General features: G+C 51.2%; 1 protein-coding gene across 1 annotated transcript; it reads right to left on the minus strand.

The window, feature by feature from the left end:
* Window positions 1–5,324: 5,324 nt before the first annotated feature.
* Window positions 5,325–54,201, minus strand: EPHB4 (EPH receptor B4). The gene is made up of 16 exons (XM_029580749.1): window positions 53,241–54,201; window positions 36,068–36,138; window positions 34,352–35,033; window positions 30,380–30,535; window positions 29,411–29,740; window positions 28,810–28,934; window positions 21,432–21,594; window positions 19,860–19,962; window positions 18,757–18,821; window positions 18,277–18,390; window positions 17,692–17,939; window positions 17,021–17,236; window positions 13,526–13,675; window positions 12,234–12,427; window positions 9,863–10,018; window positions 5,325–8,717 (listed from the first exon to the last, which is right to left on the minus strand). The coding sequence occupies exons 1-16, from the start codon at window positions 53,299–53,301 to the stop codon at window positions 8,609–8,611; spliced, it is 2,943 nt and encodes a 980-aa protein (XP_029436609.1). The 5' UTR covers window positions 53,302–54,201; the 3' UTR covers window positions 5,325–8,608.
* Window positions 54,202–110,510: the final 56,309 nt, after the last annotated feature.

The raw sequence follows: 110,510 nt of genomic DNA on the forward strand, positions 1-110,510 counted from the left end.
GGGTCAGGGCGTCAGGAAAGAGGCCTCCCGCCCAGCTCTGGAAAGCGAGGCTCCCCTTTCCTGAGACGGAGACACCCCATGGCGTAGGCCCAGCCGTGCTGCAACCGCTGCTCCCTCCCCCAGACTCCTGTCTACGAACGACTGTAATATATTTCCCCCTTTTTTTTTTTTTTTCTGAAACATTATCTGCCCCTAGCCAGCTTTCCCCGTGGTAAGGAGAAGAATGTAGACCTGTGGGTATCCTCTTTCCTACCCCCTGCAGCTGTGGCGTCCTTGACAAGATCATTCATTCTCCCGGCTGTTAGGGAGAGGAGAGAGATGCCCAGCAGCCAGGATTAACCGCATCTGGGCCAGTTCTTGGCTTTCAAGGAGGAGCCGAGATACAGTTACCCTCGACCGACCCGTCAAGCAAGGGAATAACTTTCTTCTGAGGTTACCTGAGAACAGGCTGGGAGGGATGTGGGAATGAGAGTCAGAATATGGTTTGTACACCACGCCAATTAGCAGCCCTTTTGAAAGACTCTGTGTGCGGTACACGACAGCTGTGGGCATCCTCTATTAAGGCTCCCCTGCCACTTTCAGCCCCTGCCTTCTCTGCATTTTGCTGGCGTCTCCTCTGGTATTTTCAGCCCCTGCGCTCTCTGCCTTTTGCTGGAATCTCCTGTGCTATTTTCAGCCCCTGCACTCTCTGCATTTGCTGGAGTCTCCTCTGGTATTTTCAGCCCCTGCACTCTTTGCATTTGCTGGAGTCTCCTCTGGTATTTTCAGCCCCTGCACTCTCTGCATTTGCTGGAGTCTCCTTTGGTATTTTCAGCTCCTGCGCTGTCTGCCTTTTGCTGGAGTCTCCTCTGGTATTTTCAGCCCCTGCACTCTCTGCATTTGCTGGAGTCTCCTTTGGTATTTTAAGCCCTGCACTCTCTGCATTTGCTGGAATCTCCTGTGCTATTTTCAGCCCCTGCACTCTCTGCATTTGCTGGAATCTCCTCTGCTATTTTCAGCCCCTGCACTCTCTGCATTTGCTGGAATCTCCTCTGCTATTTTCAGCCCCTGCTCTCTCTGCATTTGCTGGAATCTCCTCTGCTATTTTCAGCCCCTGCACTCTCTGCATTTGCTGGAATCTCCTCTGCTATTTTCAGCCCCTGCTCTCTCTGCATTTGCTGGAATCTCCTCTGCTATTTTCAGCCCCTGCTCTCTCTGCATTTGCTGGAGTCTCCTCTGGTATTTTCAGCCCCTGCATTCCATGCATTCATTCTGCTGGAATCAGGAAGCAGGCTAGTTTGTGTGTCTTATAATGAAGAGGGAAGCTTAGGGGAAATGAATGGGGGCAAGTATCTTATAATGGGGGGACAGCAGGTCTCCATTTTATCCGCTCTTGGATCAGGCCATAAGTAGTGAGTTCATCTTTGTTTCAGAGAATGTTCGAAATGTGGACAATGGACATTTCTTACGGTGGCGACTGAACAGAAAGAGAAAACAGTAGGTAAACAGACTCCTGCTGAGGCCCTGTTCCACCACTGGCCCTCCGAAAATCCTTCCTTGGAGGCATCCCGGTCCTGGGGTTTGAGGAACCTCCGCGCTCCTTTCTGATTCCTTCCAGAACCAGTTTGGGTTTCATCGCTACTAAATGCACAAAAGCGTACGGGGGGGGGGGGGGGGGGGGGGACGGGACGGGACGGTGGTTGAGGGTTCAAGCCTTCTCTACCCTTAACCAGAGGAAGGAGCTGGCAATAAGCGCCCCCCCCCCCCCCCCCCCGGCTCCATCACATTTCCATGTTCTTATGGTTGGACAGGAACCCGGAGGGGGTGGAATGAGATCCCTCAGCGCGGGTCCACAGGAAGTCAGGGCCCGGGCCTACCTCAGGCCCAGCCGCTTCAGGCAACGGCTTTCCTTCTCCCCGCCAGGCAGCTGCAGTGAATTAGCGTTCATCTCTGGCAGAGAGGGCGCATTACCCCCCCCCCCCCCCCCTGTGCTCTCCAGTGCCTCCATTCTCACTCTCATCGGTTTCTCTTTCCTGTTCCAAAAGAGATAAGGCAGGCCTGCTTCATTAGCAGGGGGAAAAAAAACAAAACAAAAAAACTTTTGCCATTGAAGTCTTTGGGGTGAATGAGGTGAGGGAGAGCTTATTGAAGGGGTTTCCCTGCTGGTAAGCGGGCGAGGAACGTCTCTGCTGGAGAGACCAGTTTGCTCCGGGTGGTAAAGAGAGAGGTTGAGTCAGCTCTGGGCCTTTCTAGTCCGGTTTCCCCAGCTACGTCTTGGAGATCCTGCGAGTGCAAAGTATGAATCGGGTATTGAAAGGACAGGGCTGACTCACCTGCTCTTTGTCTTACAGGAAACCCGAAGCCAGACACGCAGGCAGGCATCCTCTCTTTGAAGCTGCAGCCTCCCACCTGTGTCTCTGTAACAGTCTCTTTGTATCCATCTGGGTTTTTTTGGGGTTTTTTTTTTTTGGTTAAGCCTCCGCACAGGGCTCTGGCCTGAGCGCTGGGCCACACTGGGGTCAGGTGTAGGGTGGGAAGGTAAGGGCGATGATTAGACAGGGCCTGGGCCTGGTGAGAGGGAGGAGAGGGAGGAGAGCATGGAACCGAGATAGGAGGGAAGGACTCTCAAGGACGAATACCAGGAGTAGGATGGATGGGAAAAGCCGCGGGATGGGGAGGGGGGGGGTTTCCCCAACTCTGATTCTCCTCTCCTTAAAATGCTTTGGAGAGATTTGCAATACTCGGGTCCCCCTTGCTTTTGGGAACTCGGGCTTGGAGGCGATGCACTGGGATGGACAAACTTCAACCGCTGGGGCTCTGTCTGCCCACAGGCCTGGCCTCGCCTGTCCCCCAACTGCATCGCTGCTGCTCCATACCCCAGTCCCCATATTGGGAGGGGAGCTTCTGGGCCACACTGGGAGGAAGGCTGTAGCCCTCTCTCTCACCCTCGCCCATAGCTTCCCCTCACATCACATTGGCAGATGCCTCTCTCTCTCTCTCTCTCTCTCAAAGCTCCCCTCTCTTATACTGGAAGTGGTGGAGGGTGGGGGCATCTCTATGACAGATAAAGCACAAACAGACCGACTGACCCGTCCAGCCTGCCCAGTTATCCGTCAGTGGGAGACACTGTCTCTTCCTCCATTCCAGCCCCAGTGCTCTCCCCTCTCTCAGAGGGGTCTCTCTTCCTCCCTTTTAGCCCCAGTGCCCCCTCTCTCCCTCACTGGGAGGGGTCTCCCTTCCTTCCAGCCCCCAAGCTCTCCCCTCTCTCCCTGCCTTTTAGCCCTGTGCCCCCCTCTCTCCCCTCACTGGGAGGGGTCTCTCTTCCAGCCCCCCTCTCTCCCCTCACTGGGAGGGGTCTCTCTTCCAGCCCCCCTCTCTCCCCTCACTGGGAGAGGTCTCTCTTCCTGCCTTTTACTTCACACCCATGTTCAGATGGGATCCCGGGGCAGGACAGGCCCCTCACAGCAGTTACAGCAGGGGCTCAGCTTCACCTCTGGGCTTTTATAGGTACCACAGACAAAACTGAAAACAGCTTTTGTGTCATGTCAGGCAGGGTGTGGTGCCAGGGCTGGGGGTGTTGGCGACTGCCAATTAAAACAGCACTGAGCACGAGGTACAGAGAGCGCCGCTTCCCCTCGGGGCTGTGGAGAACACCAAGGCCCTGTCAGAGGTTACAGGTTGGAAAACATTCTTTCCTGCTTTTTAAATCGCTGCAGCTTTTCTGTTTACATCTGGGTTTGCTTATTTACCCCAAAGCCCTTCTCTCCCCCCCCCCCCTCAGCAGTTTATTTTCCTTCACTTGCTCCTTCCCCTCAGTAGTCCCTGTATGAGGGTTTTTTTTTGCCCCCATTTTTCCCCGCCTGCTTTTCACGCAGCCCTCTGCAGTACCTGTAGCACTGGCATGCTGGGACCTGTAGTCCTCCCCTTCTCCCCCACGCTTCCTCGTTTACCCCACACACACAGGCCCGACATGATAAGGCATGCACGTGAAAGCGGGTGGCTCACAAAGCACGTGTCCACATCCCCCCCCCCTGTGCGCCCCATGCAACGTTTAAATGAGAAAGGAGTCGGCGCAGCCTACAAAAAGGGCGCGCTAGGGAGAAACGTGCACTGCTGGAGCGCAAAGGTTTGTTGCATCCGGCCCACGGGGGTCTAAGGTGTGCAGTCCTAGCAAACGTGCACTGCCTGCACGAAGTCACGGAAATCTGCAATGGCGCTGCTTACGAAAAGGAAAGGAAGCCCTCGCGGACCTTTAGCTAATCATCAAGATCCGCTCCACTAAGCCCTACATAAGATTTTTTTTTTTTGCTGTAACCCCAAACAACTAAATCTTATACCAATCTCCCTAAACAACCCTACCCTGCAAGGGGCACATTTATTGCAACGCTGCGGGACCACATTTTTTAGGTTTCGCACGTGCCCTTGACTGCGAAGAAACTTTACCTCCACAGCTGGAGTTAATTTTCCGGCAGAAGAAACGTGTGCTTTGGGTGCACTTTCCTGCATCGGGCAGTAATAGCTACTGTCTTCATTTGCATGCAAATTAAATGCGATGGGCGCGCACTTTTAGACACGCTGATCTCGCTGCACCGGATGCGATCATTCGGGCCGATACAGTACATCCCGTGGGAGAGCCGGCGCTCCGAGGCGAGTGCCCGCTCTCCCAACACGCGCCCAGTCCACTCTCCTGGGAGTGCGATCCAGTATTTAAATGAGGGCGTCCCTAGCGCCTCCTTTTTGACAGGAGCGGGGGCTGTCAGCGGGTTTGACAGCTGACGCTCAATTTTTCCGGCTTCGGTTCTCGAACCTGCTGACAGCCACGGGTTCAGAAAACGGACGCCGGCATAATTGAGCGTCCATCTTTCAACCCGCGAGCCGCCTGTCGATTTAAATTTTTTTTTAAATTTTGGGGCCTCCGACTTAATATCGCTATGATATTGTCGGAGGGTGTATAGAAAAGCAGTTTTTTTCTGTACGCTTTCCCGGTGCCGGCAGGAGTTAATTTCTGAGAGTAAAACGTGTGGCTTGGCTGCACATTTTGCTTTCTGGATCATGCGGGAATAACTAATAGGGCCATCAATATGCATTTGCATGTTGCGGGCGCTATTAGTTTCGGGGGGGGGGGGGGGGGGGGAGAGAGTTGGCCGCGCGTTTTCAACACGCTATTACCCCTTACTGAATAAGGAGTAAAGCTAGCGCGTCGAAAACGCACAGCCAAATGCAGGCTAACTGCGCTCCGCTGGAGCGCACTGTACTGTATTGGCCTGATTGTGTGTCTGAAACGTGCGCTAGGCTGGGCGAACCTTATTGCATGGGCCTGACGCTGTCCATAAATGGAGAGGATCCGCCTTTCTGTTGTGTTTTATTATCAAATAATTTAATTAGAAAAAAAAAAAATCAAAACATTGAACATGGTACTCACAAATTTGAACAACGTATATACAGGTTTTACACAGCTTCCTTTGCAAATGAAAGAAACCGAGCCAGCGACAGAGCGAGAAATTAAAAAAACAAAAAAAACACAGGGCGCTGGAAAGGCAGGGGCGAGGAGAGGTCACTGCGGTTTGAGTTTTCCATGCTGAGGGCTAATCTGTGCCCCCCCCCCTTCCCTCCGTTTCCGCCCGTGCAGGAGAGCGCATCCTGATTCCAGGAAGTTCGTTTCCCCAGGAAAGGGCTCGGAGTTGTGAACGAAGGCCGCGGATCGAGGGCCCCAGCGCACCCTTTCAAGATGGCGGCAGGAGGAGGAGGAGGAGAGCAAAGGGCTCGACGGCAAAAAAAAAAAAAAAAAATCAGCCACAGTGGCTTTCGGCAGCGCACGGGCAGCAGCGGAGCCACGGCCCAGGGGTGATAAATGCCCAACGTTGCCTGCAGCAAAACGGAGATGATCCAAAGTTTTGTATAATCTGAGCTAATCGGTCCTTCCTCTCGTACACTGACATAGCCAATGACGGCAGAAAAAGGCCAAATGGTCCAGCCAGTCTGCCCAGCACGTTGCTTACCGTCTTAACCGCCGGTACCTCCCCCTCCCCCCTTCTGTTATGGGTAGTAAGAGGACAGAAGGGCCCCCAAAGCGCTGCCGGGGGAGGGGTGAGCTGGTGAATCACTGCGGAGGCTGAGATAGGTTTAGCAGATTGTGTGGGGATGGCCCTAAGGAAAGCCATTTCAAATGGATTTAAAAAGGGGGGGGGGGCATTTTAGCCATGGAAATGTGCTTTTTATTTCCCACCGGTAAAAAAATACCGGGCCTATGCTAACACACGCTATTTACCCACGTATCGTGGAAGTGGATTCTGGTGGGGCAAGGGTCGGTGCTCATAACTATGCACCTCGTTTTGGATATTCAAAACTGCATGGGTTATTTTGCCTAAAAAAAAAAAAATGTACCTGGATGAAAAGCAGATGCAAATTTGTGCAGGTGCTTTGGGGGTAGGAGAGGACAATAATCCAAGGAAAACTACGCCACGTAGCTTTGACTTGACTATTGGTGCAAACCCCATGGGTAAAACTACCCCGTGGAGTTCGTATCAATGTGCTCAGTTTCCATCATTCACTCCATCTTGTTCTGTTTCTAAGGGGAAAGTAGGAAGTGAAACCAGAGCCAGTTCACTGCCTGGCCACGCTTTGCATTCTGGGATATTCCGCCATCTTCCTCCTCCTCCTCCTCTTCTGAGTTAGAGAAGACAAGTCCCAGAACAGAGGTGGAAATGATAGGAATCCTCACAAGGGAGGAAATTAAAAAAAAAAAAAAAGTGTTATCTTTAAACACAGTTCTCATTTGGTCACAGCGTACAGAGAAAGGCACCATAGCAAGAAGTTGTATCTCCATTTTCCGTCTAGGGTAATGTTCTTCTTGATCGATAAAAGTCCACAGGAAAAAAACATTTTGGCTTTCACAAAGTACTCATTTACAGTTCCCAGTTCATAATTTGGTTCACGGAGAGATAGGAGAGGCCTTCAATATGAAGACCAAAGGGAATTAAACACGAAATAACAAACCAAAAAAAAAAAAAAAAGCTTAAATGTACAACAAAGCTAGGCCTGGGGCCCGCTGTCACCCAGTTATGATGTCACTTCCTGCTCTGCCGAGAATGTCACTGCTGCTACGCCACTAAAGGTCCATTTGGCTTCAAGTAGCAGGAAGGGAGCGGTGGGGATTCTTCCCCTGTTGCCTCCCCTTCAACGTTTCTCATCATGGTGGAGAGGGAGAGAGAGGGGCCGTGCCATAGCAGCTGATGCTTCCTTTTTCTGTCCCTGGGCACAAGCTGCCATCCCCGATGTATTGTCCAAACCCTTTCCCCTCAAAACTCTCATTAAATCAAGAAATAAAGAGCAAAAATAACTCGGTTAAGAAAATAAACAAACAAAGAATAAAAACAACACACCCCAAGAAACATTTTCAGCATCTTGAATTAATAAAACATCTCCCATCCCTACCTCCCAGATTCTTACGGGGCGGAGCAGAGACAATTTTATTTGTGGTGGTGGGGGGGAAGTGGGGGGTGTTGGGTATTAAGGAAAGAGGAAGAAAGACAGAGGCGGGTACTTGAAGTAGGGTCCCCAGGTGATTGATGGGTTATTGGAGAGGGTCGGAACCCATTTTGAATTTCACCCTTGGTGCATGCTGGGACTTGTAGTTTGTGCCTTAAAGAAAAGCCAAAACGTTCAGGTCTCTTGCAACGCAATGGAGGGGGTGGGGGGAGTTAAAACTACGACTGGCTCAGCCTGTACCTCAGGGGACACCACCCCACTATCCCACTGGTCTACGCAGTGTACAGGAGAGGCCTAAGATTAGCGCAATGGGGCTGAGAAGCGGGGAAAAGCCGGGCTCTGCTCCTTCGTTTCCCCCTGACACTCCGGTGTGACCTCTCAGGCCAGTCACTTTATCTCCCGTTGCCCTGGGAACCCACTTAAGTTGCAGGTGCTTGGGGGAAGGGACTTGCTGTACCTGAATTACTAAACAATGCTGTAAGCCACCTTAAGCATTATTTGGAAAAGTGGGCTAACCCTCCCCCCCCCCCAGATTATAAAAACTAAAAATTGTATTTTATTTTATCCACTCCCCACCTGTGGAATAAAGTCAGGCCGTCCTTTCCAGGGAAAGGGGGTCTTCCCCCAGCCTCGTCCCCCTTCCATCTCCAAAACAGAAGGAAGCAACAATGGGAGCCAGCAAAGAGCCCTCGCTCCCTCCCCCACCGAGATGCTGCCCCCTTACCACAGGGGCCCCTGCGCACGCCGATCTAGTCCGGAATTTGCCCCATCGCAGGCAAGGGCTGAAGTCAATCAGGATCCAGGCAGGCAACGGGGCAAAATCAGGACCGGAGCAGCCTGGTCAGTTGTGCTGGGGAGGGAAGTGGCAGCCTTCTCCCCCCCCCCTCCCAAATTTAAGATGCCTCCAATGCCTTTTCAGCATGGCCAAAGTGCTCCCCCCCCCCCACTCCTTCCTCAGAGCCGGGGGGGGGGGGGGGAGGCATACTAAGATAGGGGGAAGGCAAGCATGCACGTAAATCTCCCCAACCGCAGGAGCCCAGCTGGAGGGGGGGGGGGGAGAGAGGACACGCATGGTGGTGGTGGTAGTGCTGGTGGTGGTGGTGGGGACACAGGAACCGTCTCCCCTTTCCTCCCTTCTCCGTCAGTACCGCACCGCGGCAGGCGCTTTTCCCTGCGACTGCAGGAGCTGGATGCCGGCAAGGATCTTTTTTTGGTGGCCAGCCAGCGTCACCCCGACTCGGAGGAGGTCTCTGAGGAGGGAAGAGAGAGAGAGAGAGAGAGAGAGGGAAAGCAAAAACAAAAAAAAAAGAATGTTTAATTCAGTGCCTTCAAAAATGTCTCTTCCCATCCCCCGCACCTCCCCTCCGCCCCCTGCCCCTAGAAACATTGAACCACCTAAATAAAAAACACATTTAGCTCAGATGCCGCCTGCGCAGAGCAACAACTGGATCGATCCGAGCCTGCTGCTAGCCTTTAAAATATTAAAGTTACCATAAAAACAACAACAACAACAAAAAAAAACCACAACTAAATTCAATACTGGGAAGCTCAAGCTCTATTTATTCATTTCTTTATTTCCTTAATATGGAAAACATTCCCTAGACTCCTAAAAGGGAACTGTTTCCTCCAGCTGCTCGGCCACTCTCTCCCTCCGCTGCGTTCATATTTCGTCAGGCCGGCCCTATTCGGGGGTTTGTTTTTTTTTTTTTGTACGCAGCGTTTTCCCAATTGCAGACAGGCGTTTTCAGCGGCTCGCAGCACCCCTGCCGTCCCTTTCAGCTACTAAAATGGGTCTTCTTCTTAGAGGGGGCGAGGCTGACACCCCCCGCACAGGCTGGCAGGAGAGGAGCTGCGCAGCATTTGCTGCTTACGGCTGCTGCTCTTCCCTTCAGGCTCAGCCTATCCAGTTGGGTACCCAATCTTTGCCAGCTACAACAGGCGCCCAAATTGCGATTTAAATTTGACTCGATTCTAATTTCCACGGGCTTTTTTTTTTTCTTTTACAAAAAGCTTGTACTCTGTACAAGGGAGGTAGAAGTAAAGGGATTTGTTTCTGTAAAATGCATTAATACAGTAGGTTTTATTGCAAAACCAATGCAAGGAACGGGAACTTTATAGCCAGTGATTGTTGTAATTCAATAAAAAAAAAATAAAAATATATTTAACACATCAAGAAGCAGCTTCTCCCCTGAGGGATCCCCAGCACCTCCCAGCACCTCCCTGCAAGTCCATCCTCCTGAAGCTTTCGGCCAATGCTGGACTGCGGTAACCCTAAGGCTAACGGCCCCAGCCTCCTCAATACAACCCTCTGAAAGCTCTGCAGCCATCCCCTTCCCTGGCTCGGGGATGGTGGTAGTGGGACGTTAATGCCAACCAAAAAAAAGGGGGATCTTACTCTGCAGAGATCTGACTGATGACTTCGAAGGAAGTGAAGCCGGCGTTCAGGAAGTTCTCTTCGTAGCGACCCATCTTGATGGCCTGAAGCCACTCACCCACGGAGCCGAAGGAAGAGTAATGTGGCACTCGCTGGTCCAGGAGGGGATGAGACGGCCTAGGGGGGCAGGGAGAGAAAAATCAGATTTAAGCCCTCCTTGCTATGCCGACAATGACACCTTCTAGCCTGTATGAGAGAGATAACATGGACATCTGGTGGTGTCTCTTCCCCGAAGAGCTTACCCGTGTTCTGCATGAGGGAAGGGAGGTTAAGTGACTGCCTTGAAGCCATGTGGTGTTGGGTGGAAGTATGTGCAGTGTGGGGGAGGGGGGGGGACGACTGCCCTGTGAGGCGCAGTCAAGTCAGCCTGGATACTGCCAGGAGTGCTCTCGGGCTGTAATATGAGGAAGCGAACGGGGCACGTCTTCCTATTGCACACCTGGACAAGAATGAGGATGTGGAGATAGGGAAGGCAAAAGGAGAGAGAGAGAGAGAGAGATGGAGGGGGCTGATATACAAGGACATGGTGTACAGGGCAGGTATCCATTTCCATCTGGTTCAAATCAAGATTGCTAGCAGTGTAATTAAAGTACCTTCATCTCCTGGGGCTGGCGGTATCACAAGGGCCGTTCACACGCCAGTTGTGACGCCTCCCATGCTCTGCCCCCTCTCCAAAGCCCCGTGTCTGTCCTCCTGCCCAACTCTGACCTGATGCTCTTCCAAACTTGGTGGGGGGGGGGGGGGGGTACCAAACAGCTCAACAGTGAGAGGCCGAGCCAGTCCTGGTGTTTTCCACCCACTGCATGCTGGGGGGATTCGTAGTTCTGCCTTCTTAAGAAATGAACTACAAGTCCCAGCATGCCCCCGATCTTGCGGAACTCCTTACCACCTTCCACGGGACTCGCTCCAGAGCTCCCATCCCTCAGCAAACTGGTGAAAACCTGGCTCTCTGAAGCAGCCTTCAACTCTGACCAGTAACACGAGTCCTATGAAAGCTCTGTACGTAGCACCTACATCCTTTCCACTGGACACTCAGCGCTAAATTTAGGAACCTAGAGTTCCATATTCAGGCACTGTCCAGACACGCAAAGTTAGCCAGATAAACGTTGGAGGAACACGCGATGGTGAGGCTGCTAACTAGAACCGGCTAACATTAAGACAGCTCTCTGGCTTGCGCCCCCCAGGACACCCCTAACTTATGGGTCGGCCAGAATTCAGTCGGAGGAGTGCCCATCACTTCCTTCAGCTGGCTAACATCCGAGCTATAAATGCTTTTGAATAGAGACCTTCTTGTCTCAGTAGGAAACTAAATTTGAGAAGCCTAAAAAGTGGGGAGTTAGGAGGGGGAGAAGAGGTAGGAGCTCAGCACAGACTGTCAGAACTGCACCTGATTTAGGAGCCTGATCTGGCACATGAAGAGCAGGCCTAAATTACGTGAATTTTCAGCTGAAAACTTAGGCCGCTCAGTCCGACTGAAAAACAGGAGCCCAACTTAGGAGGTCAGCTTTTTTTTTTTTTTAATCTTGGTCTCGGTATCTAAGGTCAAGCACACTGCTGTCGCACAATCTGAGCTCTCCTGTTGGGAGAATGTGCCATAAACCAAGGAAATGAAGAGTAAAGATGAACCTCCCCGAGTGTAAACCCAGGGCCCACTCAGCCTTCTCCCTCGCTGATCTGGAAACCCCAAGCGGTATCAAGAGGGTCAGCGGGGAGGAAAGGAAGGCCGAAACGGTCCCGTGGGGGGGAAAGGTGGCACCAGGGTCTGCATCACTTAAGATGGAAACATCTGGGCAAGCGCAGCCAGCGCCGCGCCGAGCCTCATCCTCCTTTCCTGCCCTCCAAACCGCCCACGCTCACCTCGTGTTTGACCTCCGCTCCTCCCCCCGCCCCCGCTCTTACGGGTAATGGAAGGAGGAGCCCGGCGCCGAGCTCAGGGAAGACTTTTATCATTGGAAGAGGCCGAGAAACCCACAGGCGGCGCCGGCGCACAAGAGAGAGCCCCCACCCCCGAGCACACAGGCACGCACGCCAAAAAACATACAGCACACGCAGGCGAAGGTGCACGCGGACACCCGCAGGACCCACACCTGCGCGCAAAGTGGGCCCGCCCGAGCGCGCACGGGGGGGGGGAAAAAACCCCGCGCGCGCCAAACCGGATGCCCCCGCGCACGGTCCCGATGCCCGCTCGCGTGCGCACTCAGGGACGCGCCGGCAGACAGCCTCGCCCAGCCGCGCACGAGGGCTCAAGGCGACGGCGTGAGAAGCCACGGCGGGAGCGGGGGAGGGGGGACGGGTGGGGCGGTACCCGGCGCAGCTTCTCCAGCCTCCTTACCCGCCGTTCTCCCGGGAGACGATCTTCAGGCTGGCCGGGTTGCGGATCAGCTTGTCCAGGGCGCTGACCACCTGGGGAAAGCGCGGACGGGCGTTGCGGTCCTTCTGCCAGCAGTCCAGCATGAGCTGGTGCAGCGAGGTGGGGCAGTCCGGGGGTGGGGGCAGGCGGTAATCCTGCTCTATGGCATTGATGACCTGGGAAACGAAGGGAAGGCGAGAGAGATTACAGGTCCTGCCAGCAAAGATCCTATCCCCTTTATCAGTACAATTCCCGCCCCCCGTTCAGGAGACGCTGTCCCCTTTTATCCAGGACAGATTTCCGGTCAAGGTAACATGCGAGATCTAGTGACCCCCCCCTCCACGTTACCCGCTTCAGTTCGGCAGCGCCCCCCAGAGGTTCTCGCTCCGCCTCCCTCTTCCCAGAATGCTCTGGGTGCAGGTCTGGGTGGGTGCAGAAATGTCCCTTTAAAGCAGGAAGAATGGCACGTGGCACGTCTTCATCCAGTGCTGCCCAAACTGGGGTCTACGGGCGCAATCGAACTCACTAAACGAGGTCTCCCTGACAACCGTGTCCCACTGAAGCAGACCGCGGATACCCACGTTCAGTGACGATTATGCCCTTGGCGTGGGGGGTGGATGGTATTACTGGGTGGCCATCTTAGGTCAACCGAACAGGCCAATCCCATCCTGGTTTTTGTTTTGCCCCATTGCATAAAAGGATTTGTAGTTCACTTTTTTTTTTTTTTTTTTAAGGAAATCAATGGGAAAATCAGAACCACACCTCCATGAGTGCAACGAGGCAGAGCCAGTCGGCCGTAGTAACCCTAGGGGAAGATGAAGGAATGGTAAAATTCCAGGCCAGGCCCAAGGATTCAGAGGTAACGGCCGTGCACTTTCATACGAAAGGTCCTCGATTCGATTCCCGCATCGGGTCTTCTGCCCCTCAAGTGGGCAGGGACTAGGGATTCTGCGGAAGCAGCACTCACAGCCCCTGGAGGGGTGAGAGTCATGGTCATCTTTAAAAGGGCAACTACCTGTGGCCGGATTTAGAGCCCACACTACGGGGATCCGGAAGGAGTCCTGTTGCATAGCCCCACCCCAGGACTGTCACTGCAACGACCCCAAACTAGGGACAGCAGGAGGGGGGGGGGGGGAGTAAGCGCCTTTAAAATAGCAGAAAATCCCCCCCCCCCCCGTGGTTGTGGACGAGGACTCCTGGCAACAAGATCCCAGTATCGGTTCCTACGGAAAAACAAAAATAAAATTCTATCGGGCGGCGCGCTGGACACCTACGTCCTGATTCGACATGTCCCAGTAGGGCCTCTCTCCAAACGACATCACTTCCCACATGACGATGCCGTAGCTCCAGGCGTCGCTGGCGGAGGTGAACTTCCGGAATGCGATGGCCTCTGGCGCTGTCCAGCGGATCGGGATCTTCCCACCCTGCGGGGGGGAAGGGAGGGAGAGACAGAAGCCGTTATATGCGCGTGATCCCGCCCAAGGCTGCGGACGTTGGAAGATGAGCCCAAGCTGGGTCCATTTACGCGGGATCGAACGTCCCTGCAGGGATCACACGGGCCACCTTAATATTTAATTTATTTATTTAGACATCGTATATACCGTCGTCCCATGTAATGATCACAACGGTTTACAAGGTGACATTAAACAAAGATTGGGGACGGGTGGTAATCACAGGTAGGCACTGATATCTATCAAGTTAAATTTCCTGATTCACTGTCTAGTACGTGTGTCGGTGTACGTCTGATTAAATCGATACGATAGTTTTTTCACATCTTAGTCGGTGGGTTGCTTTGAAAATCTCGCCTTCTTTCGTACGTTTTGATTGTTATCTTTTATCCTTCTTGTCGCCGTGGTTCCGTATATTCCAATGTATCTAGGTCAAATTATAAGCATTCCTGAACAGCCACGTCTTCAATTCTCGTTTAAATCTCTTTCCATCCGGTACGAAATGTAATGTCTCGGGCAGAGAATTCCAGAGCGCTGGACCCGCTATGGCGAATACTCGATTTCTTATTTGCGCCGGTTGTGCGCTCCGTGTTGCGGGAATAGTCAGTAGTCCTTCGGGGGTAAGGGCATAAGAGATTTCATCCCCTTCAGGAGGAAGGTATTCTTTATTCAAAACATTGTGACTGGACTTGGGGGGAAAAAAATCGCCATGCTAGGGGGGGCAGACCCCCTCCAGATCTGGAGGTCTGAAAGGAATTAGGGAGGATGAGTTGCCTGCATCCCGTTTGCGCCTTCCTCTGAAGGTGGATGAAGTCTATTGATGGACCTCCAGCCTCCACCCAACCAGTAGTGGGAACTGCGTGGGGTTACTTTTGTTAGAATTCAGGTCATCGCCGGTGAGGTTAAAACACTCATCCTCAGGCCGTTTGATGGATGTTTCCTGGTGACCGTTCAACAGAGCTTTGTGATGGTGGGGGTGGGGGTGGGTGGGACCTAATATACCGGGTACGGAGGCCCCAGAATCATTTAATCACGTTAAGACGGGCAGTTAAGATAGCCCGTTCTCTAAGAAACCAAGGGCAAGTAAGGATTATATCGTAGTAAAGACCTCATGGATCCAATTAAGCTGCCGGAGGAGGTGCCGGCGGTGGATGAATTATTGAGATGTGCTAATTTGGATGACAAATCACGTTGGTGGAAACGGGAGACAGAACAGGCACCAGATAAGACAGCTTATAGCATTGAAGAAAAAACGCCACCCCGCCTTCACCCAGCAGTTTAAGCAGGAGTTAGTGCGCTCACACGAAAAAGTGAAAGGAAAGCAGGGAACGGAAGAAGAGTGCAAAAGGTGGGAGGCGTACAAATTCAAAGAGGCCATTTTTACAGAGAGAAAAAAAAGACAAAACTTAAGCCCTCCGAGCCACTGGAAAAAGGAAATACCAAAATAGGCCCCCCCCCCGGCCGGGGAGCGAAGTCCTGCGAGCATTCTGCAGCGCGATTTCTCAGACAAAAGTCACGGAGAGACCTTCAGGAGCGGACGTGCTGGAGGAGGGGGCTGAAGAGAGCGAATCTTTTTTTTCCCCCCTTTTACTGGACTGGGGGTGACTGTGGCGGAGCATCTTACCCACCTGGTTTCCAATCCCTGCCCTCCAGCGGGTGCCGATTAAGCGCCCGCCGCAGGTCTGGCGAAAGCAGGAATTCGCTGCTTCGTTAACTGAAGGCGAAACGCCCAGCCCGGGCCCCCAGCAATTCTCGACGGGCGAGTTACTAGCGCAGCCTGTTCTGGTGCAGGTGCCGGCTCGTTTGAAAGCGGGCTGGACTATTTGGTCCTGCTTCGGTCTGGGTTTTAGATTGGGATAAGGGGCCTGAGGCTGTGGGCCCACCTCACCTGGCAGTGCAGTAACTGACCTGGCTAAAGGTGATGCTGCGTTGCTGGTCCTGCGTCCGCTTGCTGCCTGGCACGCTCGGTCACGATGTGCCTGCCGACGGGGTTGAGGGGCACAAGAGTCCGTCAGGAGCGACTCTGGAGTGATTCTGGTTTTTCTTTTAAGGGATTGATGCCAAGTAACTGTGCTGGGTAATTTGAAATCTCAACCAAGGCCAGTGCTGGGGGGCAGGCAGGCCCCTAAGGGTCGATTACTTGCCCAATGTTATTCAAACTTGTCTCTCAGACCAACGGGGGAAACTGATAAAGCAATTCGGAGTCACTTTGTGCTGCCCACACTCAGCTTTAATTTACCGTGGGAGGGCGCGGGGGAATTAAGCAGGTTGAAGCCCTGGCAAATCTGGCTGAACGTCTGCAAGCGATAAAGAGAGACGGGGTGACAGGAAATGGGCCGGAACCAAATAAATGGGCCGGAACCGAATACTGCGAAAGCAGGGGCGACCTGGCTTTCTAAAGAGAGTCGTTCAGGAAGGGGGCACGGGAGCCTGGGAGCTCAGAGTGACAGTGGATGGACAACAATCCCACGTAGGTCGGGCAGCAGTGCGTGTCCGGTTTCATCAGTTCTGGCCACCCGTTGTGAAAAAGATTTGGTGAGAATCGCACCTGCACTAGTTTACCAGTAGACGAGGCTACGGGTCTGCCGCGGAGAGGCCAGCGTGGTCTGCGGACCGTTCCGAACGCACTACAACGGTCCCGTATTTATCAGCCGATCTGCACTGTAGAATTCAGAATATACGTTTCAGCCGTCAAGGCTTGAAGAGGCTGGGGTGCAGGGGACCTTGTGCTGCTATTTGCGTAACCGGGCGCTGAGCTGTTCTTGGGGGGGGATCGTTATTTTGTTAAGGTTGTGTGTTAGAAGAGGAGAAGAGAGCTTTCCGGTGCTCTGTCCCAAAATTACGGAATAGTCTTCCAATAGAGATGCGTTGCTCCGAAGATCGGAACACTGAAGACGTATTTGGAAGACATTTCTATGTTGCAACATGTTTTTTTTAAATATTCTTTTTAGGTTTTTTTTTTTAACAAGGAAGACCATCCAAGAGCAGTTAATAAATGGGGGCTATGGTAAATAGAGTAAGAAGGCAATCTTTTTAGTGCTTGTGCGGATGTGTTTGGTTGTTGAGCTGGTGGTTGATGATGTTATTGCTGTAACTCCCCATGTGCCCCTGATGGATAAAGAAGAAAGTGAGGCGGGAAGAGGACCCAGGCTGCAGTGCTGGCCCAGCCGTGGTTGCCCCGGCATTCTGCTTGAAAAGAGGCCCTAGGTCCCAGCATGCCTCGGGAGCGGGAGCTGACCTGCCTGCGGCAAAGGGATTGTCTGGCGATTCCTGTCTCTCCCCCCCTACCTTCCCCCGGCCAGCGGCTCCCCCATAACGTACCAGTGAGCTGGTGTAGGTGGGGTCCGAGGAGTTCTCCTCCAGGAACCTAGACAGGCCGAAGTCCGAGACTTTGCACACCAGGTTGCTGTTGACAAGGATGTTGCGGGCGGCCAGGTCCCGGTGGACGTAGCTCATGTCGGAGAGGTACTTCATGCCCGAAGCAATGCCCCGCAGCATGCCCACCAGCTGGATGGGTGTGAACTGCCCGTCGTTCAGCTGCGGAACACAAGAGAGGCGTAAAAACCCTGAAAACGCCAGACCCTTTATCTGGGCTCTCCCCTCCTCAGGAAAGGGGCTTGCACGGCACCAAAGTGCGGTCAATATAAGGTCACAATAAAGGCATTCATGAGATACGCAAGTCCCTCACCCTTCACTTGTGAGGCTTACAGTTTTTCTCCACTTTCTCTTAAGATGGTCAACACTTCAGCCTCAGGAAGACCTCTCAGCTGGGAGACAAGTGGTACATCTATACCCACCTCCCGTCCTGGCGTCTACCCTAAATCTTTCCTGCTTTAATGTGGAGCCCCGTTACTGCTCGGCCTGTTCCCAGGGCAGCCCGATCGCCTTCGGGACCTTCTCGTGTTCATGAAGACAGCCCTCAAAGCCAGTCTCCTCTGTAGGTGGAGAAACATTTTTGGTTCCTAGAGCCCTTCCCGCCCCGCGCGACTCACCCTGAGGAAGGAGTCCAGGGCCCCGTTCTCCATGAACTCGGTGATGATCATGACGGGGCAGCTGTTGGTGATGACCCCTTCCAGCCGGATGATGTTGGGGTGATCAAACTGCCCCATGATGCTGGCCTCGCTCAGGAACTCCCGTCGCTGCTTTTCCGTGTAGCCGCCCTTCAGCGTCTTGATGGCCACGCAGTTCTCCTTCTTGCCGGGGACCTTCAGCCGGCCGCGGCACACCTCGCCGAATTCCCCTGGATGGTGGTGGGGGACGGGAGGGAGAGAGCTGTGAGGAACGTCCCGTAAGGGGCGGCAAGAGAGTTCCCAAATAAAAAAAAGTTTCTTTTTCTCTGGCCCTGCTTTATGCCTCCTCCCTCGCTCACTGCCCCTCCTCTCTCCCCTCACCTGTCTCTCCCTCATCCCTCTCCCTCCTCTTTTATTCACCATCTCTTCCCACTTTAACCCCCATTACCCCTCTCCCTCCTACGTCCCAAGGCCCACCCCTAAGCACCGGGGATGCCACCTGCATCCTAAAATCCAGGATGCGACTCAGCCGCTGCCCTCCTGCCCGCCCCCTTGTGGAATCCTCACCTGCCCCAATCACCTCCTCGATCTTCACGTAAGACACGTCGATCTCTTTGGCAAACTCCCGCACGGCTTCGTTGGGGTCCTCGTAGGTGAAGGGGTCGATGTAAACCTTGGTGGCTGGGTAGAGGGGAGGATGGGATGTAAACCAATCATTAAAACCAATACCCTGAGAACCTATTAATAACCTTCTGCCTCTCTCTGCGCAAGGGAGCCAATGCCCCTCCCCCCCCCCTCCCCCAGGCAGGAGCAGTTTCTGCTGCCTCTGGGCGGCCAACAGCCCCTCTGCAGGTGAGTGTTGGGGAGGGGTGCGCGGCCCAGATAACGTCGGAGATCATCCGATCACCGGTGCCGCAGGGAACTGGGGGTGGGTGGGGGAGGGTAAGGTCCGCCCCCTCACGAGGGGGGGGGGTCAGAAGCCACTCTCCTCTGGCCCCTGTCCAATGGAGCTGTCAGGAAACCCAGCCCCTGGCTCTGGGTACTTACTATGGCCGATGAGGTATTGGCTGTGTTTATCCGAGTACTCCGGCTCTCTCCCGTTCCCCTGTTTCCTGCACAGAACAATAGGGCAGCAGAAAATTCCTCAGCGTTTGTTTTGGCTCAAGAGCAGAGATTTTGAATTTTTATTTTTTTTTAAAACTTTGATTTCTGTTTAATAAAAAGGCTACAAAACCAAGAAATGACATCTCGCGTCCCCCTCCCCACCCGGAGCACCTGGAGGGGGAGGGGGGCCTCAGGGATCTACCCCCGTGGGATGGCTTCCGGGCTGGCCCTGTGGTGCTTTGGCCACTCCAGCTTACCCCGGGGACTGGCGGCTAATGCCACAGGCGCTGGGGCCACGAGTCCCAAGTATCTCTGGGGCAGGAGGTTTAAAAAATAAATAAGTAAAATAAATAAACGAAAGGGAGGGGGGGGGAGGGGTCTGCCGGCTCAGCGGCTGCGCACTGCCACGCGCCATAATTGGGTTCAAGTCCCAGCTGGGGTCTTCTGCGTCCCAGCTCGGCGGCCCGGATTTCGGGCCCATGGTTGCAGGCTTTCGGCGGGAACCACGGTGCCCACCCCCACCCCACCCCCTCGGCCGGGATGACCTAGGAAATAAGGGGAGAGAATATTCCTGAGCAGGCGGCAAAAATGAAGGCTCGAGGGTGCCAGATCCCGGCCCCTGGTTCTGACTGAGCTGGAAGCCAAAAGGAGGAAACTGCCAAGTGGGAAAAAAAAAAAAAAAATGTAAAAAGGGGGCAAAGGTGAGAGGGTGGGAGAGCGTGCGCGAGGGTGAGCAGGAAGAGGTCGGCCAGCGTGAGAGAGCGAGTTCGTGGCGGACTTTGGGTGTGCATGCGTCCGCACGGGGGGGGGGGAGGGGACGGGACGGGATACGAGGACGTAAAAATGTGTGCGTGTGAGTGAGCGTGTGTGTGTGTGGGGGGGGGGAGGCCTCTCCCCCCCCCCCCCGAATCTCTCCCTGTCCTCTGCCATGGTACAAGGGTCACTCAGCCAGGATGTGCCCATCCCAGGGGCCCAGCAAACCAGCGTTCGGCCTCGGGACAACAACACCCACCCCCTCCCCCGCCCCAGTCACCCGCGTCACTCACCTGATGCACACCACGGCCACGACGATCACCGCCATCACCAGGACCACGCCCACGGCGGCCGTGCCCGCAATCAGCGCCACCTGGTCTTCCTGCTCATTGCTCTCTGCCGGGAGGGGGGGGGGGGAAGCAGCCCTTGGTTACAGGACACGGGACTCGCACACGCAAAAAAAAACCAAAAACGTTCTTCGTGGAGGGAAGGGGGGTGGGGGTGATGCATTCAGCAAGCCGCTGGCAACCCAGATCCCGGGCCAGTCAGTTCACCCCAACAATGCCCCAGCAGCAAACTCATGAAAGAACCCAGCAGGACGGAATAATGCAGCAGTAAATACAACGGCCAATGCACGCCTGGAAGATTTCTCTCAACTTCCATTAAAAAAAATAAAAAATCTCCAAAGCACCCTAAATCCTGGCTGCAGACAAGGTGCAGGTGCATTGCACGATCCTAGAACAGGTCGCGGATCAGCCGGGGAGGGGAGGTTTGCAGAGCTAAGGGGAGAACACAGGAGGTGAGATCCGCCCTGCAGAGGAAATCCTCCCATTCACAGCAGTCCAGATGTGCCCCCGAGAGAGCCTGCTGGAAATTTGCTGCGGGATTTAAAAACTCGCCCCCAGTTCTCTCTCCAGGTAAGCTGGTGGGGGGGGGGGGGGGGGAGGATGTGGCTGCTGATGCTCAGATTGAAAAATCCTGGGGGGCGGGGGGGGGCCCAGCCTTCCGACAGCTTCCAGGTCAGGGCTCGGCGCACCCTCGCGACCACCCAGCGAAGCGCGCGCCTGTCCACGCAGAGGTGCCCGGGAGGCCTGCCAGTCACCGCCTCGGTTCTAATCCCAGCTCTGCCACTGATCCGCTGTGTGTGTGTGTGTGTGTGTGATCTCTGGGGTGGGGGTGGGGGTGAGTCGCTTTATCTCCCTCTGCCTCGGTTCTAATCCCAGCTCTGCCACTGATCCTCTGTGTGTGTGTGTGTGTGTGATCTCTGGGGTGGGGGTGGGGGCGAGTCGCTTTATCTCCCTCTGCCTCGGTTCTAATCCCAGCTCTGCCACTGATCCGCTGTGTGTGTGTGTGTGTGTGTGATCTCTGGGGTGGGGGGGGGGGGGAGGGGCGAGTCGCTTTATCTCCCTCTGCCTCGGTTCTAATCCCAGCTCTGCCACTGATCCTCTGTGTGTGTGTGTGTGTGTGTGATCTCTGGGGTGGGGGTGGGGGCGAGTCGCTTTATCTCCCTCTGCCTCGGTTCTAATCCCAGCTCTGCCACTGATCCGCTGTGTGTGTGTGATCTCTGGGGTGGGGGTGGGGGGAGGGGCGAGTCGCTGTATCTCCCTCTGCCTCGGTTCTAATCCCAGCTCTGCCACTGATCCGCTGTGTGTGTGTGTGTGTGTGTGTGATCTCTGGGGTGGGGCGAGTCGCTGTATCTCCCTGTGCCTCGGTTCTAATCCCCGGCTCTGGCACTGACCCTCTGGGTGTGACCTCAGGGGAGTGGCTTCATCTCCCCGCGACTGAGTTCTAATCCCCGGTTCTGTCACGGACTCTCCATCCGCGAGGGTCAGGGTTTCCGGGTTCCTGCTCCCTTCCCATTTTACCTTCGTTCTGGGTCTGAAAGTATCTGTCGTGGCTGAAGCTCCCGTAGCCGGCCTCGGTCCTGGCCCGCACCTGCACCACATAGATGGTTCCCTTCCTCAGATTACTCAGGTGCACCTTGTTCTCTGTCGTCTTCATAAACATGGTGGTGCTTTTATCAACACCCTGGGTGGATTCAAAGAGTAAATATATATATATATATATAAAATGAGAAGATGAAACTCTTGAATTCCCTTTTCCTGTGAAGCAGCAGTACAAGCAAAAATCTACATTTTTTTTTAAAGTGAAATACACACAGAGGCAAATCAGTTATGTCTCATACCAACTTTTACTTCATTCCCTGAAAGAAGTTTTACTCTCTAAGTTTCCGAAGGTTTCGCCTGCTTAGCCACTCCTGTCTTCATGAATCTGAGTGAATCAGGAAATTTGTCAGAGAACCCCCCCCCCAAGCAACCCCACCCAACCCCAGGCTCTGCACCAAATACAGCACGGACAGCTGAAGAGCGGATCCTCATCAGAGCCCCATGCAGTCATCACACTGATACGCGTAAAGCATGAATACAGCACGGACAGATGAAAAGATCAGAGCCTCATGCAGGCATCACATAAATACACATAAAGCACGAATAAATCATGGACAGCTGAAGAGCAGATCCTCATAAGAACATAAGAAATTGCCATGCTGGGTCAGACCAAGGGTCCATCAAGCCCAGCATCCTGTTTCCAACAGAAGCCAAAACCAGGCCACAAGAACCTGGCAATTACCCAAACACTAAGAACCACCAATGCTACTGATGCAATTAATAGCAGTGGCTATTCCCTAAGTATAATTGATTAATAGCCATTAATGGACTTCTCCTCCAAGAACTTATCCAAACCTTTTTTGAACCCAGCTACACTAACTGCACTAACCACATTCTCTGGCAACAAATTCCAGAGCTTTATTGTGCGTTGAGTGAAAAAGAATTTTCTCCGATTAGTCTTAAATGTGCTACTTGCTAACTTCATGGAATGCCCCCTAGTCCTTCTATTATTCGAAAGTGAAAATAACTGAGTCACATCTACTCGTTCAAGACCTCTCATGATCTTAAAGACCTCTATCATATCCCCCCCTCAGCGGTCTCTTCTCCAAGCTGAACAGCCCTAACCTCTTCAGCCCTTCCTCATAGGGGAGCTGTTCCATCCCCTTATCATTTTGGTTGCCCTTCTCTGTACCTTCTCCATCGCAACTATATCTTTTTTGAGATGCGGCGACCAGAATTGTACACAGTATTCAAGGTGCGGTCTCACCATGGAGCGATACAGAGGCATTATGACATTTTCCGTTCTATTAACCATTCCCTTCATAATAATTCCTAACATTCTGTTTGCTTTTTTGACTGCTGCAGCACACTGAGCTGATGATTTTAAAGTATTATCCACTATGATGCCTAGATCTTTTTCCTGGGTGGTAGCTCCTAATATGGAACCTAACATCGTGTAACTACAGCAAGGGTTATTTTTCCCTATATGCAACACCTTGCACTTGTCCACATTAAATTTCATCTGCCATTTGGATGCCCAATCTTCCAGTCTTGCAAGGTCCTCCTGTAATGTATCACAGTCTGCTTGTGATTTAACTACTCTGAATAATTTTGTATCATCTGCAAATTTGATAACCTCACTCGTCGTATTCCTTTCCAGATAATTTATATATATATTGAAAAGCACCGGTCCAAGTACAGATCCCTGAGGCACTCCACTGTTTACCCTTTTCCACTGAGAAAATTGACCATTTAATCCTACTCTCTGTTTCCTGTCTTTTAACCAGTTTGTAATCCACGAAAGGACATCGCCTCCTATCCCATGACTTTTTAGTTTCCGTAGAAGCCTCTCATGAGGGACTTTGTCAAATGCCTTCTGAAAATCCAAATACACTACATCTACCGGTTCACCTTTATCCACATATTTATTAACCCCTTCAAAAAAATGAAGCAGATTTGTTCGGCAAGACTTCCCTTGGGTAAATCCATGTTGACTGTGTTCCATTAAACCATGTCTTTCTATATGCTCTACGATTTTGATCTTGAGAATAGTTTCCACTATTTTTCCCGGCACTGAAGTCAGGCTCACTGGTCTATAGTTACCCGGATCGCCCCTGGAGCCTTTTTTAAATATTGGGGTTACATTGGCCACCCTCCAGTCTTCAGGTACAATGGATGATTTTAATGCCCCAATGCAGGCATCACACTGATACACATAAAGCGTGGATACAGCACGGACAACTAAACTGATTCTCATCAGAACTCCATGCAGACATCATACCAATACATGTAAAGCATGAATACTGTACAGATAATTAAAAAGCAGATCAGAGCCTCATGCAGGTGTCATTCCGATACACAAAGTGTGAATACAACACGGACAGCTGGCAAGCGGATCCTCATCAGAACTCCCATGTAGGCGTCGCACCGATACACAAAGTGTGAATACAACACGGACAGCTGGCAAGTGGATCCTCATCAGAACTCCCATGCAGGCGTCATACCGATACACATAAAGCATGAATACAGCACGGACAGGTGGGAAGCAGATCCACATCAGAGTCCCCATACAGGCATCGATACTCACAAAGCATGAATACAGCACGGACAGCTGGTGAGCGGATCCTCAGAGCCCCCATGCAGGTTTTGTTCTGGGAGCAGAACCAGAAGAGGGGCAATGCAGGGACACAAGTGTCACCTTCACACGCGAGGAAAACGCCCACCCCAGAGGCACCATCGCTCCTTACCCAAGAGTTACAATGTGACAGAAAAGCAGAATGACACAGGAGACCCACGCTGAAACAATGTTGCATTATGACCCACAGAAGATGGGGGTGGAGAGGGTAGGGGGTCATATTACAAAAAAGGAGAAAACCTGGGACTTATAATCCCTGGCTCTGTTGCAGACTCCCTGTCCATCACCTTGAGTGCATCACTATCTCCCGAGGGCCTCAGTTCTAATCCCCAGCTCCGCCACCGACATTGTGGTTTCTTCCCAATGGATCTTGCTCTCTCTTTTTTTTTATCTCAAGCTGACAGATGCATACGGATCGGCCATCCACCACCGAGGTGGCTGCGTGCCTGCTTTTTTTTTTATCCTTCCTTCTAGGTGGAATTATTCCCTGCATGTTGGTATCTCATCTGGACACGATTCTCTGATGTTGCTGCTCTCTCCTGTGAGACAGCCCGGTCACCTTGTCCCTCCTCATTCACTGAAAAGGTTTTCCTCTATCCCCAGGGAGCCTCCCTTATTTCTGCACCAGGAAGGTTCTTCCAAGAGAAGAGCTGACTTTCTCCCTTCTCACCTGCCTAATGCACCCATACACAGACATGGGGGAAGACAGACAGATAGACAGAGACACATGAGGTGGAGGATGGGGAGTGACAGGGACACACACAGATATATGGCATAGAGAGAGGCACAGACAGACAGGGACAGACACATGGATGGACAAAACCAGATACACACACACACACACACACAGGAAGGCGGGGGAATGAGAGACACACGACGCAGATGGACACAGGGACAGACACACAAAACCTTCAAACAACAGCGCAAGCTCTGCTCTCTCCTTCCACCCTCTAAAAAAAAAAACAAAGAAAAACATAATCTCCCCCAACTTCAAACGCTGAAAACCGTCTCATCCCTGCAATTTAATCCCAAGTAAATCCGGCAATAAAGGGTTTAATGTTAGGAAGAAGCAGGACGTGTCTGGACAGCTGGGGATCAAATCCCAGGTTCCAAGGCCCAGGTGCTTGGAGGTGCGATAAGGCATGGGGGATTTCTGACACACACACAAAAAAAAAGTTAGATCAACTTTTCAAATCCTACTGAGAACACCAGAGGAGATACTGGCAAAATGCAGAGAGCACAAAGGCTGAAAATACCAGAGGAGACTCCAGCAAAATGCAGAGAGCACAAAGGCTGAAAATACCAGAGGAGTCTCCAGCAAATGGCAGAGAACGCAGGGGCTGAAAATACCTGAGGAGACTAAAAATGCAGAGAGTGCAGGGGCTGAAAATACCAGAGGAGACTCCAGCAAAAGGCAGAGAACGCAGGGGCTGAAAATACCAGAGGAGACTAAAAATACAGAGAGGGCAGGGCCTGAAAATACCAGAGAAGACTCCAGCAAAATGCAGAGAGTGCAGGGGCTGAAAATACCAGAGACTCCAGCAAAAGGCAAAGAGGGCAGGGGCTGAAAATACCAGAGGAGACTAAAAATGCAGAGAGCGCAGGGGCTGAAAATACCAGAGGAGACGCCAGCAAAATGCAGACAGCGCAGGAGCTGAAAATACCAGAGGAGACGCCAGCAAAATGCAGAGAGCGCAGGGGCTGAAAATACCAGAGGAGACGCCAGGAAATGGCAGAGCAAGCAGAGGCTGAAAATACCTGAGGAGACTAAAAATGCAGAGAGTACAGGGGCTGAAAAGACCAGAGGAGACTAAACATGCAGAGCGCAGGGGCTGAAAATACCAGAGGAGACTAAAAATGCAGAGAGTGCAGGGGCTGAAAATACCAGAGGAGACTCCAGCAAAAGGCAGAGAATGCAGGGGCTGAAAATACCAGAAGAGACTAAAAATGCAGAGAGCGCAGGGGCTGAAAATACCAGAGGAGACGCCAGCAAAATGCAGAGAGCGCAGGGGCTGAAAATACCAGAGGAGACGCCAGGAAATGGCAGAGCAAGCAGAGGCTGAAAATACTTGAGGAGACTAAAAATGCAGAGAGTACAGGGGCTGAAAAGACCAGAGGAGACTAAACATGCAGAGCGCAGGGGCTGAAAATACCAGAGGAGACTAAAAATGCAGAGAGTGCAGGGGCTGAAAATACCAGAGGAGACTCCAGCAAAAGGCAGAGAATGCAGGGGCTGAAAATACCAGAGGAGACTAAAAATACAGAGAGGGCAGGGCCTGAAAATAACAGAGAAGACTCCAGCAAAATGCAGAGAGTGCAGGGGCTGAAAATACCAGAGGAGACTAAAAATGCAGAGAGTGCAGGGGCTGAAAATACCAGAGGAGACTCCAGCAAAAGGCAGAGAGTGCAGGGGCTGAAAATAGCAGAGGAGACTAAAAATACAGAGAGGGCAGGGCCTGAAAATACCAGAGAAGACTCCAGCAAAATGCAGAGAGTGCAGGGGCTGAAAATACAAGAGGAGACTAAAAATGCAGAGAGCGCAGGGGCTGAAAATACCAGAGGAGACTCCAGCAAAAGGCAGAGAGTGCAGGGGCTGAAAATAGCAGAGGAGACTAAAAATACAGAGAGGGCAGGGCCTGAAAATACCAGAGAAGACTCCAGCAAAATGCAGAGAGTGCAGGGGCTGAAAATACAAGAGGAGACTAAAAATGCAGAGAGCGCAGGGGCTGAAAATACCAGAGGAGACGCCAGCAAAATGCAGACAGCGCAGGGGCTGAAAATACCAGAGGAGACGCCAGGAAATGGCAGAGCAAGCAGAGGCTGAAAATATTAGATCAGGGGTTGGGGGGGGGGGGGGGGGGGGAACACTGGAAAAATGATTAAAGAGATAAAGTGAGGAGGCAGAAATTGAAAAAAAAAACTACAAAAAATCCCAAATCCCTAACTCATCTTCCATTGTCTGAACACATAACAAATCTCTTTATTAGGGTTAAGAAATAAGTCCTTGTGTTTTTCTTCTGTAACTGAATATATAATCTCTTTATTACGGAGAACAAAGAGGGTGTTGATGGGGCTTCCAGGCTGCCTCCGGGGGAGCAGGAAGTGATGTCACCCGGGCCGCGGCAGGCTTTTCAGGGGGGGGGTGGGGGGAGATATTTACGGCACTTGTACAAAAGCCTCCTTTTATGAGCTGTGTTGGTGCCGGGGGTTCCTGTGCACTGTGCTGCCAGTCAGTCAGACAGGAAAGTCTCTGGGCTCGGCCTCAGCTCGCAGGACGGGACACATGCGCCAGGCCCCGGCTCCTGCCACGCCACAATGCGGGTATTATGTTTACAATAAAAGGGCCTCTGGCTAACTCCTTGACCGCACACCCCGAGCTGTGATTCCTCCCACCCCAAACCCACCTGCAACTTTCCTGCTCGCCGGGACTTCCACCCGTCCACCCTCTCCCAGTGAGAGAGAAGCTCCCTGCCTCCCCCAGCCCCGATACTGGGAATGGTGTGCGAGTGAGAGAGAAGCTCCCTGCCTCCCCCAGCCCCGATACTGGGAATGGTGTGCGAGTGAGAGAGAAGCTCCCTGCCTCCCCCAGCCCCGATACTGGGAATGGTGTGCGAGTGAGAGAGAAGCTCCCTGCCTCCCCCAGCCCCGATACTGGGAATGGTGTGCGAGTGAGAGAGAAGCTCCCTGCCTCCCCCAGCCCCGATACTGGGAATGGTCTGCAAGTGAGAGAGAAGCTCCCTGCCTCCCCCAGCCCCGATACTGGGAATGGTCTGCAAGTGAGAGAGAAGCTCCCTGCCTCCCCCAGCCCCGATACTGGGAATGGTGTGCGAGTGAGAGAGAAGCTCCCTGCCTCCCCCAGCCCCGATACTGGGAATGGTGTGCGAGTGAGAGAGAAGCTCCCTGCCTCCCCCAGCCCCGATACTGGGAATGGTCTGCAAGTGAGAGAGAAGCTCCCTGCCTCCCCCAGCCCCGATACTGGGAATGGTCTGCAAGTGAGAGAGAAGCTCCCTGCCTCCCCCAGCCCCGATACTGGGAATGGTCTGCAAGTGAGAGAGAAGCTCCCTGCCTCCCCCAGCCCCGATACTGGGAATGGTCTGCAAGTGAGAGAGAAGCTCCCTGCCTCCCCCAGCCCCGATACTGGGAATGGTCTGCAAGTGAGAGAGAAGCTCCCTGCCTCCTCTCAGGTCGCGCAGGGACACCGAGGGGTGAATTTTCAGAGCCCGGATCCGCCAGTATATGGGCTAAGCATGAGCAACTCTTATTTTAAAATCTGAAAAAAAAAAAGTGGGCAGATGCATGGAAGCAAGGGGACGGACGGGGAGCGGGGAAGGTGGTGGGCCCGACGTTTATGCGCACAGATCTCAAATCTTTAAACCCGGCGAACGCTGCACGTGTTGGGGCTGCTACCCGCGTGTGTATTGTTCAGATGTAAGTCAGCCTATAACTCGCTACAGCCGAAAGCTGACTGGGTGAGGGGTGCGCAGGCCGAAGAAGCAGAGGGGTCTCGGTGACCTAGAGGCTGCCGAACATGGGCGAATTCTCAAAACACTGCCGCTCAGCCGGATAATTCCCAGCGCCTCCAGCCGAGCGGGCACTGACCCTCACTGTGACCAGGACTCTGATGCTGGGAGTGGGGTGTGAGCGCGAGAGAGAAGCTCCCCGCCTCCCAAAAGTGCGAGCTATTTCCCCCTACCAGGGCGGTTTGTTCCTTGACCGTCTCACCTTCTCATAGTACTTGACCTCGTAGTCCAGGATTTGTCCATGGGGTGGCTGGAGGGCTGGCCAGCTGAGGGTCAGGCTGCTGTGACTGGCTGTGGTCTGATGGATGTCAGAGACTGGGAGCGGCACTGGAGAAGAGAGGAGAAAAGAAACTGGTGCGTAACAGAGCCCCATCAGTGTACACAGCACTGTACAGTCACAGAGTGGTCTTTATTGATGTCCATTTTCAGCTGCAGAGCGGCTCGCCAAGTTAATTATCTGGCTAACTTAGTCTATGTACTGAGTGGTGCGCGAGAGTTGCTGAATATATCTCGCTATGCTAAACTTAGCCAGATAAACGTATCCGGCTATCTCTAGGACAAATCTACAGGATGGCCAGACTTAGCTGGATAACTCAGCTCCTCCCAGTTACACCCCAGGAACGCCCTGGACTTACCCAGTTAAATTTTAGCAGGATAAAAAGTTATCCAGCTAGAATTCAGCCAGAGGAATGCCCAAATATTCGTTCAGCCGGATACCTTCCGGGTTTCCTGGCTACACGCGTCCGAATACGGACCTCACCGTTTAAAAAAAAAAAAAAAAAGGGCACGGCAGGATCACTCACCATCCTTGCTGGTGGTGACGTTGACGGATTCGGACTGGGGTGTGGCCTGGCTGTGGTGCGACACGCCGTTTACCGCCTGGACCTCAAACGTGTAGGTGGCGTGCTGCTGCAGGCCCTGGATGCGCACCCCGCGCTCCGTCAGCCCCGTGGGCCGGGGGTAGTAGGCCACGCGGCCGCAAGGGCGGCAGGGCTGCCGGTCCGGGCACTCGTGGCAAAGCACGTTGTAGGTCACGTCTCCCCGCCCGCCGCTCTCCAGCGGCTCGCTCCACTCCAGCACCGCCACCGAGTCGTTGATGCGGGCCACGATGCTGCGCGGCGCCGAGGGCGTGGCTGTAAGGAAAGGTGAGTGAGGAAAGAGCCTTATATTAGGGTTAAGGGAGAGAGAGAGAGCGAGATACCGCAGATGGGGGCTGGCTGGTTGTAGGACAGAGATTCAGGACAGAGACTGGCGAGTCAGAAAGCGAGAGGGAGAGAGGCAGACAGGAGAAAACCACGAGCTCCACGCGGTCACGGCCCCACCACCGAGGCCGTGCCGCCTACAAGGTGAGACCTTAAGGTGGGGGAAGGAAGAGAGACATCCAAATACCTGAAAAGCACAAGAAACAAGGAGGACGGGTCACTGCGTGAGGCTCCCCAGGGGAGTGACTAAGGAGGCTCTCAAGGAAATATTTCTTCACAGAAAGGTCGCTGGCTACAGAAAAGGCAATGGACTTCAAGGAGGGAGGGACAGGCGCAGAGGATCCTCAGCTGGGGGAGTGAGGGGTAAAGCCTGGGACGGGCGCAGAGGATCCTCAGAGATGGGGAAGTAAGGGGTAAAGCCTGGGACGGGTGCAGGGTTAGTTTGAGGGGTAAATCCTGGAAGGGGACATGTATTTTGCAAGTAAGGAGGAGGGATCATGGAAGGGCAAACAGACACTGGATGGGCCTAGAAGTCTCTCTGTCCTTGGTATCCCTTGCCCAAATACTCACTAGTGCACGGCATGTGAGGCAGGTCACTTCTGGCCCGGTAATAACCCATCCGACAAGAACAGATAGTGGAACCACTGGTAACTGAGATGCTATTGGCTGGACAGGACTGGCAGGATCCTTCACCCTGATTAGCTTTAAACGTTCCAAGAGCACAAGCTACAAAGAAACATAAGGAGGAGCATTTACAAGAGAAGCACGGGACTGAGACTCGCTGTCCCCCATACACAAGTTACAACGTATCACTTTATATTAAGGATAAAACCCCCGCTCCCCTCGCTGTCCCACATACACGAGTTACACCGTATCACTTTATATTAAGGATAAAACCCCCCGCTCCCCTCGCTGTCCCACATACACGAGTTACACCCTATCACTTTATATTAAGGATAAAACCCACACTCCCCTCACTGTCCCACATACACGAGTTACACCCTATCACTTTATATTACGGATAAAACCCACACTCCCCTCACTGTCCCACATACACGAGTTACACCCTATCACTTTATATTACGGATAAAACCCACACTCCCCTCACTGTCCCACATACACGAGTTACACCGCATCACTTTATATTAAGGATAAAACCCCTGCTCCCCTCGCTGTCCCACATACACAAGTTACACCGCATCACTTTATATTAAGGATAAAACCCCCACTCCCCTCACTGTCCCACATACACGAGTTACATCGTTTCACTTTATATTAAGGATAAAACCCCCGCTCCCCTCACTGTCCCACATACACGAGTTACACCGTATCACTTTATATTAAGGATAAAACCCCCACTCCCCTCACTGTCCCTTATACACGAGTTACACCGTATCACTTTATATTAAGGATAAAACCCCCGCTCCCCTCGCTGTCCCTCATACACGAGTTACACCTTATCACTTTATATTAAGGATAAAACCCCCGCTCCCCTCGCTGTCCCACATACACGAGTTACACCGCATCACTTTATATTAAGGATAAAACCCCCGCTCCCCTCGCTGTCCCACATACACAAGTTACACCATATCACTTTATATTAAGGATAAAACCCCCGCTCCCCTCGCTGTCCCACATACACGAGTTACACCGTATCTCTTTATATTAAGGATAAACCCCCGCTCCCCTCGCTGTCCCACATACACGAGTTACACCGTATCACTTTATATTAAGGATAAAACCCCCGCTCCCCTCGCTGTCCCCCAAACACGAGTTACACCGTATCACTTTATATTAAGGATAAAACCCCCGCTCCCCTCACTGTCCCACATACACGAGTTACACCGTATCACTTTATATTAAGGATAAAACCCCCGCTCCCCTCACTGTCCCACATACACGAGTTACACCGTATCACTTTATATTAAGGATAAACCCCCCGCTCCCCTCACTGTCCCACATACACGAGTTACACCCGTATCACTTTATATTAAGGATAAAACCCCCACTCCCCTCGCTGTCCCACATACACGAGTTACACCGTTTCACTTTATATTAAGGATAAAACCCCCGCTCCCCTCACTGTCCCACATACATGAGTTACACCGTTTCACTTTATATTTAGGATAAAACCCCCGCTCCCCTCACTGTCCCACATACATGAGTTACACCGTTTCACTTTATATTAAGGATAAAACCCCCGCTCCCCTCGCTGTCCCACATACATGAGTTATGCTTTGTAAGATTAAACATGTATTGTTTATTTACTATTAAGTCAATCAAAAAAAAAAAAAAGAAAGCCTGCAGTTAAGTTTCACTTGACCACTTCTCAGGTCCCTGGCCAAGGACTTGTTTTTTTTTTAAGACATGGGTTTGAAAGGCAAACAAACAAGACAAAGCTCTGCACCACCATGAAAAACATAAAAAGAAAAATCTCAAGGCCGGGAAAGGCCCCCCCCCCCCCCCCCCCACAGAAGTGGAATATCTGGAATTCCTCGCTCCTTTGTCCGCTGCGTGCAGGGGCCCCCCCTCCCTCCCTCCCTCATCCTTTCCAGGGCCACCATTCTGCCTGTGAATGCCCACACCTGCTGGGGGGAGAGGTGTGGGCCTCCCGCTCGCTGCTCGGACAAGGCCAGTGCGGCAGAGAGGTTGAACTTGCCCCCTTCTCCTTACAGAGAGACACAGACAAAAAAAAAATCAAAAAAAAAAATCCGGCAATGATTTCAAAGCAACCTTGACACACAAAGGCCTGCACTGCCGCCTCCGCCCACCCCCCCCCGCCCTCAGCACTCTTAGGAGAAGCTCCCCTCCTCCCCTCGCCACCTTTCATCCGCACGAGTGTTAAACGCCCCCCCCCCCCCTTTCTTGACCAGGGATGCGCCTGGCGCTAGGGTCTGAAACCAGGGGCAAAGCCCCCGAGATTTGTCAGTCCCTGTTGTTATTTCCCTCTTCCTTTTGGGGAGCTGGTTTGTCCAGGGTGGCCCCCATGTCTGGTCCTGCAGGGCCCTGGCTTCAGCAGGCCAGGTGCCAGCCCGGGTCACTCCCCCCCCACTGCCCCGGCAAGGGAGGGGTCTGCCGGGGCTTCCGCCAGGAGCCGGGATTTCAGCAAAAAATAAGGAAGAGGCTTAATGACAGGATGCAAAGAAGCCGGCCCCTCCCTTCCCTGCTAACTTGCCATCTCCTGCCCCTCCCCGGCCTGCTCCCTCTGCCAGAGCCTGCAGCAGCGTCCCCGAGCTGCTGGGAGCGCTCCCATCCCCCCCCCCCCCCCCGAGGTGCATCCTCCTTCCTCTGGCCACACGCAGGGCACGCTCAGGCCACGGGGGCAACTGTGCCTCTCCTCCTCCCTCCATCCCCTCCTCTCTTACCCGCTCCCCCCCCCCCACTCATGACCTCCGGCCTTCGCGCTTTTCCCGGTTCGACGGCCAGAAAGAGAAGAGGCGCGAGCGCGTGGAGAGCGAATCAGAGCGCGGGGGGCCTGCGAGGCGGCAGGATGCTGGGAAGTGGAAGACCAGCTTTCACTCGGACCCTGTGTTACTCCCCCCCCCCCCCACCCCCGAGGCCTGGCAGCTGAAGAATACGAGAGCTAATCCCCTCTCAGGAGGGCCCAGTTCTTCCACCAGCACCACCAGCACAAAGGGAATCATTTCGAGATTACCTCAGCCGGTTTTGAAGCCCCTAACGAGGGACGGCAACGGCAGCGTCCACCCTCGGTAGAAGAGGTTCCCTCCAAGCCAATGGACAATTCTGCCCTCACCCCCAACACCACAGGGGAAAAAGGCAGAGGTCCAGTGGAGGAGCAAAGGGGGGTGGTGACCCTGCCTGCTCCCTTTCACCCCCAGGCTGCCCCCCCCCCCCCCCACCCCCTTCCATCCCCCAGAGCTCCCCGCTCTGTCCTGCATCGAGCACTGGCAGGGCGAGCTGGCTCCTGCTCTCTCGCCCGCAGAGCCCGCCCCCTTGGTACCGCACTCGTATATTACGCAGCCCGGAGCCGTACAGCGCCCCCTCCGTGGACACTGCGGCAACTCCTTGTGCCTTCTCACCTGCGCTGCTCGCGGGGTTCCCAGGAGGGCTGTCCACGTTGCCCCAGGTCCCGGCTAAGCCAGGCCCTTGCTTTTTTATCTTCCCCATCCTGCGACTACAAGGCCCAGTGGGGCACAGGGGGAGGCGACGTAACCAGGCCTGACTTACCCTGCCGCGCCTGCCACCCAACCTCCCAGGGGACCCGCGCCGCGGTTATGCCCCACTGTGGCGATTCATCTCCGTTACTGGAGCCCGCCGGGGCAGGCCCGGCACCCGCCTCACCCTAGACCACACTCATCTCTGGGAAACACAATATCGCCATTTGCATTGCCCCCACTATTCCACGCATGGGGGGTAGGCGAAACCCTTGGAGTCCACGGTTTCCTGTTGCTTCCTCCCATGGATATTCTTCCGCCACGTCGTAGCCTCAGGAAGCGACTCTTTCCACCCTGGCCGCTCTCAAGACCTACGTCTTTCTCACCTAACGTTCCTCTCCAATCCCCAATCCCAAAACCCTCTCACCTCTACACCGGCTATTTTCCTCGGCTGGCTCGAACCCTGGAGCGCAGGTGCAGTCCGTAATGGCTTGGTCTGCCCACTGCCCGTCCTCTCGGCAGTACATGCTCACGGGCATGGTGGAGAGCTTCACCGTGTTGGGCACGCACCTCCCCGTCACCTGCATCACCAGGCCCCTGGGGACGGTCTCCTCGAACACCGTGAAGTTGACCGTGGCACGGGGGCACTTCTTGTAGAAGACCCGGACCGAGAGCAGCGCCATGCAGGCCCCTTGGTCCTGGAAGGCCAGGTAGAAGCCAGCCTTGGACAACGGTCCGATCCTCAGGGTCTTGACGTTGACCTTCCCGGAGGCGTCCATGCCCTGCCGCTTGCGGGTGAGGAAGTCAGCGGCCACGGTGTCCACCTTCACGTATGGGTTCTCCATCCAGCTGGGGAAGGTGGCGGTGGCCATGTCCGCATCCGACTCGTAGTAGAAGAGGTTGAAGGTCTCCTTGCAGGCCCGGGTGACCTTGGGGATGGAGGAGCACTCCACGATGGTGAACTTGATCTCCACGTAGGCCTGGCTGGCCCCCTGCCGGGGAACGAACGTGGTACGTAGCCAGTTGTTTTGGTCGGGCTGGTGAACATTGCAGATCTCGTAGGTGCGCACGCTGGTCCGCTCCTCGTCTAGGCCACTCAGCTCCTCCCACTGCAAGCAGGAGGGGAAGAAGACAATCGTAAGAATTCAAGAATTATTAAATGGGGATGGGTGCTTAACGGAGATGATTTCAGTGTGGATCAGAAACGGAGCTTATAAATGCCCGACGACTCATGCCCCCAACATCCTACGTGCTATCAGGGGTTTGGCCTGCTCCCCGCAGCCCCCACCACAGCTTCCCCGGCATTAACCCTGAATGGTGACTCCAGTGCCAGCCTTTGAGTAGGGTGAGCTGGGCGGTCAGCCAGGACGCCATGAGATGAGAGGCAGACTGGATGCCGCCAGCGATCTGTCTGATTGCCGGGGGGGGGGGGGGGGGGGAGGGAAGAGAAAATTCAGTGCCCCCTTCACTCCGACGAGGGGGGCAGGGAGAGAAAATCCAGCCTCCCCCCCTCACCCCATGACAAGAGGGACGGGGGGGGGGGGGGGTTAGAGAAAGCTTATTTTCACCCTCACCCCCCTGCTAAGCCACAAACTGCAACACCCCCCCCCCCACATCCCCGCAAAGTCCCCTGCGTTATCAACCGGACCGACTCCCCCCCACCTCCCCCCTTTGGCGTCCCTGGCACTAGGTGTCAGGGGGCATGAACGTGGGGGCGAGGGAAAGCAGGAGAGGGCTTCTGAAGCGGCGGAGGCGAGTCTCCTCTTTAGGCGGCTGAGCTGGGAGGGGCAGGGATCGGGCCGCCAGCAGGCCCTGGGGTTTGGGGCACGCAGACCTCAGGAGATCTCCTGGGCGCTAGCTGGGACGCCCTCACCGAGAAACGGACAGACTCGGCGGGGGCCTGGCGGGGGCCTTCCCTGCTCACCGGGGGCTCGGGGCTGCGCTTCTGCAGGCCCGAGCAGCCGGCCCCGCCCCATGCTGGACCACGTATGGGGAGGCTGCGTGTTTGACCCACCCGGGCCTTAAACTTATTCTCTAGCCAAAAAAAAAATAAGCCTCACTGAACCATGAAGGGTGAAAACGACCTTCCCAGCCACCCCGAGCAGCCATCATCGCACACAAGCGGACGCTTCACACCTCGTACCTGTCCGTCCAGCCTTGGGTGCGCTGTCCACCTCAGGTCCGCCGTCTCCAGCTTGGTGTTCATGAGGGTCTCTGCAGCAGAACACACACACACAAGGGAAAGATTAACAACCGGGAGCGCGTCACGCCGGCCGCCGAGCAGAAGCCACGCGCCTTCACACGGCGCACGACTAACGCCGACGGCTGGTCGGGCAGGCAGACGCACAGACATGGCGAAGCATTCCGAAACCAGCCTGAAAATGAAAAGGGGAGGAGGGGGGGGGGGACGGGGACGGACACCTGCGGGCGACGGCTCTCCCACCGTGCCGACAACATCGGCCGAGAACACGTCCCGCGCTTTGCCCGCCATTGCCAAGTTTGAAAAAGGAGTTCCAGGGAGGACCTTATTACTGCTAGTACTTAACGCTTCTATAGCGCTACACGGCATACACAGCGTCGTGCAACCAACGCACAAAAAAAACCAGTCCCTGCTCAATAGAGCTTACAAACATACAGGTCAAGGGACTGGGGGAATTACATATAGTACAGTAATGGTTAAAATTAAGTTAGATAATTTTAACCATTTTCTCTGTTAGAATTGATATTACTATAAAGCTTGTTGCTAAGTTATGTTACATTGTGAACCCTCTATTGTAAAGCTTGTTGCTAAGTTATGTTACTTTGTGAACCGAGGTGATGTCTGCTGACGTGCCTCGGTATATAAGAAACCCTTAAATAAATAAATAAATAATAAGGCTGTGAAGGCAGGCAATCAGGCTTAAGATTTAAAATCAGCCTAGAAAAGGTGGCTTTTTAGAGGGGATTTAAACACGGCGAGAGAGGGAGCGGGACGCACCGGCTCAGGAGGGCTCTTCCAAGCACAGGGAGCAGCCAGGTGGGAAGCACGGAGTCTGGAATTGGCAGTAGAGGAGAAGGGCACGGATAGGACTGACTTATCCGAGGAGCGGAGTGCACGAGGAGGGGGGGTAGAGAGGAGAGGCAGTGAGGTGCCTGAGAGTGAAGGCATTTATAGATGAGAGAGAGGAGCTTGAACTGTATGAGGGAGCAGAATGCAGTGACTTCAGAAGAGAGAAAAGTATAAACCAGGGAGCCCGGCGTCGGTGCCAGACAAAATTATAGAAGCCAGACTTAAAATTACTGGTTTAATGGGGGAGAGTCAACATGGTTTTTGCAAAAGGAAGTCTTACAGTACCAATTTACTAGATATTTTTGAATAAACATGCGGACGAAGGTGAGCCAGTCGATGCACTGGACAGGAGAGGCTGCTCTGGAACAGAGGGTGGGACCGAGTGGTCAGAGTGCCCCGGGGGTCTGTTCTGGGACCTGCGCTATTTAATCATAAATAATCTAGAGAAAGGAACAGCAAAAGAGGTGACGAGATTTGCAGATGAAAAAAATAATTTTGAGTTGTTAAAACATTATCAGGTTGTGAGGAGCTGTAGAGGAACCTGGTGAGACTGGGCATGTAAATGGCAGATGCAGTTTAATATGGGCAAGTGCAAAGTAATGTACATAAGGGGAAAATAATCCCAGCTACAGATATACATTGCTGGGTTCTGTGTTGGGAGACTTCACCCAGGAAAAGGGCCTCAGAATTCTGGTGGAGAGTCTGGCTCAGTGTGTGGCAGCGGTCAAAAAGGGAAATAGAAAGTTAGAAATTATTTGGAAAGGAAGAGAGACAAAACTGAGACTCTTATGCCTTTATATAGATCCATGGTGAAAGCCCACCTTGAGTGTGTGTGCAGTTCCTATTGCCTCATCACAAAACAGCAGACATGGAAGAGTGACAAAGACTAACGGGATTGAAAAGCTCCCTTATGGAGAGAGGCGAGGCAGATTAGAGCTTTTTAGTTTGGAAAAATCATGACTGAGAGAGGAGATATGGTTGAGATTCATAAAACCATGAGTGGGGGTGGAAGGAATAATTAGGGAACGGTTATTCACCCTTTCAAACCCCCAGGACGAGGGGACACTCCATGAAACCGGCAACCGGCAGATTTAAATCAAATCACAGGAAGGATTTCTTTTTTTTTCACTCCAAGCTACAGAATGGTCACGGCAACTAACCCAGCAGAGGTCAAAGAGGGTCGGACAAGTTCCTGATGGAGCCGTCCGTGAACGGTTATCGGGCAGGCAGACTTGGGAAAGCCGGCGCTTATCCCGGGGAGTGAGAAATCAGTCGATTTATCGGGGGGATCTGCCGGGTGCTTGTGACCTAGGACTGTGGGAGACAGAGTGCGGGGCTCGAAGGACCTTGGTCTGACCCAGCATGGCACTTCTTAAGTTCCTAAAAGTGGAATGCAATATATCATGCACACAAACAACATTGTTTTTAACGAGGCATTTTTAACCAGAGAACCAAAGGAAATCATAGAAACAGAGGTCACGAAGGTAGACAAAGACCGTCAAAGCTAGTGTGTCAGGCAGCCGTGACACACACACACGCGCACACACACACGCACACGCACGCACGCGCACGCACACACGCACGCACGCACACACACGCACACACACGCACACACAGGCACACACAGGCACTCCTGGAAGCAGACTTTAAAGTGGACAGATTTGCTGCCTCCCCTGGAAAAAGTCAGCAGATCGCACGGAAAAGGGGGATTTTTTTTTTTTTTTTTAAGCTTTGTTCATGTTCTGCGCCTGGGGTCAAAATCCTGTCAGAACAAGAACCCCAGTTTGACTCGGGAGAACCAGTCGATGGCGAGGCTCCAGGAATTAAAACAGGACTGGCAGGGTGAGGCAGAGGGAGGTTCAGCGGTTGAAAGCACAGGGGTGGGATCCCTCTCTTTTCATTCTGGTTCCAGACTCCCACATCCGTGCCCTTCCCCACCCACCGCGTGGCCTTGACCAAGGCAGCGCTTAACCTCCCATCCTACAACTCACCTCATCACCTTGAGAAAGCACATTTAACCTCCTACTCACAGTACAACCTTGAGGAAGTGCACTTAACCTCCTACCCATCCCCCAGTTTACCTTCCCTCCTTCACTGTGATCCCCAAAGAAAGCACTTAACCACTTAACGGCCTAGTGCTTTACTCCCTCTGTGCCCTTGGGATAAAGTGCTTAAACTCTTCCGCATTTGTTCCAATCTATGCTCTTGGGGAAAGGGACCCTGTTACCACGAGTGCCATGTACAATGACTGCTCTAGGCAAACAACTACCACCCTATAGGGGATGGGGGGGAGGGGAGAGGGAGGGCAGGGAAGAAGAAAGAAAGTACCAAAAATTACTTTTGAGGGCCTGAATGCAACACTTTTGGGGGCTGCTCAGCTAAAGAGCCACGGTGACGAGCCCCCAGCAGGCCAGGAGGGTAAGAGATGGACAGCGACAGGATGAGGCAGGCCTAGCTTGGTATCATCCATGTCTCCCCTCTCCAAGGGCACACCCTGCGAGTCCCGCAGCCTGAGGAACGGGGCGGGTGGGTGCAAACCCCGGCCCGGCTCAGCCTGTTCCCCAGAGAGCTGGAGCTCGGCTGTTTTCTAGGATAAAAAAAACAAAAAAATAAGGAATTTGTTTTGTTACAAGTCTTGTTGTTTTCTGGTGGGAAATTAACGAAGGCCCCAGAAGCTGTGGTCGACCGGTTGGTGGGTACTCGGAGGAACTTTGCTTTCCACATGAAAGCAGCCTGGCCTGCAAGCGTGTGTGTGTGTGCATGCGTGTCAGAGCCTGCGTCTGCGTGTGTGCGCTGCACCGGGGACAGCTCGCAGCAAGGTTTTGGTTTGTTGTTGTTGGTTTGTTTTTTTTATCTTTTGACTTTGTGAGATTTTCTCTCCTCTTAACACCTTAAATGAGATAGATACGTGAGAAAAAAATAAAAAGGAGACAGGCCCGGGGCCTGGAACCCCGCCTCAGCCGTAACGTTTCACCGGTTATCACGGCCATCGGGACTGCTTGAATCTGGCCTTGCTTCCTAAGCGAGAGAGAGCATGCACTGAGAGTCAGGGCAAAGCCGGGGATTAGAACTCAGGCATGGAGCAATTTGGGGGGGGGGGGGGGGGAGGTCGCTGTCACACCTTCTGCGCTGGGGCAGAATCCCTGGCTACTTCTCGCCTTTTTTTTGTACGGCTCCTCAGAAAATAACCTGAAAAGATTTGAAAAACGTGAAGCGTGCCCGCTATTTTATTTTATCCTGCCCGAAACGTCCCCCGCCCCCCGCCTCCCCCCCAAAAGGCCTCCTCTAAAATGTGGCTAAAAACGCAGGTGCAGGAGACCATCGCGCGGACTTGCAGCCGTACCAGAGGGCAATTTTCAGTCGATTTATGCCTGCAGACGGCTTTGATGAAATCATCCTCCCCACTGGCTCGCCCGAGGTCAAACCCAGAGCCGAGGATTAGAACCCCCCACCCCTCTCCGCACGTGATGCACAGAAAGGGTCATTTCCCAAGCCATTTTCACGGGGAAGGGCCGAGGAGCAGTTTTGCGCCTACGCCCGTACCCGCCGGCGAGCCTCGTTCTTCCGCAGGGAAAGCCACGGAAAAGCAGAGCAAAATCTGCACATAAAAGTGGTACCCGCAATCTGGGCACTTACCTTCCCCCCCCCCCCCCCCCCCCCCCCGAGCCTCCAGCCACCTTCCTGAAATTCTCTCCTCAGAAGCCCCTCCCCCCCCGGAGACTTGTCAGGGTTGTGCCAGCTGTCTCCGTGCTTCACTCCGCCGCCCCCCCCCCTCCCTGTGAAAGAGAGCAGCCGGAGAGGGGGCTCCAGAGCCAGCGGAGCTGCGCAGTGCCGTGCCGTCTGCCGTCTCGCGCGTCTCCTTCCTGCCTCTCTCTTTCCATCCCGTGCCCCCTTTGGCCGACCAGACCTGACCGACTGGTGGGACCCCCGTCCCATACGCGCCCCGCCTGCCCTCCCATAAACCGAAGCTTGCAGGCCGGCCAGAACACGCACTCGGAGCCCGGCTCCGTCTCTCCGGGTGGGGGGGGAGCCCGGCCTCTACTGTCAGCCCAAGGCTCTGATTATGACCGAGAAGCCCTGGGAAAGCTGCAGTGAGGGCTGAGAGGCTGTGGTTTCGCTCATTAGATGGCGCTGTCACCCTTCAATGTTCCTTCTGCTCCAGCTCCTGGGAAAGCTGCAGTGAGGGCTGAGAGGCTGTGGTTTCGCTCATTAGATGGCGCTGTCACCCTTCAATGTTCCTTCTGCTCCAGCTCCTGGGAAAGCTGCAGTGAGGGGGTGAACTTGTGGTTTGTTTGTTTTTCACCCCCCTCAAGAGTGCCGTGCATTAAATCATTGCACGCTCTTAATGGCCCGGCTGATAGCAAGAGAGACTTAAATTCTAAGCAAAGCCACTTGCGGTCCTTTGAAACTCGCCTTCTTTCCGATTCCTGGCCAGAGAGGAGGATCAATGGCCTTCGAGACCATTAAACAGACCACCCAGCAAAGCTCAAAAGTCAAATGCTTAAAAGGGGCCTTCAGACATCAACCCCTGTCTAACTAATCTAGCCATAAACATTTGACTGTAATGACACCACCTAAAAAAGAAAAATGGTTATAAACCTAAATATTCTCTTCACAAGACAGGAGGAGAGAGCCCCAGCTGCCAAGAGACTTCCAAATTAGCACCCTGAGACATCCAAAGTCTGAATACAGCACAAACAGCTGAAGGAAGACCTCGGGAGACACCCAGAGGGGAGGTTAAGTGAACTCTTCACTTAACCTCCCCATGCTCAGACCAAAATGATTTCCGCTCTTCTAAGGCGGGAACACCCGGCACCCATAGAAGTAAACCTCACGCCACACCAGTGCAGACCCGGGCACAGACTGCAGGAGCCGATGGAGCCCTTGGCACAAAAGAGAAAGAGAGGCCAGAGGGCCTGCCAACATCAACCGGAGCCCGGGAGGCAGGGTGGGGGGGGGCCCTGCCGCTCCCTCCACCGCACTCCCCTGGGCCTGCAGCTCACCTGAAGGAACCTGCTGGGCTGCAGGTGGACAATGGCCCATTGTCAGCCCGAGACCTGTCCTGTACCTCTGCAGAAGAGGGGGGGGCCCTGTGCCAAACCCTCACACCGGGGAAGAGTGCCAAAGCATGGGAAACCCCCAACGAAGGCGCAGCGCAGAGCTGCGAGACCGCGCCGGCCCGCCACAGGAAGGGCACGACCCCCGCAGGGTTACCCAGCTCTGCAGGGCTGTGGCTTCGGAGGGGCGGGCGGGATAGATGGGTATTTTTCTAGGCAGTCGGTCTTGTCTGGTTTCTTTGGGGTTTTGGCTGTCTCTGCTGGCGGTCTTACAGGCAGACCAGGAAACCCGAAACGTTACCAGAAATCTTGCAGGAAAGAGCAGGAACCGAGCCAAGAGGTTCCCTGGTGGCTTTATTTCGTCCTCAGGGGGCAAGGCCAAGCTTTGTTCTCCCAGCTTGCACAACGACAGTGTACGGGGTGGAGCGGGGGTGGGAGGGTGGAGCAAGGCGGGCATAACCTGCAGGGAAAGAGCGTGCATATGGGAGACATCCCGAAGGGGAGTCTGGAAGGGCAGGAGAGAGTCCCATCCCCAGAGAGCTTACAGCGTAAGAGGGGAACAGGTGCAGGGGTGCACGCGGAGCTGGAGGTAGAGGTGCTAGATCGCCCGAGATGGGCTGCGCCAGCCCAGGTTTCAGCCTCAGAACTTAAGAGAGCAAACACACGGACGGAGAGAGAGAGAGAGAGAGCGAAAGTTTCTGGGAAATGCAACAGTTCTGGGCGCCGTTAACCACAGTGGTCTCTGCCAGCCATAATTACAGGAGCCAGGATAGCTGAACCAGCCCCAAAGGCAGCTGCCGGGAATCCAGAAACAAAATCTGGGCCAAGGTGAGGGCAGAGACGGAGCAGGAAGAACCCCCGAACCCCCCAGAGACAAGCTCCCTCCCACGACTGGGAGGAAACGCAAAACACAGTACCAGGGCATCGCCTTACCCCTGGGCCAGTGCGCAGCACCCTGGATGTTGGCGAGCTTGGTCATCCCCCTTTCTGGCTCTCCCTTCGCCCCCATCCCCGTCAGACCCCCAACTGTCCAACATCTGTCAGCCATGGCCCCCTCTTCCCTGGGGTCTGCCATAAAAAAAAAAAAAGAAAAAAAGGTTATTTCTGGTTTTGCTTTGGCACGGACTTGATTTGGTGGGGGGAGGGGGGGATCTCTACCGGTTTGGGATTTTCCCAGCAGGCCACCTCCTGGCATGGGAAGCCGAGGGGAGAGGGGGAGGCGGTCAGAAAGTGACCGGACCCAATCTGAGAAAGAAGGCCCATTCAGAACAATTCAAGCCAGAAATTGTAAATCCCAGTTCCTCTATCTCATAGGCTAACAGGGGAATACCTGGTGCTGGGGCACAGATGAGTTCCAGTCCCTGCCGTGTGCCCAGCACAGAGCCAGCGGGACGTTCCTGTGGAAAAAGCGATGCCCGCACACAGCTGAAGGATTTCTACTGCACCCTCTATCAGGAGGCCGAAGACCCCCTGAGAAGATGCTAATTACAGGTGAGAGGGGCGCAGTTAACTTAATGGCTGCTCCTGTCCCATTTATATAAGCAGAACTTGTTTGGAAGGAAAATCTACCCCAGTAATAACCCACAATTAGCACCCAGAGAAATATGCAACGTCACCTCTAGGACTGGAGGGCTCAGGGGATGGGCACAGGGACACGGAGTGGGTCACCTCTAGGACTGGAGGCTTATGGGATGGGCACAGGGACACGGAGCCTGTCACCTCTAGGACTGGGGGACCCAGGGGATGGGTGCAGGGACACAGAGCCTGACACCTCTAGGACTGGAGGCTTATGGGATGGATATGGGGACACAGAGCCTGACACCTCTAGGACTGGAGGACCCAGGAGATGGGCACAGGGACACAGAGCCTGACACCTCTAGGACTGGGGGACCCAGGGGATGGGTGCAGGGACACAGAGCCTGACACCTCTAGGACTGGGGGACCCAGGGGATGGGTGCAGGGACACAGAGCCTGACACCTCTAGGACTGGAGGCTTATGGGATGGATATGGGGACACAGAGCCTGACACCTCTAGGACTGGAGGACCCAGGAGATGGGCACAGGGACACGGAGCCTGACACCTCTAGGACTGGGGGACCCAGGGGATGGGCGCAGGGACACAGAGCCTGACACCTCTAGGACTGGGGGACCCAGGGGATGGGTGCAGGGACACAGAGCCTGACACCTCTAGGACTGGATGGTTTTCACAGGTTCAGCACGTCACAAGCATGCAGGCAGTCATCTCTGGCATCTAGCAGCACTTTCGCTGCCCCTCTGCCCACCCTGCCAACTCTCACAGCAGGCAAGTTGACGGCATGCCCGTCCTCGGCGTTTGAAACCGGACGCTGGCCCAGCAGTAAAGCTGCTCCGCACAGGCCTTCCACGGGCACCGTGCTCCGAAGGCAGCAGCTGGGAGACTGCGAGCGGTGCCCGGGCTACTTTTACAAAAACAACTTAAAAAGGGAGATGACAGGAAACATTTGCCTGCTAGCTCTCTCCCGGCCACAAATTTGGCAGCAGACGTACAACTCCGTGTCACTCATCTTCCTTCTCGCCATAAAGGAGTCTTAGTGTTTTATGTTTTCCCTTATAAAACAAAAAGTATTAGAAGAAAGTCCACAGAGGGGAAACATTTTGCTTTTCTTTTTTTCTAGAAAAGCACAAGACAATTATAAAAAGGAGAAGAAGAAGAAGAGGTTTCATGTGCTGAAAAGCATTAGGAGAGGTGGGCGGAGGGGGCCTCCCCAGCAAACATTGCCTCAGTCGGCTTAGAGAAATGGAGATCCCGTAACTGGTCAGGCCGAGGGGCGGCCAGAGAAGCACCCGGTCTTCTGCGACGAGCTGGGAGGCAGCAACACAGGCCGCACGTCCGCAGCCCGCTCTTCGCCACAGTGACGAAAATTTAAAAAAAAAACAAACCCCAAAACATTTCCTTCCTGATCTTCAGACCCGGCCTCGGAGCTTAGCGGGTTTTTGGGGTTTTTTTTTTAATATTCCCCCTCCGGTCCGACCATCCCATCGCACCCCCCAATAACGCCCCCCCCCTCCCCCGTCGGGGGGGGGGGGGGGAGAGAGCCCCGAGCTGACATCGGGCACCCCGCTTTTCATTCAGTTTGGCCTGCCCCTGTTTATACAGGGCAGGAGTTTGCTTTTTTTTGTGTCTTGCTGAGGTTTAATTGAGATTAACGATGCTGTTCATGTCACCGCAGGCAAGGGGACGACACTTTGGCGGGTGGGTGGTGGGGGCAGATCCGCCAGTTTTCGCCCTCACACGCGCGAAGGACGTTTTGGACTTAATCCTACGGCAGTCCGGGCCGGGAGGAGCCACCTCGCCAGCAACGAGAAGGACCCCCTCCTCCCCCACCCGGGACGATGTCTCTCGCCGCCTGCGAGGAGCGGCCAGGGAGGCCGACACGTGGCCTGAACGCCAGCCCACGGCAGCTTCCAGAGCGGGCGAGGGGGGGGGGGGAATCGCCCAGGCGCCAGGCCCCCCCACTCTCACGTTCCCCCCTTCTCCTGACGGGCTTCGGCGTCGTCCCTTGGAAAGAAGGCGCCAGAGCACAGAGAGGGGGTTTTCCCCGGTCGCATGAGTAACTCGAGCGCCGGCCTTTGACAGGATCACCTCCCCAATTAAAGGGAAGCGGTTTCGCGCGACTTGGCCCCCTGCCGCCGACGCCACCCGGTCCGTGCCCGTGAATTCAAAAAAGGGATTTGGAAGACCGGGCTCCGGGCTGGGGACCCGCCACGCCCGCCCGAGCTCGGAGGAGCTCGTCACACGGGCCGCGAGGGGCGAGGCCTGGAATTAAACCCAGCGGCTTCCTGGAGCCCAGAATCTGTGGCTTGTTTAAAGAGATCGGGGGAATCTCTCCCAACGGGGGGGGGGGGGGGGGGGGCAATTCACTGGGCCGGGGAAGTCCCAACCAAGAGCTCCGCCCCCATCCCCGTCCAGGAGCGCCACGCAAACAAGTCACGACTACAGCAGGCCTCAGCAAGGACGGGAACGCCCGCGAAGAACCAACTGCTCCATCATCCACAGGCCCCGGCCTCCTCTCTTATCCCAAACGGCGGTGTTTTCAAGCGGCTCACATCCCTGTGCCCGTGCGGGGGACCCGGGAGCGCAGGGTGCCCCTCCCGCAAGGCATATGCGCAAAGTCTGCCCTGCAGTGACTTTTAAAGGCAGCGGTTATTTTTTCTCTTGAGGGAATGTAGTGCCGCAGTGTAGTGCTGCCCCACAGAAGAGCCGAGCCACAGCACGGACTGTCGCGGCGCTACGCGCTCGTGCGACGCACTCGATGCATGGCCGGCTCGGCGGCTCGGGTCCCCAACGGTGAGGCCGATCTGCTCCAGATGGCTCCATCATCCCCCACCGTCAGGTCCGCTATACTGGGCGGCACCGGAGACAGCATCCCAGTGGGGAAGCTGCTGGGGAGAGCCCCAAGGATGCCGGCTGGTGAGAAGGCCGGAATGTCCTTCTGGCACGCGTGCGAAGTATCCAGAAAGCCTCACACAAACTGATACCAGCTGTGCCTCCAGGAGGCCGTCAAAAGGCGGCTCGTTGCCCACCCGTAGCCATCCCCCCCCCCCCCGATGTTACGCCTCCCTACCTTCCCAATTCCAGATGTGCACTCCGTCCCCACCCCAGGCCGACGGGGCCTCAGACCTCATTCCAGATGTGCCGGCTCAGTTCCTATTTCTCTGGAGTTCCCCATCCTCTCTACTGGGGGGGGAGGGGTGGTGGAGGTTGGCTCCTTTCCCCTCCTGTGCCAGCACCCCATGCCGACCCCTGACCGCGTGCTCCGCGGGAAGTCTGTAACGCACTCCCCTGCTCGCCGAACTAATTAATACTTGGTTAATCAACACACACACACACACGCCACACCACAGGAAACAGCGTCGCCCAGCAAGAAAGCCAGCAAGCCGCCCTGGAAGGAGAGCAAGCCCCCTTGCAAATTCTGACTACGTCTCCGGCGCTTCTGTGAGTCTTCTCCTGCAGCCTTTACTCGCCCTCACCATTTTGTGTTTCAGTAACTTGCGGGCCGAGCCGGAGGTGACTCACCGGCCCCTAAGAGCGAGAGAGACGGGCAGGGTCTCAACCTCAGTCCCCTCCCCCCTCTAATATCTTCCCCCATGACCTCCCCAACCTCAGGACTGAACCCGACTCGGAGATCAAACGCTCGCCGTACGCAGAGGATCTGGGGGTCATTTAATCTTCAACTCCGGAAGGCCTAAACCTGGAGACCTGCTGCAAATCCGGAGCCCTCCGGGTGAATCTGGAAATCACAAACATTGTCACAATTTCCAGCAAAAAAGTAAAAAACAAACAAAAATCTCCACCAAGAATGAGAGCACAGCCCAGGCCACGCAGAGCTTGGCTTGACATTAAGAGCGCTCACTGTGCACACTGGTAAGGTAACGTTGTACCCTGAGGCACCCGCGAAAAATCGGGTTATTGGGAGGGGGGGAGAAGGGAATGTCTGTGCACGATTAGTGGGGGTGGACTGGGTAAAGCGAGTTGGTGGCAGGTTGCCTCCGCACGCGGCTTTCCAAAATGCACAGTGCACCCGGACCAGGCGCCCGGCCGACCTGCTGAAGATGGCTCGCCGAAATGCTACAAGGCCAGTCCCTACGGGCCCTCTGTGCTGCCTGGCACGGCCTTCCCGAGCTGCTGCGTCTTGCTCCCTCTCTCGGGCCCTGTTCGAGACCGAGATGCCCTGAACCTTCCTGATCTTGGCTTTACTGTTGCACTCGAGGGATCACTAGTAACGGTTTGGCTTATCTCCGGGCATCGCAAGGACACCCGGCTATTAATGCTCAGTGTAATTTTGAGGCATTCTTTTCTGAGGGATCTTGTTATTTATTGCATCATTTGTAAGATACAACGCACCCCTGAGATAAAGCATCGGACCAAACAGGGAAGGCAATCAAAGCGACTTGACATTTATATAGTTGCTGTTTCACCTTTCCCTCAGTTAGTCACAAGGCAGATTACAGGAACAGATAAAAGTGCCGCGGCGCGTGCTTAATGCGTGGATATGAGGCAGATTTCAGTCCTTAGCGTGGATGTAAATAATGCCTACGCGCCGAGGAAGAGCTGGGAGCAGGAGGCACCTGTGCCGCAGGATCGAGGAAAAAACCTGGTTGGATGGCCCAGCTTAGATTTCCTTTTTTTCCAGAAGGTGAAGTAAGAAGTTTCAAGGCGGCAACTTTTTCCATATTTTAGGGGCAACGCAGCCGATCGCGCGAGGTCTCATGCAGGCAAGTTTTGCAAACTCCAGCAGAGGAGAGGACAGCGGGGCCTGCTGCGAGGTTGGAAGCTCCCTTGTAGGAGCGCAGGGTGGGAGGAGAGATGCTGGGGCCAGCTGTTTGACCTGGATATTTAAGGGGCAATAAGCTGCAGGCTGACAGAGACCCTCATCTGGAATAGCCTGGGCTGGCATGAGATGGTTTTACCATCATCTGCTGTGCTACTGTGCTGTCTCAGGTAGCAGCGCGACAAACGCCCTCCACTGCCAGGCCTTCTGGGTCAGAACAAAATCCTGCTCGGCAAACCTATCATACCACAACGGCACTAACGGCCAGATCCTGCACCGTAACAACCCCGCCTATGAAAAGCAGCAATGCCAATATTACACCGGGTCCTAGAACACCGGTACACCACCTATTGGGGAAAACAGAACAAGCTGAACCGCTAAAGATCCCTAAACAGAATTCACACGCCAGCACGGAGCACAGGCAGATCCTCTCCCAAAATTAGAAACAGAAACATGAAGGCCTGAAACTGAACCGGGAACCCCAAGGAGCCAAAACTGTGCCCTGCGGTGCAAACCTGGAGAAAGAGAAACACAGAACACGATGGCAGATAAAGAGCATCCACATCGCCTGCTCAGCTCCACAGCCCCTTCCTCTCCTCCCTCAGAGATCCTCTGTGCTCGAAGTCGGATACTGTCCTTATCTCCACCACCACTACCACTGTCCACCACTCTTTTCTGTAAATAAATATTTCCTTAGATTACTCCTTTCACCCTCGTCCCACGACCCCTCGCTCCAGAGCCTCCTACCCGTGGAAGAGGCCCGTTCTCCGGTGTATTTGGATTTATTTGGATGCCTCTATCATATCGCCCCATCCCACTTTTCCTCCAGGGTAGGCGTAAGTAGATCTTCAAGGCTGTCCCCGTATGCTTTAGGCTGAAGGCCGACTCCATCCTGTTTGCGTCCCTTCGTGGGTGTGGCCTCCAGGCCTGTGCGCAGAATTGCAAGTGAGGTCGCACCGGAGATGTACGGAGGATATTTCTTCTCGCTATGCGCCCAAGCATCCTTCTAGCTTTTTGTTCTTGCCTTATCCACCTGTTTGGCCGCCTTAAGGTCGTTGGATATGATCACCCCTGTGGCACACCGAATCGCTCCTTTGGGTTTTTGGAGCCCCGGAGCACTTTCTAAGCATTAAATCTTACCTGCCAGACTCTCAACCACTCCTCAAGCTTAGGTACTCCTGTACCTGCCACATTACAGTACTCCTGTACTGTGCAAAATACAAACAAGGTAAAAAGATGCACATTTCCCCAAAGAGAGAGGGAGAGAAAATCAGAGCCTTCCACCCCCCGCAGAAGGATGAGCAGGAAAATCTGTCGAATGCTGGGGAGGCAACAGGAGAGAGAGAGCAGGAAAACGTGTTGCATCCTCTCGCCCCCCCGGCACCACAACCAGGGAGGAGTCTCTGTCCTCTCTCTCTTCCCTTCCCTGCAATTCTTTCACTTTACCACTTCGGGTGGTATTTCGGCAACACAGGGACAAACTGTCCGTCCGGGGACCGGACTGAAATCTGAATCGCTGACGGCCAGGGAGATCTGCGGAGGCTGAGACAATGCCTGAAGCTCTCACTGAGCTCTTAAAACTCAATCAGAAGGCGGCCTTCATTAAATGATTTCCCCCTTCTCTCTTTTTCACTCTCTGTGTGAAAGGTCTGTAAGGCACGGAGAGGTTCAGAGACTTAACCTTGGGGAAAGGAGCTTGTTCCAGCTGCCGTGTGGGGCAACCAGTCCCAAGGCATGGACAAGCACACAGGGCAAGGGCACAGCTCAGCTAAGCCCTGGCTGATTTTCCCATTAGTCAGAACCGCTAGGAGGAGAAGTTCAAGGGAAGGCCTAGGCCTAAACGCTGAAGAAAACACACACACACACTCACTCACACACTCACTCACACACACTCACACACTCATACTCACACACTCACACTCACTCACACACTCACTCACTCACACTCACTCACACTCACACACACTCACACACACTCACACACACACTCACACACACACTCACACACACACTCACAGTCCCATTTTGTGGTCAGAAAGCCGGTGGGAGCCGGCTCCTGGGATTTCTAAAGCAAGCGCTCCAACTTCAGACCTACAGGGGAGAGAGGAAGGAAGAGAAGGCCCAGGCCTTGACACACGGACAAAGCACCTTCCAGGCAGAAACCATGGTCAAAGTCACAAACAAACAATCTCTTCTCCTTGAGTCTAAAGTAACCACACAACAGCTGGGGGTGATTTATGGCCCCTGGGCTCTCTCCAGCACCAAGCGCTCTCCCTTTTGGCCTCCTTTTGTAGCTAACATTTAACACATACGGAGGCAATCCCCCCCCCCGGAACTATTCCCTCTTCACCTGTCCGTGCTGTATTCATGTTTCATTATATAAATCGGTTTGAAACCGGGCGAAGAGCTGCTCTTCCGCCGTCCGTGCTGCGTTCACGCTTTTTAATGGACCGGCACAAGCCCTGCATGGAGCTCTGACGGAAACCTGCACTTTCCAGGGATCAAGGCGGCCCCTGCGTGAAGCTCTGTGGAAACCTGTGCCTCATCCGTCTGCTCCGCGTCCATGCTTGAAGCGAAGCGATGTGAGATGCCTGCGCGGGGCTCTGGTGAGGAGGCGTTCTTCGGTTATCTGTGCTGCATTCATGCTCTAAGCGCACCGCTGTGGTTGCCCGCACGAGGCGGCTGGAGCCCTGATGACAATCGGCACAGCAGCATCCCCCCAATTCACTTGCGTTGGTAAACGTGAGAGGGGCTATGGCCTATTGGTTTCCTCCTCCTCCTGCGGCTCGGGACTTCCAGCTGAATGAGAAGCAGGCCCTGAGCCATCGCTGGCTCGCACCTCCTCGGGCTGTATCTATTTTGCATCCCCTTCCAACTCATCCTGGCCCGCTCAGCCGGGGGGGGGGGGGGGGGGGGGGGGGGGTCACGTACCAGGGGCCCAATTCCAGAGCCCTGCAATCGTGGGCCACTAGGTGGCAGCATCTTACACTGACTCCCTTCCCCCCCCCCCAGGGGCAGTCAGGGCCCGACTGGCCCGGGGCAGCCAAATCCCAGGTCCCTGCAGATGGCAGCCTGCAGCCTCCCCCGGCTAAGCCATCAGGCTGCCCCCCCCCCTCCCCAAATACCCACTCAGAAAACCACACAAAAATTCAAAGGCGGAAAGAGGGGAGGGAAACTTAAGGAGTCCCTTTCCTCTGCTGGGCAAATAAGTTTGGCGATGTTTTAACTGATGCCGCTGACTCTTAAAGAAGCTTTTTCCCCTTCACCTGATTCCAGTCCTTCACAAATTTCCTTTTTTTTTTTTTTTTTTAAATAATGGTTCCTAGGGGGAAGCCAGAGCCAGCACAATAGAGGGGGAAAAATAATTCAATTCACATATTACATGCTCCGGTGGCCTTCAAGGCAAACTCCCTGTGAGGCCACAAGGTAGAAAAAGTAGAAAACTTAGAGGAAAAAAAAAAAGTCGGATTATTCTGGGCTCTTATTTTCTTTAAAAAAAAAAAAAAAAAAAGCAGGGGGAGGGTGGGGGGTATTTCTGATGGAGAAGAAAAAAGTGTAGCGAAAAAGAAACATGAACAAGACAAAAGTTGACAAAAATGTCCTTCCCTATAAGCCGTCTGAATTCTGATTGCATTTTTCCGTGTCCCCCCCTACAAAAAGAAAAAAAAAAGTTAACCCTTCCCGGATTTAAGAGAGAAAAAGGAAAAGTGAAATCCTAAACGTGAAATCTGGGGGAACTTAATCCGTTTTTGAATGAGGATTTAGGTTCACACACAACAAATTCCCTTGCTCTGTCTGGGCAACCCTGGAGAGGGGACACAGGGCAATAAAATAAAAGGAGGATGGGGAGGAGATAAAATTAGGGAAGAGATTCCAAGAGAAGAGAGACTCGGCTTCCGAGAGATTATTAGCAAAGCCCTGGATAAAGAGATCCTTTAAGAAAAGGAGAATTAAGAGGAGGAGGAGGGAGGGGAGAACTAGGAGGTAGGACGCAAAGAAAGCGGTTAAGAAGAAAAGGAAAATCAAAGTTGGAAATTAAAAAAAAAAAAGGGGGGGGAGGAAGGACAAAATAAAAAACGATCGGAAACTGGAGTGCGTTATATAGTGTTTCCCCCTTGCAAAATAATAATATTTAAAGCAAAATTTAAAAAATGGGGAAAACCATCAGGACCCGAACAGATCAAATCCTTCCCCGGCACCCACCTCTTCATTTCGGAAAAAAAAAAAGCAAGTTTCTCCCCAGTCCTCAAAAACGCACGGGGACTGATCGTTTTAACGCAAGCCTAACATACCCAGCGGCCGCCACGCTTCATCTCGCTGCATTTACTTACGGTCAACATTACGCGCACACAAGAGCCGAAAACGATTTAAAACGAAACAACAACAAAAACAACAAGAAACAAGGGATCCACAGAGAGATGAGAGAAATCACAGGGAATCCGGCTGCTACTAAGAGGAGAAGAAGCCTTTTTTTTTTGAAAGCCAATTAACTCTATACAATAACAATTATTGTGGGATTTTTCGCCTGCCTTTCCAAAAAGTGGTGCGGCATTGTTTGATTTCGGGCAGACATCCCTGCCCACGAGAGCTGACGGCACACACACACAATTATTTGCACGGGAAAAGTGCCAGAAACTCGGGTTGGCCAACACAGACACAAAAATCAATCTCTCTAAGAAATCACGAGTCGCTTCTATAAAAGGCAGCGAGACACCTGGCCCTGCCTGTGCCTTACGAAACATATTTGAATGTTACCACTTTCAGCAGGAATCACGCAGAACTTGTGTGTGCCCCGTGTTGTGTGTCGTGCAAGGGCGAACGTGCATCGATAAAAATAGCCAGACAACCCCCCCCCCCTCCCCCACCACACACATATATTACGGTATAAGAGGCACTTACCTTCCAAGGCATGGAAGAGGGGCGCCCAGAGCAGGAGCGCCCAGCAGGCAGCAGCGGGCATGGCTGAAGCTGAGCGCCAGGGCTGGGAGGGGGAGGCCGAAAACAATGCAAACCTCCCCGCCTCCAAGAGCAGCAGAAAAAAAAAATGATATATAATGTTTTTTGTTTTTTTTAAGAAAAGAAATGTCTCAAAGATCAACCGTTATTCCATCCACGTCTGAGACGCTCCCGGTTCTGGCCACCCACCCCCCAGGGGATGCAGAGTTTGCGAGCAAGAGGGAAGGGGGTGGTGTGGATGAGATGTGGGGGTTTCAAAGCATCACCGGCGGTGCAAGCATGCAAAAAAAAAAAAAAAAAAAGTTAGAATAATTTAAAATGAATTCTAATTGCAGCGGGCAAAAAGAAGGCCGGGGATTAAACCAGAGCCGATCTGCATCTCCCCCCACCCCCTCCCAAGTTTTGTCAGACGCTGTCCTTCACTTTTCCGTTCCAAATTTCCAACCTGCGACTCGGATCTTTGACGGGGGACGCAACCCCGGCGGCGAGGCGTCTTAGTAGAAGTGCAAAATTCAGAAACATGGAATAAAAAGGAAGAGAGGCGAGTGCCGCGTCCTTGGCTCGGATCTCCCCCACACTCTGACAATAATAATAATAAGGAGAAGAATTAAAATCCCTTCTTGGTTCCTTGCCTCCTCTTCTGGAGCTTTGCATTGACGTTTCGGGTTTTTTGGTTTGTTTTTTTCGTGGTCCCAGATGGAGCAGGTTTATGGATCGACGGTCGCGGCAAAGTTTCCCAGAGTTTTTTTTTCGGGTGCGCACGGAAGTTTGCAAAACCAAAAACCCACCCCGGTTTACATGAAAACTCTGCGATCGCTCCTTTCCCCGCCACCAAATCCGCCCGGAGAGCGCAGAACTAGGAAGGGAAGAGCCGCGTCCGGACCTCGGCGGCGCATCTGCTCGGGCCACGCCCCCTTTCTGGGACCACCTCATGAATAATGCAGCGGCCGAGGGGGGCGGGGCTCCCTTTTGTTGGTGGTGCGAGGGAGAGAGGTTGTTTTTTTTTTTTTATTAAAGGGGCAGTGCCCTGAGTTGGATTCGTTTTCGGGAGGTGCGAATTCGAAGTCTGGCTTTGGCCGGGTGATCCCCGCTCCCTGCCCAGCCCCTTCCTTCCAGGAGAAAGTAGTGCGGTTGCGGCGCTAGTCCGCGCGGAGGGGAGAAACTAAAGGTCAACAAACAAAAATCAAACAAACATTAATATAAGGTGGTATCTTTTTGCTGGACTACCTTAATACATTTCGTGACCTCAGATTTGGCCTAGTGGCACCGTTTTTTTTCCCCAAACATAGGAGCCCCTCTGTGGACAGCTGGTGCCTGAGCGCCCCCCTATATTAAACAAACCCCTTTATTGTGCCCAGGGAGGGGTCATTTGCTCTGCGCTTAGCACCCTCAATCCTTTGGAAAAGTTGGCTCCTTTGCTATCTTAACCCCTTCTAATCTGGCCTCCTATTGCCTAAACAGCAAGGATGAAAAGAGAGTTCTGGGGGGGGCATTGCAAGAGTATTTGACACCCGCCTAGAGGAACCTTTGGTCATGCACCCCCGCCTCCCACAATATATCTACTGGGCCGCAGTGGTTCTGGCTCTGGCACAGCACCCCCTCTGGGCCCCATGCGGTTGGGATTTTGCAGCCCCCAAAATGCTGACGCTCTAGGCATCAGACTAGTTTGTCTAATGGAAACACTGGCCCTGTAGATGCCTCCAAGGGTAGAAATAGAGAGAGGGGAGGTGCATGGGCAGCCCCCAGACCTAAGAGGGCACCATCCAGGGCATGAAAAAAAACCAAAAAGCCCTTTGCCAAAAAGCAAGGGTTGAAATGAAAACCTTGCACATGCCTGGATTTTTCACCTTTGAACCCATCTGAAAACCACCTCAGCATTGTGGCATCCGCTTCGACAGAGCAGGTGCCAGACCCATCATTTAATGTCATTTAATTTAATTCTTACCTTCGTCAACCGCCTTTTCAAGGTGGAGGATCTAAAACATAGGACATCGAAACATCACCAGTGGCCCCGAGCCATCACGATCCACCTTCCTCCCCTCCCACGCCCCAGGGTTGGACCCGGTCAGGGAATTTGGCACAGACCCTTCTCCCGCTTCCAGGCGGAGCCCAAACCCCCTGAGCGGTAAAGGTCCAGGCTCTTAAGGTCCGGACCCACCTCCGTTACCGATGGAGGAAAATATTCCGCAGCCCCCTAGAATCGCCTCCCCTCCAGCCCCAAATTAAATCGCATCGCAGGGGATGAGCAGTTTAGCGGGCGCTCCCTCCAAGGACAGAGTTTTGTTCCAACGCATCTGTCTGACATCTGGGCGCTATCTGTCTGACATCTGGGCGCTATCTGTCCGACATCTGGGCGCTATCTGTCTGACATCTGGGCGCTATCTGTCCGACATCTGGGCGCTATCTGTCCGCCTGCCCTACGGATTCGTCCACCTCTCCCTGCCCGCTTTTCTCTCGCTCCCGGAGTTCGCCCTCTTCTGTCCTGGGTGCTTTGTTTCAGCGCCGCCTGCTGGTGGGGTGGTGTCAGCGATCCGCGATCAGGGAGGCCAGCGCCCCCTCTATGGCCGGGGTGGGGCAGGCTCGCTGTCCCTTGCAACAGGTCCGCATCAGCCCGCGAGGAGCCCTTTCCGGCTCCGGAAAGGACGTTTAATTATTACTGCATTTAGAGACGCTGCCACGCCGCATTAGTCACGCCCGAGACGCCAGTTATTAAATATAATTGCTGCTCGTTTCTACTAAAACGCGGGGTTTGATTACAGCCTAAAGTTTAGAATTTCTTATAGATGGGTCCTAGCTGCACCATTTTCTGAGGCTCTGCCTCTCTCCCCGTCATTCTGTATCTCCCCCTCTCTCTCCCCCTGTCATTCTGTATCTCTCTCTCTCCCCCCCTGTCATTCTGTATCTCCCTTTCTCTCTCTCTCTCCCCCTGTCATTCTGTATCTCCTTCTCTCTCTTTCCTCGTCATTCTGTATCTTCCTCTCTCTCTTCCTCTCCATCATTCTGTATCTCTCTCTCCCCCCCTGTCATTCTGTATGTCCCTCTCTCCCCCATTCTGTATCTCTCTCTCTCCCCCTGTCATTCTGTCTCTCCCCCTGTCATTCTATATCTCCCTCTCCCTCTCTCTCTCTCTCCCCTGTCATTCTATATCTCCCTCTCCCTCTCTCTCCCCCTGTCATTCTATATTTCCCCCCTCTCTCTCCCCCTGTCATTCTGTATCTCCCTCTCTCTCCCCATCATTCTGTATCTCTCTCTCTCCCTCTGTCATTCTGTATCTCCCTCTCTCTCCCCATCATTCTGTATCTCTCTCCCCTGTCATTCTGTATCTCCCTCTCTCTCTCTCCCCCTGTCATTCTATATCTCCCTCTCTCACTCTCCCCCTGTCATTCTGTATCTCCCTCGTTTCTCTCCCCTGTCATTCTATATCTCCCTCTCTCTCTCCCCGTCATTCTATCTCTCTCTCTCTCTCTCCCCCTGTCATTCTATATCTCCCCCTCTCTCTCTCCCCCTGTCATTCTGTATCTCCCTCTCTCTCCCCATCATTCTGTATCTCTCTCTCTCCCCCTTTCATTCTGTATCTCCCTCTCTCTCTCTCTCCTCTGTCATTCTATATCTCCCTCTCTCTTTCCCCCTGTCATTCTATATCTCCCTCTTTCTCTCTCTCCCCCTGTCATTCTATATCTCCCTCTCTCTCCCCCTGTCATTCTATATCTCCCCCTCTCTCTCTCCCCATCATTCTGTATCTCTCTCTCTCTCCCCTTGTCATTCTGAATTTCCCTCTCTCTCTCTCCCCCTGTCATTCTATATCTCCCTCTCTCTCTCCCCCTGTCATTCTGTATCTCCCTCTCTCTCTCTCTCTCCCCCTGTCATTCTATATCTCCCCCTCTCTCTCCCCCTGTCATTCTGTATCTCCCTCTCTCTCCCCATCATTCTGTATCTCTCTCTCTCCCTTTCATTCTGTATCTCCCTCTCTCTCTCTCCCTGTCATTCTATATCTCCCCCTCTCTCTCTCCCCCTGTCATTCTCTATCTCCCTCTCTCTCCCCAACATTCTCTATCTCCCTCTCTCTCCCCAACATTCTGTATCTCTCTCTCTCTCCCCTGTCATTCTGTATCTCCCTCTCTCTCTCTCTCTCCCCGTCATTCTATATCTCCCCCTCTCTCTCTCCCCCTGTCATTCTGTATCTCCCTCTCTCGCCCCATCATTCTGTATCTCTCTCTCCCCCTGTCATTCTGTATCTCCCTCTCTCTCCCCTGTCATTCTGTATCTCCCTCTCTCTCCCCATCATTCTGTATCTCTCTCTCTCCCCCTGTCATTCTATATCTCCCCCTCTCTCTCTCCCCCTGTCATTCTGTATCTCTCTCTCTCCCCCTGTCATTCTGTATCTCCCTCTCTCTCCCCCTGTCATTCTGTATCTCCCTCTCTCTCTCCCCATCATTCTGTATCTCTCTCTCTCCCCCTGTCATTCTATATCCCCCTCTCTCTCTCCCCCTGTCATTCTGTATCTCTCTCTCCCCCTGTCATTCTGTATCTCTCTCTCTCCCCCTGTCATTCTGTATCTCCCTCTCTCTCCCCCTGTCATTCTATATCCCCCACCCCCTCTCTCTGTCATTCTGTTTCTTCCTGGCCCCTGTACCTCTCACCAGTTATCTTCTATCTCCCCCTGTTATCTTTCTCTGCCTTTCTCCTCCCTGCCCCAGTCAGGTATTGTCGCTCCCTGTCTGTCATTGCCTCTTTCTCCCCCCCCCCCCCCCCCCCCGTTTGTCCTTCCCCCTCTTGCTCTCTCTCTGGCTCCTCTCTATAACACAGGTGCCAGCTCATTGGGTGCTTGAGCGCGCCCCCCCCCCTCTCCCCAATAGTGAGCAAACTCCTCCACTGTGTCCAGGGAGGGAACATTTCTCTTTCTTTTAGCAGCCCTAATCATTTTGAAAAGTTGGTTCCTATGTCCTGTAATAGCTTTCCCTCTCTCCCCCCCAACTCATCAGTCTGCCACTCTGCCTTCACTCTCTCTCCTTCCCCCCATCCTCTCTCTCCTTCCCCCCATTCTCTCGCTTTCTCTCTCTCTCCCTCCTTGTCTCTGTTTTCTTCTCTCTGTATCTCACTGCCTCCCCTCCCTTTCTCTCTGTGTATGCCTGGTTTCTCTGCTTGGGGAATTGGATTCAGACAGCAGCCAAAGCTGAGCCCTGACTTTTCGGTCCAGGGTACTGGTACACAGACATCAGGGGAAAAGCACATGACCGCTTCTACGGCCAAGTCCAAAGGCAGAGCACGTTCAAGCAGCATTGTCTGAATCATCAAGAATACTGCTCACACCGTAAAAATGTTTTTAGCAGTCATTTTGTTCTGGGTTTGACCGTTGCTTGGTTTTGATTGTTAATATCACTACCCTTAACATAAGGCTTGAAGGTAGCATAGAAACGATGGCAGAAAAGTATCAAATGGTCCATCCAGTCTGTCCAGTAAGTTTCTTATGGTAGTATTTGTCACTCAGTGTGCAAGTAACTCCCATGCTTATCAGTTTTCCAGACCATAAATGTCAGGGTCCTTGTTGGTTGCTGTCTGAATCCAATTCTTCTTGACCCCTTGCCATGGAAGCAGAGAGTAATATTGCAGTTGCATCAAACTGGCACGCAGTGGCGGTTACAACCCTAAACAGAAGGCATGGGGTAACCTGCATGGAGTGGCAGTTACTACCATTAACAGAAACATGGGGTAACCTGCACGGAGCGGCAGTTACTACCCTTAACAGAAGGCATGGGGTAACCTACATGGAGCGGCTGTTACTACCCTTATTATAAGGCTTGGGGGTAACCTGCATGGAGCGGCAGTTACTACCCTTAACAGAAGGCATGGGGTAACCTGCATGGAGCGGCTGTTACTACCCTTATTATAAGGCTTGGGGGTAACCTGCATGGAGCGGCAGTTTACTACCCTTAACAGAAGGCATGGGGTAACCTGCATGGAGCGGCTGTTACTACCCTTATTATAAGGCTTGGGGGTAACCTGCATGGAGCGGCAGTTACTACCCTTAACAGAAGGCATGGGGTAACCTGCATGGAGCGGCAGTTACTACCCTTAACAGAAGGCATGGGGTAACCTGCATGGAGCGGCAGTTACTTACCCTTAACAGAAGGCATGGGGTAACCTGCATGGAGCGGACAGTTACTACCCTTAACAGAAGGCATGGGGTAACCTGCATGGAGCGGCAGTTACTACCCTTAACTAGAAGGCATTGGGGGTAACCTGCATGGAGCGACAGTTACTACCCTTAACAGAAGGCATGGGGTAACCTGCATGGAGCGGTACAGTTACTACCCTTAACAGAAGGCATGGGGTAACCTGCATGGAGCGGCAGTTACTACCCTTAACAGAAGGCATGGGGTACCCTGCATGGAGCGGCAGTTACTACCCTTAACAGAAGGCATGGGGTAACCTGCATGGAGCGGCAGTTACTACCCTTAACAGAAGGCATGGGGTAACCTGCATGGAGCGGCAGTTACTACCCTTAACAGAAGGCATGGGGTAACCTGCATGGAGCGACAGTTACTACCCTTAACAGAAGGCATGGGGTAACCTGCATGGAGCGACAGTTACTACCCTTAACAGAAGGCATGGGGTAACCTGCATGGAGCGGCAGTTACTACCCTTAACAGAAGGCATGGGGTAACCTGCATGGAGCGACAGTTACTACCCTTAACAGAAGGCATGGGGTAACCTGCATGGAGCGGTAGTTACTACCCTTAACAGAAGGCATGGGGTAACCTGCATGGAGCGGCAGTTACTACCCTTAACAGAAGGCATGGGGGGGGGGGGGGTAACCCGCTCAGAGCGGCAGTTACTACCATAAGAAGCTTACTGGGCAGATTGGATGGACCAATTGGGCATTTATTTTGTGCCCTCTTTACTATGTTACTACGAATCAGGTCTCACTTTTTATTTTTTTTTTGATTGAGGGAGAATAGCTAATAGCCTCATCAATGTGCATTTGCATGTGATGCGCACTATTAGTTTCGCAGGGGGGAGGGGGTGTTGGACGCCACGCCCACAACTCCTTATTCCATAAGGGGATTAGCGCGTAAAACTCATCACTTGCAAACGCGCGTTGACGAGGCTATTAGCTCTTCTCCCTCAATCCAAAAAAACCCAGAATGTGTGCACAACCGGCACATTTCTGAGCAGCCCAAAAAAGTGTACAGATTTAAATCGTGGCGATATTAAGTCGGAGGAACAAAAGGGACAGAAAGTAAAAAAGATAAAATCATTTTTTTTAAAGTGTGCCTGCGGTCAGGTTAGGAAAGGGAACGCTCGCTCTGTTACCGAGCCTCCGTTTTCCTAACCCGCTGACAGCCTGATGCCGAGGAGGCGCTAGGGGCACGCATTTGTCCCTAGCGCCTCCTTGGCGGCGCGAACCCCCTTCATTTACATATTCGATCGCGCGCCCAGGAGAGGTGGCTGGGCGCTGGACACTGAGCGCCCGCTTTCCGCGCTGCTTTTGTTAGATCGGCCTGAATGGGATTTATAGGAACCTGCAGCCGCAAGTTCCCTCATCTAGAAATTAGCACATCCCAAGGTGTCCCGGGATAAAACCGGGGGCCAACTCAATCCCTCCCCGATGAGCTAGGTAGAGGGGTCACCCGTGTTCGTCCCTGTCCCTCCTTCCCCCGCCCCCCCCCCCAAAAAAAAAATAGGGAAAAATGGTTGAAGGCTGCAGGGACAGCGTTTGATCCACTTCTCTATTTTATGAAGTTTCGACACACAGGACACCAAATGATCGAACAGAACCGGCTGAGCTTGTAAGAGCTGCAGCTGTTGGTTAGATGAGATCTGGCTGCACAGAACCGCTGGATGCATTCAGTGATAAATAACTTCCCTCCCGGCTCCCCACTCCCACAAGGCAGGTAATCGGCCTTAGAAATGATTTTGTCACCACACCCTCTGCTGGCAAAGAGGTGAGGTGCGCATCGCAAGAAAACAACTACATGAATCAAAAGGAAACAGTGTTCGGTGTGCATGTGTGTGTGTGTGTGTCTGTGTGTGTGTGTGTGTGAGAGAAAGAATGATTCAGCGGCAGAACTGTGTGTGTTGTGTGTATGTGTCCAGGGCAAGGCTTCCTACATCTGTCCTGGGTGGACCCCTCAATCAGTACACACAGCTCTGCCAATCTACCTCAATCTTTCCCTAAGGCACTTCCTGCTATTCCAATACTGAGTGTCCCTCTCACTCACACACACACATGCAGACACTTCTGCCAGTGCATCTCAATCCAGCCCTGCAACCCCCCCTGGCTGTTCCAGTATTGAGATCCCCCCCCCCCCTCCACACAGTTCTGCCAATGTACCTCGTTCCTGCCATACAGCATCCACTGCTAATTCAGTACTCACTCTCTCTCTCTCTCTCACACACCTCTACCAATGCAGGTCGATGTAGGGTGTAATAATAATTACAATACTGGTCCAGGTCCACCTTCCAGAGGCAGAAAGTACAGTAGAATAAGGCACACACAGAAGCAGATATTCATACAATAAGAGTATGTTATATAAGAGATACGAGCTTGTTAGAAATCTGCATGTTTGAGAGAAGAGTGAATCAGCAGAGAGAGGGGGGAGGGAGGGGCATGTGGTGGTCCCCGATGATCAGGGGCTATAATCATGTCAGGCAGGCCTGCAGTTTTGGGTATGCAGTGGGTGCTGTAGGGCAGGAATGAGGTGCATTGGCAGAGCTGTGTGTGTAGGTTTCAGTACTGGAATAGCAGGAGCTATCACAGGGGGAGGAATAGCCTAGTGATTAGAGCAGCAGGCTACAGACCGGGGAAGCCAGGGTTTGAATCCCACTGCCACTCTATGTGACCTTGGGTGAGTCATTTCACCCTCTATTATCTCAGGTTCAAAGTTAAATTGTGAACCCTCTCAGGACAGTAAAATATGTGTAGCACTTGAAAGACAGAATATAAATCAAATAAATAGGATTGAGGTGCATTCCCTGTACTGGAATAGTAGGGGGTGTTGCAGGGCCAGATTGTGCATTGGCAGAGCTGTCTCCGTGGGGTGGTTGGAATAGCAGAGGATGCTAAGGCAGGACTGAGGTATGTAGGCAGACCTTGGTGGTTTCAGAAATGGATTGGTAGCAGTGTGTGTGTGAGAAAGGCTCTCAGTACTGGGGTTGCAGGGCAGGACTGAGGTCCATCAGCAGAACAATGTAGGGAGTGGGGGTCCAAGGCTGGAATAGCTGGGGTGCTGTTGCAGGTTATGCTGTCTGCATATTTTTCCAAACTGGAAATCAATCCCTTGCATTTCCTCCTCCCGCTGTCCAGACTCATTCCTGACAAATAAGCTGAAAGCTGTCAGCAAAAACACAGCATCCTTGCCAAGATGATAAAAAAAAAAAAAAGGCAAAAGACATTTAAAGGAGAGAAAAGTCATGGTGGTGGGCGGTGATGAAAATGACGCCCTGTCCTTCCGCTGTCAGCTCTCCCTCCCTCCGGGGTACATCCCCAGCCCCCTCGCATGCCCTGCACCCGCCTGCAGGGTGAGATAGCACAGGGAGGGGCTCGCACAGGTCGAGTTCCTGGAGCCAGGCAGGAAAATGGCGTTCAGGAAGGACCCAGCTGTGCTCTTCCCTCAGGTCAAACCCTGGCAGCCGACAAACTGACTCCCTGCTGTTGCTGGAAAAGAGTCGAATCCAGGAACACCCCCCCCCCCCCCCCCCGAGCCACTTCTGAGCTTTTCACTTCGGAAAACTTCATATTTCTCCCTCTTCCTCCCTGGCCTCCCCCTTCCAGAGGCAGATTAGTTTTGGCTCTGCTTCTCCCATTCTCCGAGTTATTCCTTTTTCCCCTTTCTTTTATTTACTTCAGCAAGAAACATTTGTAGGTTTTATGGGTGATAAGAGCACCTCATATTCGGGGCACACACCCTCTGTGTTATTACCAATCTCCTCCCTTTAGGGGTCAGCCATCTAGTTTCCAGTCTTAGTTTGGACGTGAGGAATTTCTAGTTGAGGCATCTAGAACGTCTGAGGGTCAAGGCTGGGGCACCTAGAACATCTAGAGGTTGATGGCAGGCAATGACATCTCCCATCCCTGTGAGCCTGCCCGGTTCTAACGGGCCTCATCGTTTGAACCGTTCAGAAGCAGGGGCTTGGTTTAAGGGCAGGCGAACGGCAGCTGCTTGCAAAAGCAAACCATCAGCAGCCTCTGTAAATGGAGGGGACAGCCTGCCCTTTTCATATTTTGCCGGGGAAGACAGGGTAGCAGAAGTAGGGGAACGATATCACCCGCCCAGGAAGGAGTGTGGAGACCCAGGATCTGGAGGGAGGGTTTTGGCCCAGCCTAGAGTTTTGTGCTTACCTTCCTCCGCCCTCCCAGTATTGTGAAGTCTCTCCTCTCTCTTGCTTCCCGGCGCTTAAGGTACCAGGAGAGGTGGTGCTCGAGACTGGCGGAGCCTTGCGGCGCTGGCATCATACGGGGTGGGCAGGATTGTGCCAGGCCCCCCCACCCACAGAGGTGGAGAGGAGGGCCGGGGAGGGGGAGGGTGGTGCAGGAAATATTTTAGGGGGACTGAAAGTCCGGGCTGAGCCAGTCCTGGTTATTTCCCCCAGCACATGCTGACCCTTGGATTTCCACTTTCTTTTGGTAGATATGTGCTGGGAGAGCAGTTACCTTGGGGGGGTCTGGGTCCCCCCCGTTTTGCACAGCTGGCTGCCTGTCTTCTGAGTCCATGTTCCCTCTATTCCCTCACTTTTCTGAAGCTTTCCTTTAATCCCTAAGCACCTCTCTGCCCCAGACACGCTTCCCAGGGACTCTTGTTTGTCAGGCGCGTTGGTCTGGACCGGACTGCAAGCTCCGTGGAGCAGGGATTGTCTCTCATGTGCATCAGTGCGGCGCTGGCTGCATCGAGCATGAGAAATAGAAGCAGTTGTGATGTCTGGGGGGGGGGGGGGGGGGGGCGCGATGCCAGCCAAGATGTAAAGCCTGCTTGCATGGGCTGGCTTGGGACCCCTGGTATTGTCTCCGCAGTGCACACGGACACAGAGATGCAGAATTAGGCCTCCAGTGTGTGCATTTTTTTTGGGGGGGGGGATCGGCTCCTCACTCTTGCCGTACACAGTAGTCCGCGTAGTGATTTGGCGTGCCCAAGGGCCCGCGGTGTACTTCACGGCAGAAATGTGGCAGATGTTTGCGACAGATCTGGACAGATCGTCTTCGGTCAGTTTGCTTCCCCCTTGCTTCTCTGCGCCAGGGATGCAGACTTCAAGTTTTGGGCAGCCGGAAGATTCCATCGATGTCCAGCCCATGGGGTTAGGTCCGGCACCGGGTTATTGTCTGGCCACCACACCAAAATGTGGGCTATGTCAGTGTCCCTCCCATCCCGCTGATTTGAGGGAGGTCATTCCTGATTAGCCTTCAGTCGTGTCAGGTTCATCTTGAGGTATTGGAAATCCTTGCCTGAGGTAGTCATGCAAAGGTCATCCATGTAGACGAAAGCTCTGCTGTCTGGGCAGACGGGCTGATTGTTGGAATAAATACTGAACAGTATTGTTGCAAGTTCAGTTCGTTGTAACTAAGTTCTTATGATGATAGCATCACAGTTTCTTTTCTTTTTGTTTGTTTTAATTTACTTGTTATTGAACAATTTCAGATACAAAACCAAGCCGATACAACTGTATATTCCCTGCATAGAGGCTCTCTCCCCCATCCCCCCCAAAGTCACTCGCCACTCGAGAATGCAAAAACTTCAACACAGTTTCTAAGTCTGTGTGTATGTGTGTGTAAGTATGCGTGAATGTGAATGAGTGTGTGAGTGTGAGTGAGAACCATGTGTGTATGAGAATGTAAGTGTGTGAGTATGTGCGTGTGTGTGTGTGAGATTATGCATGAGTATGTGCGCGCGTGTGTGTGTGTGTGTGTAAGTATGCGTGAGTGTGAATGAGTGTGTGGGGGTGGGTATGTGAGTGCGAGTGAGATCTGTGTGTGTGTGTGAGAATGTGTGTGAGTATGCACGTGTGTAAGTATGCGTGAGTGCGAGTGAGAACTGTGTGTGTATGAGAATGTAAGTGTGTGAGTATGTGTGTGCGTGTGTGTGTGTGAGATTATGCATGAGTATGCGTGAGTGTGAATGAGTGTGTGGGGGTGGGTATGTGAGTGCGAGTGACATCTCTGTGTGTGTGTGAGAATGTGTGTGAGTTTGCGCGTGTGTGAGTATGCGTGAGTGTGAATGAGTGTGTGAGGATGGGTATGTGAGTGCGAGTGAGATCTGTGTATGTGTGTGAATGTAAGTGTGTGAGCATGTGCATGTGGTGTGTGTGAGAATGCACATGTGTAAAAGTGTGTGTGAAGGAGTGAGTGGGTGTGGGAGTGTGCAAGTTTGGGTGTGTGAGTGGGAGTGTGCACGCGAGTGAGTGTGCAAATTCATAATTAGACCAAAAAGAACTAATGAATGCAACCGTGTTCGCCTTCCTAAAATTCTTGTTACCTGGGGGTCTTCTGCATGAGGCCTGGCTGGCCTTGCAGACACGGGCCGGCTTCTAGTCTCCAGGAATAAGTGGGGCTGACCCCAGGATAAATCGGATTCACTAGTCTATGTGCTTTTTTTTTTGTTCTCCAGAGCTGGGCAGTGTCCTAGAAGTAAACCTTGAATTCCTGGAGACTCCAGGACAATCCTGGAAAGTTGATAACCCAAGGGCGAGGGGTGGGGGGAGAGAATATTTCTTGACTCATTCACTTTCTCTCATCAAGTTTAAGGGCCGTCCCTTCCGAATCAGCACTAATTAGGAGAGAAAGAGAGCAGGAAACGCCCCCCTTCCACCAAACACCAGTCAAGGCCCCAGTTCATCAAAGTCTCAGCCGTGCCTCCACTGTCAGCACCGCCGTCTCGTCATTCGGAAAGAGCAGATAAATCTGTTTCCCTCACTTCTCCCCCTCAACAAAAAAATGAAACAACAGTGGAAACAAAATGCCAGAGAACAAAGCCGACTTAGCCTCTGACCTCGTCTGGAGGATCAGGCAGCTCATGGGTCCAGGGGGCAGGAAACAGGCAGTTCCTCACGAGAGACGGGAGGGAAACAGAGGACAGAGTCTGATCCCTGAGCCCTGATGAGGGGGAGATAGGAGGAGGGAAGGAGGAGGGAAGGAGAGGGACCTCCAAGAGTCAAGGCCAAAGCGCTGTAAAACAGCAAGGGAGACAATCCAGGGAAACATTTTTGGTTTTCTCGGAGAGGGTTTTGTGTGTCTGTCTGCCGGTCCCGGCGCCACATTCATTCCCTCCTCAGATAGGGGTCCCCCACCTCAGCTGGCTCAGTCGGAATGGGCTGATCCGGTCTGGGTTTTGTCCCAGTGCATGCAGGGAAATGTAGTTCCTACCTTCCTTGGGAAAACCAGAGCTACAACTCCATGCATGGAATGGGGCACAACCAGACCTGGGTCAGCCTCTTCTGGATGAGACAGTAAGGCGGCAACAATGCCTGTCACTTCTAATCTTAAAGGTAGGGGTTTCCAAACCTCTCCGTAGGCAGCCCCAGCCGGTCAGGCTATTGGGATTTCCATAATTACCGAGATGTAGTTGCTAAGAGTTGAACGAATCAAGACATCCACTGCACACTGAAAACCAAATGCAGTGTCAACAGATCCCATAACACCAGAAAACTCCTCCTGCCGAGGGATTTTGTTATGGAAGGCATTAACCTTGGGTCAAAGGCATTAACCTTGGGTCAAAGGCCTACTGGGATCCTCGGCTGGCAGGAATACGAACCAGGATTACAGCAGAAAGAACAGATTCCATAGTCCGCTTGGGGACCAATGACCTAACTATAAATGAAGTCGGTGTCGTATGGAGGAAGGGACTTAGGCAGCTGGCAAAGCCCAGGACATTTTTGGCACTGTTACTTGTTCATGGTAAAAAGATGAAGGGCTATGTTATATTGCCAGCTTGAGTATTTGGTTCAAAACCTGGTGCTAGGAAGGGGATTTTAGGTATTTTGGGGGGTGAGGCTGTATATGGAACAATAAAAGACTGTACGAAAGTGCCGGCTTGCATCTTTCTGTGAGAGGAAAGAGGATCCCATCTGAAAAATTCAGATCATACGTTGACAGGTGTCTAAACTGCATGCAAGCCCATGTCACCCCCAACACTCTAACTCGGTGGTTCTCAACCCAGTCCTCAAGACACACCCAGCCAGCTGGGTTTTCAGGATATCCACGGTAAACACGCAAGGGATGGATCTGCCCATGGTGGAGGCGGTGCATGCAAATCTACTTTATGCGTGTTCACCGTGGATATCCTGAAAACCAGACTGGCTTGGTGTGTCCCAAGGACTGGGCTGAGAAGCCCTGCGGACCTCCAGCACATCCTACCCAGGCCTTATTGATTTATGCAATGGATATCTACTGAATTTTGCTGCAATAAGCTTTGAGCTCCCTGAGGAAAAAGCATGAAAGCAAACAATGACGACAGAATAAAAAAAACCACAAACGTGAGGAGCTCACCAGATTTTCCTGGAGCAACAGTTTAGAGGGGGAGAGTGGATCTGAGGCCAGGAGCACAAACGCTTCCAGTCTAGGCAATCAAGTTCCAGATCTGCAAGCCCTAAGAGCAAAACTAGACTTCTGCTACCGTTGAGACTGGTTCAGTGAATCCTGTGAATAGAATAAGGCCGTACTGGGCTTCAACATGTTCAGGAAAGAGGGAGGAGCAGCTCTTTACCTACAAACTCACATTCAAAGCAATTGACATGCAGGGGGGCCATGGGGAGAGGAGGAGGAAGCTTCGGGCAGTGTGGGGAAAGGGGAGACGGCCCCAGCTTTCCATCTGCAGGCCGGGATGGGACTTTCCATCCGGCCCCTCCGTAGCTTAAGATGACCCGTGTCCCTGCTCTGCTTGCCGCTGCCTGGACGCTGTTGGGAGTGTTGTCCCCACCCATGACTTCATCAGTGGCGGACCACAAGTGCAGGTCTGAGAGTGGGTAACGCCGAAGAGGTGCTCCAAAGGGGGCATACCTTCAGGAGCGACTCCGAGGGCTGGAGCTCAGGCCATTACTTTTGGGGCTGAGGAGCATTATTGGGGCAACTGGGAGTTTGGGATTGGGGTTACTTTAGTGTTTAATGTGCTTGTATTATTATGTTTGATTTTGTTTTTTATTTATGTGTTATTGTAAATTTGTATTTTCATGACTTGCAATAAGCTGCTTTAGGTTGTCTTTTGTTGGACTAGAAAGGTTGGGTGTTAAGTCTAAAACAAACAGAGTAGAAAGAATAGATCGACGCTGGTGGGGGGGTTACAGACCTCTGACTCAGGTGGAAGACATCCAAAAGATGGGAATGGAGGTGAGGGAGATATATAACCCACCAGATGTGGCTTGGAGTATCCCATCAGTGGCGCTGGCTAGAAGCACAGAGATCCTTTAAGGTTTACTCCTGAGACAAATTGCAATGGAAGCCCTGAGGGAAGGGGCGATATTGGACCTGTTACTTCCAGATGATGGCAAGGCGGGTGCCCACCTGAGCGCCAGGGATCATCGGATGGCATCATCTGACATAGCAGCGTAGGTAGAGAGGGAAGAATCCCGCAAAGGTCAAAGTCTTGGATTTGAAAGATAGGGACTTGGCTAAAATGAGGAAGTACCTGAAGGAGGCACTGGCAGTGTGGGAGGAGGTGGGTGAAGTGGAGACACTCAAAGGAGCGATGGAAAGGGCAACACATCTGTATATTAAGAAAATACAGGAAATAAAAGGAAGACAAGAAAAAGAAAAGGCCAATATGCTTTAAAAAAAAAAAATCAAAGTTAAAGGATTAGCATTCAGAACATACAAGGGATTTCAGAGAGAGGAGCACAGGGTAAAACCGAATGAGATGGGGAAAGCTGTCAGGGCGACTGAGGCACAAATGGAAACGAAGACAGCTGGAGAGAGACAAACCTTTGCTTTTTCGGGAAGGTCTGTGAAAGGAGGAAGGCCAGAGGAGGAATTGTAAGATTACGAAGCAACAGGAAGAAATGTGTGGTGGGAGACAAGGAAAAAAGCAGAAATGCTATCCACTGCAGAAGAGACTGAAGAACGACCGCTGACTGTCGGCAAGAGTGCGTACATATGGTCGTTGGGTAGACGCCATGCTATTTGTGGAAGAGTGGACATGGACAACGCTATGGGGGCTGGATGGGAAACATCTGAGGATAGTAAAGGAGCTCAGGGAGGTTCTGACGGGTCCGTGGGGAGCGGCTCCGTGGGACGGTCTCTCTTTCTAAACGTGGTCACAGGGAGGAGGTTGGAAATTACAGGCCAGCTGGTCTGACCTCGTTGACGAGAAAGACAGTGGCGCATCTCGAATCCAGCAGGTTACTACCAACGGGAGATCATGTCCAGTGAATCTGATCGATTTCTTTGTCTGGACAACCGGAGAACTAGATTGGGGGTTTATTTGAATTTCAGAAAAGCCCTTGGTACTGTCCCGCAGAGGAGACTCATGAATAAACTGAGCAGCCTGGGGGGTGGGTCTCATGGTGGTGGATTGGATTAGAAACAGGTTGGGGGAGACAAGAGACAGGTCGAAGCAATACTATGCGCTCAGGCTAACGCACAGGTTAACCTGCGGTTGGACGCGCGTCCAAACCAACGCACAGCTAATAGCACTCATCACATGTAAATGCCATGTTGATGAGGCTATTAGCTAGTACCCCAGATGCAAAAAAATCACCGTGCACCCAACACGCATGTTTTAATTCTCAAAAATTAACGCCAGCCCTGGAGCTGGCGTCAAGTCTTGAGGCACCCCCAAATCCTGGACAGAAAAGCAGAAAGGACTGCTTTTCTGTGCTTCCTCTGACTTAATATCATCACGAGACTAAGTAGGAGGAACCACAGAAAGCAGCAACACGGAAGAGAAAAAAGTCTTGACGTCGATCAGGTTAGGAAAACGGACGCTCAATTTACGAGCGGCCATTTTCCTAACCCATGCACAGCCACATCTCCTGGGCGCCCGATGCCTTAGTCGCACTAGGGACGCACGTTTTATCCCTAGCGCCTCCTTTTTAGCTCAATGGCTCATTTGCCTATTGCTTTGCCCAGTTTGGACGCACGTTTTTAACTCGCACTTTATTGCGTCGGCCTGAGAGTGTGGTGATAAATGGAGTTCACTCTGAGGAGAGAAGGAAGATTAGTGCAATGCCTCACGAATCTCTGACAGCGATTTGGTGGAGGGGCTAGGAGGAAACGTTTGTCTTTTTTTTTTTGCAGATGTTGTTAAGATCCGTGATAGTGTGGGCACCCCTGAAGCCGTAGACGGCATGACAAGCGATCTACGAAAGCCTGAGGAGTGATCAAGTGCTTGGCAGCTGACTTCCAGTACCAAAAACTGCAGAGTCTGGCATTCGGGATGTGGAAATCGGAGGGAAGGGTGCACAGCGGGGGCCCGGGGGTGAGATACTGATGGGCGTCGAACAGGGACCCCCTTGGGGTGACTATAACTGGCGATCTCAGTGCCAGAGCCAGAGGGATGCTGGGGTGCACAGAGAGAAATAGAAACACATGCACAATCGTTGGTAGTTTAGAAGAGCGTGCTCTGTGACTCCATTTTTTAAATTTCATAAAATGGGTGTTGCATTTCACGGCTCGCAGGGGCCTCCCACGAGCTGCGCTACTCACCCCGATGCCGGGCCTCGCGGTTCTCCGTTATGCAGCAGGATTGCCGCTACAGCTGCTCCCTCCTCATGGGCCTCCGGCATTTAAAGGGCTCGCGGCAAGACAAGGCCGAAGTCTCCGATGATGACATCACTGACTCGGGCGCTACGTAAGGGCCTCCCAGACATCCTCTCCTCGCGTCAGCAATAGGTCCAGCTACCTCCATAGTGCGCGTTGCTAGCGCGTTCCTGCCTGGTCTTTCCAGCCTGATCCTCTTCTGGCCCTGCTTTCCTGGCCCCTCAGACTGATAACTGGTTTTGACCCTTGTTTGCATTTCCATTTTCGCCTGACTCCCGCCTGCCACCGATCCCTTTGCTTGGACTTCCTTTTGCTTGCCTGCTGCTTGTCGATATTTGCCTGGCCCCGGACTCCGTTATTTCGTCTTCATCCAGAGACCCTCGCCTAAGTCCTGCTGGCCCCCGGCACCCAAAGGCTCAACCGGAGGGGAAAAAGGGCTGGTAGAGGTGAAGCCTCCACTTGGTCTCTGCCTCGCCAGGGTTCGCCTGCTGGCGGTGGGAACCTGTGGGGCTCCTCCCTGCAGGTAGAGCCAATCTCACCCCAGCCTAAGGGTCCACAGATACCTGAAAGATATAAATGATACACAGGAAGCAAGGCTTTTGCAATGGAAGGGAAGTCCCGGAACAGAGGGGGATGCAGAGCTGCCAAGGTGTCCAGTTCCAGGAGGGAGATTCATGCCCGGTCCTAGATTTCTGACAACCCTATCCTGATGCATTATCCAGCCCTGATCTTGCCCCATTGCATGCAGGGAGATGTAGTTCTGATTTTAAAAACATAGGGACCGCATCTCCCTGCATGCAATGGGGCTAAGCCAGGGCTGGGTTGACATGGGATGAGGCGCCAATCTCCTCTCTCCCCTCTCTCCTCACGAAACACTTCATTGGCTTCACCCAACTGTGAGGCCAGGAAACCTCATCTTAGTGTTCCTGAATCAGAAACCCAAACACATCCTTCCTCATCAGTCCCAAAGAAGGCTGGGAGGGAGGAGACAGGAGGGAGGGAGGGAGGGAGGAAATGGGTGGTGGGGAGACAGAAAGAGGGAGAGGAGAGATGTTTCACTTAAAACAACAAAGAAAAAGCAAGAAGCACATCACAGTACAATTAATACATTAATAAAACGATTTTTTTTCCAACTCAGCAGTTTCCTCCTGCTCCTGGACCGGAACCAGAGCAGGGATCTGGCACCATGAGCCTTCACTCTCAGCCACACAAGGAACTCCCACCCTCCCAACAACAGTCCTTGGCTGGGAGGGGGGGGGGGGTAGGGGGTGCTGCAGGCCATGGCTGACATGGACCCCAAGTTTGGCCATTAGATGTCACTGATGGGCGATGGTGGAGGCTGTCTCTCTCCCTCCCCCTCATTACCGCAGCTGGCCCAAAGAAAACCTGACCCAGACCGGGACTTGAACCAAGCTCTCCTGCATGGTGCTGCCGCTGAGCTACTGGGCTGGCCCCTTAATATTAAATCAGTTTTTCAAATACATCAAAGGGGCAGCATTCATTGTTCATTCTTTGACAAGTTACACCGTCTACACTCCTGAAAATTATAGTTTATGTCAGGGGTGGCCAACTCCGGTCCTCGAGAGCCACAAAGAGGCCTGGTTTTCAGGATATCCACAGTGAATATGCAGGAGATAGATTTGCATGCAGCCTACATTGTATGCAAACCTGTCTCGTGCATATTCATTGTAGATGTCCTGAAAACCTGGCCTGTTTGTGGTTCTCGAGGACCGGAGTTGGCCACCCCTGGTTTACGTTACACAAATCAAGATCTAATTTAATTCTCAAGGTCAAGGAACTTTAAAATAGCAGTGAGACAGTTCATTTTCATCCTTCCTATCCTACAGAAAGACAGAGAGAGACAGACAGAGGAAGCAGTCTAGCAGAATTATTTAATCTGGCCATTTCCCTAAGTCACGGTTGAAGAGGCTTATTACAACAGCAATCTATAAACATGGGGATGCCACAAACCATATAATTATAGAGGGATCTATGTCAGCAGTAATATTAGCAGACTGTTCCGTAGCGTCCTCAGCAAAGGAGCGCTGCCTTTCCTAAGGGGAATTCGGATCAGGCTCCTCCCGAGCACCATCCACTAACCACATGTTTACCTCACAGACACCAATTAACAAGCACGTAAAAAACCGGAGCAAGAGAATTTGTACCCCTAGGCCAGGGCTGGCCAACGCCGGTCCTCAAGAGCTACAAACAGGCCAGGTTTTCAGGATATCCACAAAGAATATGCATGAGATAGATTTGCATACAATGGAAGCAGTGCATGCAAATCGATCTCATGCATATTCATTCTGGATATTCTGAAAACCAGGCCTGTTTGTGGTTCTTGAGGGCCGGAGTTGACCATCCCTGTCCTGGGCGAACGTTTGGTCATGCATCCTTTTTCCCAACTTACCTATTAGCCACAGTACAATACTCCCCGACCGGTGGCAGTGGCTTCAGCACTGCGCTCCATTTTTTGGTGGTATTGGCTCTGGCAGAGTCCCCCTCTGGGCCTCTCAATGGCCATGTTTTGCTGACTCAATAATTTTGGCACTCTAGGCGACTACCTAGTTTGCCTAATGAAAGCACCGGCCTTGCTTGGGGAGGATATGTGTATGATTTATTGACTTTTTGACACCCCAGCCTCAACCTCAATCTACTACAAATTGAATGACACAGTTTCGCCTGCCATGCAGCCTCATCGTGCCCTGATTCAGTCCACTCTGACACCTCCCCAACAGCAGAGGCCTCCAATGAGCTCTGTTCCGAGCTACCCAACCCTCCCCTCACTGGCCACCTGACTCAGCCTGTGGTGCAGCCTCCTCTCTACCAGGGGTCCTAAGTGAGCTTCACCTCCAGCCTTGTCAAGCTCCGCCTCACTGCTCGCACCACACCCAAGCTCCAGCCCCATTTAACCCTGCCTTGCCAGAACCTGTCCTAGATGCTGTTTCATGGAGTCGCCCTTTGACCTAGTCGCTCTTACCTTGCTGTATGCCTTGTGGCCTCTGGGCCTTCCCTTATATTGCTCCTTGCTTTGTGGCCTATCTAGGTGTAACCCTTTGCCAGGGGGTTTGCAGTTTCCCCTAGGTTAGTAGTTCCAAAACCTGTCCTGGAGGACCCCCAGCAGGTCAGGTTTTCAGGATATCCACAATGAATATGCATGAGATAAAATTTGCATGCTATGGAGGCAGTGCGTGCAGATTTATCTCCTGCATTGGAAGACATGAGGAGAGGCTGAAGGATATGAATATGTACACCTTGGAAGACAGGAGGTGCAGGGGAGATAGGATCCAGATCTTCAGATACCTGAAAGGTTTTAATGATGCACAATTGACAAACCTTTTATGTTGGAAAGAAATCAATAGAACTAGGGGTCATGAAATGAAACTCCAGGGAGGACGACTCAGAACAAATGTCAGGAAACATTTCTTCAGAGAGGGTGGTGAATGCCTGGAATGCCCTTTTGAAGGAGGTGGTGAAGACAAAAACAGTGAGAGATTTCAAAGGGGCATGGGATAAACGCTGTGGATCCCTAAAAACTAGAGGGTGGAAATGAAGAAAAGAGCACATGGGGTAACTTGCTGGTGTGGCGGTTACTACCCTTAACCAATAACATAAAAACATAGAAACATAGAAACATAGAAATGACGGCAGAAGAAGACCAAACGGCCCATCCAGTCTGCCCAGCAAGCTTCACATTTTTTTCTCATACTTATCTGTTTCTCTTAGCTCTTTGGTTCTATTTCCCTTCCACCCCCACCATTAATGTAGAGAGCAGTGATGGAGCTGCAACCAAGTGAAATATCAAGCTTGATTAGTTATGGGTAGTATGGGAAGTAACCGCCGCAATAAGCAAGCTACACCCATGCTTATTTGTTTTACCCAGACTGTGTTATTCAGCCCTTATTGGTTGTTTTTCTTCTCCCCTGCCGTTGAAGCAGGGAGCTATGCTGGATATGCGTGTAGTATCAGTTTTTCTTCTCCCCTGCCGTTGAAGCAGGGAGCTATGCTGGATATGCGTGTAGTATCAGTTTTTCTTCTCCCCTGCCGTTGAAGCAGAGAGCTATGCTGGATATGCGTGAAGTATCAGTTTTTCTTCTCCCCTGCCGTTGAAGCAGGATATGCATTGAAAGTGAAGTATCAGGCTTATTTGGTTTGGGGTAGTAACCGCCGTAACAAGCCAGCTACTCCCCGCTTTGTGAGTGCGAATCCTTTTTTCTTCTCCCCTGCTGTTGAAGCAGAGAGCTATGCTGGATATGCGTGAAGTATCAGTTTTTCTTCTCCCCTGCCGTTGAAGCAGGGAGCTATGCTGGATATGCGTGAAGTATCAGTTTTTCTTCTCCCCTGCCGTTGAAGCAGAGAGCTATGCTGGATATGCATTGAAAGTGAAGTATCAGGCTTATTTGGTTTGGGGTAGTAACCGCCGTAACAAGCCAGCTACTCCCCACTTTTCATACTGTTGATGCAACTCCATCAATGCGCTCTGCTTCAACAGCAGAGGAAAAGGGGAATGAGATTCAGACAGCAACCAAAGAGGCCCCTGACTTTTACAGTCTGGGGAAACAAATAAACATGGGGGTAACTAACTGATGCATTACTTATTACCCTTAATCACTAAATCCGATACTTTTGATGCAACTCTAACACTGCTCTCTGCTTCCATGGCAACGGTTAAGGGAACTTGGATTCAAACAGCATCCGAGGGTCCTAACTTTTACGGTCTGGGAAACTGATAAGCATGAGGGTAACCTGCAGAGTGCAGCAGATATTGGCATAAGCTTGCTGAGCAGACTGGGTGGATCATTTGGTCCTTTTCTGCCATCATTTCTATGTTTCTATGTTCTGTGGCCTACTTAGGCCTAACCTTGCCTTGTGGCCTTCGGGCTTGCTCTTACCTTAGACCTTGCTCTGAGGCTTCTCTGACCTTTCCCTGCTTAGTGGCCTCCAGGCCTTATTCTTAGTGGTCTACATGCCTTCTTTGTTTCCCCACAAAATATTATTGAAAAAAAAAGAAAAAACAGACCTTGAAATGCAAAAAACTGCATATATGTGTGTGGAGCAAGTGGGAGCAGCATTCTCGACATTTTTCAAAAAAGACATACATCTATATAAAAGATCAATTGTGTGGACTGATTTAGTATTTTTGTTGTATATATATTATTTTTGTTTAGATTTGGAGAGATATGGCTATTTATGTGTGATCTTTGGAGGAGTGGACCAGCATCTTGGATTGACGATAGAAGGGGTCAAGACTGAAATATACAGAAACACCAACCCAATCTCCCACTTAATAATATTGTGGACTCCCCTGAAGAAGCTTTGGGTAGCGAAACATGTCGGGAGACATTTTGTTCTTTTGAACTTGGTGGTTTTAGGTGTATGAATGTGTGCATATGGTGGTGCGTGATTTTTTTTTAAAGATTGGGTGGGTGTGATTTTTGTGTATGATTATTTGTATTTTGTACAACTTTATATTGTTCGTTGTATGAATAAATAATTGATTTATTGTTTTAAATCAGTTGTTAAATCACAAGAAAACATCCAGCACAGGGCCGGGACTGGGGCGCGGGGGTGCTGGAGGGGTGTGAAGGGGTGGATGCCCCAGGTGTCAAGCCCAGGGGGGCATCATCAGCAAGGCTGCTTTTACCGATGGGCGTAAGCAGGCCAGGCTCTGACCAGATGACTCCATGGGCCCGAATCTCCAGCCTTTCCCCTCTCAGGCAGCATGCGAGGAACAGGATGGGGGTCGGGGTGAGACTGGAGCAGAGAGAGCACAGCACAAAGCCAAGAAGAGCCCTCTGCTACCTAACCCGCACCCCCCTCTTGTCTCGCTCCCTCCTCCCCTGCTGTCTGCAGGATAGAGCAGTGGGGGGAGGGTTGAAGCTGGAGAAGATAGCAGAACAGTCTTTATCTTCATATTTCTCTATTTCTAATTTGGGTTCCCTTATTCTGTATTTGGTGAGGGTCTGCGTTCTGTGTGTGTGACGATGGAGGTGAAGCGTTCTGCTAGCGTGGAGGCTCTGTGTAGGGACCTGCAGAAGTCCAGCTTCTTCTGTTTCCCATTAGAAGGTGTACTGGTGCTTTAGGCCCGGCTGGAATATTTGCAGCGTTGCCTTTGTATTGCTGTTTGAGTTCTGGGAGTTGCTGCGGCAGGCTTGCTACATCGGTCCCGAGTGCCTTTTTTTTTTGTTTTTTTGCAGGCTTTTTGTGTTAAATCACAAAGCGCCTGGTAACAGAGGACTTTGGGTCCCTGTAAGTGAAGTGACAACATAATTTGAGGGGAAAAAAATTCCAGTTCAGCCCAGTCAGCCATTTCAGAGTACCTTCAACCAACGGGGCATAAATGTCTTTTAACTGATAAGTGTAGGTATTACTTAGGATTTGTTTGCAGTCTGTCTCCAGAAATCACAGGTGACGCGTTCAGACACGGCTTCTGAAACATATTTGTATTTTATTTACATACATTTAAAACTATATTCCATCTTTCAGAGTTTCTTTATTTTCTTTAAAACAACTTCTATTCCGCTACGTGCACGGTGCGTTCCGTCCGGATACCGATAATCTGATTGCATGCAGGTACTGTAGGTACCTCCCTATCCCCAGAGAGCATCATTTACAACACGTAACCCTCCTCCCCCCGGCACACTCTCAAGTTGACTCCCCCTGCTTTAGTTTATCTCACGACCTCACGAACCCTCTATGGGATCGAGCTCAATTGCTTCTCTCTCCCTACCATTTTTTTACATTACTGTTATTCGCTATTTCCTCTTTCTCTCCTACCCCTCCTCAACCACCCCAAACTCTCTATCCTGTAAATATTTCATAAATTCTCTCCTGTAAATATCATGTATATACCCCCCTGCCCCCTTAAACAATGTTTCCCTATTCAATCCTTTCCCTCAGCCCCTTCTATCTCTCATTACAATATTCCTTATTTCCTTCAGCTCCAGTTAATTAGTCATTTTAATCTCTCTATGCATCATTAATTATCTGTGTACTTTCGCAACGCGAAAGATACTTGTTTTGTTATGTCTTCCCTTAGCCCCCCATTAACTGCGTTACCTTAACTGTTTAATACTGTTTTAAAATCGTTCATTGTAAAGCTCTTTTGGCTGCATTACTAGTTCTGTGGAAACCGATGTGATGTTCCGAACGAATGTCGGTACATAAAAATGTTAAATAAATAAATTTTCCCCATAGACAGAGAGTGGGAGAAAAGCCTTAGTAACGCAGACTCTAACTTTGTACCTGAGGCAGCAGGAGATAAAGCTGCCTGCCCACGATTACAACAGGCAGCAGTCAGCTGGATTTGAGCCCTGGCTTTGCCACCTGCTGCTCCAACCACTAGGGCTACTTCGCCACTCTGCAGGGATATGTGGTCAATACTCAGTTGCTATCCACCTGAGCAACTTTGCCAAATAAGCTTTGCTGGATAACTTGGCTGTGATATTCAGCTGCAGGAATATACTTGGCTAGCTAATGGTTAACTGGATAAGGTTATCCTGCTAACTTGAGACCAACCAAACTGCAGATAATTTAGGGGAGTAATGGTAAATATCGGCAGTTATCTCGCCAAGATCCTGATTCATCAAGGCATTTTCCCATAGACACAGAACAGGGGAAAAAGCCTTAGTGAATCAGGCAGCAAGTTAGCCGGATAAGTAGCTCTACCCTAGAAAGCCCCCTCCCACTCCCTCATTCATCCGGGTAACTTATATCCAGATAAGTGGTGGCCATGGACTGCAGCTGAATATTAAAACAGACCCACTTAGCCGGATAAGTGGTGCTGAATATCGACGTCATATGTATGTTGGATATCCGATAATGTGATTTTACAGAATTGTTCTGGGAAGGGTTAATTATGTAAATCGCAGGGGTCCCATGGGCCTGAAAATTAATTGGGGAGGCGTTGTAAGGATGAAGGCTGAACGACCAAGAGAATTTCCAAACCGCTCCTGGGGGACCCCCAGCCACTTAGATTTTCAGGAAATTGCAATGAGTAAGCTTGTGTGGGAGAAGGGTCATTGAAGCAGCAGACACCCCTTCAAGGTTGTCTCAGGAGGCTGAGAAAGAGTTCTATTGCCCCCCCCCCCCTCCGTGGGTGTCAGGATTGGTTTTATTTATTTATTTAAACATTTTACACACTGCCTATCTAGAAACCTACGCAGTTTACAGAATAACATTCACAATAGAAAGTGTGGCCCCTGTGTGGCCCCGAGTGTGTCCTGGAGCGTGTTTGTTTTTTGTCTTAAAGAGCAGGATCTTTCCACGGTGGAGGATTCACTGAGAGTGCAGAGGTGTCCTGAAGTGCAGGCTCTCTTTTAATATTGGGAGCTTTCTGGCTAAGGAGGCTCAGGAGGAGTTCAGAGGGCTGCATGACAGGATCTTTCTTCCTCCAAAGGGGATCTGCTATCTGGGGAGTATAAAACATGCCTCCCACGAGGCACAAGGGGGAGACTGAAGAGACTGAGGCATAGTCTGGGAAGTTTGGAAGAGGTTTTGCTAAAGTTGAAAGACCTGAATAGCTGCACTGGAAGACAGGGAAAAATAGCAAGAGGCTGTGGCGTGCCTTGGGTTTCCAGTTCTGAAGATCCGTGGAAGATAAGGTAAACCAGCTACTGGGAAGGCATTTCCACCCGCAGAAAGCGGGGAGCGTGATCTTGGAAAGCTCCTTTAGGTACTTGGATAGGTTGCTGAAATGAAAATACTTACTTTGCCTGAGAACGTTGCATTGCGGAAGGGATTTGAAGATTTGAGAGAACACAGGTGGTTTTCTTCCTTGATGGTGGAATTGTTGGAACTTTCCCCATGAAGCTGTTTTGTTTTTTTTATGTAACTTCTGGACTTTGCCATATTTTGCTGTGGATTTTACATTATTGTGGCTGTGTGTGATTTTTTTTAAAGTGACTGTGAGGGAGCAGAAGGGAACCCCTCTCAGAAAATTTTAAAGGACCGGCCGCAGCGATCTGTACCAGTCCTTCTTAAGTCCCAACAGAGCAAGGGATTCTGGGCTAGGGTGGATCCAGAGACCAGGGCCCAGATGGATTAGGAAAACCCCAGGGGAAGAAGGAAGCCTCGAGAAAGCGCATATAACTGAACTGTAAGATGCACTGCCACATTTGCTTTGTGGCAAATGTGGCAGTGCAACTTGTTCTTTTTGTTACTTTTCACCAGTAAAGACGTATATAGAGATTTTTGCCAGAGTCCAACCTGGAGTCTGTTCTCTGGCTATTCCTGGCCGCTCGGTAGCACAGTGACCTCTGCCCATTCTGGCCTTGCAGGAGAGCCTGCCCCCTTCCACGGGACCCAGGAACTGGTTTCCCCTGCTCCGGCTGAGCAAATCCAGCGCTCTCCGGGGTTGGGAAGGTGACCCCCGGCTGAGGTGAGGGGAGAGCGGGGGTTACAAAATAAAACGACAAACTTAAAATGAAGCAAACACAAATAACTCTCCATTGAGAGACGGATGTGGCAGAACAAACAATTACTGAACCAGCCCATCACCCAGCGGGGGGAAAAAAAGCATTTTGCTCGAGGATCAACAACTATTGAGTACCACCTCACCTTGCATGTTACTAAAAGCTTGTTTGAATAACAGCCTCTTCAACCACTCCCCTAGGACAAAAACATCTTGATCAAATAGCAAGGTTTTTACTCTCTGCCTCAAAGCCTTTGCTAAGCTCTCGGTTTGTCAGGTAAGGAGCAGCCACACAGAATAGCTTTTCAGATGTTTCACAGAGATGAGTCACGCACAGATGGAATATCTAGCAAATAACGTCCTGATGATCTCAAATTACCTCAAGGTATGCGAGTCTTCAACAATGCGTCCCAACAAAGCAGGGTGACACCCGGCTTCGTATTTTAAGCTGGTTACACTCGACGCAGGAAAGGTACGTTCTAAAGCCCTTCCAGGATGCCATGGGGGTCCTGGCTAGGGCATGGCCACCCTGGGCAAGGTTATCCTAATGGTTAACCTTCTGGAGCAGAAGATCGAGGTCTTTCGGCAGAAGCAGGGAATCGCAGAGGAGGAGGTGGTGGGGCTGGTTGAGAGCTTGCAGTTGCAGCTCCAAAACGACCCAAAGCTCTCACCCAGCTGGCTTGTTACATGTTGGCTGCGGTGAGTATTGGGTCAAGATGAGTATTGTCCTCCAGTCCGACATTCTTGTTCTATCCCTGTGGCTGATGCTCTCATCCTCCTAGTTCTCTCAGCCCGGAACCTTGGGGGTCATCTTTGATGCCTCTCCTTCTCTACACACATCCCAAACACTGCTAAAGTGTGTATTTGCTTCCTTTATAACACTGCTAAAACTTGTCCCTTCTTTTCTCAGCCTGCTACCAAAATGCTCATTCACTCTCCTATAAGAACATAAGGCTTGCCATACTGGGTGAGACCAAAGGTCCATCAAGCCCAGCATCCTGTTTCCAACAGTGGCCAATCCAGGTCACAAGTACCTGACAGGATCGCAAAAGGTCCACAGATTCCATGTTCCTTATCCCCGAGATAAGCAGTGAATTTCCCCAAGTCCACCTTAATAATGGTTTATGGATTTTTCTTCCAGGAACTTGTCCAAACCTTTTTTCAAATCCAGCTACACCAACAGCTTTCACCACATCCTCTGGCAATGAATTCCAGAATCCAATATGTTCTCCTATTCGTATTAAATGCTAATTTACTGTCTTACCTTTTCCTGTTTTGATTACTGTGGCTTCTTCTTTGCAGTGAACCACCTTTCTCCACCGCAGCCTATTCAGAATTTGCCTGCATGGCTTATTTCCAGCGTCGCTAGGCCGGCGTCGCCCCCCTTTTCTCAAGTCACTACACTGGCGCCCCGTACAGTGCAGGCTTCTCTTACTCGCCTTCCAACGCACTCACTCTCCAGCTCCCCATTACTTCACTTTCCTCCCCACCCTTTCCCCGTGCACTGTGTTCACCGGGCAGGTTGCTCCTCTCTGTGCCCTTCTCCTCCGCTGTCAAGCCCCGACGCCACGTTTTCCAGCTTGCTGAACCATCTGCCTGGCTCAGACTTCCCGAGTCCACGTGCCATGCTCCCTCTCTGGCCACGTTCAAATCCAGTCGAGAAGCTCTCCCTTTTTGAGGCTGCTTTTACCTCCGGGCCACGTCTGCACTTTCTGTTAACTCTTGTTTGTCGTTAGTGTTTGCGCTGACTAAGGCTGTAAGGTCCATGCCTCGAGTGCGCTGCACATGTCCTGAAGCGCTTGATAAATATTGGTTGTAGTAGTAGCAACAGAAGGAGAAGCTGGCGGCTAGGGTGCAGGAACGTGAGTGGAAAAGGCAGAGGGGCAACGCAGGGAAAATTGAGGGCCCCTCTTACAGCACAGTTGGCATCAGCAGCACCCTATCGGCTGCCGGTTTCTCCCCCTCCTTGCCACCGCAGGATGGGTTCATTTTGCATAGGCCACAGCTTCGACAGTTGGCAAGTTCAGGCCTCTATAACCCCACCACCACCACCACCACCAGAGGGAGACCCTGCAGAAACTTTGGTTGAGTGGTGCCTTGCAAAGACCCTCAAGGTCATGATTTCACGCAGACCCTTGGTTTATTGGGCACCCAAATTGTGCAGCCTGACTAGGCCTCACCACTTCCTCTCCTGCCTACCACGCTTGCTACTGGGTAAACTGGTGCCCCGGGCTGTCCAGGTGGGAGGGGCCCTCTCTGAGGATGCGGCCACACAAGAGCTTACAGATAGCATGGCCGCTGAAGCCTGGCGCACCGGTGCCCTGCCTGCAGACGGAGTCTCGCTCATCCTTTCCGACGGCCCTGCTGCTCACCAGTCATAATGCCCAATGAACGGATTTGCTCCGCCCCTGAGGATCCAGATTGGTTCTTCAAGGGATTCAAAAGGAGTGCTGAGACACCTAGAATGTATTCTCAGCATTTAGATGGTTAGGAGGCCAAAGTATGGTTTGGAACCCCGGAGGATGACCCGTGAGCTCTTCGTCTGGTGTCTATTACTGTTGTACTGGGATGTTGAGTCTGGAAGTCTTCTACCTTGCCTGTGCTGTCTCTGAAGAGGATCTGCTGGACTGGAAGTGAGCCTTATCCCACTGTGAGGTTCACCTGCAGTGCATAAGTCAGGAACTGTGCTATTTCGTCACCATTTCTGAGGGAAACCAGTTCTGAGACACAATATGTGTGTGCGTGTGCTGCAGGGGCCTTCAGCCTGACAGTTAGTCCCATAACTAGGTATCACCTTCCACTATTGGTTTCGGTTTGCTTGATTTCTGCACCTTATCAGGGGAAATTCAGCTGCTGAGAACTGCGGGGGGGTGGGGGCAGCAAAGAGTAGAAGCTGCTAGAATATACAGATTTTACTTCCTTTACACACCAGGAAGGCCAACTGCAAGTCACTTTCTCTCTCTGCCCCTTGATTCTAAATATTGTTTTGTTTGACTCAACGCGTTCCTCCTGTGCCTTTGGACTTTCCGCTTCGTCGGAACCAGGGCCGGGATCTGGCACCGCGAGCCTTTCAATCCCAGCTGCCTGGGGATTCTTTCTTCCGATTTTATATTGCCTCTCATTTCAGTGACGCTCCTCAGCCGGGGGGGGGGGGGGGGGGGCATGCACCGGGGCTCCTTCTGGAGCCCTGTAATCACGGGGCCCCTGACTGCATCCACTGGGTGTTGCCATTGTGCAATAACTGGGACTTGCCCATCAAGGGGCATCCATAGCCCCTGGCCGGCTTCTGGAGCAGAAGCCCTGATATGGGACCCAAACCGAGATCCCGCCACATGTACCGAGCAGTCAGGCCGGCCCCTCTAAGCTTCAGTTCTAAAATTGGCTCTGATACTGACTCTGTGTTTGTGACCTTGGGGCAAGTCACTTTATCTCCATGGGCCGCGGTTCTAATCACTGGCTTTACCACGGACTCTCTTTCCATGACCTTGGGTGAATGACTTTATCTCCCTGTGCCTGGCTTTACTGGAGTTCCCCCTCCTGGCTTCAGTCCTGGCGCTCGCTGTGTCTTGCTGGAGTTTCCTATGTACGTTTCCAAATCAATCAACCAAGTTCCAGAAAAACTCAGGTACAAAATCTCCCAGCTGTGCTCTGTGACATTTTTATAATCAAAAAACATAAAAAAAAAAAAAAAAAAGGTGAAACCCTCTGTGTTTAACAGACGGAAAGCTGGAACTGGGTATTCATGCTGCCTGTGCTGGTTGCTGTGGCTGACTGACGTCTTTCCCCATTTTCAGATAATTTACTGCCAGACCCTTGGCTTATAAAATATCCCTTGTGATTTAGGAGAGATAAAAGTGAAGGCCCCCTTCTCCCCCCTCCCCCGCACAAGCCTAAGCCCTTCTCCAAAGTGAAAACGCAGACAGCAGGGCCTCCCAGGACATTCCTCCTGAACAGAGGCTCTCAAATTCCATGACTCTAACACCCACTCCCATCCTCTTTCTCTCCCTCCTCTCGCTCCAGCAAGATTACAGATGTCTTTTTAATAAGCAGAAAGTGGGCTCAGCCACCCCATTCATCAGGCGCACTTCATCTCTTTGCTGGAAATCACCGGGGCAGGCCTCGGCCTACCTTCCAGGCCCCGTTGCTCGTTTCGCCCAGCGTCGATGGCTTGGCGCTATAAATGGTGGGAATCCTCCCATAAGATAAGAAGTTCTTTGCCCTTCTTTGGAAATGTATTTTGTGTTCCTGGAGTCTTTAAAGAATATCACACAAGATGATTTTGGGACATTTCATCTCTTTAGAAACAAAAACTCTTGCTTCCTTTCAGCAATTATAAGATCAATATAATTTACCACACTCTCATTTTTGTTTTGCTTATCTCCAAGTCAGACATTATATTATGGGTTTACTGAAAGACTCAGGTGACTTATTCCATCTCGATTTTCTGGCTGCTAACCTTCGCTCTATGGGAGAAAAATAAAAAAAGACGAGATTATCCTGTTGATGTAAACGGCATCTACTTAAAATAACCTGCGACTCTGCTGAATTTGGCACATTATTGGACTCGATCTTTGGGGATGGAAGCTTCTACACCGGATATTAGCCGCTGCTTTGAACATGTTATGAAATTCTCATTGGATGCCAACTATCAGGAAATGTTCTTATACACCAAGGCTTTATGGATAATGTTAAAGCACATCCGTTTGGCATAGCTGTGTCAGACTCTAGTTCTAGTTGTGAGATCTAGAAAGGATCTTTTCTTCACAAGCTTCTTTTATTTCATATGATATTCCCCTTTTGGGACAAGGTACTTTCTCCTTTCGAAGAGATGACCCATGCTCGACCTTCCTTTCATGGACAGCTGCTAGTATTGGGAATCCTCAAAATCCCGACTGCCCATTTCTGCTGGCTCTGTGAAATTTGGGTCTGCAGCTTTCCTGATGGCTTTTCTTTCTACTTTAAAATACCGAAACTGAAAGGGGACAAGGAGCAATGTGTGGAGAGAGATGAAGAAATGATGGAAATGTTAAGCAAATACTTCAGTCCGGCGTTCTCTAAAGAAGACCCTGGAGAAGGACCTTTGCTGGTTGACAAGACCGTGGATGGGGATAGGGTAGACGAAGCTCCATTTACAGAAGAGCATGAATGGGAAGAGCTAGGTAAACTGACAGGCCAATGCAATAAGCCGTGTCCCGTCTAGCGCACGGTTGACTCCCAGTTGGCTGCACGTTTCAGGCGTGCAGTAAAAGCGTCCGATGCAGCAAGGAGATCCGCGCGTCTGAAATGTGTGCCTTAACAAACGTGACCCAGATAGCGCCCGTCGCATTTAAATTGCATGCAGACTAAGACATTAGCTATTATTGCCCGATACAGGAAAGTGCGCCTGAAGGCCGGGCGCACTTTCCCAAAGTCCCTTTATTCACACCAGAAAATTAACGCCGGCTCTGGAGGTGCAATAAAGTTTCCTCGCAGTCAAAGGCGCATGAGAAGCATAAAAAGCGTGGTCCGCAGTGTTGCGATAAATGTGCCCCTTGTAGGGTAGGGTTGTTTAGAGAGATTAGTATAAGATTTAGATGATTGCTGTTAGAACAAAAAATGTTAAAAAAATCCATATATGAGTAGTAGCCCAGAGCATGATGATTAGCTAAAGGATTCCTTAAAAAAAATCATAGGTTATTCCTTTCTGTTCGGTAAACAACACGTATTGCGGGTTTCTGTCATTTCATGTTAACGAGGCACTTTTGCTAGCAATGCACAATTTAGACGTCTGTGCGTCTGATGCAATGCACTTATGAGCACCGGTGGCACTCATTTCTCCTTAGCGCCCTGTTCCACTTTCTTTCTCATTTAAATATTGCACCAGATGCACAGGAGATGTGGATATCTGTGCGTTAGGAATATGGGCGCTTACTATGAGCACCCGTTTTTTGCGCATGTCTTATTGCATTGGCCTGTGAAAGCAGTCAAGGCCATGGGGCCTGATGAGGTTCATCCCAGGATACTGAGAGCTCAGAGATGTGCTGTCAGGTCCGCTGCGTGACCTGTACAACAGACCCCTGGAAACGGGCGTGGTGCTGAGTGATTGGAGAAGAGCGATGGTGGTCCCGCTTCACAAGAGTGGGAGCAGAGAGGAGGCTGGAAACTGCAGGCCGGTGAACCTCACCTCGGTAGTGGGAAAATATATTAATGGAGACTCTGCTGAAGGAAAAGATAGTAACGATCTACACTCAGGTGGATTGCTGGACTCGAGGCAGCCGATTTTTTAAATTGGGTGACTAGGGAATTGGATCAAAGAAGAGTGCTCGATATGATTTACATGGATTTCAGCAAAGCTTTTGATACATTCCCAAATAGGAGGCTTGTGAATAAAATGAGAAGCTTGGGAGTGAGGGCCAAGGTGGTGGCGTGGATTACAAACTGGTTGACTGATAGGAGACAGCGAGTGATGGTAAATGGAACCTACTCTAAAGAGAGAGCGGTGTTAAGTGGAGTGCCTCAAGGGTCAGTCTTGGGACCGGTCCTGTTCAATATCTTTGTGAGCAACATTGCGGAGGAGATAGAAGGTAAAGTTTGTCTATTTGCGGATGATCTAAGACCTGCAACAGCGCGGACACGCCAGAAGGAGTAGAGAGAATGATACATGATTTAAGGAAGCTTGAAGAATGATTGAAGATTTGGCAGCTGGGATTCAATGATAAGAAGTGAAGAGTCATGCATCTGGGATGCGGTAATCCAAAAGAGCTGTAGATGATGGGGAGGTGAAAGACTGATGTGCACAGACCAAGAGAGGGACCTTGGGGTGATAGTGTCTGGTGATCTGAAGGTGGTGAAGCAATGTGACAAGGCGATAGCTGAAGCCAGAAGGATGCTGGGCTGCATAGAGAGAGGAATAACCAATAAGAAAAAGGAGATGATAAAGCCCTTGTACAGGTCCTTGGTGAGGCCTCACCTGGAGTATTGTGTTCAGTTCTGGAGCCCCTATCTCAAAATGGATAGAGACAGAATGGAGGCAGTCCAGAGAAGGAGGAACAAAATTGTATGGGCAGGGCTGGTGCAAGGGTATGTAGCCTGCTAGGCAGACCAACATGACATCCCCCCACCCACAAACCAAAACGCACTCTGAGTTGAATGTGCACCTCGCCGAGTTAGAGTCTCTCTCTCTCTATTTCTGTCTCTCATTTATAGCTGCCCCCTCTCACCTCAGCATCCTAAGCTGCCGCCTACCTTGCCTAGTGGTTCCGCCAGCCCTTGGTGTGGGGTCTCCATCGGAAGACTTATGAGGAGAGGCTGAAGAATCTAAATACGTATACCCCGGAAGAGAGGAATTGCAAGAGAGATATGATACAGGTGTTCAGATACCTGAAAGGTCTTAATGATGCACAATCGTCAAATCTTTTCCATTGGAAAGGACACTGTAGAACTAGTGGTCACAAAAATGAAACTCCAGGGAAATATTTCTTCACGGAGAGGGTGGTGGATGCCTGGACTGCCCTTCCGGAGGAGGCGGTGAAGGCAAAAACAGTCAAAGAATTCAACGGGGCATGGGATGAATGCTTGGGATCCCTAAATGCCAGAGGTTGGACATTAAGAGAAGGGTGCATGGGGTAATCTGCACTGAGCAGCAGTTACTACTCTTAATAGAAGACATGGGGATTGCTACCATTAACCGATTAGCCTTGATGCTTTTGATGTGACTGCAACATTGCCCTCCGCTTCAGCTGAGGGGGGGGGGGGGAGGTGAATTGGATTCAGATGACAGCCAATGATCAGGGCCGGCGGAACCACTAGGCGAGCTAGGCCTGTGCCTAGGGTGCCGAGACATAGGGGGCGCCTTGGCAGGCAGCCAGCTCCCGACTCGCCCTGCCTCCCCCCAAGTGTCACCCTCCCGACACACCCCTAGTGGCCCCGCGGAGGTCCCGGGAGCAAACTGCCTTTCAAAATTCTGCCAGCCTTCGACTCGCCTAGAATCGTCTGGGAGCTTGTTCCCAAGGCTTGCAGGAAACATCCTCTCTCTCCACCGGTGAAGCCTTACTACAGGAACAGCTGGAAGGAGTGTGCCCTGGGAGGGCGGGAAATCTTTTCGCGGCTTCTTCACGGAGAGCACCGTGTGCCAGCATCCAAACTCATTTGTCACTGGAGCCAGACTGAAAGGAGTGGAAAACCTGAGGTTCTAAGGCAGGAAATGATTTGCCTCCAATGCAAGCGTCCGACCCTCTGCCCCTGAAAGGAAAGGGGGGGGGTCATTTACTGGATGGAAAGCAGCAGCTTGGATGCTGGGGAGGGCAGCAGTCAACAAAGGCTGCGCGGGACAGACCCACATCTTCCTTCAAAGGACAAAAAAAAGAGAGACTTTTGTTACCTGGTGTGAAAACTTGGGGCAGAGTCCTGGATGGCCTTGTGAAAAGCTGGGGGGTTACCCCGCCCACTCCTCGCTCCACAAAGCCCTGAGATTGTTCAGAGAGCTTTGATCAGGCCCCCCCCCCCCCCCCCTGTTATCACTGTAGAGAGTGGAAAGATTAGAGCCGTTAGTGTTAATGAGTCACATCCCTCCTAAACCCATTTCCCCTTCCCTGGGCAGGAATCAGCCCTCTCATGGGTGCTAATGGGCAGAGAGATTGGTGTCCCAGGCCGGTGTGAACTGGCCCGTCCCCAACCCCACCAGTGCAAGGGGATCCGCCTCACCTGTGGCCTGGACGAAAGGTTGCACCGGGGAGGCGGGCGCGGTTTGACAGGGGCCTCTGTCAGGGCCGTCCTGTGCGGAGAACAGAGGGCCACCTGGAGAAGAGGACCACGGTCAAGGTGAGGTTAAGCCCCTGCCCCAGCAGATTCTTAAAATTCTTCAGCTCTTTAGAGAAGGAAGCCCCTGCCTGCAGAAACGCTGCTGGTGAGTGCCGGTAGCAACTGAGCAGTGAACAGACGCCATCGGACTGATATTCAAAAAGATGAAAGCGCTTAAAATTGGCGGGTTAGATGTTTCCCCTGCTGTCTGGCTGCATTTTCTGCCCACGGGCTCTGTAGCTGGGCTGGGATTTTCAAATTTAGACGGTTAAGCGCGACTGGCTAAATCCGTGCAGTCAGCCGCGCCTACACGAGTAGCCGGCCCTAAATCCAGCCGCAGGCTCATCCGGATATTCACCTTGCAAGCTTAGCTGGCTCAACGCGGCGGATTATCCGGGCAAAGTTACGTGGTGATCTTTGCTCTGCTGCTGCCACTGCATATCAGCCCCACATGTCGTGTCCTCCGCCGGCGCTCTGAAACGGTCCAGTGAGTCGGGGACTGGGATCTTTCCACGAATGCTCGGGATTTCCGTGAAGGTGGTAATGTCTCCTGCGGGGCCAGGGCCCACCGAGAGTGCGTTGGGATTTTCACTTTTTCCAGGGAAATACGGCTCTCACTTTTTGTTAGGGAAACGTGAGCCACATCTCCCTTCGTCCGGCGGGGTGAAGCCACGGCTAGAGCAGCGCGCCCGGGCCGACCTGGGGGTTAAGGTCGTGACCCTGCCGGCGTTATTACATACGTGCTCCTTGCTCCCGTCCAGCTCAGTCTGCGGAGGAGGACCCTACTGGTCAGAGCAGTGGGGCTATAAACCAGGAGAAGCCAGGGTTCAAATCCCACTGCTGCTCCCTGGGACCTTGGACAAGTCATTTAACCTCCGTACAAACCCAGGGCCTGACTTACTGGTTTTTCTCCCACTCTGTGTCCGTGGGAAACAGTAAATCAAGCCCTCTGGGGCAGGGAACGACCTGATTACATTAGAGCTTGCCTTGAGCTTGGATTTGGTAAGTTACTCGCTGTGCTCACCCTGCCAGAAGGTTGGCCTGTATTTCGTTGCCATGAGGGAGATTTTTGCCAGATTCCCTTTGGGGGAAAAACGGCTTTCAACCCAGAGGCCTGAAGACCTGTGAGCGCAATCTACACACCCTCGGCGAGGCGAGCACCAGTGACAGAGCCTCTGAGTGAGATTTCTGATGGCCAAGATGATATATCCCGATTTTATCCAGAAGGCACTCCTGCGTAAACCTTGCACCCTTTGGAGATTGCTTCCCCCTCCCCCAACAATGGACAAGGGCTAAAGAGCTGTGAGCCTTCCTCTACACCCGAGATGGAGCAAGGACCGGTGATAGTGAAACAGCAGCCACCGGGAGATTTTTCAGAAAACAAGTATTTGGATTTTGTTGCGGGAGGTTTTTGACTCGCCCTCTGCACAGGGTCCCCGGGGCTGGGATAGCCTGGTTCCCACCTTCTAAAGACTTTTTCTTGCCAGAGAATTCACCAGTATTAAAAATGGAGAAGTCCCAGATTCTGGAGTTTCCCCAATCGGATCTGCACCCCATGGCACCAGGACAGGCTGGGTGATCGTGAATAATCTGGACTCAGGTAGGACTCTCCGTGTTCGAGGGGACCCCCTCCAATAGGATTCCCATTTGGCCTGCTGGGAAAGCTCAGCGCAATTTACAGTCACCATGGGAAGCGTTACCAGATCCCTGAGATAAAGGGCACCTACCCAGAAGAGAAATGCCACCTTTGTCCGTCAGTCAGCTGCAAATTCACCTTTATGAAAAATGAACTTTAAAGGATCAGTAAACATTTAATTTAACACCCAGAGCCTTGTCCTGCCTGGTTGTCCCAGCATCTCGCAACCTGGGGTGCCTGGGCTATAAGCAAGAACTACCCCCCCCCCCCCCCAAAAAAAAAAAGGAGTCCGCCCTTGGGACAGAGAGTAACGTTATGGGAGAAGTGCAAGCCGGAGAATAAGTTTGTGTGCCCTTGGCAAACCACCCCCAAGGAAGGGTTACACGAACACAGAAGGAGACAAAGGACTAAGACCGAAAAGGAAGAAATGAAGGGAGCCAAGAATGGTGCTGGACAGGGGAGGAGACTCGTTTGAGAGAAACCTGCTGATTTTTTTCAGCATCTTTACCAAGTGTAGAGTTAGCACCGAGACACTGCCTCTACGTGTAGGAGATAGGGGAAGGTCGCCATCTGGTGGCTGCACAATAGTGGTGCAGAAACACACATTTCCTTCTGTCATCCCTGTCTCTTTTCCAAACGCCGCTGTTTCTTACATGCTTTTATGGCTTTCACTCAGCAGCAGCTCTTGAGTGACAGAGAGGACAGAAAAGGGGGAGGAGTAGCTCTTTATGTCAAAAAAACGATATCCAAGGAACCGAACTGCAAGGGGCCGTAGAGAAGAAGCATTAGGGGCCGTCCTAAAAAAAAAAAAAAAGATGGTGCTTCCATTTTTACTGGTGTCGTCTACAGGCCTCCGGCTCAAACAGGACAGAGATGTGGTCGAAGACATCCAAAAGGTGGGAAAGAAAGGAGAGGTGATGCTCCTTGAAGATTTTAATCTGACGGATGAGGCTTGAAGTATCCCTTCTAAGACTGATGTGCATGGACCAGGAGAGGGACCTTGGGCTGATGGTGTCTAACGATCTGAAGTCGGCGAAACAATGTGGCAAGGCGATAGCTAAAGCCAGAAGAATGCTGGGCTGTATAGAGAGAGGAATAAACAATAAGAAAAAGGAGGTGATAATCCCCTTGTACAGGTCCTTGGTGAGGTCTCATTTGGAGTTCTGTGCTCGGTTCTGAAGTCCATATCCAAAGGGGGAGAAAGACAAGATGGAGATGGTCCACAGAAAAGAGACCAAAATGGTGCGGGGTCTGTATCAGAAGACCTAAGAGGAGAGGCTGAAGGATCTGAACATGCATACCCTGGAAGAGAGGAGGTGCAGGGGAGATAGGATACAGACCTTCAGATACCTGACAGGTTTTAATGATGCACAATCGTCAAACCTTTTCCATTGGAAAGAAATCAGTAGAACTAGGGGTCACGAAATGAAGCTCCAGGGAGGACGACTCAGAACCAACGTCAGGAAATATTTATTCACGGAGAGGGTGGTGGATGCCTGAAATTGCCTTCCAGAGGAGGTGGTGAAGACAAAAACAGTTAAAGATTTCAAAGGGGCATGGGATAAGCACTGCGAATCCCTAAAGGCTAGGGGATGGAAATAAGGAAAAGAGTACTTGGGGGTAACTTGCTGGTGCGGCAGCTACTACCCTTAACCAATCAGCCTTCCTACTGTTAATGTAATTCCATCAGTGCTCTCTACTTCAGTGGGATGGATTAATGGAATTGGATTCAGACAGTAAACCAACAAGGGCCCTGACTTTGACCGTCTGGGAAACTGATAAGCTTGCTGGGCAGACTGGATGGACCATTTGGTCCTTTTCTGCGTTTCTATGTTCTGTGGCCTACTTAGGCCTTACAAGCCTTCGTGCTTGCTCTTACCTTAGGCCTTGCTGTGTAGAGAGATAGTGGATACCCTTCAAGGGGCTCAGCTCAAACAAATGGTAATGGAACCCACGAGAGCGGGTGCGATACTCGATCTAGCGCTTACTAATGGGGATAATGTCTCTAATGTTCAGGAAGGAGCTCACCTGAGCACCAGTGATCATTAGACGGTACGGTTCGATACCACGAACAGGATACAGAGAAGTCACACGAAGACCCAAGTTTTGAATTTTACAAATACAGACTTTAACAAAATGGGAAAGTACCTAGAGGAAGAACTGGAAGACTGGGAGAAAATGGGAGAGGTGGAACAACAGTGGGCCAAATTAAAAAGAGCTGTTACAAAAGCAACAAATCCATACGTTAGGAAAGTTAACAAGAGTAAGAGGAAAAAGAAACCAATCTGGTTTGCAAAGGAGGTGGCTGAAAACATAAAGGCAAAAAGAACAGCGTTCAAGAAGTATAAAGGATCCCAAACAGAGGAACATGAAAGAATATCTGAGGCAGATGAGGAATGGATCAGGAAAGCAAAAGGTCAAGCGGAAGAAAGGATTGTCAAAGAGGTAAAGCGAGGAGACAAAACATTTTTCAGATACATCAGAGAAAGGAGGGAGGCCTGAAGTGGTTAGTGAAATTGAAAGATGACAAGGAACAAGGTGTGAAGAGAGACTAAGAAACGGTGAGGTCCATATTCAATAGGATGTTTAGTGGACAAGTTAGTTATCCGGCTACAGGTAGCCGGATAACTTGTCCCATATATTTGGTGAGAGAAACATCCTGCTGAATATGCCAGCCTAAAGTTATCCGGCTACCTATAGCCGGATAACAAAAAAACCTAACCAACTATGTTTGAATATAGCCACATAGGTTTTTAGTTATCCGACTTGTGTGGTTGGATAAAGGGCTACTTAACCAGATACCTTGAAAAGGTATCTGGTTAAGTAGCCGGCTAAGTAGCGCTGAGTATGGTCTGAGGTGTTATAGAAGGGAACACTAGGAGAGCGTTTCTAACTTGAGGGGATAGTGTGCCCTTGGGCCTCGGCATGATCTCAGACGAATCCAAGACAGAACCAAAGGTTGGCGAGGCGTGTCCCAGCATGGGCGAAGACAAAGTCTGACCCTCTGCTGGACCTGCATGCTTATGGAAGGCCAACAACGCAATGTTGGATAGTGAACAGTCCTCCGACCGTTCCCAGCCCTTTTGGACCTGCCGCTAGGTATCGGCAAGAAGCCGATACCTAGCAGCAAGGTCTGAGGGGGCTGGGGATGAGGGCAGACGGAGGCCTTCTGACACAGAAGACTCAAGACGAGATGAGAAGACTCTGGATGTGGACCAGGAACTTGGAAGACTCTAGACGAGACAGGAAACTTAGAAGAGTCTGGACGAGACGAGAAGCTTGGAAGGTTCGGACATTGGCACTGTCTCTCAGGGCGCCCTACACAGCCCACCTACACAGGCGCACCCAATGGGCTGGTCACAGACCACCCTGTCCCACTGCGTGCCCTACACAACCTGAAGAGGCTGGTTACGGACCACACGGAAAGCGGGACAAGTGCAGGAAGGGAATCCAGTTGAGACGAAACTCTAATGACGAGGCTAGGTGTCATCTGGAGAACCATAAGAGCTGGAGAGTCAAGAGGACTCGGAAGCACAAGAAGGGAATCCAGCTGGGACGAGACTCCAATGACGAGGCAAGGTGTCATCTGGAGAACCACAGGAGCTGGAGGATCCGGAGGACTCGAAACAAGCAAAGGAGGAACGGAACCTCGGAACATCAGGAAGTGAAACATCAGGATGCCTGGAACATCAGGAAGTGAAACATCAGGAAGCCTGGACTGGGAATCTTGAAACATGAAGACATGGAACATCAGGAAACCACAGGAAGCAACAAAGACTCAGGAAGCAAGACGAGACATGGAGCTCCAATGAAGAACGAAGACCTGACGGAGCGCTGGAAGACGAGACTTCCAGGAGCAAGTAACTCCAATGCAAGGCCACCCAAGAGGGCAGGAAAAGCCCTGTTATAGGGCTGAGACAGGAAACAGTCCTTAGGTGGGGCCCTTTAAATCTTGTGAAGAAGCGCGACATCCCAGACGTCGACGACGAAGGAGCAGGCATCAGTGGGATGGCCTCCTGCCGTCCAGAGAGGACCCCAGCAATGGCAGCAAGGCCCCATGCCGCGGAACGGATGCATCAGACGGCACAGGCTGCCTGCACAAGGCAAGAGCCGGCTGCAGCCTCCGGGCCGTGGAGAACGAAGTCAGCGGCAGGCCCCGGCCGCCGAGGGGCGTGGCTTTGATGTCTGGCCGCATCGGGAACCCAGCTGCTGCAGGGAGGTAAGAGGCCTGCTCGTGGGGAGGGCCTTTGTATTAAGCTTTGGGATGGGAGGCAGGGGATTAGCCCTCTGAATCTTTGGTTTTGATAATGCCAGCGCTATTTAGCCAGATATCTTTTCAAGATATCCGGTTAAGCAGTGCATTATCTGGACACACAAGGCCGGATAACTTAGACCTGCTCTGAAGCAGCTGAAAATACCTGATATTTGGCTAGGTTAGCTTAGGTGGGGCCCAGGGCATATCCGGCCGTGGGCCCTTTAAATCTTGTGAAGAGGCGCGACATTCCAGATGTCAACAACGAAGATGCAGGCATCAGCTGGGATGGCCTCCTGGTGGAAATATTAAATAAATACTTCAGTTCGTTATTCACAAATGAAAGACCATTGCTGATTGAGGAAACCGAAGACGGGGGTGGAGTAGACACAGCTCCGTTTGCAGGCGAGAATGTATGGGAAGACCTAGGCGAACTGAAAGTGGACAAGGCCATGGGGCCGGATGATGTACATCCCAGGATACTAGGGGAACTTAAGAGATGTCTTGGTGGGTCCGCTGAAGGACCTGTTCAGTAGATCCCTGGAAACAGGCGTGGTGCCGAGTGATTGGAGAAGAGCGGTGGTGGTCTCGCTTCACAGGAGTGAGAGCAGAGAGGAGGCTGGAAACTACAGGCCGGTGAGCCTCACCTCGGTGGTGGGAAAATTAATGGAGACTCTGGCGAAGGAAAGAACAGTGAACTATCTACTGCTGATGAATTTTCTTGTTAAAATATGCCTCACACTAAATGCAAAGGCAAAAATCAGGGAGATCCCTCCAGCTTCTCTTCTGGTTGACCTAGTTCAGCAGAAAATTGACGGGTTTCCTACTCCAGCGTCGCAGAATATTCTGGGTGCCAGATCCATTGTGGAGTTGGCTGTTGAGCGTGCAGCACCTCCCCCTGGATCATGAAGCCTCTTTTAGCCTCGGACTCCTTCCCCCTCCACCAGATGACATCGTTGACTGAGGCTTTGCTTCCTAGTGGGCCTATGGGAAGGCCAAACCAGGTCGCATCTGGGGACGTCTTAACTCTCGATATCAAGGGTCCTACGGGCGGGAGCCCAGTGCAACCTCTGTCTCTGTCAGGAGACTTGGGTGAGTCATCGCTGGAAAGATCCCTGCTTCAGGCCTCGATGCCTTTGGAGGTGGGGGAAGCTGCTACAGGCCGGGCCGCCGAGCAAGATACTGGTGAAGATTGGGTGAGAGCTATTCATAGAGGGACTGGACAAACCCTCCATTATTACTTTAGACTCTACACGGACTGTTACCTTTGAAATCAATCGGCGCATGCGGAGTTCTGAAATTCCTATTACTGTTCATAATGAAAAGCTTGAGGATTTGGACCAGAGAGTCACTAACATTCAGAATATACCAAGTTAATTTGGTGCAGAGTGAAATGATTCACAATAAAATGTTGGAAAATATTGAGAACTCAGAGATTGGAACCTTAGGGGGTTTGAATTTTCATATTTTGCACTATGTTTTTCTGATTGATCTCTTTAAAACAATATGCATTTGATATTCTTAAGATTTCCTCTTTGGCGATGCCATCTATTGCCAAGGCTTACTGTTTCTCATCTGGAGCTGGAAAAGATGTTGCCAATCAAGCGCAAGATGTTAATCTAAATGTAACTGAACTTCTGGAAACATCTGGTGAAGTTCAAATGTCTAATAGAGGCACACTTTTGGTTTCCTTTGCTTAAGTGCAAGATCGTTCTGTTAGTCTGTAAGGTGCCACCAGCCTCTGTGTCGTGTTTTCAAAACAACCTCATGGCATCCGTGCTGTAGAATAGAATAGTGGATTATGCTGTCACAGGTACTGATCGGCCGGTTCTGATCATGCCTCTGCTGTAGAATAATCTAAGATTTCAGAAGCATTTTCTACAGAACGAGAAGCTCAAGATCAAGGGCTCATCATTTGAAGCTGAGTGGAGGGAGGTGCAAAAGGAGTAGGTGAAATCCTTTTTCGTTGAAAGAGAGGCGGTCACCTGGAACAGACTTCCAGCAGTGGTTGGAGGAGCCAGAACAGTGGCAGAATTCATGCATGGGTCAGTAACAAAGGGTGGCAGAGGTTTGGACAAATTCCTTGGACCTTTGAGCCTCCCCACACAACCTCAGAGGCCGTTTCTCTTCTGCTGAGGGAGACCAGCGGCAGGGACACTTTGCCGCTGCCTTCCATGTTTTATAAACTAACATAATACCAGGAAGCAGCAGGGAAATCATTTCACTAGTTTGCGTCCTCGCTCTGTGCTCCCGTCGCTGTTCGGGCACTCGAGGGCGAGTGACCCTCTTTAAGAAGGTCACCTTGCTCCCTCCCGTTCCCCCCGATTCCCCCTGCCATCCTGAGCCTCTTCCCAATTCGCCTCCCTGCACCTTCCTGTGTCAGGGCAAGGGGAACTGATTACTGATGAGGTCGCTGCCTCTCCCAGCTAATGATTTCTTTCCATAAACCGCTGCCTGGGATTCCCGCAGAGATTCAGTTCTCTGAGCGCGCCATATTTCCTGTTATACTGGCCCCGTTTTGTCAAACCTGCTCCCCAGCTCTCCGTGCTCTTTGCTCCCTTATAAGGTTTAGGAAGCTTCCTGAGCAACTGAAGAATAACCTGTTTAGAGCTAGTTCTATGTGTGTGGGTCAGGAACGGGTGAAACTGTGGAAAGGAGCACAGCTGAGAGAGCTCTCCTACTGGTTGGAGTCTGGGGGACAGAGAGCAGGCAGCCGAGGCAGCTCCGTTATTGGTCAGAGGCTGTGGGAGGGAACGCTGGTGGCCAAGAAAGCTCTTCTATTGGTCAGTGCAGGGGGGCAGACTGAGTAGTTGGGCAATAGTGGAAAGCCTGAGGGCCCACACCAGTCAGAGGTCCATGGGACCAGCTTCCCCCCCCCCCCCACCCCCCCAGCCTCGGATTGATGGTTAGGGGCCAAGACCCTTATTACCCAGGGACTCAATCCACCCCTGGGTCAGAGGCTGGGGAAAGGAGCACAGGCAGCCAGAGGAGCTGTTCTCTCGATCACAGGCTGAGGAAAGTCACGCAGGTGGCCAGAAGAGGGGTTGAAGGGAGCTCAGAACCTTAAAACCCCCTAGTGGGTTTGTGAATTCTGCAGCACACGTTCTGATTAAGTTTACACACTTGGCTCCTCGCCGCAATCCTAAACAGGATACTCGCCACCCTGCCCCTGGAGAGGAGAACCAGGAAGGAGATCGGCAACAAGCCAGGAGGAGGAATAGCATGAGAAAGGCACCCCTCCCCCAACAAAGCTGATCCGTCTGCTGAGCTGGAACAATAAGAGTTCAGAGGTGCTGGAGCAGTATTGTCCTATTCTCAGCTGGTTTCCCTTCCTGGTGCAGACAACGTGGAGACAAATCACATATTTTCCTCGTAACGCAGCATTTCTCTCTGTGCCATTTCCTTTTAGATTTGATGTAAGAGAATTTTTGTATAATTAGCCAGAAAAAAAAAATGAAGCCATGTCACATATAATAAACAATTATATTCCGGTTGTCAGTACAGTGCTTTATATACTGTTTATTCCTGCACCTTGAGGGACTCGTCTGAGCAAAGGCAGAAGGCTGTTCTAATCACGCGACACCAATCTTTGAAATATGGTACACATCTGAACGTGCCCAATGTTTAACACACACACACACACACAAATCAATCAAGCCAAGAGTTAACCACAGTGATATTAAAAGATAAATAACATCCACCCCAACATTTCCAACCAAGATCTTGGTCTCCTGCAACAGCAGCCTCAGAACTCAACGAAAAATCTGTCCATTCCAGCTCATCCCACGACGGCCATGATTCCAGTCCACGTCAGGGAAAACCTCTTAGAAACAGGCACTGCAAGAAGCCGTCACTGGATCCCATTGACCCCCATCTCTTCATGGTCCTCCCAATGGACGCGCCACCGATGAGTCAGTCTCTAACCAGCGAGAGACCTCGGTGGTCAGAGGCAGCGGAAGGGAGCGCTTTTTCCTGCATCCCGCAAAACGTGGTTCTGTGCTGGGGTTTTGCAGAGTGTATACCATCCGGTCCAGGTGATTTATTGCTCTTCAGTTTGTCAATCAGGCCTACCACATCTTCTAGGTTCACCGTGATTTGATTCAGTCCATCTGAATCATTACCCATGAAAACCTTCTCCATTACGGGTACCTCCCCAACATCCTCTTCAGTAAACACCGAAGCAAAGAAATCATTTAATCTTTCCGCGATGGCCTTATCTTCTCTAAGTGCCCCTTTAACCCCTCGATCATCTAACGGTCCAACTGACTCCCTCACAGGCTTTCTGCTTCGGATATATTTTAAAAGGTTTTTACTGTGAGTTTTTGCCTCTACAGCCAACTTCTTTTCAAATTCTCTCTTAGCCTGTCTTATCAATGTCTTACATTTAACTTGCCAATGTTTATGCTTTATCCTATTTTCCTCTGTTGGATCCTTCTTCCAATTTTTGAATGAAGATCTTTTGGCTAAAATAGCTTCTTTCACCTCCCCTTTTAACCATGCCGGTAATCGTTTTGCCTTCTTTCCACCTTTCTTAATGTGTGGAATACATCTGGACTGTGCTTCTAGAATGGTATTTTTTTAACAATGACCACGCCTCTTGGACATTTTTTACTTTTGTAGCTGCTCCTTTCAGTTTTTTTCTAACAATTTTTCTCATTTTCTCAAAGTTTCCCTTTTGAAAGTTTAGCACGAGAGCCTTGGATTTGCACACTGTTCCTTTTCCAGTCATTAAATCAAATTTGATCATATTATGATCACTATTGCCAAGCGGCCCCACCACCGTTACCTCTCTCACCAAGTCCTGTGCTCCACTGAGAATTAGATCTAAAATTGCTCCCTCTCTCGTCGGTTCCTGAACCAATTGCTCCATAAAGCTATCATTTATTCCATCCAGGAATGTTATCTCTCTAGTGTGACCCAATGATACATTTACCCAGTCTATATTGGGGTAATTGAAGTCTCCCATTATTACTGCACTACCAATTTGGTTAGCTTCCCTAATTTCTCTTAGCATTTCACTGTCCATCTCACCATCTTGACCAGGTGGACGGTAGTATACCCCTATCACTGTAGTCTTCCCTGACACACAAGGGATTTCTACCCATAAAGATTCAATTTTGTATTTAGTCTCATGCAGGATGTTTATCCTGTTGGACTCTATGCCATCCCGGACATAAAGCGCCACACCTCCTCCCGAGTGCTCCTCTCTGTCATTGCGATATAATTTGTACTCCGGTATAGCACTGTCCCATTGGTTATCCTCTTTCCACCATGTCTCTGAGATGCCAATTAAGTCTATGTCATCATTTACTGCTATACATTCTAATTCTCCCATCTTACTTCTTAGACTTCTGGCATTAGCATACAAACATTTCAAAGTTTGTTTTTTGTTTGTATGTGTCTGTGTAAATAGATATCAAGCCCCACTGCATGTGTAAATAGATATCAAGCCCCACTGCATGCAGGGAGTTGAAGTTCGGATTGCACTATGACAACCAGAACTTCATCTTCACCCCCCCCCCCCCCATATTCCCCAAGACACAATATGAACAGTGACCAGTTTTTAAGGCATTTCAGTGTGGCCACTTACGGGACTTTATAGATTCTACAGATTTCGGAACACTGCCTTAGATAGGCAGAACTTCATCTTCCTGCATGCAATGGGGCAAAACCAAACCTGGTTCAGCTTCTTCAGGTTGACCTGGGTAAGGTGGCAAGCCTACTTCCCTGGGGTGTCTAGAAACTACCGTAATAAAAAAAATGTAATACACATTGAGTGATGTATGCAAGTCTCAGAAGAACAAAGAGAACACTTTTGGACAGGGACCCTAAAGAGTCGATTATCTCCGCTTCCTTCACTCTCTGTAGCCTGCCCCCAGGTACAGCAGCTTCGCAACCCCACTGCTTGTTTTTAGGTTTATCATCGTTACTGCTGCCCAAGCTGTTTTACATTTTCCCCCTGGCTCTCCCGCCATGGATCTTCACCTTCGCTGAGAAACCACGCCAGCCTTGCTGTCTTTCCACCGCTGCGCCTGAAAAATAGAAAACCAAATGTCCTCCGGCCATCATGCAGAAAAAAAGGCATGGCGAGCCGTAGTTTAGGGACCTCCGGTCTAAATAATATATATGTCCCAGCCTGCTCTTCTCTAGGGACTGAGTTTCAGAACGTGGGAGCAGCACACGAGAAAGCACCCAAGGATGAGCTGATCAGCCCGCGAGCCATCAATTTGCAGCCCTGGATGTTTCCCCACCAAATAAACATGCATACATGCAGTGGGGCAAACCATGGCTAGGACAGCCTGTCCGGTTATCTAGAGGCGGATGTGCTCGACCCAGCGCACACTTTAATTCGCACGTCGTGCACAAACATTACTGACGATGCAGCAAGGAGTGTGGCTACAAAGGAGCAGGAAAAGCCGGGAGCCTTGGTGGGGGTGGCCATCTTTAAAGGGGCTCCCCTGGATATGATTTTCTGATTATCCTGGGAACCAAAGGGTTGTAAACTGCCCTGTTGGCCGAAGGAACTGATTTGGGGCGATTCATGTACTGAGGAGCAGTTGGTGTTTCCTTCCACCCCGGCGCTTCTTTATGAGCGCCGGGGTGGAAGGAAACAAACAAACCCGCCTAGAACTCAGCGTCCTAGAGTCTCTCATCACGTGATTTATCCTGGCCGGTGGTGGTGACGCGCGGTCACGTGGTGAGTTCTCAGGTAGCGGCGGCCTCACGGCTCGCCTGAGGCGCGTCAGTGCGAGCGGGGCGGGATTTCCGGCGCGGTGTGCGGAAGTGGCCGGTGTGAGGAGGGGGGGTGGGGTGGCGGCGGCCGGAGGATGGCGGGGGTGCAGCGCATGAAGGTGGCGAATGAAAAGCACAGTAAGAGCATCACGCAGCGCGGGAGCCTGCACCGAGCTGCGGTGAGACGGCTGGACGTAGCGAGAGCCGTGCGAAGAGAGAATGAATGCGAGAGGGGTTGAGAGGAGGGATGGTGGTGGGGAAGGAGGCGAGGTGTTATTATGAGGGATGGTATGGGGGAGGCGGCGGCGAGAGATGTATAGGGAGAGCTGTGGGAAGGGAGGGCTATATGAGTCATGGGGAGGCTGGGATATCCATAGGGGCACACTGCAATGCATGCGGAGTTGGCATGCCAATAAAGTTGTCAGAATCGGATAAGGAAGAGGCGTCTACGAGAAAGCAGAAGAGGGAGTTGATTTATGTATATGGGGGAGCGGGTTGGGGGGTACCAGTGCATATAGGAGGCTGGGAAGGATAGATCGGGTGGGAGCTGGTCGATATTTTGAGGGTAGGGGGACTTCTGTGGCAGCTGTGTTAGGACCGTACGTCTCGATGGGAAGTTCCTGCCTCTTAGTTCCCTGTACTAACGGTGACACTTCTGCTTCTTGCTGTGTCCGATCTAAATGTAAAGCTCCAGTTCTAAAGGAAGAAATCCATAGTAAGGGAGTGGTTCTTTTGGACTATGGAATCTTGGTGGTAGTCTTAAGTCACTTCTTATCTCTTTCAGAAGGCCCCACCAGAGGAGAAGGCCCCTGTGGGCCCCTGGCTGTTGGCCCTTTTTGTCTTCGTAGTTTGTGGTTCAGGTAGGTCTGATCTCAGAGCTAGAGATTCCGTGATTATTGAAGTAGAGAGGTGTTAAGTTTATTTGTAGCCATGACAAAAAAACTCTTAACTTATTTGTTTTCCTCTTCAAATTTGGTGAGCAAAAAATAAAACAGGGAAACAAAAAGTAATGAGACTGAGCAGTAAGACCTAAAGGGGAGATTTGAGTGCTGCTGCTCTCGGGATGGGTGAACAGTGATGACAGTTCCACTCTTAATAATATCTTTCTCTCCGCAGCAATTTTCCAGCTGATCCAGAGCATTCGAATGGGTGGGTGAATCCAGCCCTCTTCCGCAGGCCCTTTGGCTTGGGGAGCACACCTCAGGGACTTCTGGGATTTTCCCTCCAGCCCCCTTCCTTCCACCCCCACCTCTGAAAACAGAGGCATCCAGACTACAAATATATACATACGTATATATATATATCTAAAATACAACCCTGCACAAAACATTCTCCTTTTTTGGTGGTTCCTTCCCTTTGTTTTTCTCGCCCTTGCTTCTATGCCCCATATCATAGAAACTTTTGCCTCTTCCAAAGACCAGAGCTTCTTGTGGAAATGGAATTCAGAAGTATGGATGAAGGATGATGCACTGCTAGGACTCTGCCTCTGAGAGAGGCTGGGCTCTTCATGCCTTTATCTGTCCACACCTTCACCAGATATGGGACAATAAACTGTTAGGTTTTTAACTGTGCCTTCTCATACAGTTTCTCTCTGCTAAAATATATAAGGTATTAAAATTGGGTGTTTGCTTCTCCCAGCCCTCACCCAAGGTGGTGGCTACCTCACAATGTGCTCTCTCTTAACGTGAAACTGCATCTGGTTCTGCTCTCAAGCTCTCCCTTCACATGCCTGCAGCTGTTACCCTTTCATGCGGTGAAGAGCAGTGGTCTGAGCTCTAAAGCCTAAGGCACCTCTCCCACATCTTTGTAAACTTGTGATTCATAAAGTTCTAATCCCAACCCTTGTTAATTCAGCCTTTCAAGGCACACAAAACCGGTACCTGCTTGTCATTGGGGCTTAATGCATATTTCTGTTTCCAGTTTGTTTTGGGCAAAGAGGCATTCTGATAATGATACAGGAACATAATATGTAATTGTCATAAAGTCAGATAAGGATAAAAACTAACACCTGGGGAGTGCGGCATGATAATTTGCTTCTCAGCTGCCGAGATGCATTTACCCCTGATGCGGAGAAGTGTTCAGCGTAGGGCTAGATAAATACAAGGGACATGATAATTTGTACATGTGTTGCCAAAGTAAAACATAAAATGTTTAAAAACAGAGAAAACATATTGGTGAAATAAAATTAAAAAGTAAAGGAATGGCATTAACCATGACAATTGCAGGAGTTTGGTGATAGTCTTTATCTCTGGTCATCTTCGATTTCTGGCCTGTTTTGCTGCTCTTTCTTGTTTCCCTTAAAATTAGACAATTTGTCCTGTTCATTCTTTTGTGGGGATATGCATCTCTATCTTTGGATTTTGCACAGTAAAGGAGAAAATGCATTTCTATTTCTCTGGTGTTGCACTGCAGGCAGAGTTTGGCTTCTGGAAGTTTCCAATTTAATTTGGCTGTATTCCCTGCAGTGTGATATGTGAGATTTCTTAGAAATGCCTGGGATGCTCTTTACATGATGAATCTGACATGTATTTTTATTTTTTTTCTTGTACAGATTAATAGAGAAACTACATACCTTCAGGAATTACTGATTTAATATAGGTTTTGCTGGAATCTGGCCTTTTTCTCAATAGTTCCTTGTCACCAACTTCTTGTATCGAGTAGCTTTATAACTAACACACACACACCATCAAAATGTCTCATCACTGTTTCACTCTCTTCCTACCATTATATTTTCCCAAATAAAAACTAAGATTACTTGGGTTGTACAACTAATGTGTATGTGAAACCTGCATAAAAGCATGCCAAGTAGTATAACAATTGACATCAGATGTGGTACTAGTGATGTGTATGTGTCACAGTACAGTACTCATGCACGTGGGTGAGATACTGGCCTCAGGGCAATGCAGCGAACTTGAAGTAGCAATGCTAAGTAAGACACTTTTTATAATTATTTTAGAAGCTTATTAGAAAAAAGATTAGGCCAATGTTTCTTGAAAGATTGGTGTGGGGGTAGGCAGTTCTGGTCCTGGTGTGCCACAAACAAACTAGGATGTCCATAATGAATAGGCATGAGATGTAATTGTACACAACGAAGGTAGAAAATGCAAATTAACTCGCCTTTTTAAGGGTGGATATCCTGAAAAGCAGGACCGGAGTTTCCTACTCCTGTATTATGTAGAGCAGGGGGGACCTGCAGCTAGTCAGGTTTTCAGGATATCCACAATGAATATGTATGAGCTAAATTTGCATGAATTGCCTCTATAGCATGCAAATTGTATCTCATAAAATCATAAGATATCCTGAAAACCTGACTGGCTGGGGATTCTCCAGGACAGGTTTGGGAACCACTAGTGTAGAATTTTATTTGATTTAGTACAGAGTGGCCAACTCGGGTGCTGGAGCCACAAATGGACCTGGTTTTCAGGATATTTATCAATGAATATGTATGAGATAGATTTGCATCTAATGGAAGCAGTGCATGCAAATCTCATGCATATCCATAGTGGATGTCCTAAAAACCCAGCCTGTCTGTGGCTCTTGAGGACGACAGTTGGCTACCTCTTGCCTTAATAGTTTCCTTCTTGTTCCTTTGGGCTTCTACCACAACTGGAAGCAGTCTATTGGGGCTATTGCACTCTGAATCTTTATTTCCAAGTGTGTGTGGTGGGGGAGGGTTTCCATTATCTTTGTATATTTCCTTCCCCACTCAGCCTAGCTACGGCAGCTATGGGCCTCAGCCATAGCATCTCTTGGGAACCTGGCTTATGTGCCCTAGTTTTGGCCACTAGATGTCACTATTGAATGATGGCAGAGACACCGCTCCTGCTGTAAAAGCTGCCTCTGATGCCTCTCTAGCACAGTGGTTCTCAACCTTGTTTCGGCCCGGAACCACCTGACAGATGGTTCACGTGCGTGACACTGAACATGTGACTGTCACAAGGCTAAATGTAAACACACTCTGCATCCACAGGAACCCCCCTGACCCCCAACAATGGATGCAGAGCAGAACTAGGGTATTACCCGTACAACTAACCATACAAAAAAGATGTTCTGGGGTCATCTCAGTAACAGCAAAACAAACTCCCTCTACTACCAGGCGCAATACCCTACTTATAAAAAGACAGCAGTTCACCACCAATGCATGTCCTATTGAGAAAACACAACAAATAAGCGGGCCGATACAGTAAAGTGCGCTCCAGCACAGCGGAGCGCACTGTTAGCCCGTGTTTGGCCGCACGTTTGACGTGTTATTTTTACCCTTATACAGTAAGAGGTAATAGCGCGTCAAAAACGCATGGGCAAACACCCCCCCCCCCCCCCCGAAACTAATGCATGTTGATGGGCCTATTAGTCATTCCCACGCGATATAGAAAGCAAAATGTGCAGCAAAACCGCACATTTTAATTTCGGCCAGCACCAGGAAAGTGGTACACCCTCTGATTTAATATCATAGCGATATTAAGTCGGAGGCCCCAAAAATAAAAAGAATAAAAAATGTAAAAAAAAATTAAATCGGCCTGTGGGTTGGAAGATGGACACTCAATTTTGCCGGCTTCCGTTTTCTGAACCCGTGGCTGTCAGCGGGTTCGAGAACAAATGCCGGTAAAATTGAGCGTCGGCTGTCAAACCTGCTGACAGCTGCTGCTTCTGTCAAAAAGGAGGCGCTAGGGATGTGCTAGTGTCCCTAGCACCTCCTTTTACCGTGGGCCCTCATTTGCATGAAAGCCGATACTGAATCGCGCACCCAAGACACTGGCCTGTGCACGCATCGGGAGAGCGGACACTCACCGGCTCACCTGTGCTTCTTTCTGTATCGGCCCGAAGGTGAAGTATTTTACTAGCCTACATAACTAGTACAATACCTTTTATCGGTTATACACACGGAACTAACCATAACCAAGTACAGAAAGACCACCACAAATAAATATGGAGACAAACTGGAATGGAAAACCAAAAAAGCCACTCTGCACGCAGTGCAAACCTGGAGAAATGGAAAGAGAAATATAGCAACTGCCACACTCCCAGGATCTGCAATAATGCACACAAACTAACCCACACAAAGTTACACCTGGATTATGGAACACACTCAAACAGTAACAACCCTATCTATGAACAGGCAACACTACAAATATTAAACCAGGCCCTAAACACCAATACATCTCCTATTAGGAAAACAGAATAAGCCAAGCTGCTATAGAGCCCCACGCAGAAATAATTGTAAAACAATACTAATAAATGTTACAAAACAGCTGATGAACAGAACATCCAACAATTAAAAACTCATAAAAATGATTTAAAATTCTCCAAACACCAATAAAGTATTTCAAAACAGCAAACACATCACATAATACCCAATAATTAAAATGGCAGTCAATCAAGAAAAATAAACTTAAAAGGCTGCCTTTTCTTACCCTCTCCAGCAACTCTCCTACTCCTTTCCCTTGCAGGCCAATAGCACTCACCAGAAGCAGCAGTGGCTGCTGAAGCTCTGTCCTCAAGGGCCTCTTCCTTAGGGCCACAACCAGTCACTCACACACTAGTAACCTCCTGAACCAGTCTCTCTTACACAGACACCAGTCACCTCCCTGACCAACCTCTCTCTCAAGCAGCTCTCAATCACACACACACATGATCATTCCCATTCTACCACCCTTGCACAAAGCTGCCACTCACACGTTTCCTCTCTCACGTGGAGCCTCTTCTCATTGTTCGGCCCAATAAGCCTGGCCTCCAGCAGCAGCATGCAGCATCACTCCGCCCTTCAGCTGCCACCCCAGGCACTCAACGTCACTCTGCTCTTCAGCTGCCGCCGGCCTGGCCTCCAGCTGCGGCACACAGCATCCCTCTGCAACCAACTGCATCGGCCCACTGGGGGGATGACCAATCCCCCGATAAGCCAATCCACCCCTGGGGAGAAGAGAAGCACAACCGGGGTGGTGGGACACTGGGCGTCACGACACACCGGTTGAGAATTGCTGCTTTAGGCTGTGCCATGTTTTCGGCAAAGCATGGTGTGTATGGTTCATACTTTAATTGTGCTTAGCCTCTCCCATTGGAAACTGAAAGATGGGGGAAGGGGAATTACACTGATTTGCATCAGACTTCCATGCAGTCACCACACTGATAGATGAAAAAACACTGAAGAGATTTCAAAATTAGCAGGCTCTGCGGTAGAGGCAGGGATCACAGAAATCCCACTATTCAATAGAGCCTTCTTTGATTGACTAGGTTCAAAAAGTGTATCTAGTGCCAGCTAACAGGATATCTTAAGAAGAACTACCCCGCAACCCAATACGGTTTCCCACAACTAAAGGAAAGATCGCCCGACTCTGCTTAAAGATGCCTGGAAAAACCCATACCTGCTGATACAAAGGAAGAATTCTCCTTATCTGACTCAGAAACACAGAACCTAGCAAACTCCAGCTCTCTCACCACATCAGTTGACTGCTCAAGAAAACTAGTTCAATTCAAGCTTTCAGATGAAACAGAAGAAATGTCTGTCACTCCCCCATTCTTTTTCTTATATGGTAAATAAAAAAAAAATAAATCTTACCTAGGGATGTCAAAAACTCATCTGAAATGCCAATGCACAAAAACTTCTTGGAAAGTTAAGAATTTAAAGATTAAGAAACCTGCACCTGTTCTCCAATTTCTAATCCTATGTATAAAAGCTCAATCTTTAACATAATCAACTAAATGCTTGAGACACTAGGTTCTGAGCTTCCAAAACTTTGATCCCCTCATCGTAGCCTGCAATAACAGATTGAGCCGTATTTATCTGTCCCTTTACTGTCTCCACAGTAAAAGAAAAATCAGCCAGTCTTTTACTCACAATGCCCGAGCCATTTTTCTACACTCTTCAGCACTTAACGCCCCATATCCCAGTGGTACTTAAGTGTTTGGAATACAAATGTAAAATAGTGCAGGTTGGAGAAGACAATTTGTGAAGATCTAGTACTTTATTTCTCAGTCAAGCTTTGTTTGTTTTTTTTTTTATCCTAACCAAGAGACTTAACTAAAAAAAAAAGAAATGAACTAAAGATACGCGATGACAATCGATGACCCAACTGTTCAAGAAGCTGATACAAAGGCTGGGCACAACGGTGTTTGCGCAGAAAGGTTCACGTATACTGAAGAGAGTTCTAGGAGACAGCGTTCTCTGTGGACAAGCCAGACAAGACTGAGTGACATCATCTGAAGGTGCCGAGTCACATACTGCTCTCTCCAAGCTAACAATTTTGGGTATGTGTGGACTTTCCCCATGTGAATGCCTATATGGCACTCTCCCTCTGGGTGCCAGCATCTTACATCTGGCCCTGCCTGTGATGAAAGCCTGGAACTATGCTATCCTTTTTCTTCTGCCCTGATGGTGCTCTGCTGTGACTCGTCATCAGCAGGAAGCTATCGTTCCTTGTGCTAGGGCTCTGCCTGTAATGTCAGTCCTGGCTCTGCTGTGTTGGATGCAGTCCACTTTTCACCTGGGGATGAGTAGGTGCCTCCATATTCCACTGTGTAGTTTCATAGCTGCCATGGTCATCTGCGGTGTCTGTCTGTGCTGATGAAGATTCTGGCTTCACCGTCAAGTAGTCAAACTCATGCTAGCTGATTCCATTGCACTTGTGTAAGAGTCCTTAGGGAATCCATCTGATTGGTGCTCTCACTGTATTGCTTTGCATATTGCATTCTGGTTTCCATGACTGCCTTGCACTTCAGGCATGCATGTGCCAATGCCATGCGTCTTACTTTTCACCAGTTGCTTCTGATTTCCCTCCATGTCTGAATAATGGTACGTAGCCGCCGCTGTCTATTTTGATTCCCTTCATTATTCAGGCTTTTTCCCTTCTTACATATACTATTGGGCCCTGCTGGATTTTCCTTGTTCCTGGTGACCCAACCTGGATCCCAGGTTTCTCAGGAAGCCTTATGGTTCTGTCATTTGCAATCTTACCTCACTTCTTCCCTGATTTAATCTGAATTCTCCATCAGTGTCCGTGGCTCAAGGCCTGGATTTCCTCATTAGAGCTACTGCAGTACCTCATCACTTCACGCTGCTGTCAACCCCACTTCACATGATCAGTATGTGGTTTGTTGTGCTGGTATGGTCCATCCAGCCTGATCTCGTTTTGAACTGAACCCAATCTGGGTTGCTAGTGCCTAGCTGGTTCCTTAGGGAGGTACACTTTTTGTCTCTGGGGGTGGCGGTGTATTTCCCCTTTTTGTACCTAGCTATGCTGGCGGTTTTCGCTCTGTCCTCTGGCAGCGTTTCCAGTGCTTAATTATTGCCTCCGTTCCATGTAAAAATAGTAAGACACGTTCGTCCTACTATTTCTCCACGCTAACATGTAAACCAATGTGATGTACCCCAATGAATGTCGGTATATAAAAGCAAATAAATAATAATAATGTAGGATGTCCCTGTCAACATCAGATGTGCATAGGGTGTACTTTCTGCCTTGGAATTTTCTTCCATGCACAGCATGAGCGGACTGTGTGCATTCTTTAAATTTATTTTATTTTATTTGAAATTTTTGTATACCGACATTCGTTAGGCAAACATCACATCGGTTTCCATGTAACATAAAAACTGGCCAACATGGCTTTACAATGAAACTGATAATGGAACTGGGTGGAGGTAAGGGAGGGGAAACAAAAGGGATGGATGCACCTTTCCCACTGCTTTTTCTGCAAGATTTCTCTCTTGTATCCCATCAGGACTCTTATCA

Source organism: Rhinatrema bivittatum, chromosome 16 (assembly GCF_901001135.1).
Source record: "Rhinatrema bivittatum chromosome 16, aRhiBiv1.1, whole genome shotgun sequence".
In the NCBI taxonomy this organism is placed as follows: Eukaryota; Metazoa; Chordata; class Amphibia; order Gymnophiona; family Rhinatrematidae; genus Rhinatrema; species Rhinatrema bivittatum.

Coding starts and splice junctions, on each gene's coding strand:
- EPHB4 (XM_029580749.1), bottom strand. CDS start 53,301: ATGCCCGCTGCTGCCTGCTGGGCGCTCCTGCTCTGGGCGCCCCTCTTC. Junction 17,237..17,691: donor CCCTGGACTCCTTCCTCAGG/GTGAGTCGCGCG, acceptor TGTGTTCCGCAG/CTGAACGACGGGCAGTTCAC. Junction 13,676..17,020: donor CCACCTACACCAGCTCACTG/GTACGTTATGGG, acceptor TCCCCCCCGCAG/GGTGGGAAGATCCCGATCCG.